Source organism: Eptesicus fuscus, chromosome 25 (genome assembly GCF_027574615.1).
Source record: "Eptesicus fuscus isolate TK198812 chromosome 25, DD_ASM_mEF_20220401, whole genome shotgun sequence".
In the NCBI taxonomy this organism is placed as follows: domain Eukaryota; kingdom Metazoa; phylum Chordata; class Mammalia; order Chiroptera; family Vespertilionidae; genus Eptesicus; species Eptesicus fuscus.
This window is the reverse complement of record NC_072497.1, coordinates 4,695,069-4,834,971: the sequence shown is the minus strand read 5'-3', so window position 1 is coordinate 4,834,971 and position 139,903 is coordinate 4,695,069. Positions and strand designations below refer to the sequence as shown.

At 54.0% G+C, this 139,903-nt stretch overlaps 3 protein-coding genes across 3 annotated transcripts; 1 reads left to right on the top strand and 2 right to left on the bottom strand.

The window, feature by feature from the left end:
* Positions 1–6,471: 6,471 nt before the first annotated feature.
* RHCG (Rh family C glycoprotein) lies at positions 6,472–20,738 on the bottom strand. The gene is made up of 10 exons (XM_054713323.1): positions 20,552–20,738; positions 15,332–15,518; positions 14,210–14,360; positions 13,216–13,363; positions 11,883–12,049; positions 11,509–11,646; positions 11,164–11,300; positions 10,530–10,654; positions 10,234–10,307; positions 6,472–6,561 (listed from the first exon to the last, which is right to left on the bottom strand). Exons 1-10 carry the CDS (start codon positions 20,736–20,738, stop codon positions 6,493–6,495), a joined length of 1,383 nt encoding a protein of 460 aa, XP_054569298.1. The 3' UTR covers positions 6,472–6,492.
* A 20,893-nt stretch (positions 20,739–41,631) lies between these two features.
* Positions 41,632–113,492, top strand: TICRR (TOPBP1 interacting checkpoint and replication regulator). The gene is made up of 22 exons (XM_054713300.1): positions 41,632–42,297; positions 49,131–49,392; positions 50,821–51,059; positions 54,509–54,743; positions 55,670–55,799; positions 59,947–60,086; positions 60,934–61,152; positions 61,313–61,464; positions 62,642–62,742; positions 64,244–64,337; positions 64,426–64,505; positions 64,670–64,909; positions 65,757–65,868; positions 67,830–67,887; positions 70,176–70,319; positions 74,993–75,083; positions 76,520–76,572; positions 77,586–77,720; positions 78,237–78,394; positions 110,450–112,412; positions 112,490–112,615; positions 113,098–113,492. Exons 1-22 carry the CDS (start codon positions 41,632–41,634, stop codon positions 113,205–113,207), a joined length of 5,508 nt encoding a protein of 1,835 aa, XP_054569275.1. The 3' UTR covers positions 113,208–113,492.
* A 523-nt stretch (positions 113,493–114,015) lies between these two features.
* KIF7 (kinesin family member 7) lies at positions 114,016–135,857 on the bottom strand. The gene is made up of 18 exons (XM_054713288.1): positions 135,530–135,857; positions 132,957–133,157; positions 132,333–132,726; positions 131,645–132,170; positions 131,012–131,122; positions 130,307–130,534; positions 127,998–128,155; positions 127,486–127,601; positions 125,812–125,964; positions 119,752–119,954; positions 118,167–118,364; positions 117,335–117,460; positions 117,059–117,235; positions 116,155–116,370; positions 115,371–115,577; positions 114,713–114,911; positions 114,512–114,634; positions 114,016–114,349 (listed from the first exon to the last, which is right to left on the bottom strand). Exons 1-18 carry the CDS (start codon positions 135,855–135,857, stop codon positions 114,024–114,026), a joined length of 3,990 nt encoding a protein of 1,329 aa, XP_054569263.1. The 3' UTR covers positions 114,016–114,023.
* Between the last annotated feature and the right edge of the window lie 4,046 nt (positions 135,858–139,903).

Sequence of the window (139,903 nt, the reverse complement as noted above, 5' to 3'; positions counted from 1 at the left end):
GGCATGTGCCCAGACTGAGACTCGAACCGGCACCCTTTCGGTGCACGGGGACCTACCGAGCCACATCGGCCAGGGGGTCGCGCAGGTTTTATAAATGACACGGAATCGGAAACACCCCGAAAGCCCCCTCCCCAGGGGAATGGTTCAATAACGTAGCGGGATGGGTCTCGAACCGGAGCCCGTGTCTGACTCGGTGGGCCGGGGAGGAAGGACTCAAGGACTGTGCGTTTTTAACACGTTGGCAAGTGACGGAGGCGCGGCTGGTCGGGACCACACTTTGAGAACCACCGGTTTAGAGCCAGCGTGTCGAACTCAAAGGCTAGCACGGGCCAAATAAACAAGGTTTAAGTTTACGGGGGCCGCAAAAAAAAAAAAAAACAACCCACAAGCTTCCATTTTCATAGAAACGTAGGTTTATTTAGAAAAGTATCGTATAAAGTAGAACAAGGGCAATGATAAAATGCGTGTTTTCTTTCCTACCGTTATCTTTTTTTTTTTTTTAATATATTTTATTGATTTTTTACAGAGAGAGAGGGATAGAGTTAGAAACATCGATGAGAGAGAAACATTGATCAGCCGCCTCCTGCACACCTCCTACTGGGGATGTGCCTGCAACCAAGGTACATGCCCTTGACCGGAATCGAACCCTGGGACCCTTGAGTCCGAAGGCCAATGCTCTATCTACTGAGCCAAACCGGTTTCGGCCCTACCGTTATCTTGGCTGGGCCACAAAACATATTTGTTGTGGGCGGAATGCGAGAGTTTGACATGCTCGATCTAGAGATTCTATTAGCAAATACTCTGAGTGGAAGGGAGGGGGAGAGACAGAGAGAGAAATATCGATGTGGGAGAGACACACCGATCGGTTGCCTCCCAATCACACAAGGCCCAACCAGGGCCGGGATCGAGCCTGCAACTGAGGCACGTGCCCTTGACTGGAACCGAACCTGGGACCCTTCAGTCCACAGGCCGACGCTCTGTCCACTGAGCCAAACCGGCCAGGGCCCCGTCCCTCGTCTTCATAGGCCCTATAAGGACATCCCAGAGCACACACCCCCCCACCCCAGCTGGAAGTTTCTGGAATGCTTGGGGGAAAGCCCCACAGTGGGGGAGGATTCCCAAGGCCCTGGGCGGGCTCCCCCTTCCCCCCCCCACCCCCCCCCACGCCCGCACCCCCGGCCTGCCTGCTCCGGGGAGAAAGGTACCTCCAGTTTTCCCAGCCAGGAGGCCTGCGTTCCCACATTATCACATGAATGGAACACAAGCCCCCTGTCCACTCGAGCAAACAATTTGGCTAGCAAATTGACATAATTACGAGAGACAGAGAGGGGAGCGCGCCCCCCCACCCGGGCCGCCCCCTGCCCCCCGCAGGCGGCTCCCCGCAGCCCTCCTCCCGGCCTTTGTGGGCCGGGCGCCCCAGCCGATGAGCAGTCCTGTGGCCTTTTCAAGAGCCCTAAGTGATGGGCCTCCTTAATCTGATTACAATTTGCAGAGCCCTTCCAGCCGGCGCTAAAGGGCCGCTCTCAAGCACCCCGCTCGATGGTGTGTGCGCAAGCACGCACACACACACATGCACACACACACGCGCGCGCACACACACGCACACATGCACACACGCACACACGCATGCAGCACCCACTCAGCCTGCAGGTGGAGGCTCTGCCTCTTTCCTCCACACGCCTGGGACTCCGCGCCCCTCAAGGGAGGCCCTAGCCCGGCCGGTGTGGCCCAGTGGTTGAGCATCGACCCAGGAACCAAGAGGTCACGGGTTCGATCCCCGTTCAGGGCACATGCCCCGCTTGCAGGCCCGATCCCCAGTAGGGGTCGCGCAGGAGGTAGCCGATGTTTCTCTCTCATCGATGTTTCTGTCATCCCTCAATCCCTCTCCCTTCCTCTCTCTCTAAAAAAAAATAAATAAATCAATAAAAACATTTTAAATTTTTTTTAAAAGGGAGGCCTTAAAACCTCAGATACACGCAGGGGCTGAGGCCGCCCCTCGCACCCTGGGTCATGTAAGCTCGGGATGTCCATGGAGAGAGACACACCGCCCAGGCCAGGCACAGGGGCATACTCACACCCCTGGGTGCACACCTCCTCACCTCCCAGCCCTCCCCAGAGCCGCCCCCCTGAACACCGCACCCCACCGGGGCAGCCCTCACCCACAGCAGCCTTATTTCGGGGGCCCCTCCGGCAGCAGCTCCCAGGGGATTAGGCCGGGCAGGCGGCCTGGACGGGGCTCAGGTTCGGGCTGCTGGGACCGGCCCCCTGGGAACGAAGCTCGAGGGCTGCCGTCAATGGCCGCCGCCTCCTCCTCCTCCTCCTCCTCCTCCTCCTCCTCCTCCTCATCCACTTTGAAGCTCTTAATCCCCAGGATCAGCCGCAATGGCCCTGCTTCCCATACTCACTTCTGGGGCTCAGGCCCCGGCCCCCCACCCCGAACAGAGCCCTTCAGCCCTGGATGAGGGTGGGATGGGGGCAAATCTGGGGGCCAATGCACACGGGGGCAGAAGAGGGAGCTGTGCCCTTGTTAGCTGAGCAGCCCCACCCCGGGAGATGCAAGTGGGTCCCCAGTGACCCCAGCCCGCCATGGGTGTGTATGATGCTCTCCCGAGGGGGCGGGGCTGGGAGGTCAGCACACAGGGCAGGGCAGGCACTCCGAGTGGTACCCAGCGCATCCTTGGAGTCGGGAACGGGTGGGGACTTGGCGTACGGCCGTCAAACACGCAGATGGGGCACAGTCTGGGGGTGCCCCCCTGCAGCCCTGTGGGCAACTCCAGGCTCAGCAATGCTCCTCGAGGCTCTTCACAGATGTTTTGCCAAGACAAAGCCTCCATCGAGGCCAGCATTTTAAAGATTTCATCGCCCACCCGGCCGGGGTGACTCCGTGGTTGAGCGTGGACCTATGAACCACGAGGTCAGGGGTGCTGGCTTGACCCCCAGTAGGGGGCGTGCAGGAGGCAGCCGATCAGCGATTCTCGAATCATTGATGTTTCTCTCTCTCTCTCCCTCCCTCTCCCTCTCCGTTCCTCTCTGACATCAATGAAATATATTTTAAAAATGAATAAAGAGCCCCAACCGGTTTGGCTCAGTGGATAGAGCGTCGACCTGCGGACTGGAGGGTCCTAGATTCGATTCCGGTCAAGGGCATGTACCTTGGTTGCGGGCTCATCCCCAGTAGGGGGTGTGCAGGAGGCAGCTGGTCGATGTTTCTCTCTCATCGATGTTTCTAACTCTCTATCCCTCTCCTTTCCTCTCTGTAAGAAATTAATTTAAAAATATATATATATATATATAAAATGAATAAAGACCTCACCCCGGATCATGAGGCCCACCTATAGTCTGGGCAACAACAGGGTATGCCCAGATCAGTCTCAACATAGCGGGGTGGTGACTGCCTGGCCCTGTCCTGGGTGCCCTCCCTGCATGGCCCCCAGACCCAGGTCACATAATCGGGGGGAGGCCTCACCCCCCCAGCCCCAAAGCCTGGTCTGAGGTTGAGCCTAGTGCTGCTGCCAGGGAGACTGCTGGCTGCCCTGGCATGCGGGCTTGGGGCACCTCCTGCCCGCTGCACCTCTCCCCTCCCTTGCCCACAGGCCCCTCCTCGGCCCTCCTGGGCGTGCCTGGAGCCCTATCAGCTGGAATCAGAGCGCCCGCCCCTCCCCAGCGCGCGCCCCTCCCCAGCGCGCGCCCCTCCTCCTTTGTCACAATGTTTTTCACTCCGCGGAGCAAACTGTCCAATTAGAGCCGGGGCCCTCCGGCTCCCATCTTTGCCGACGTTTAATTAACATGCTCTTCTTGGCAGCTGCTGACAAGTTCCAGAAACAGGTTGTAAAAGGGTTTTTGTCTTCCCCAGCATGGAAAATGAGGGGTGTTCCTCACCGGAACATGAATAGGTTGCGTTGCGGCTCCCTCCTCTCCTCCTCCTCCTCCTCCTCCTCCTCCTCCTCCTCCTCCTCCTCCTCCACCCCTTTGGCAAGGGGAGTGATGCCTGAGTGTGTGTGTGTGTGTGTGTGTGTGTGAATTGTGACGGGGCAGGGAGGGCGGATTTGCAGGCAAGAGAGACCCTCCCTGCCCTTTCCCCTCACCCCTTCTTCTCTGGGGTCTTTGCGCCTCAAAAGATCTGGATTCTGCTCCTTGGTCCCCAGCTGCCACATTTTTGCCTCACCTCTCTTTCCCTGGATTCCCACCCCTGAGTCTCTGCCCATGCTGTCGCTTCTGGTAAACTCCTATTCAGCCTCCAAAACCCTACTCAGGGGACCCACTCTGGGAAGCCGCCTGGGCACAGGAGGCATGGGCCGTTTCACATGGGTGCGTTTCTGGGATGGCTAATGTGAAGTCAGAAGCTGAGCCTTGCCAGGGGCCTCCGAGGGCAGGGGCCGGCTCCAGCACCCCAAATTCTTCCCCCGAAGCCTGGGATCATTTCCCTTGCGGCGTGGATGGCAGCTGGGGGTGGGCAGTCAGGACTGGGGCTGCAAGCCAGGTCCCTGCATCCCGTTCTCCCTCAAACGGTTGGCAGTATCCGCACCCAAGTTACAAAGAACGCCTAGAACATTTATTCACAGAGGCCGCCATGGGCACATGGCGCGGAGAGGTCTGGGGGAGGGGGGCAGGGAGCACGGGTGGTGCAGGCCGCGAACCCAGCCGCTGCGGGGGGGGGGGGGGGGGTGGCCTGGCAGTCAGGTTGTCACCTACGAGGGCTGGCTCCACTTCTAGGCTCAGCCCCGCTCCTGCCTGAATGAGGCCACTGGGACCCCCGGAGGCCGGCTTCGGGCCGCCGGAACCTGGCCTGTCCGCCCACTTTGTCGACGCCGCCTCCTTCTCCATTTCCAGGCAGCAAAGGGGAGCGAGGGTTGGCGGCACCCTGGGCCATGCCAGCAGGCGGGGTGTGGTTCCCCTTGTCCTTCTGTGCCCAACGTGGCCGGCACCGGCTCCTCCTGGGCACCGGGACTCTCTGCAGAGCCTGCAGGGAGAGAGCCGAGAGCAGGGGCCAAGGTCAGGTCCTACTCAGCCCCGTCCTGCAGCTTTTCCCTTTAGGGCAGGGGTCCTCACACTTTTTAAACCGGGGGCCAGTTCCCTGTCCCTCAGACCGTTGGAGGGCCGGACTATAGTTTCAAAAAAAAAAACTATGAACACATTCCTATGCACACGGCACATATCTTATTTTGAAGTAAAAAAAAACAAAACGGCAAAAACACCCGCATGTGGCCCGCGGGCCGTAGTTTGAGGACGCCTGCTTTAGGGGGTGGGGTGAGCACTGGAAGGAACTGGTCACAGGCTGGCTTTTCTCTTTCCTTAAACCCCCAGCTCCTCTCCTGCCACATCACTCAGCCTTTTGCCCCCCCCCCCCCCCACCCCCCCCCCCACACACAGCGCCTTCCAAGCTCTGGCCTCCAGGAACGCAAATAATGATAACGAGAGCGATGATGATGATAACCCGGAAAGACCCAGTTCCCCCGCTTGTGAGCTGTGTGACCAGGAAACTTGGAACCTCTCTGAGCCTTCACTCCCTCGTCTGTTCAAGGGAGGGGAGGCCCTGGCCGGTGTGGCTCAGTGGATAGAGCGTCGGCCTGCGGACCGAAGGGTCCCGGGTTCAAGTCCGGTTAAAGGGCACGCACCACGGTGGCAGGCAGGCACGTGTGTAGGAGGCAACCGGTCAATGTGTTTCTCTCACATCGATGTTTCTCTCCGTCTTTCCCTCTCTCTTCCACGCTCTCTGAAAAGCAATGGAAAAATATCCGCAGGTGAGGAAAAATAAGTCAGTAAATAAATAAAGGGAGGGGAGTAATTGCACCCCGTTTTGTGTGTGTGTGTGTGTGTGGGGGGGGGTCTCTGGAGGGTTAGATGCAGATGCAAAAGGCTGGAGAAAGGGCTCGATACCTCCCCAGAGGGGCAGGAAATGTTAGTTGGTAGGAAGGAGGCGGGAAGGAAGGATCTTGCTCGAGTTGATGGAATGAATAGAAAAGTCCTCCCCACTTTTATAAATGAGACTCAGGCCCGGCCGGCGTGGCTCAGGGCTTGAGCGTCGACCTATGAACCAGGAGGTCACACGGTTCGATTCCCGGTCAGGGCACATGCCCGGGTCGCGGGCTCGATCCCCAGCAGGAGGTGTAAGGAGGCAGCCGATCGATGATTTCTCTCTCATCGTTGATGCTTCGGTTTCTCTCTCTTCCTCTCCCTTCCTCTCTGACATCAATCAAAATATATTTTAAAAATAAAAAGGAAAGGAGACTGAGTCCCTGGAGAGCAGAGAGCCTCAGAGGCACGCGGTTGTGGGTGCCACGCGGTCTGACCCCGAGCGTCCCTCCCACCGCCAGCGTGCCCACTCCACTCCAGGCAGGAGGGTTATGTTCTGTGTCTCTGATGCTTTCTCTTTGCCCCTTTGCTGGTGGCGTCTGAGTCCCAGGACTGGGCCCCCACTGGGAGAACCTGCCCATCCATCCCCCACGGACGAGCCACGCTCACCTTTACCTGCCTCTCACCTGCCCTGGGGGCTCAGGGCTCTGGTGCCTTGAGGGTAGAGTCCTCAGGATGTGAGGCAGCATTCTTGGGCTCCTCGGGCACCTGCAGAGAGAGGAGGCAGCTCGGAGGAGGACCCCGAGGACCCGGCCCGGGGCTGGGCGGGGTGTCCCTCGTGGAACTAGAACAGCCTGGGCAAGTCGGGAGCCGCAAAATGGTGTGTGGCGGGCGCCACCTAGTGGTCATCGTGTAGATTGCACGCCGAGGAGCAGGGCAACCTTGACTGTGTGTGTATCAAGCCCCTAGTTCACGTCCGCCACTGTCCAGGGTGCTGGGCGCTACAGGACGAGACGGAGCGATGGGAAGGCATTCGAATGTTGTAAAGGCACACAATGCACACGAGAGGCTGATAACCCGGCCTGGGGGCGGGGGGGGGGGATTCCGGTTGTGCTGACCCCACCTGTGTGCCCGGCGAGAGGCAAGACAGCATGATAAGCTCCCCGAACCTCAGACAGGCAGCTCCAAAAGTGAGGTGAGGGCCCTAGCCGGTGTGGCTCAGTGGATAGATAGAGCGTCAGCCCGCAGACTGAAGGGTTCCAGGTTCGATTCCGGTCAAGGGCATGTACCTCGGTTGCAGGCTCAATCCCTGGCCCCGGTCAGAGCATGTGTGGGAGGCAACCAATCGATGTGTCTCTCTCACATTGATGTTTCTCTCTCGCACTCCCTCTCCCTTCCACTCTCTCTAAAAATCAATGGAAAAATAAAAAGATATATATTACTAAGTAAATACAAATAGCCCTAGCTGGTTTTGCTCAGTGAATAGAGCATCGGCCTTCGGACTGAAGGGTCCCGGTTCGATTCCAGTCAAGGGTACATGCCCGGGTTGCGGGCTCGATCCCCAGTGGGGGGCATGCAGGAGGCAGCCGATCAATGATTCTCTATCATCATTGATGTTTCTATTCCTCTCTCCCTTCCTCTCTGAAATCAATAAAAATATGTTTCTTAAAAATAAATAAATACAAATAGCCCTGACCGGTTTGGCTCAGTGGGTAGAGCGTTGGCCTGTGAGGGTTTGATTCCAGTCAAGGCCATGTACCTTGGTTGCAGGCACATCCCCAGTAGGGGGTGTGCAGGGGGCAGCTGATCAATGTTTCTCTCTCATTGATGTTTCTAGCTCTCTGTCCCTCTCCCTTCTTCTCTGTAAAAAAAAAAAAATCAATTAAAAAAATAAATAAATACAAATAAAATAAATCAATGGAAAAATATCCTTGGTTGAGGATTAACAAACAAACAAACAAAAAGTAAGGTGGGGGAGGCCGGAAGGGCGTCTGTCCGTTGTGTGCGGTGGAGAGGGTCAGCCGTGCCTTGGGATTTAATCCTAAAGACTGCTATCTCCCTCCTCCCTCTGGGAAGTCATCTTCTAGATCAGGGGTCCTCAAACTTTTTAAACAGGGGGCCAGTTCACTGTCCCTCAGACCGTTGGAGGGCCGGACTATAGTTTAAAAAAAAAAACAAAACTATGAACACATTCCTATGCACACTGCTAAGTCGGCTGCTAAAGCAGGACAGGCAGCGGCGGCAAAAACACCCGGCGGGCCGGATGAATGTCCTCGGCGGGCCGCATGTGGCCCGCGGGCCGTAGTTTGAGGACCCCTGTTCTAGATTAACCACCCAGAGTCCAGCCCAACAGTGACTCACTTCCTCGGGCACAGAATTCTATTACTCAAATCAGAGTGCGGCTGAAGGGTATACAGCAGGAAAAAGGTGTGAACTTAGAATCCTATATAATAAAAGGCTAATATGCAAATTGACTGAACGGTGGAACAATCAGTCGCTATGACGTGCACTGACCACCAGGGGGGCAGACACTCAATGCAGGAGCTCAGCAGTGGTGGTGGGAGCCTCTCCCACCTCCGCAGCAGTGGTAAGGATGTCTGACTGCTGGCTTAGGCCCACTAAGCTGGCAGTCGGACATCCCCTGAGGGCTCCCGGACTGCGAGAGGGTGCAGCCCGGGCTAAGGGACAGCCCTCCCCCCCCCCCCCAGTGCACGAATTTCGTGCACCAAACCTCTAGTAAATTATAATGATCAAAACAGAACCGGGAGTGAACATCTACATAAGGGAATTGATGGTGTTTGTTTTTTTTTAGTTTGTTTCATTAGCATTAAATCCATGTGGGTTGTAACTGTGGTGTCTAAAATAGTTTAAGTTCTGACTTTAAATATAGAGTGAAAATAATTATGCTGCTAAAAAAGAGAGTTTAGTAAGAATTAATGAAACCGAACACTTCTTGTGACAGATAAAGAGAAGGAGGAGGGGACCAAATTGGGTGTATAATACTACCTCGGCTATATAAGAAAAATCTAGGCAGATCATTAAAAAAAAAAAAAAAGACTTGATCCCTAGCCGGTTTGGCTCAGTGGATAGAGCATTAGCCTGTGTACTGAAGGGTCCTGGGTTCGATTCCGGTCAAGGGTACATGCCTGTGTTGCAGGCTCGGTCCCTAGTGTGGGGCGTGCAGGAGGCAGCCAATCAATGATTCTCTCTCATCACTGACGTTTCTATCTCTCCCTCTCCCTCTCCCTTCCTCTCTGAAATCAATAATAATAATAATAAAAAGGCTTGAAGGAATATTAACAGTGCTTGAATGAGGGTGATGGGATTTCTTTCTATTTTTCTTTATTTCCAGGTTTTCTTTAATGAGCTCCTATTCATTTTATAATTTAAAAAATTAATTTAAAGAGAATGATTTTAAAAGGTGTATGTATTCGTTACATACAAAACTGGTTTATGGTGGACATTAGCTAAAATTACCCTTGTCCTGGCTGGTGTGGCTAAGTGGTTAGAGTGGCTAAGTGGTTAGTCCCTGCTACCGAAGGGTCAGGGGTTCGATTCCTGTTCAAGAAAACATACTGGGTTGCAGGTTCGATCCTCGGTCCTGGTCGGGGCACATCTGGGAGGCAACCCACCAGTCGATGTGTCTCACTCACATCGATGTTTCTCTCTCTCTCTCTGCCCCTCCCTCCCTTCCACTCTCTCTAAAAATCAGTAGATTAAAAAACAAAATTACCCTGAAAATCTTGGTGTGGTTTTAAAAATACAGAACCAGCCCGACCTGAGTGGCTCAGTGGTTGAGCGTCGACCTATGAACCAGGAGGTCACGGTTCGATTCCCGGTCAGGGCACATGCCCGGGTTGCGGGCTCGATCCCCAGTATGGGGCGTGCAGGAGGCAGCTGATTGATGATACTCTTTTATCATTGACGTTTCTCTCTCTCTCTCTCTCTCTCCACTGAGCAAAACCGGCTAGGGCAAAAGGTCACTGTTAGTAACTCATTCTCGAATTGCCCCCCTTAAAAATCAGATTGCCCGCCTATGGGGCATGTGCCCCTCGTTGGCCACCATTGCTCTAGAGCAGGGGTCCTCAAACTTTTTAAACAGGGGCCCAGTTCACTGTCCCTCAGACCGTGGGAGGGCCGGACTAGAGTTAAAAAAAAAAACTATGAACAAATTCCTATGCACACGGCACATATCTTATTTTGAAGTAAAAAAACAAAACGGCAAAAACACCCGCATGTGGCCCGCGGGCCGTAGTTTGAGGACGCCTGGTCTAGAGTCTAGATGAAAGCCTTCAACCCCAGGAGACACAGCCTCCTGCTCTGTCCCCACCCCTTAGCTCCTGGCTCCCCAGGTCCCAGCTCAGGGGAGAGGGGTGACAGCATCTTTGTGCTGGGGGTTGGAGTTTGGGGAGGGGGGGGGAATACGTCCAGAGAACTCACCTCCCAATAGACAGCATCCTCGAAGCAGTTCTCATCAGAAGCTTGGCCCCAGATGGGTAATTTCAAAATGCCTCCTAAGGAATGTCAAGAGGTCACAAGAGGTCAGAGCCCACTTCCTCTCGGCCTAACCCAGCCCTTTCCCTCAGCGGGGACAGCCTCTCCGGCTCTATGGCCACGAGGGCAGGGTCAAAGGGTCCCAGTGGCTCCTGGCTGACCTCTGGTACAAATTCATGGGCGCCCCGACCACAGAGCGTCACATCGGCCCCGCCTCCCCGGGCCCAGCCACCCCCACTCACCCACAAGGAGGCCGCCCACCAGGGCCATGGCCAGGGACACGAAGATGCCTGCGGCCTGGAAACTGCCCTGCAGGCTCGCGGACCAGTCAGTCTTGAAGCCTTCAAGGTTAAAGGCGTGGGCAAGCCTGGGGTGGAGACAGGAGGCCGGTCAGGGCCCCTCAGGGAGGCCACGGACCCACGTGCTGCCACCCCACAGACGGGAGCGGGCGCCCGTGTTCAACGAGCCCCGGGCCTCAGCCTTGCCATCTGCAAAATGGGGGCATCGGGGAGATCGGACGTTTGTGGAAGGACAGAGCTTGGGGAGAGAGACCCATGGAAAAGAGTCGTCCAGCTGGGGAAGGACCAGCAGAGAGACACGGTCTTGGTCCCCTGCACCTCCTCCATCTGTACCCTTCCTTTTAAAAAAAATAGACTTTTATTGATTTCAGAGAGGAAAGCAGAGGGAGAGAGAGAGAGGAACATCCGTGATGAGAGAGAATCGTGGATCGGCTGCCTCCTGCACGCCCCCCACGCTGGGGATCGAGCCCGCAACCCTGGCATGTGCCCTGACCGGGAATCAAACCGTGACCTCCTGGGTCATAGGTCGACGCTCAACCCCTGAGCCACTGAGCCACGCCGGCCAGGCCATACGTACCCTTCCTGTCCATACACTCGACTGTTGGCGCAGGCCGCCGTCACAGCACCCACGATGCCGCCGATGATGCCGGGCATGCCATGCAGGTTGTGGATGCCACACGTGTCCTGGATCCGCAGGCGGGACTCCAGGAACGGCTGGTGGGGGGGGGGGTGGGGGGGCAGGGGAGGGGTGCTGCTCAGGCCGAGAGCTAAGGCTGGGGGTGGGGAGGCCAGGATTCTGGAGGTCCCAATACAGAGACCCAGGATTCTCCAGCCTCCTGCCCCCCCATTCCCCCCCTGCACATCCCCCTCCCCGCCCCCTCCGTGATCAGGAGTAGTGACTCCAGTGTGCTCCGCGCCTCACCGACAGGTACACAAATCCCAGCGTGGAGACGATGCCGCAGATGAAGCCGACAATGAGCGAGCCGTACGGCATGAGCATCATCTCGGCGGCGGTGCCCACGGCCACCCCTCCGGCCAGCGTGGCGTTCTGGATGTGCACCTGGGCGGGGCGGGCAGGGCGGGCGGGGCGGGCGGGGGAGTCAGTCCTGCCGCACGCCGAGCTCTGCTGGAAACCAGCTGTGCAACCGGGACAAAGCGTTTCCCTCCGAGCCGCCGTCGCTTCCTCCCCGCAGCGGGCCGCGAGGGTCCTCATGCTGCCTGCCTCCCAGAGCCCTCGGCAGCTGCACCCCTCCCCAGGCGCCCCCCCGCCCCCCCCGCCCCCCGCCCCCGGCTCACCATGTCCAGCTTGCCCTTCTTGTGCAGGGCGCTGGACAGCGCCACCGTGGTCAGCACGCAGGCTGCCAAGGAGCAGTAGGTATTGATGGCCGCTCGGTGCTGGGCGTCTCCGTGGTTGGACACCGCTGAGTTGAAGCTGGGCCAGTACATCCAGAGGAAGAGGGTGCCTGGCCAGACCAGACGGGGGATGGGGGAGGGGGGGCCGGGGGCGGGAGAAGAGGCATTACATGTCCGGGCCATGCCTGGCCGTCTCCCGTCCCTGCCATTGCACTCAATCTGGGGGCTCTCCTTTTTTTTTTTTTTAAAAATATATTTTATTGATTTTCTACAGAGAGGAAGGGAGAGGGATAGAGAGCTAGAAACATCAATGAGAGAGAAACATCGACCAGCTGCCTCCTGCACGCCCCCCTACCAGGGATGTGCCCGCAACCAATGTACATGCCCTTGACCGGAATCGAACCTGGGACCTTTCAGTCCACAGACCGATGCTCTATCCACTGAGCCACACCGGTTTTGGCTGGGGGCTCTCCTTGAAGGTCCTCCCTGCCTCGCCCCCACTAACCTTCATCTGCGCCCCAGGAAGTCTACCCCGACCCCGTGACTGAGCTGCCTGCCTCCCACCTGCTCCCACCGCACCACGGGGAGTCTTTCTCTCGGGGAGGGGGGGCCGGGGGGGTGGGGGGAAGGTTATCTCTTCCATGACACTGTGAGGCGCTCCCTGAATGCAGGGCTAGGTTTTTGTTGTTGTTGTTGTTGTTGCTAATCCTCACCCGAGGATAGATTTCCGGTGATTTTTAGAGAGAGTGGAAGGGAAGGAGAGAGACAGGGAGAAACATGGATGTGAGAGGAACACATCCATGGGTTGCCTCCCGCCCGAGCCCCGACCAGGGCCCGGGCCGGGGAGGAGCCTGCAACCGAGGTACGCGCCCTTGACCGGAATCGAACCCGGGACCCTTCGGTCCACAGGCCGGCACTCTATCCACTGAGCCACACCGGCTAGGTTTTTAAGAGACCAGAGTGGGTGGCTGACATGTGTGTCCTCTGGAATGAATGGGCACAGGGAGGCGATGGAGCGCCCCCCGCAGGATGGGTACCGCAGTGCCTGCCCCGGGGCATCCTAGGGAAAACGCAGGGTGGCTGCCCACGCGTCGGGGGTTCTGGAAGGGTCTGTGAGCAACCTCCCTGTGCCCTTCCCCCACGGGGAACTGGCAGTGACCGCCGTGGGGAGGTCCGTGTGACCGCGGCGGGTGGCCTCGGCTCCCCATGACGGCCCTCACCCACCATGGTGGCCCTCGGTCGTCACGGGGGCCCTCCATCCCTAGGGCGGCCTCACCGATCATGGCGAAGAGGTCCGAGTGGTACACAGGGCTCTGCCGGTCCTTGCTCTGGTACAGGTTGGGCCGGTAGAGGATCCAGGTCACTGTGAGCCCAAAGTAGGCGCCGAATGTGTGGATGGTCATGGAGCCCCCCGCGTCCTTCACCTTGGGTCCAAGGGGGCCAGTCAGGCTCTGATGCCTTCTCCCCCCCCCCCCACGCCCTATGCCCTCGCCACGCCACGCACAGACAATGCCCAGCTGTCTCTGACTTCTCGAGCTACGGGATGGAGCCTGGGGCTCCCACAGACCAACCCACGGGGGAGGGGAGAGAGCGTGGGGATCCCTGAGCTCAGGCTGTAAGCATGCCCGATAAACGTCACTGGTCCCACTCTAGAGACGAAGACGCTGAGTTCAGAGGGTTATACACAGTGGTCGGCAAACTCACTAGTCCACAGAGCCAAATATCAACAGGACAACGATGGAAATTTCTTTGGAGAGACAAATTTTTTAAACTTAAACTTCTTCTTTTTTAAAAAAAAAATATAATTGATTTTTTACAGAGAGGAAGGGAAAGGGAGAGAGAGTTAGAAACATCGATGAGAGAGAAACATCGATTAGCTGCCTCCTGCACACTCCCCTACTGGGGATGTGCCCGCAACCAAGGTACATGCCCTTGACCGGAATCGAACCCTGGGACCTTTCAGTCTGCAGGCCAACTGCTCTATCCACTGAGCCAAACCGGTTTGGGCAACTTAAACTTCTTCTAATGCCACTTCTTCAAAATACACTCGCCCAGGCCGTGGTATTTTGTGGAATGAGCCACCCTCAAGGGGCCAAAGAGCCGCATGTGGCTCGCGAGCCGCGCGGTTTGCCGACCCCTGGGTTAAGAGACTTGCCAAGGTGGAACTGAATCCAGCCGGCATGGCTCCCCAGCCCTCTCTTCCGCTACCCCTCTGCCGTCTCCCCAAGTGCCCCCGCCACCTGCGCCCCCATTCTGACCCCCCTGCTCACGTTTAGCAGGCTGAGGAGGATGAACTCATTCACTGAGAACAGGGTCACTTGGAAGAGGGTCATGATGAGCAGCTGGACAGGGCTGACTTTGCCCAGAACTGCCCCGAAGGCCACGCAGACTGAGCCCACACAGAAGTCGGCGTTGATGAGGCTGTGGGGAGACAGGTCCGGGAGGGGCTCGTGGGCAGCGGTCTCTCTCAGGGCAATTTTTTTAAAAAAATGTATTTTATAGATTTTTTTACAGAGAGGAAGGGAGAGGGAGAGAGAGCTAGAAACATCGATGAGAGAGAAGCATCGATCAGCTGCCTCCTGCCCACCCCCTCCTGGGGATGTGCCCGCGACCAAGGTACATGCCCTTGACCGGAATCGAACCTGGGACCCTTCAGTCCACAGGTGGATGCTCTATTCACTGAGCCAAACCGGTCAGGGCTCTCTGGGCAATTTTTATGTGTCAGGAGGAAGGACCCAGGCCCCGCCCCTGGAAAGGAGCCGCTGAGGTGTCCCTGCGGCCTCAGACTTAGGGGGAGGGGGAGGGGGAGGGAGAAACCCTTAGAACACCCACCCATCCTGGAGACTCGCTGATCAGGAAGCAGAGTGTGTGTGTGTGTGTGTGTGTGTGTGTGTGTGTGTGTGTGCACGTGTGGTGTATGTCACAGGCTCCAGACTCGGGGTCCCCAGGTTGGATGAATAGGAGTGGGATCAAAGCCCCAAAACTCCAAGGCTCCGCCCCTGGGCCCACCCTCACCCAGGCCCCACCCCCCGGGCCCACCCCGAGCCCGCCCCACCACCCAGACACGGCCCCTGGACCTGCCTCTTACACAGGCCCCGCCCCATCCCGCCCCTCACTCAGGCCCCGCCCCCAGCCTGCCCCACCACTCAGACATCGCCCCTGGACCCGTCTTTCACACAGGCCCCGCCCCTCCCGAAAGCCCCGCCCCTCACCCAGCTCCACCATCCAGACCGCTGGGCCCCGCCTCTCACAGGGCCCCGCCCCCCACCCGGCCCCTCATCCAGGCCCCGCCCCCAGCCTGCCTCACCACCCAGACACCGCCTCTCGCCCAGGCCCCGCCCCTCGCAAGACCCCGCCCCTCACCCACTGGGCCCCGCCCCCGCCCCGCTCACTTCTCCACGCCCACGAGAATGTAGCCGTCGTGGAAGGAGTGAAACCAGCCCTGCATCAGCAGCGCCCACTGGATGCCGAAGGCCGCCAGCAGGAAGTTGAAGCCCACGGAGCTGTAGCCATAGCGCTGCAGGAAGGTCATGAGGAAGCCGAAGCCCACGAAGATCATCACATGCACGTCCTGGAAGCCTGTGGGGAGGGTGCAGCCGCGGGTGATGCCGGCTCTCCCTCATCAGGGACGTTTCTCTCTCCCCTTCCTCTCAGAAATCAGTAAAAATACATTTTTTAAAAAAAATAAAGGTGGTTCTGCCGGGACCGGTTTGGCTCAGTGGATAGAGCATCGGCCTGCGGACTGAAAGGTCCCAGGTTTGATTCCGGTCAAGGGCATGTACCTTGGTTGCTGGGCACATCCCCAGTAGGGGGTGTGCAGGAGGCAGCTGATTGATGTGTCTAACTCTCTATCCCTCTTCCTTCCTCTCTCTAAAAAACCAATAAAATATATTTTATTTATTTTTATTATTTTATTTTATTTTTTAAAATATTTTATTGATTTTTTACAGAGAGGAAGAGAAGCTAGATAGAGAGTTAGAAACATCGATCAGCTGCCTCCTGCACACCCTCTACTGGGGATGTGCCCGCAACCAAGGTACATGCCCTTGACCAGAATCGAACCTGGGACCTTTCAGTCTGCAGGCCGACCTTCTATCCACTGAGCCAAACCGGTTTTGGCTCAATAAAATATATTTTAAAAAAAATAAATAAATAAAGGCGGTTCTTTCTCTCAGGGCACCCCTCTTCTTTCTTTTCTAGCTCTCATTACCATGTGCAGTTGCGTTTGTCTGTGTGGCCCGCGCCCGCTGTGTTCACTCTGGTGTTCCCCAGCACCTAAGAGAGTGTCACGAAGACTCTCCATAAATACCCATGAACTAGAGGCCTGTTGCATGATATTCGCGCAAGAATAGGCCTTCCTTCCCCTGGCTTCGCTCCCAGCCGCCAGGGAGCCTGCAAGTCCTCGCTCCTGGGCGGAGCACTGCTCCTGTAGCTCCCTCCTCCGCCCCCCTCCCCTTCATAGCAGGCATCCTGCCCCTCCCAGCCGCTCTGCACCTGCATTTGCAAATTAATCCACCATCTTTGTTGGGTTAATTTGCATACTCACTCCTGATTGGCTGTGGGCGTAGCGGAGGTATGGTCAATTCACATGTTTGTCTATTATTAGGTAAGAAGATTAGGTAAGATGCCTGGCTGGCGTGGCTCAGTGGTTGATCATCGACCTCTGAACCGGCAGGTCATGGTTCGATTCCCGGTCAGGGCACATGCCCTGGTTGCGGGCTCGATCCCCAGTGTGGGGCGTGCAGGAGGCAGCTGATCAGTGATTCTCATCATGGATGTTTCTGTTTCTCTCTCTCCCTCCTCCCTTCCTCTGAAATCAATAAAAATATATTTAAAAACAAATCAATAAATATCCATGAATGAAGGCGTGGTTGTGCCCGCTGGGCAGCAGTCAGAGAACCCCAGGTGGGAGTTCACAGGCAGGTGAGGCAGCAGCCCCATAAAGGCGGAGAGGTCCTGGTGCCCACTGCAGCCTGGCCACGGCGGGGGGCAGCCACGGGGTATGGGCACCCTGCAGGGTAAGGGCAGGGGAGCGGGCACGCAAGCTGATGCCGGAGAGCTGTGGGTCTCGCCCCAGTACCGGGCCCTGAGCTCTGAGCTTCTGTGTGAGTTTCCACAGACAGCAGCTCGCCCCGGCATCCACAGCATGCCGCTGACTCCGTGTCTTCCCGCATTTCACGGGTCATCACGTTTCCAACTGCGGTGGGGACACGGAGCTAATGTGTGTGGCGCAGCGTGCCTGGCGCTGTGGTTATTCTTGGGAAGAACAGACGGGATGGGTGACAGACAGACCGGGGGAGAGGTGTGAAGCAGCGGGAGGTGACAGCTTCAGACCACAGCGCAGGGAGGGGAGCTGGCGGGGTTGCTGATAAACACAGGGGAAGTGGGAAGAGGTTGCGGGGTGGGAGGGAGTGCTGGGTCTGGTGCTGACTGTGGGGGTTTGAGATGACACCCCCCCCGGACCGGGGTTGGGGGTGGTGAGGGATGGGCAGGGTGGCATGAAGGAGTGGGGGCCGGCTGGGCTGTGTGCGAGGGAGCTGGGGTCTGAGATTGGGCAGGCCTGCAAATGGAGCTGTGAGTCAGAAAGTGAACGCGATGAGGGGGAGACAGAAGCTGAGAACTGGCAGGGAGGTGGGAGGGACAGAATGTGGGGTGGGGGCTTTGGAGGAGAGGGGTGTCAGCTGTCTGGTGGTATGAGGACCCTGGGGGCAGGGGCAAGGCTGAAGAGGTCGGGGGGCGGGGGAGAGATGGGGTACCCCACTGGATACGTGTGTGGCTGAGAGCAGGGACAGGGAGGCCTCCACTTCCCATGCTTCCCCCTGCCTGTCCCCCTCTCTCCTGTCCTTCTCCCTGCCTCTGTGGGTGCCCTGACCTCCCCCAGACCCTGACCCTGTCTGGGGCTGTCCGTTCTCCCCCTCCCTCAGGCACATGGAGGCCAGCTCCCCTCCCACCTGCCTTGGGTACCTCCCCAATTCATTCTCTTGCTCCCTTTCTCTATCCATTGAGCCAAACCAGTTAGGGCTAAAATGCTTTTAATAGTAATGGCTTAAGCCCTGGCCTGTGTGGCTCAGTTGGTTGGGCGTCGTCCTGTGCACTGAGAGGTTGCTGGTTCGATTCTCGTCAAGGGCACATGCCTGGTTGTGGGCTCCGTTCCCAGTAGGGGGCGTGCAGGAGGCAGCTGATCAATGACGTTTCTCTCTCATTGATGTTTCTAACTCTCTCACCCTCTCCCTTCCTCTCTCTCTCTCTCTCTAAAAAAAAAAAAAAAAATCAGTTAAAAAATAGTAATGGTTTGAAAGTTCAGACTGTACGACCTTCAAGGACTTAACCTCTGAACTGCTGTGTTTTTCCCCGTAACATGGGGAGTCATGGTGGTCTCAGGTAGGGCTCGCTTCTTGGGTTTCGGGTACACGGGTGCACGTTTAGTGAGAAGATCCAGCCGATGCCCAGACATAAGCCTGGCTCTTTAGCAATTGCTCAATCCTGTTAGCTACTCTTTCTCTTTTTCTCTTTCAGGACAGACCAGCTTTGCATTTATTGAGTTCGAGACTTGCTGAAGGTCAGTGGAAGTTGGTAAGACACCCCTCCTGCCCACCCTTTCCCCTGCCTGGGGTGGGGGTCGGGGAGGGGGACTCAAACAGCCCCGCCCAGAACCGATTCTCTCAACCTGGGGTCCCTAATGGGGCAGGGTGGCACGCTGGCTGCGATCCTCAGAGCTGCCACCAGGGGGCACCAGTACACAGCTGCTCTCACTCTCCGCGTCCGCGCCGGCTTCCTAGCTCACTCTTCCCTCCCAGGATAGGTCTCAGGAATCTCCAAAATCTGAAGACAAAGTTTCCCACCCCATGGGCCATGGCAGCTCCTTCCCCTCTGCTGCTTGGGCACAGGAGTGGTGCCCCGAAGCTGCCTGGGTCCTGCCCCTTCCGATCTCTGCAGGCCAGCCCCGCCTAAACTGCCCCCTTTGGGGACTGCTGGCCAGGCCCTCAGTTCCCCAAGGCTCTGTGCCCATCTCTCCCACACTCAGGGCCGTCCGCAGAACCATGCCATTGCTGCAAAGTCTCTTGAGGACATAGCCAGGGGCTGGCAATGCCACAGAGTATTTGGGAGGCGGGAGCAGGCGGGGCTGTGTGGGGGTTGAGGGGAGCCGTGGCTCCATCCCCGCAGGTGCCACTGACCAGCTGAGAGCTTTGGGCAAGTCTCTAAGCTCCATTTCCTGCACCACAACAAATGCCAGCCAGAGAGCATTTACAATGCAAAAACCCTTGTAAGTGCAATGGTGCGAGTTGAAACTAATATTCAGGGAGATATGCCTTGGTTACCTCTCAAAAGAGATATTGAGCCTCCACTTAAATACATTCAGCGACGGAGCACCCAGGCCCTTATGAGGGAACTGGATACCAGCATTCACTGTCCCCTCACTCGGTGCCACGAGGTGTGCCCTACCAGGCGCCTGCCACCTTCCAACTTCCTAAAGGACCTGGGCGTTAAATAGCAACCCCATTTCACAGATGGGCATACTGAGGCTCAGCGTGGCTAGGGAGCCGGCTCCCTCCATTTAGTGATGGACCCAGATCTGTTGCATTCCAAAGTCCAGGCTCTACTGCCCTCTGTTCGTGGGACAGCTTGAATGGGGGAGTTCTCCCAACTCCTGTGTTGAGTTGCTTTTCTAGGGATTTTCCACCATGAAGTGAGGATTCCATGCCTGGCCCTGTCCCACCAGCCTCACCCCTCCCGTGGGAGGCAGGTCTGTCTGATGTGTCATTCTCATTCCACCGGTGAGGACAGAGTTTCAGCGCGGCTGACATTTGCCTAAAGCCACCCACCTGGGGAATGGCAGAGCCGTGGTAGCAGGGAGGTCTGCAAGGCAGGCTCTTAACCTCAGCACTTGGGTACCTGAGCATTTGGGGGCGCTCCTTCTCCCTCTCCCAGCCAAAGAGGGTGGGGCCACGGACCCACACACCTCTCCTCTCTCCCTGAGAGGCCTGGCAGGCCAAGGAGCCATCCAAGGAGCCATCCCTGTGGCCCTGGACAAGGACAGGATGGCACAGCTGGGCAAGGGAGCCAGGGTCACCCCCTGGCTGGTGACTAAGATGGGGTTCGTGTCTTTTGGGGACACCAGGCAGGGCTCTCTAACAAGGAGGTTGAGGGCCTTTGATGGCACCTGGATTGCTTTTTTCTTTTCCAAGAGTGGGAGAGACATAGAGAAACATCCATGTGAGAGAGAGACGGATTGGTTGCCTCCTGCATGCACCCTGAACAGGGCCCCGCCGGGGAGGAGCCTGCAATGGAGGTACGTGCCCTTGACCAGGGAACCGAACCCGGGACCCTTCGGTCCGCAGGCCGACGCTCTATCCACTGAGCCAAACCGGCTAGGGCCCCTATTACTGTTTCCAACAGGAAAAAAAGGAGTTTGCCCATCTGGCCATTTCTCCAGCGCGATTCCTAGAAGGGAGCGTGCCTGAGCGGGGCGGGGCCCGGGCTGTGGGCGGCTTCTCCTCCCGCGCTCGCCCTGGTGCGCGCCCTGGTTCCCAGCGCCGCCGAGCTCGGCGCGCCGGGTGGGGACCGGCCGGGATGCGCTGCCCGTGGGCCTGCAGGGCGGCGGCGGCACTTACTGGGGTAGCGATAGTAGAATTCGTTCTCCAGGTCGCTGGACAGGTTCCCTGGCTCCTTCGCCTCGATCCAGTGGGCGTCGGCCTCGGGGCTGTAGCGCACGAACACGCCGAAGAGGACCACCATGGCCACCTGCAGCAGCAGGCAGGTGAGCGGCAGCCGCCAGCGCAGGTTGGTGTTCCAGGCCATGCTGCGGGGACCCCTGGCCGGGCGCTGCGGGGACCCCTGGCCGGGCGCTGCGGGGACCCCTGGCCGGGCGCTGAGGGGACTCGGGCCGGGCGCGCTGCGGGGACTTGGGCCGGGCGCGCTGCGGGGACTCGGGCCGGGCGCGCTGCGGGGACCCCTGGCCGGGCGCTGCGGGAACTCCTGGCCGGGCGCGCTGCGGGGACCTCTGGCCGGGCGCTGCGGGGACCTCTGGCCGGGCGCTGCGGGGACCCCTGGCCGGGCGCTGCGGGGACCCCTGGCCGGGCGCTGCGGGGACTCCTGGCCGGGCGCTGCGGGGACTCGGGCCGGGCGCGCTGCGGGGACTTGGGCCGGGTGCGCTGCGGGGACCCCTGGCCGGGCGCGCTGCGGGGACTCGGGCCGGGCGCGCTGTGGCCGGAATCGGGCGCTCGGAGGCGGACGGGCTTATAAAACCCGGACAGGGTCGGGGCGGGGCGGCCCCAGCGAGTGGTGGAACTGCTGACCCAGGTGCCGCCCGATCGCTCGCGCCCAGCCGGGGAGGGGACCCGCGGCCCGGCTCCCGCCCCCCCGCCCCCCCTCTCCCGTCCCCTGCCTCGGGGGCCCAGAGGCGCCGGCGCTGGGAAAAGGGACAGCGGCGGGAGCAGGGCCCACAGGGCGATGAATGGGTAGGGGCGCCCTGACCTCTGTGGAGACCCCTGCATACCCGGTGGCAATGCCTCCCCCCCCCCTCCGCCCCTGCTTTAAACATATTTTGATTGATTTCAGAGAGGAAGGAAGAGGGAGATAGACACATCAATGAGGAGAGAGAATCATTGATTGGCTGCCTCCTGCACGCCCCTCACTGGGGACCCAGCCACCAGCCCTGGCATCTGGCCGGCTGGCAGGACTAGGAATTGAACCGGGACCTCCTAGCCATGCGGGCCAGGCTACAACATCATTTTATTTTTTTTTTTATTATTATTTTTTTAAAAATATATTTTATTGATTTTTTACAGAGAGGAATGAAGAGGGATAGAGAGCCAGAAACATCGATGAGAGAGAAACATCGATCAGCTGCCTCTTGCATACCCCCCACTGGGGATGTGCCCGCAACCAAGGCACATGCCTTGACCCGAATCAAACCCGGGACCCTTGAGTCCGCAGGCCGACGCTCTATCCACTGAGCCACACCGGTTTCAGCTACAACATCATTTTAAATGGCAGCCTAGACCATGCTCTATGTAGCCAGTCCCTGGTGTTGGGCAGCGAGTTTTATTTTTTTTTAAATGTATTTTATTGATTTTTTTACAGAGAGGAAGGGAGAGGGAGAGAGAGCTAGAAACGTCGATGGGAGAGAAACATCCATCAGCTGCCTCCTGCACACCCCCCACTGGGGATGTGCCCGCAACCAAGGTACGTGCCCTTGACCAGAATCGAACCTGGGACCCTTCAGTCTGCAGGCCGACGCTCTATCCACTGAGCCAAACCAGACAGGGCAGCGAGGTTGGTTTTTTATTTGACTGGGATGACAAATGTCGCTGTCATGGACATCCAGGTTCACAGGTTTTGGCACAGGTTTCAGTGCCTTCCTGGAGGCAGGCTTGTTTTGAGGCACATCGCTAAATTTTCCCCCCAAACAAAGCGCGCTGCTCATTGGCTCAGGTGTGAGAGGGGTACCCACGCCCCCTCGCCGATGCTGGATTTGGAAAAAAAATTGTTGCCAGTTTGGATCCCAGATTTGTAAAAGCCACAGACGCCACCTACAACCCCTGGAGCCGAGCGCCTGACCAGTGTGTTGGGGACCGGAACGTGGCTCCCTGCACCCGCACAGGGCACCGGGGTGTTCCCTCCCCTTCCCAGGAGAAGAAGCCTGCTTCAAGACGCAGCCAGCCCCAGCCAGTTTGGCTCAGTGGATAGAGCGTCTGCCTGTGGACTGAGGGGTCCCGGATTCAATTCCGGTCATGGGCACAGGCCCGGGTTGTGGGCTCGATCCCCAGTGAGGGGATGTGTAGGAAGCAGTCGATCAATGATTCTCTCTCATCACTGATGATTCTCTCTCTCTCTCTCCCTCTCCCTTCCTCTCTGAAATCAATAACAATATGTTATATATTTTTTAAAGAGACACAGCCAGACACCCCAGAAGCAATGCCAGCCAGAGGTCCCTGTTATTATGTGCCTGCTGTGGCCGGACCCTTTAAACATCGTCCTCTATAATAATAAAAGCGTAATATTCAGATCGACCGAATGGCCAAACAGCGGATCGATGGACCAGACGACCATGCTATGACACCCACTGGCGCTAGGCCAGCCAAGGCAGGTGTGATGCGATTGGTGGGGGGGCAGAGGGAGGCCCAGGCCACCTGCTGGCGGGGCAATCAATGGGGGGGGGCTCCGAAATCGCCCCAAAGCGGCGGGTGGGCGGGGCCTCCCTCAGCGGGGGCGATCCATCTTCGTGCACCGGGCCTCTAGTGTTCTAATGATCAGCAACCCTTGCAAGGCGTACATTGGAGCCCATCCTGCAGATGAAGAAACTGAGTCCTCAGAGAGGCCAGGGAACATGCTGGAGTCCGACACGGGGCTGTGTGATCTCACGACACAGCGTGGCCCCTCTGGGCAGAGCCAGAAAGAAGGTCGGACTTCAGGTATGAGAGACATCTGAGGGCACAGCAAGAGGAGTGAATGGAGGGCAGGGAGTCAAGGGCTGGACCTTTGGGGGTGAAGTGGGTGGGGGCACACACACCTCTGGAGTCATCCATCCCCACGGGGGCCAGGAGCTCCTTTAAGATAGAGGTGATGTCTTATTTTTTAAAATATATTTATTATTGACTAGAAGCCCGGTGCACGAAATTCGTGCATGGCAGGGGGTTGTCCCTCAGCCCAGCCTGTACCCTCTTCAATCTGGGACTCTTGGAGGGCAGTCGGACATCCCTCTCACAATCCAGGACTACTGGCTCCCAACTGCTTGCCTGCCTGCCTTCCTGATTGCCCCTAACTGCTTCTGCCTACCAGCCTGATCACCCCCTAACCACTCTGCTGCCAGCCTGATTGATGCTTAACTGCTCCCTTGCCAGCCTGTTTGCCCCCAACTGCCCTCCTCTGCCGGCCTGGTCACCCCTAACTGCCCTCTCCAGGGTTGATCACCTCCAACTGCCCTCCCTTGCAGGCCGGGTGCCTCCCAACTGCCCTCTCCTGCTGGCCATCTTGTGGTGGCCATCTTGTGTCCACATGGGGGCAGGATCTTTGACCACATGGGGGCAGCTATATTGTGTGTTGCAGTGATGATCAATCTGTATATTACTCTTTTATTAGATAGGATAGAGGCCTGGTACAGGGGTGGGGGCCAGCTGGTTTGCCCTGAAGGGTGTCCCGGATCAGGGTGGGGTTCCCTTGGGGCGTGGAGCGGCCTGAGCAAGGGGCCTGTGGTTGTTTGCAGGCCGGCCACGCCCCCTGGCAACCCAAGGGGAGGCCCTGGTATCTGGAATTTATTTTCCTTCTACAATTGAAACTTTGTAGCCTGGAGCGGAGCCAAGCCTGCTGCTCCCTCCCGGGCGGCAGCCATTTCTGTGGCAGGTAATTCACCTTCTATAATTGAAACTTTGTAGCCTTAAGCAGGTGAGCCCGGCCAGGGTGTGTGGAAAGCTTTGCTTCCCCTGTTGCCGGCGGCAACCCTGGCCTGCTCTCTCAAGCTCCATTCTGCCGCCATTTGTTTGAATTTGTTTACCTTCTATAATTGAAACTTTGTAGCTTGAGTGGAAGCTTAGGCCTGCAATGGCTATGGAAAGCTTGGCTTGCTCTGTTACCTGGGAAACCTTGCTCTCTGTGGCTGTAGCCATCTTGGATGGGGTTAATGTGCATACTTGCCCTGATTGGCTGGTGGGCGTGGCTTATGTAGCAGAGTGATGGTTAATTTGCATATTACCATTTTATTAGAGAGGATTTCAGAGAGGAAGACAGAGAGAGAGAGAGAGAGAGAGAGAGAGAGAGAGAGAGAGAGAGAGAGAAACATCAATGATGAGAGAGAATCATGGACCGGCTGCCTCCTGCATGCCCCACACTGGGGATGGAGCCCGCAACCCCGGCATGTACCCTGACTGGGAATCAAACCGTGACCTCCTGGTTCATAGGTCGACGCTCAACCTCTGAGCCACGCCAGCCGGGCTGGGGTGACGTCTCATTTATAACTCTCTGCCCTGCCCACAGCACAGTGCAGGTGAGGAGCAGGCCCTCAGGGCATGTACTGGAAGGATGAGGGAAGGGGTGGAAGATGTTCTCTGAGCACCTACTGTGTGCCAGGCACTGTTCTAGGTGCTGGGATATTCCAGTGAGCAAAAGAGGCAAAATGCCTGTCCTCATGGAACTTGCACTTGTTTTGTGTGCATGTGTGTGAGGGGGCCGGGGGAGGTGACAAAAAGCAAACAGATGGCTAAGTTGAGTATGTAGTATGTTACAGGGTGACAAGTACAAGGCACACGTAATTTGCACCAGTGGTTAAAGCAGAAGCAAGCCCTAACTGGTTTGGCTCAGTGGATAGAGCGTCGGCCTGTGGACTGAAATGTCCCAGGTTCGGTTCCAGTCAAGGGCATGTGCCTTGGTTGCGGGCACATCCCCAGGGGGAGGTGTGCAGGGGGCGGCTGATTGATGTTTCTCTCTCATCGATGTTTCTAACTCTCTATCCCCCTCCCTTCCTCTCTGTAAAAAAACCAATAGAATACATATTTAAAAAAAAAAAAAAAAGCAGAAGCAAGCACTTTCCTAGGTAGTTGAGGGCTTGGGGGCTGGGAGAGGAGGCATGGGGTGATCAAGGTGGGCTTCATGGAAGAGGTGAGTTGATCTGGGCTTTGCAGAGCAGTGAAGAGGTCGACCTTTCCCCTTTGCCCTCTGGCTTTTTTTTTTCTCTCTCATCCACCTACCACTAGAGGATTCTAGGCCACCTCCCCAGCCCTGCCCCGTGATTCTACTGACCATCGGGAGGCTGGAATTCTGGGTTTGTCCTCTGAGACTGGGGTTTAAGAAACCGGTCGCTCAGGTTGATGGGGCTGGGTGGGGGTTTCCCCCAGGAAGCCAGCCGCTTCCTCCCAGACGTGGGTGCCTACATGAGCGAGGATGACAGGGAGGGTGACTGGGACAGGTTGGCGCTCTCCCCAGGGGAGAGGGACAGGCCATCACAGCCATATTGACGGACAAGGGGGTGCGGGTGCTGTGGGTGGAGAGTCCCCTCTGCCCATCCCTCTTGTTAGGTCACCCTCAGCATCCTGGGAGCAGCTGGAGGTAGTGACAAGGGCTCTAGGCCATTTAGTCAGAATGCATAACCTCTCCGGGCCTTATTCCCTCTGTCTGCAAATGACTATTCCTGGCGGGCCCTGCCCACTGCCCTGATCTGCCAGGAGACTCCAAGGAGAACATGGGCCTCAGCCGGTGTGGCTCAGTGGATAGAGCCTCAGCCTGCGGACCGAAGGGCCCTGGGTTCGATTCCGGTCAAGGGCACGTACCTCGGTTGAAGGCTTCTCCCCGGCCCTGGGCCCTGGTCGGGGCTCATGCAGGAGGCAACCAATCAATGAGTTTCTCTCACATCAATATTTCTCTCTATCTATCTCCCTCTCTCTTCTACTCTCTAAATATCAATGGAAGAATATCCTTGGGTGATGATAAAAAAAGAAGGAGGAGGGGGAGGAGGAGGAGGAGGGGATGAGGGGGAGGAGGAAGAAGAAGAAGAGGAGGAGGAGGAGGAGGAGGGGAGGATGAAGAAGAGGAGGAGGAGGACGAGGGGGGGAGGAGGAGGAGGAGGAAAAGGGGGAGAAGGAGGAGGAATATAGTTCCTGGACACAGAAGCTCTAAGCAGCCAGGGTTCAAGTCCCGGCCCTACGGCTTTCTGGCTGGGTGACCTTGGGGAAGCTGCTTACCCTCTCTGGGCCTCCATTCCCTCCTTCATACCATGGCGTGACAGTGGCATCCCCACCTCAGGAGGGACGTGAGGGCTGGATGACTCTGAGGCAGCTCATGGGCTTGATGCTCAGCTCAGGGAATGAATGACTCCATCACCAGTGGGTGTTTCAAGGAAGTGGCAGCTCTGCTTTGCATGTGGGAACGAATGGGGCAGTCCTCGGGAAGATGTCGTAAATATCACTGGGCTTGCCTCCGTGATGGAGACCAGAGGTTTTCAACCGGCGTGTCCCGAGAACCTTTGAAACCTGCGGTACCTCGCCCTGACTGGTTTGGCTCAGTGGATAGAGCGTCGGCCTGCCGACTGAAAGGTCCCAGGTTCGATTCCGGTGAAAGGCACATGCCCGGGGTTGCTGGCTCCATCCCCAGTAGGGGGTGTGCGGGAGGCAGCCGATCAGTGATTCTCTCTCATCATGGATGTTTCTATCTCTCTCTCCCCCTCTCCCTTCCTCTTTGAGATCAATAAAAAAATATATTAAAAACAAAAACAAACAAAAAAACAACAACACACATGCAGTAGCTGACTCCTTTTCCCTCAGTCAGGGGTGGGGGACGTCAGGCCCGCGGGCCGTACCATTTGGCCTGGCCCTGCCCAGGCAACTGCAGGCGGGACTTGAAATTCAATAAATCTAGGAGCTTTTTTCATAGCAACATAATTTTAAAAGAATATGTCTTTATTGATTTCAGAGAGGAAGGGAGAGGGGAGAGAGAGACAGGAACATCAATGATGGAGAGAGATTCATTGATCGGCTGCTTCCTGCATGCCCCACATTGGGGATGGAGCCTGCAACCCGGCATGTGCCCTTGATGGGAATCCAACCTGGGACCCTTCAGTCCACAAACCGACGCTCTACCCACTGAGCCAAACCGGCTAGGGGCTCATTGGTTTTTAGAGAGAGTGGAAGGGAAGGGAGGGAGGGGGAGAAGGAGAGAGAGAAACATTGATGCGAGAGAGACACATCGATGGGTTGCCTCCTGCACATGCCCACCCGGGCTGGGGAATCTAACACGCAACCCAGGTACGTGGCCTTGACCGGGAATCAGACCCAGGACCCTTGGTGCACGGCTCACGCTCTAACCTTCGAGGAACACGGGCCAGGGCCTAATCACAGCTTTCTAGAAGAACTTGTCTCTTGTGGAGCAAGGAGACCAGTTCTCTCACCAGTTCTTCCTCTCTATCTTTCTTTCAATATTTTTTTTTATTGATTTCAGAGCGGAAGGGAGAGGGAGAGAGAGGTAGAAACATCAACGATGAGAGAGAATCATGGATCGGCTGCCTCCTGCACGCCCCCTACTGGGGATCGAGCCCGCAACCCAGCATGTGCCCTTGACCGGAATGGAACCTGAGACCCTTCAGTCCGCAGGCTGACGCTCTAGCCACTGAGCCAAACCGGCCAGGGCCTCACCAGTTTTTTCAAACCTTGGGGAGAAAACAAGGGACACTGGGTGGAAAGCAGCAGGAAGATCTGGGCTCCAAGGGAGGAATAAAATGAGGGTGAGAACCACGGAGCCTGGGCATGGCCTGGCAGGCACAGTTGGGCAGGCCCCTGCGGAAGTCCTGAGCACAAACACAGACCCTGAATCAGCCGCGTCTGTGGGGTGGGCCCGAGCCCAGCCCTGCACTCAGGGCTGCTGACCTTGTAGGAACAGGCAGGCTGGGCTGCTAGGGAGGCAGTGGCACACGATGGTCGGGGCGTAACCCCAGTTAAGGCCGGCGTCCCGGGAGGGCTGGTTCTGGGGAGCAGGACGGCCAGGCAGGTACCTGCCGCAGCAACAGGCTTACCCATGAGGATTGACCTCTTGTCCATTTTCTATTTTTCTTAAAATATATTTTTATTGATTTCAGAGAGGAAGGGAGAGGGAGGGAGAGAGAGAAACACCAGTGATGAGAGAGACTCACTGATTGGCTCATGGGAGAAAGTTTAACAACGTGACGCTGTTGTGAGAGTGAAGCTTACTGAGCTATGGGATTAACGTGTCCACTTTGCTTCACCCCACGCATTAGTCAGATGACAGATGGGACATGAGGCGGGGCTGAGGAACGGGAGCGTTCACAGAACCTTCCCGGTGCACAGTGTGCCCGAGCGTGACCTTCGTGACCTTGGGGCGCTCCTAAACCCCCTCCTTTAGGTCCCATGCCAGCCAGCAGGTGGTTCGCCTTGAGATGGAGACAGGATGCGTTCTCATGAAGATGGGAACCAGGTGGCTTAGAATACCTTGGGGCCTGGCCGGCGTGGCTCAGTGGTTGAGGTCAAGGTTCGATTCCCGGTCAGGGCACATGCCCAGGTTGTGGGCTTGAGCCCCAGTAGGACGAGTGCAGGAGGCGGCTGATCAGTGATCCTCTCTCATCATTGAGGTTTCTCTCTCTCTCTCCCACCTCCTCTCTGAAATCAATAAAAATATATTAAAACAGACAAACAAGACTAAGCAATACCTCGGTGAGTTCCTGTGAGGAGCCAAGCCCTGTATGAACATCTCCCTAATCCTGCGAGATGGGCATTGCTTTCCCAGGGGGGCAGGTGGTGACACAGTTGCAGGGTATGATGTTGTGTGTCTCCAGCATCACCCAGTGAGGAAGTGCGGGTTAAAGGAGGGTCCCCCTGGGTGGTTAAGGCAGGGGGACAGGCGGGGACAGGCAGGGAGACAAGCCAAGGGCCTCTGTGAGCTGTGGGCACAGAGACCAGGCCCTGGAAGAAGAACCAGCAGAATGTGGGGTCCCCAGAGGCCATGGAGTCAGAGCCACTAGGGAAGGATCCAGGTCCTTCCCCATCCATGGACACCCGACAGACCCATGTCTCACGTTCATTAACTCCCCACTAGAAGGGCCCATCTGATCAACCTCTTTTTTTAAATAAATTTTATTTTTTAAAAATATATTTTTATTGATTTCAGAGATGAAGGGAGAGGGAGAGAGAGACAGAAACACCAATGATGAGAGAGAAACATGGATCTGCTGCCTCCTGCATGCCCCCCACTAGGGATTGAGCCCACAACTTGGCCATATGCTCTGACCAGGAATCGAATCGTGACCTCCTGGTTCACAGGTCGATGCTCAGCCACTGAGCCACACCGGCCAGGCTGGGCTCTGCTCCTATGCTTCCTCCTTGGTGGGGGTACCTATGGCCCAGGCCTCCAGAACTCCTGGGTTTCACCTGTTCTCCAATCCTGGCCTTGCAGCTTCTATCAGCTCTGTGAACCCTAAAGGCTTGTTGACCCCACAAGGAATATACCTGTCACCAAGGACGCCTTGTGGGTAACTGGGCCCAAATTCATAATCAGAGTCTAACAGCTGTTGTGTACAGGGACCCCTCATGCACCCTGCACGGGGGCCGCCAGGCCTCCTGCACCAGGTGCCTGCTGTCGGAGCTGACCCTTATAAAGGTGCTCCTGGGATTGTATTTCGACCAATGGGCTGAGACCTGCCTCATCCAATTGGAGCTGCACAGCTTCACCCTCATTTGCATCTTTACTGATCAGTGAGAGCGGCTCCATAAGGACCAGTCAGGACTCAAGATTCTGACCAATCAGGACAGTGTGTGCATCGGACCAATCAAACTATGCAAATTTGGATCCTTCATTTGCATTTAAATGGACCAATCAGGGACCAGGGCAGGCATGTGCTCTGTATTAGTGGGCCTTCCCTTTGTCTGAGGGGAGCACACTTTCAGCTTCCTGTGGAGGCTTCATTTCCTCTATTTGCAGACCGTTCACATGAATTAAGTCTCTCCAGATGGGGGACTCCTGTTGGCTTGGTGGCAGTGACCTTTTGTGGACGAGGCCTTCCCAAAACGTTTGCTTAAGCTAACCAGAGCCAGCCTCTGGAGGTCATGAGCGAGAATCTTAACTGACAAAAGCCCCAATTTACATAACAAATTTGTGAAGGGGGGATGTCATGTTCTATTTCCCCAAGATGGCCTCGGCATCTTCCGGTATCTTCCATCCCACCTGCTAATCTACATGCAAGCTACTCCTTCCATGGAGAAGTCGGTCTATGTCTCCTCTCGGATCTGGGCAGGCTCCCAGAAATAGAGTGTGGCAGAAGTGATATCACGTGACTTCTAAAACCAGGTCTCAGAGGCCATGCAGCTTTGGCCTGGCCCCTTGAGATGCTTGCTCTGGTGGGGAAGTCAGTCCCCATGTAAGAAATGCAACACCCCCGATGCTGCACAGGCACCTGTAGATGGTCCCGTTGACAATCCCAGGTGGAGCTCCCAGCCGACAACCAGTATCAGCTGCCAGCCGAGTGAGTGCATCTTCTTGGACATCCGACCCAGTCGAGCCTTCGGATGATGGCAGCCCCATCCTGGGAAACCCCCAGCAAGACCTGCCCAGGTAAGCCTTCCCAAATTTCCGACCCACAAAACCATGAGCGAGAAACTGATTGTTTTAAGATGCAGAATTTTGTGATTACTTGTCATGCGGCAATAGAAACTCTTGCTTGCTTCCTTATCTTATCCCACAGAAAGTTATATTTTCTCAGCAAGAGGAAAGATAACAGGTTAAAAGGCAATGTGACCTACATTTATTGAGGCCTACCCTGTATGGATCCTTTTCATGTATCACCTCATATAAAACCCCGTCGAGTCTGTGACTGGGGGACAATTATCCCTGGTTGAAAAGAGGAATTTGAGTGGTCAGCTGTTGTGGCTCAGTGGTTGACCATCAACCTCTGAACCAGGAGGTCACGGTTCGATTCCCGGACAGGGCACATGCCCAGGTTGTGGGCTCGAACCCCAGTGCGGGGCATGCAGGAGGCCCCGATCAATGATTCTCTTTCATCATGGATGTTTCTATCTCTCTCTTCCTCTCTTTTTCTCTCTGAAATCAGTAAAAATATATTTAAGGAAAAAAAAAGAAAAGAAAAGAGGAATTGGGGCCCAGAAGGGACAGGCAGCTAGACAAGTGTCAGCCTGCAGAGCGGGCACCTTTTCTTCTGGCACAAAGCCCCCAAACTCAAGACTAAAGGAGCGAGTGAGGGAAGAAAGGTTAACAACATGACATTGTTGTGAGAGTAAAGCTTACTGAGCTATGGGATTAACGTGTCCACATTGCTTCACCCCACGCATTAGTCAGATGACAGATGGAATATGCTGCCCGTGAGGCGGGGTTGAGGAACGGGAGCGTTCACAGAACCTTCCCGGTGCACAGTGTGACCGAGCGTGACCTTTGTGACCTTCGGGCGCTCCTAAACCCCCTCCTTTAGGTCCCATGCCAGCCAGCAGGTGGTTCGCCTTGAGATGGAGAGACAGGATGCGTTCTCATGAAGATGGGAACCAGGTGGCTTAGAATACCTTGGGGCCTGGCCAGCGTGGCTCAGTGGTTGAGTATCGACCTCTGAACTGGGAGGTCACGGTTGGATTCCCAGTCAGGGCACATGCCCAGGTTGTGGGCTTGAGCCCCAAGTAGGACGCGCGCAGGAGGCGGCTGATGGATGATTCTCTCTCATCATTGATGTTTCTCTCTCTCTCCCTCTCCCTTCCTCTCTGAGGTCAATAAAAATATATTAAAACAAACAAGACAAAGTAATACCTCGGTGAGTTCCTGTGAGGAGCCAAGCCCTGTGTGAACATCTCCCTAATCCTGCGAGATGGGCATTGCTTTCCCAGGGGGGCAGGTGGTGACACAGTTGCAGGGTATGATGTTGTGTGTCTCCAGCATCACCCACTGAGGAAGTGCGGATTAAAGGAGGGTCCCCCTGGGTGGAGAAGGCAGGGGGACAGGCGGGGACAGGCAGGGAGACAAGCCAAGGGCCCCTGTGAGCTGTGGGCACAGAGACCAGGTCCTGGAAGAAGGACCAGCAGAATGTGGGGTCCCCAGAGGCCATGGAGTCAGAGCCACTGGGGAAGGATCCAGGTCCTCCCCCATCCATGGACACCCCACGGACCCACGTCTCACGTTCATTTAACTCCCCACTAGAAGGGCCCATCTGATCAATCTCTTTTTTATATATATATGTTTTATTTTTTAAAATAAATTTTTATTGATTTCAGAGGGGAAGGGAGAGGGAGAGACATAGAAACCTCAATGATGAGAGAGAATCATTGATTAGCTTCCTCCTGCAGACCCCTTACTGGGAATCAAGCCCACAAGCCAGGCATTGAACCTCGATCTCCTGGTTCATAGGTTGATGCTCAATCACTGAGCCACACCAGCCAGGCCAACCTCTTCCATTGAGACGAGGCAGCTGCAGCCAGAGAGGACTTGCCGAAGGCCCCCAGGAGTCAGCTCCCGACTCCTGGACCAGCCCCCTTCAGAGTCACCCTCCTCTGGTTCTGGGGGTCAAACTTGGGCTATCGCCAGGGTGACCCTGTAATGTATCATCCAAACCAGAGGGAGAGGGGGCATTATTAATAATTACACCAGGGCAGCAGGTGTAAACACGGCTGCCCTGGGCTAATGGGACGTCTGGTCACCCTAGCGTGACAGCGGAGTGTCACCCTAGCGTGACAGCTGAGTGCCACCCGCCTGCCCACCAGGGAGGCCTCTTTGTGGCTGAAGGGACCTGAGACCCCGTCAGCAGCCTCCACACCTGGTGAGGGGCCGGGGGGCCAAGCCGCCGTGAGGGTCCCGCCTTCCCGGGGGGCTCAGGGTGCCCAGGACTGGCCGCTCTGTAACTGGGCTCCCTCCCCACCTGGGCCTGTGTATGCACAAACAGAGGCCCGTGTGTATGGTCCCCACCCATCAGGGGACCCGTGTCCTGCCCAGCCCCGCAGAGCTCCGGTTTCGGGTGCTTCCCTCCGGGGGGTAGCCGCTGACCCGAAGCTGTCCCGACCACAGCGCTGTGACACGGGCCGGCCGTGGGCCACAGGGCGTAGGTCGCTCCCGGCCTGGTAGCTGGGTCCCAGCAGAAGCTTCTAGGATGCCAGGGCCCGGGCTAGCTGTGTCCTTTGCTCCCCCTCCCTCCCACCTGTGCCCTCTCCCAAGAGTCACAAGCATCGCAAACGTCAGGGATCTTGTGGAACTGCAGGTCCGGCTTCTGCAGGCCTGGCGAGGGGCCCCGTGGCTGCCTTCCTAACAAGTCCCAGGCAATGCAATGCTGCTGTTGCAGGGACCGCTTTTCTTTTCTTTTTAAATATATTTTATTGACTTTTTACAGAGAGGAAGGGAGGGGGATAGAGAGCTAGAAACATCGATGAGAGAGAAACATCGATCAGCTGCCTTCTGCACACCTCCCATTGGGGATGTGCCCGCAACCAAGGTACATGCCCTTGACCGGAATCGAACCCGGGACCCTTCAGTCCGCAGGCTGATGCTCTATCCACTGAGCCACACCAGTTTCGGCCCTTTTCTTTTTTTTAAAAAAACACATTTTTATTGATTTTAGAGAGAAAGAAAGGAAGGGAGAGAAAGAAATTTGTTGTTCCACTTATTGATGCATTTATTCGTTGCTTTTTAAAAAAATATAGTTTTATTGATTTCAGAGAGAAAGGGAGAGTGAGAGAGAGAGAAACATCAATGATGAGAGAGAATCATTGATTGGCTGCCTCCTGCATGCCCCCTACTGGGGATGGAGCCCGAAACCCGGGCATGTGCCCTGACTGGGAATTGAACCGTGACCTCCTGGTTCATAGGTCGATGCTCAACCACTGAGCCACGCTGGCGGGGCTGGTTGCTTCTTATATGCACCCGAAACCTTGGCGTACCGGGATGATGCTCTAACTAACTGAGCTACCGGCCAGGGCCAAGACATCCCATTTCAGAAGCTGCGTGAGTCTGAGCCCTGTCAAAACCAAACCCCGGGATCCCTGCTTCCGCCTCCGCTCTCCCCCTCTCTCCCCAGCTATTGGTTCCATCTTGGTCTTCTCTTCCTCCTCTCAGCGGAACGGTCAGCGGGACTCCTTCGTGGCTGGAGACAGGGCTGCCAGTATTTCTAATGAAAGGAAAAAAAAAAATCCTCACATAGACGCCTGTCACAAACCCGACACTCCAACACTCCATGCAGGACACCCCCTCCTAGAAGGCAAGGATCTCGGGGCGTGTCTGCTCCAGCCCCCCTCTTTCCAGATGAGGAAACTGAGGCCCAGAAAGAGGACGTGACTGGCCCAAGGTTCCCAGCGACTGAGGCTCAGAGCCTGGGACTGAACGCGCCTCTTCGGGTCCCCAGCCCGTGGTCCCTTCCCCTCCCCCACTTCCCCCTGACTCGGTTCCCTGGGATGGGAAGGGGAGGACTCCAGGCAAGGACCTGGCTCTTTAAAACCCTCCCCCATGTTCAGGCCAAGCAGAAGGAGGCTGTGCAGTGAGCAAGCCCTGGAGGTGACCTTGGTGGGGGTGGGGGTTGGGGGGTGGCATGGCAGCAGAGATTCGATGCCCGAGATAAGGGAGATCTGCGGGGGAGGGGAGGCAGCCAGCTGAGACTATCGCTGGGGACAGCAGCCAGCCCTGTTCCCAACCACCTGCCCACCCAGGGGGGGTAGAGAGAGGAGGGTGGGGTGGGGAGGGAAGGGGAAGGCATGGGGTGAGGACCAGAAAATAAATATCGCCTTCCCAGCCCTAGCCGGTTTGGCTCAGTGGGTAGAGCGTCGGCCTGTGGACTGAAGGGTCCCGGGTTCGATTTTGGTCAAGGGCATATGCCTGGGTTGCAGGCTCGATCCCCAGTAGGGGGCGTGCAGGAGGCAGCCGATCCATGAGTCTCTCTCATCGTTGATGTTTCTGTCTCTCTCTCTCTCCCTCTCCCTTCCTCTCTGAAATCGATAAAATAAAAAATATATTTAAGAAATATATTCCCCAAGATGCCTGTCCCCAGCTGACGAGTCATGCCATTTAATGTGTTTCTCCAACTCCAGTGTGTGTTCGTGTCCCTGGGGCCGGTATTAGATGCAGATTCCGATGTGGCAGCTGTGGGATGGGCCTGAGGGTCTGCCTTTGCCATGATTCCATGCTGCTGGGCCAAGGCCCACACTCCTACATTTTATTTTATTTTATTTTTAAATTTTTTTTTTTAAATACGTTTTTATTTATTTATTTTTTAAATATATTTTATTGATTTTTTTACAGAGAGGAAGGGAGAGGGAGAGAGAGTTAGAAACATCGATGTGAGAGAAACATCGATCAGCTGCCTCCTGCACGCCCCCCACTGGGGATGTGCCCGCAACCAAGGTACATGCCTCCCACCGGAATCGAACCCGGGACCCTTGAGTCCGCAGGCCAACGCTCTATCCACTGAGCCAAACCGGTCAGGGCACTAGTATGTTTTTAAAACATATATATTTTAAAAAAATATACTTTATTGATTTTTTACAGAGAAGAAGGGAGAGGGATAGAGAGTTATAAACATCGATGAGAGAGAAACATCGATCAGCTGCCTCCTGCACGCCCCCTACTGGGGATGTGCCCGCAACCAAGGTACATGCCCTTGACCGGAATCGAACCTGGGACCCTTCAGTCTGCAGGCCAACGCTCTATCCAACCGGTCAGGGCTAAAACATATTTTTATTGCTATTAGAGAGGGAGAGGGAGGGAGAGAGAGAGATAGAAACATCAATGATGACAGAGAATCACTGATCTGCTGCCTCCTGCCCGCCCCACACTGGGGATTAAGCCCGAAACCTGGACATGCGCCCTGACCGGGAATCGAACCGTGACCTGCTGGTTCCTAGGTCGATGCTCAATCGCTGAGCCACGCTGGCCGGGCACTATAATTCTTAGCACAGTGCTTGGCACATGGTAAGCACCATCTAACCTTCGTTGACTATAACTAGGTTATTATTTTCTGCGTCGAAGCCACCCGCTGACACCCGAGTTTCAGGACGGCTGGCTGCTGAGCTCACAGGTACCTGGACAGTCAAGTTCCTGGTTCAAGTCCAAGAGGAAGGCAGGCGCGTGGCCAGGTGGCTCAGGAGAAGGTTGGGCCGGGTGAGCTGGAACGCATGGCGTCACTGGGCATGGACACCTTCCCCTCCCTCTCCCCCTGTGCTGCGGGCGGATGGCGGGGCTCCAGGCCGCATCCAGTTTCACCCCCTCAGTGTGATCCAGACAGTGAGTCAGAGAGCAGTGTTTGGACAAGGCCGCTAAGTATCATGTGGCTCAGGGATTGGGAGAGCTCTCTCTGCTCTGAGCCTACCTATGGGTGTGGGTGGCTTTTCTTTTTCCTCTCTCTCTTTTCTCGCCTATACCCACGGCACTTAGTCTCTGGGAATCTTGAGGATCAAAGAATCATGGGGTGAACCGGGAGGTCACGGTTCCATTCCCGGTCAGGGCACATGCCCGTGTTGCGGGCTCGATCCCCAGGAGGAGGCATGCAAAAGGCAGCCGATCCATGATTCTCTCTCATCATGGATGTTTCTTTTTAAATATATATATATATATATATATATATATATATATATACATATATATATATGTATATATATATATATATATATTTTATTGAGTTCAGAGAGGAAGGAAGAGGGTGAGAGAGATAGAAACATCCATGATGAGAGAGAATCATGGATCGGCTGCCTCCTGCATGCCCCACACTGGGGATCAAGCCCACAAATCTGGGCATGTGCCCTTGATGGGAATTGAACCCAAGACCCTTCAATCTGTAGGCCGAGGCTCTATTCACTGAGCCAAACCGGCTAGGGCCTCCATACATTTTTTTAAATGTTTTTTTTTTTTAAATATGTTTTTATTGATTTCAGAGAGGAAGGGAGAGAGAGAGAGATAGAAATATCCATGATGAGAGAGAATCATGGATCGGCTGCCTCCTGCACGTCCCCTACTGGGGATGGAGCCCAAAACCCGGGCATGTGCCCTGACTGGGAATCGAACCGATGACCTCCTGGTTCATAGGTCGGTGTTCAACCACTGAGCCACACCGGCTGGGCTCATCATTGATGTTTCTATCTCTCTCTCCCTCTCTGAAATCAATAAAAAAAAAAAATCATGGGGGCCTTGGGCCAAGGGGATCCTACCCACTGAACTCTGGGAGCATCCGGAAAGAAATTTTCATCATCGGAGAGTTTAAGTTTCCTAGGGCAGTGGTCGGCAAACCGCGGCTCGCGAGCCGCATGCGACTCTTTGGCCCCTTGAGTGTGGCTCGGCGTTAGAACCACTTCTTCAAAACAGACTCGCCCAGGCCGAAAACCGACTTCTGCGCATGGGCCACGAAGTTTCAATCGCACATGGTATTTTGTGGAAGAGCCACACTCAAGGGGCCAAAGAGCCGCATGTGGCTCGCGAGCCGCCGTTTGCCGACCACTGTCCTAGGGGCCCAAGGGAAGATCCGCTGGGCTGGCTTGGAAGAAGTCCAGCTCTCATTTGTCTGATCTGATTAATGCAAATAACGCTTGGGGGAGTTTTAGGCAAACGCAAATGCCTTCAAGGGCCGGGCAGGCAAATTAGGGCCTGAAGTGAGCGGATGGAAGGGCACACAGCAGACAATGGATGGACGGATGTTTCCGTTTGGAAATACGGTCCCAGGGGCCGGCCAGACACTCTGAGGGTTCCAGAGAAGCCAGACCTCAGGGTTTCTTTTCATGAAATCTCCAGATGTGACAGGGTTTGCTCGCAGCCCTGCTCAGCGGCCGGGCCCCATCTGCCTCTGCTCCAGCTCCTGCTGCGCTTCCTCAAGGGGCCTGGGCTGCCTCCCCGGGACCTTCCTTTCGTCCTTGGGTTCCCACGTCAGTGAATGGACCCAGTGTTCCGGGCCATTTCCCCAGGGCCCAGGTGAGGGGGTGCTGGGCTCGGTGTCGTCCTGATAAGGCAGGCTTGGGCCACGCCTCACTGGCTGCAGCCACGGTTTGGCTCTCCCAGACAGAAAAGGGAGGGCAGTTCTGCTGGCTCTGGGATTGCTTAGTTTGTCGGGGAGCACGGCCGGTGGGCGTGGAGTGGAGTGTGGGAAGAGGCAGTAGCTCCTAGGCCTCAGGCTAACAGGATCAGAGATGGGGGGAGCGGTGGGGTGGGGAGGGGGGGCGAGGGGAGGAGAGGGGGGAAGAGGTAAGCAAGCGCCGCCCAGCCTTCTCCCTACATTTTTTTCTTTTAAAGCTTAGAAGAGTCATAGCTCCTTTTTTTTTTTTTTTCTAAATTGATTTTTTTAAAAATATATTTTTACTAGAGGCCTGGTGCACGAAATTCGTGCACTTGTGTGGGGGGAGGGGGGACTCCTCAGCCGAGCCTACACCCTCTCACAGTCCAGGAGCCCTCAGGGGCTGTCTGACTGATGGCTCAGGGGAGCGGGCCTAAGCTATCAGTCAGGCATCCTTAGCACTGCTGCAGAGGCTGGAGAGGCTCCCGCCACAGGCCCTGGGCTCTCCAGTGCTCCCCCTGTGGGAGCACACTGACCACCAGGGGGCAGCTCCTGCATTGAGCATCTGCCCCTTGGCGGTCAGTGCGCATCATAGTGACCAGTTGTTCTGCCATTCGGTCGATTTGCATATTAGCCTTTTATTATATAGGATTGATTTCAGAGAGGAAGGGAGAGGGAGAGAGAGATAGAAACATCAATGATAAGAGAGAATCATTGATCGGCTGCCTCCTGCATGCCCCACACTGGGGATCATGCCCCACACAAATCTGGGCATGTGCCCTTGATGGGAATTGAACCCAAGATCCTTCAATCTGCAGGCCAAGGCTCTATTCACTGAGCCAAACTGGCTAGGGCCTTCATACATTTTTTTAAAATGTTTTTAAAAATGTATATTTTTATTGATTTCAGAGCGAAGGGAGAGGGAGAGATAGAAACATCAATGATGAGAGCGAATCATTGATCAGCTGCCTCCTGCACACCCCCCACTGGGGTTTGAGCCGGCAACCCAGGCATGTGCCCTGACTGGGAATCAAACCCTGATCTCCTGGTTCATAGGTCGATTCTCAACCACTGAGCCACGCTGACCGGCGGGCATCATCATTGATGTTTCTATCTATCTCTCCCTCTCCCTTCCTGTCTGAAATCAATAAAAATATATTTTAAAAAAAGAAAAGAAAGATGAGGGGCATACTCAGGGCTCAGAGGCTTGCTGGATGTGGGCTAGCTTGGCCTGGCCCTCCATTGCCCCAAGGAAGTTGTCTGCTCTATCCTGGGGAGGGGCTGTCCTCACCTCTCTTTCGAGAATCAGTGCAGAGCTTAGGGCTCCCTCTTCCTAGCTGTGAGGGGCCCTCTGAGCCTCAGTTTCCTCATCTGTAAAAGGGAGGGTATAATGCCTGCCCTGCAGAATTGCTGTGAGGCGTGCATGCAATCATGCCTGTTGCACTAGGTGCGGGAAATATGTATCTTCCCTTTTTTTTTTTTATTGGGGAGAGAGGGAAGCATCCTTCCACTAAAGAATGGGCCTAGCTGGTTCGGCTCAGTGGATAAAGCATTGGCCTGTGGACTCAAGGGTCCAGGGTTCGATACCCCGTCAGGGCACATGCTGAGGTTTCTGGCTCCATCCCCAGTGGGGGGCCTGCAGGAGGCAGCCAATCAATGATTCTCTCTCATCACTGGATGTTTCTATCTCTCTCTCCCTCTCCCTTCCCCTCTGAAATCAATAAAAATATATTAAAAAAAAAAGAAAAGAATGGGACCCTTTGTTCCAGGTGCAGCCTTGTCAGCCACCCCAAGGACATTTGTCTCCATGGGAGGCCCAACTATGATAAGTTCCCAAACTAAGGACAAGCAGTGGGGGTGGGGTGGGGTTGGGAGTGGGGAGGTTTCATTGTGGAGTGGGATGTATAGGCATCAGAGCCCTTCAGTGAAAGGTGGCTGCTACCGCCCCCTGGTGGTGATTTACCTGTACGTGCACGAAGTCTAAATCCTTCTGGGAAAGAGATGCTGAATAACCTAAGACAATTCAATTAAAAAAAAAATAATTTATGGCTACTCTGCTGGGCAGGAAGGATACAGAAACAGATAAAACACAGTTCTTGCCCTCTCGGAACTCACGGTTTAGAAAATAAAGCAAAACTTTTAAGAGGTGGCTGGAGTCCATGTGCGAAGTTATCATACAAACAATGCAAACAAAATGGAATGCATGCACTTATGCCTACACTTCCCACTCAGGAAAGCGACGAACCCACCCCCCGACAAGTCTGTAAGAAGACTGGAGAATTGAGGAGTCTTCAATTTGCAACAAGATGATTCTTTGTATTCATTAAGGATATTCCTCCCACTGTAAATGTAACATAGAAATACAGACTTGTAGAAAACTTAGAAAATTCAGAAAGTGTAAAATGAAATAAAAAAAATCATCATAATTTTATCACCCAAAGACAAGTTTCGTGCACAGCATTAACCTAACAGTTTAGAAATATACAAATAGACAGAAAATTCGGAGATCTCACTGCATGTGCTGTTACATACACTCTTTTTTTTTTTTAATGTAACATTATAAAAAAACATTATTTTAAAAAGCTACACACGACGTTCTTTCTCCTAGGGTGCCATTCCCATTCGAGTTGTTTCCAATTTTTCTTAAGTTAAAGCGACTCTACGGATCTGATTACCTCATTCAAAGAAACCCCTCTAAGTTAACTTGGCCAAAGGGAGTGAACTTCTCTATTTTAATAACTTAAATTACAGAAAATTAAAGTCCTCACATTTGATTCTACCGCATAGGAAGTCCAGGGTGGCTTCAACCCAGTCGGAATCCCGGCGGGCCGCCGCGCACCTGCGCACCATCGCCCAAAGGCACACCTTCCCAGGAGGGAACTTGACGAGACGCCATCCCAGCACCACCTCTTTAAATTTTAAAACGAAGCCCCTGGCCAATCAGCGTTAAGTTCTTCCCGGAACACAGGGCCCCGCCCACAGACACGCCCTCCACCAATCGAGCAGAGGATTGCCCCAACGCCCTTCCAATCAGCGCCGAGGAGGGGGCCGACGCTCACGTACACTACGTAAGGCAAGGGACCAATAAGAGCTGTGATTGGGAGCTGGCTCCGCCAATAGTAGTGTTTCTTGGAGAGCGCGGGAGCCTTTTGAGCAGAGTCCCTGGGAGAGCGAATGGCGCTGGTTCCCTGAAGCGGGGTCTCGGGGAGCCCGAGCCCCCCGGCAGCGGCGGCGGCGGCGCGCGCGGCGGACATGGCCTGTTGTCACAACGTCATGCTGCTGCTGGACACGGCGGGCGGCGGCGCCGCTGGCCGGAGCCCGGTCCGGCGGGCCGCCCTGCGCCTGCTCCTCTACCTCAGCTGCCGGTTCGGCCTGGCGAGGGTCCGCTGGGCCTTCCGGTTCTTTGACTCTCAGGGGGCGCGGGGCCGGCCGTCCCGCGTGTCCGACTTCCGCGAGCTGGGCGCCCGCTCCTGGGAGGACTTCGAGGAGGAGCTGGAGGCCAGGCTCGGGGACGGCGCTGCCGGCGCCCACCTGCCCGGCCCGGCGCCCCGGGCCGCGCACACGCACGGCGCCCTGATGGAGACGCTGCTCGACTACCAGTGGGACCGGCCCGAGATCACGTCGCCCACCAAGCCGGCGCTGCGCCGCCGCGGGAGGCGCCTGCTGGACGCGGAGAGCGAGGCCGCGGAGGCCGGCGCGGCGCTCGGGGGCTTCGGGAACGCCGTCTTCCTGCTGGGCCCCTGCCCGCGCTCGCAGAGGGAGCTGGTGCAGTTCGTGTCCGGCTGCGAGGCCCAGGCCCAGGCCCCGCCGCCCACCCCGAAGCAGGTGATGGAGAAGTTGCTGCCCAGGAGGGTCCAGGAAGTCATGGTCACCCGGAAGGTCACGTTGTACTGGGTGGACACCACCGAGAGGTCCAAGGTGAGAGGGTAGGGGAGCTCAGACTTAGGGCGCCGTGCCCTCGGGGTTCACCAGACTTGGGGCAGCGTCTGCAGTGGGGCAGCCTAAACAGTACACTAGGCGGGGCCTCGGAACCTGCTAAGTCCAAGTGGCGTCGCCCCAGACCCGCACCGGGAGTTACACCCTCGGAGTCAGACCTGACCCTGGTTCAGCAAACTCAGTAGGTACTTGAGGTTCTGCTAAGAAAAACTCATCCCAGCCGGCGTGGCTCAGTGGTTGAGCGTCGACCTATGAACCAGGAGGTCATGGTTCAATTCCCAGTCAGGGCACATGCCCGGGGTTGTAGGCTCGATCCCCAGTAAGGGGCGTGCAGGAGGCAGCTGATCAATGATTCTCATCATGGATGTTTCTCTCTCCCTCTCCCTCTCTGAAGTCAATAAAAATATGTGAAAGAAAGAAAGAGGGGAAAAAAAGAATTCAGAGCCAAGACTCAGATTTTTAAAAAATATTTTTATTTTTATTGATTTCAAAGAGGAAGGGAGAGGGAGAGAGAGAGATAGAAACATCAGTGATGAGAGAGAATAACTGACTGGCTGCCTCCTGCACGCCCCCCACTGGGGATCAAGCCCGCAACCTGGGCATGTGCCCTTGGTCGGAATCGAACCCAGGATCCTTCAGTCTGCAGGCCGACGCTCCATCCACCGAGCCAAATCAGCCAGGGCCCAAGACTCAGATTTATTTAAAAGTCACAGAGGTGGAAGAAGTGAGCTGAGAAGGGTACAGGTGTCAGGTCCTCTGTCCTAAGTGCTTTTAAGGGGGAGATTTTAGGGGCGGTCCCAGGGGAGGATCTCAGTAGAAGATTCGTCTGCTTTTCCAGGTGTGTCCTTTCAGGGTCCTGGTCTCTTATTGGTGGTTGCGGGGTGGGGGTGGGGGGGGTCATTATTCAGTGCAGCTGGTCCTGAGGTCAGCCATGGCATCGCTTGTCTTTTGCTGCTTTTCTGGGCCTGAAGCTGAAACACTACTGAGGCCTAGATGTCAGCCCTAAGGGTTATTGCCTAAGGGAGTGGTGGGGGGCCCCTGGTTCCCCCTCCAAGGGGTTCTACCCCACAACTACCAACTACCGACATGCCAGGGGGGGAAAGGTCAGGGGGCATCCAACTAGCAATATGAAAGGTCAAGGGATCTAAACTGCCTGGCCAGCGACATGCCAGGCGGGGGAAAGGTCAGGGGGCATCCAACTATCAATATGAAAGGTCAAGGGATCTAAACTGCGACATGCGGGGATGGGGGTGGGGGGGCAGATTACCCTGGGGGTGAGGTCCTTGCATTTCCAGTTTTGCCCATCGCTAGGCACCCGGGGCTTTCCACCACGGTGACCTTCCACCTTCCCTACCTGCCTGCGGCCCTATCTCTGCTCCTGTCTGCCCGACTGCCCACCACAGAAGCGTTTAAGGTCCTTCACAATTGGGGCCCTGTCTGCCTTCCCCGACTTTATGTGTCCTACGCACGACCCATATTCCCGCACATTGCAGCCTAGCCTAGCTGGTCAGCAGGTCTGGCTGCTTGTTTGGTTAGTCACCAGGAATGCCAGTCCGAGCCTCACTCACTCTTTAAGGCCGTGCCCAGGGGGCAGCTACTCAGTGTCAGCGTCTGAGTTCCCCTCCTTTTGAGGCCTTCATCCCTTCTCCTTCTGTGTTCCAGTTGTGCCGTCTCCCCTCCCACGTGTTCTAGAAAGACCTTCATAAAGGCGGGCACAGGCATCCTTCATCCCCTGCAGGTGTGTGTTGAGCGCTGTGGTTGCTCAGTAAATATTTGTTGGCTAAATTAACTCTGACGCACTTAGAATTCACCTTCCTAAAGGGCTAGTTTGGATTTTTGCTGAGGTAGTGGGATCCTGGCCCCAGTTAAGTGCTATAATTAAAAAAAGTGCGTGCGTGCGTGCGTGTGTGTGTGTGTGTGTGTGTGTGTGTGTGTGTGTGACTTAATTTAGTCAATGAATAGTCACTGAGAAGCTACTACATTGAGTACCTACACAGTTTTCCCTGCTGGAGACGAGGTGGCCAGCCAAAGTGGAATTTACCTTCTAGGGGGAATTATATAGGTAAGATGGACAGATGATATAGCTGAGCAAGTAAGCGATAGGATTTCAAATAGTGCTCTGAAGAAAATAGAGCAGGGGAAGGGGTGTGGCAGAGGACGTAGAAGGGGTGTGTGTGGGTGTTGTGCTCAGTAGCGTGACAGTCAGGGAAGGCCTCTTGGAACAGAGAATTGAATGGAATGTGAAAGTTGGGAAAGAACATTCCAGGCAGAGAGAAGAGCTGATGTACTGATCTGAGCGAGAGATGAGTGATGTACCGATCTGAGCGAGAGATGAGTGATGTACCGATCTGAGCGAGAGATGAGCTTAGTTGGTTTGAGAAACAGAAAGGCAAGGCAGGGGAGTCAGGAGAGGAAGTCAGGAAATCGGAGAGGCTGATCTATCTGTGGGCCCAAGGTCGGAAGGTAGAGTTTTGTTCTAATTGATGGGAAGGTGTGGTTTAACCAGGTGAAAGCTGATTCCCGTTTGTGGAAACGCGTGTTGCTAAACGAGGAGTTGGTTAAATTGTAAGATTACAAATGGAGAATGAGCAGATACTTAAATAATGACATAGTATGTTAAAATTTTCAACACCTTTCACATATAAAGCCCCCCCCCCCCCCCCCAAGGTGTAGCAAAATGCAAAACAAGGCAGCAGGCTTGTCAAAGAAAAGGAAAGGACAGAAATGCTTAAGGGGATGGTACACATTTTGTGGGGAAAATGGAAACCTAGGACTTAACATCTGTTCAGGCAGCAAAGCAGATGTTGGGCCCAGTACACAACACAGAAGCGCTTGATTTGGGATAATATGAAATCATATCAAATACCGACTAGAACTACATCTTTGCAGATGGGGTCTGGAGATGCTTTCTCCCACTTTCTTTTCACATAGTATTAAAATAAATAGGTTGATAGGATCTTTTTAAAGATCCCTTCTAGTTCTGATATTCTACCACCTGAGGCTTCTCAAATCTGTTAGGTTGTTTCCTGTAAGAAAATTCGAGTCGGATAATCTTTTAAAAAATATATTTTATTGATATTTTACAGAGAGGAAGGGAGAGAGGTAGAGAGTTAGAAACATCAATGAGAGAGAAACATCGATCAGCTGCCCCCTGCACAACCCCCACTGGGGATGTGCCCGCAACCAAGGTACATGCCCTTGACTGGAATCGAACCTGGGACCTTTCAGTCTGCAGGCTGACCCTCTATCCACTGAGCCAAACCGGTTTCGGCTCGAGTCGGATAATCTTAAGCTTTTCTGGAATTTTGTTTTTCTGCTGATGCTCTGTATTTTCCTGTTCCAAAGCCTCTGGCCAGCCTTACCGAGGAGGCAAAAGGGAGCCCTGGGCTCTGTCCTTGGGGCGTTCTCTCCACAGGGGTAGGAGAGGGAAGAAGAGAAAAGGCAGAGAAGTCAGACGGGGAAACACAGCCTGGACTTATGGATGGGTGTGTGTGTGTGTGTGTGGGTGGGGGGGGAGGGGCGGGGCAGGAGGTCAAGCTCACAGAACTCTTGTACAAATAGAGGATACAGGGAAGTACATCGGACCCTGACACATGATTATGCCTCTGTTTTATTCAGTACATATTTATCACCTACCTGCTAAGTGTGCTGGTGAGCCACAGTGCCGGGAACCAATTCCAGCATGTAATAATTACAAGAGTTCTGTCAAAAGGTTGATGGGACTTGGTGGCTCCCGCTGGGAAAAGAACCCCGGCACCACAGACTACCCTATCATATGCATAAAAATGAAAAATTTAACCATACTCTATATCCTGTTTGTGGGTTTTTTAAAACACACGTACATATATTACTTTTGTTGTTGTTAATCCTCACCCGAGGATAGTCTTCCATTGATTTTTATAGAGAATGGAAGGGGGAGGGAGAGAGGGAGAGAGAGGGAGAGAGAGAGAAGCATCGATGTGAGAGAGACGCATTGATTGGTTGCCTCCTGCATGCACCCCGACCAGGGACAGGGAACCTGCAACCAAGGTACGTGCCCTTGACCGGAATCGAGCCCAGGACCCTTCAGTCTGCAGGCCGACACTCTCCACTGAGCCAAACCAGCCAGGGCCATGTATTACTTTTTAATCAAAAGTTAATGTTCTTTCAACGCTTACTAAAGTTTTACCTTTCATTTGATAAGCAGTCGTGTGCCTCCCACCCCCACCCCATCCTTTGGCTGAAACAATTTGAACAAACTTTTTTGTTTCCGTTTGGCACAAAATCCTAATCAGGATCTGTGGTATCTGAACTTGCTTACCATTCTCCCCCACAGCCGTGAACTCAGGCATGGACACATGGTAACAGCAAATACTAATAGATAGATTAGAATGTTACAGCATTTCCCCAACTGGTATGCATAACTAAAACCAAAGTTACACAATGCATCATTTATCTTCACTGCATGTGATATTTTCTGTTGTGCTCTGATATTTTCTATTCAGGTTTTGTGTTTTTTTTCCCCTTTAATGTTGATTATAAACCAAGCAACTGATTCATCAAAGGATCCATCTAAGACCATCAAAGGGCCACACCTTCATTTTATTTTTTTTATTTATTTTAATTTTTTTTTCACACCTTCATTTTAAAAAGCACTATGCAAGATAGTCCTGGGTTTAGACTGGTCTTTCACTGTCTTGCAGTGACCTTGGGCACTCTTCTTCCCCCTTTGAACTTGAATAGAATGGAAAGTTTGGCAATGACCTAGAAGGCCTCACCTGCACCTAGCAATTTATGGTCTCCGGTTATACCTGTGGGGTAGGAATCCAGCATGATGATCATTTCCCAGGGTAGATGCTCCTCCTTCGTGTTCCCTTCGTTCCTGAACATCATCACGTTATATTGTGAGGCTGAGTTAAATATTCCACGTTGTTGCTGTTTTACTCACCCTTATCCCAACTTGAAGATTCTGGAAGACAGGGAATATGTGTTGCTAGATCTCAGCACATAAAGGCTGCTCAGTAAAAGTTTGTTGAATGGAGAGTTCGCTCTGTGTGAAGGAGTAAGGAACGACTTTTACAGAGAAAGCAGGATTTGAGCTAGATGGACGTACTGTCATTAGCATCCAGTTGGTGCGCAGGGAAAGGGAAGGTACAGGAAACAGAATCAACAGAAACATGGAAGCATTATAAAATATGGCGTGTTCAGCAGACAGCAAATGACTCAGAAGGGAAGGCTGGAGGTGGGAAAGATCATGTGTTTGGAAAGGTTTAGGGTCAGGTTGTGAAGGGCTTTTCTTTTAAAAAAATTAATTTTAGAGAGAGAGAAGCATTGATTTGTTCCGTTTATTGGTGCATTCATTGGTTGCTTGTATGTGCTCTGACGGAGAATGGAACCCGAAACCTTGGGGTACGGGGACGATGCTCTAGCCCAGCAGTCGCCAATCTTTCAGACCTCACGGACCACCAGCGGTCCACGGACCACCGGTTGGCGACTGCTGCTCTAGCCAGCTGAGCTACCTGGCCAGGGCTTTATGGCTGTGCTGGAGTTACTTTATTGTGGAGGCCATGGGAAGCCCCGGAGAGTTTTTAGAGAAGTAGCAGGCTCCGGATGTGTGCTCGGAAGAATACTTCTTAGAGCAACAAGGAGAGAAGATTAGAGGCAGGGCACAGGCTTTATAGGCTACGGTAGAGTCCAGGCGAGAGGTGATGGGGGCTTTGGTGAAGACAGAATTAGAGGACCTATTTGGTCCCCACACAGTGCTGTGGGGCTGTGTGATCACCCTCCAGGAGGTTCACCTGCCTCATTCCCATGATCCCTGGCCATTGTTGTGTGGGACAGAATTATGTTATTAACGTATCATTAATAACATTTTACGATGTATCCCCAGTGATTTGGCCCACTTCTGTTTGACAGGCAACAGAGCTGAAGTTGTCTTTTCACTAAATGGACACTATCTTAAAGGCATATTATACACTGAGTGGCCAGATTATTATGATCTCTGAACGCATAATAATCTGGCCACTGTGTGTGTGTGTGTGTGTGTGTGTGTGTGTGTGTGTGTGTATTAGAGGCCTGGTGTATGAATTCGTGCATGGGTGGGGTCCAGCCAGCTTGGCCAGGGGGAGGGGACATGGGCGGTTGGCTGGCCTGCCTGCTGGTCGAACTCCTGGTCGAGGGGACAATTTGCATATTAGCCTTTTATTACATGGGGTATACATTGAGTGGCCAGATTATTATGCGTTCAGAGATCATCATAATCTGGCCACTCAGTGTATAGTAACTAGAGGCTCGGTGCACGAAAATTCTTGAACTGTGGGTGGGGGGGCGGTCCTTCAGCCTGGCCTGCACCCACTCGCAGTCCGGGATCCCTCAGGGGATGTCCCACTGACAGTGTAGGCCCACTCCACAGGGCCTAAGCGCAGTCTGGCCTCCCTCTGCAGGAGGCAACCATTGGGTTAATCGGGGGCCGGCAAGTGGCCAACCCTGCCCCCAATCACCCCTCTGCCGCCAGTCGCCACCATCCTCTCCCTCTGCCCGCTGGCACCCTCCTTGGCTGGCCTGGCGCTGCCCGCTTGCCGGCCCTGCCCCCTGCCAACTAGTCCTTCCACTGTTCGGTCGATTTGCATTTTAGGCTTTTATTATATAGGATTACATTCTTGGACTGTACGGTGATAAGATGCTGGCCATTTTCTGTGTTGGGTTCAACAAATACATTATTGTGCCATTTGATCGTTTAGTGTAGAAATCACCTTTCCTTCCTCCTGATTTCCCTTAGATTTATTTCTGAATGCCTCCTTTAGAATAACTTGAGGTTCTTTGTAATTCCATTTTAGCTGTGGGAGTCCCCAGACCACCTTGGATACTGGACAGTATGTGAACTGCTCCAGCACATGGGGGGCACCGTCTTGCCATTGGAGACTTTGAGCCCAGATGGTACGAAAGCTGGGGAGACCCTGCTCTCACGTGAGCCTCACCTCTCCTCGTGGGTGTCAGCTCTGCCAACAGACTCCATCTTAAACTGTTTGCTCTATAATTCTCCTGAGTATGAAGCCTCATTTCCACGAACGGAAGGAACGTTATTTCTCCCTGTTGAAGGTAAGCAAATAATGTTTGGGGGGACGGGGTTGGTCTCAGTTACGTACATTTCTTTAAGGCAGGCCTATGCTTTCAGATTCTCTGGGCTTTCCCCAGCCCAGGCACTCAGTGTTTGTAATTAAAGTATGTCTGAGCCAAGTCAGAGGTGCCACAGGGAAGGATAGAACTCAGGTGTGGTACACCTGCCAGCGTTGTATAAGAAGGTGAGCGAGTGACTTCAAAGAGTGTCTCAGCTGTGTGCAAAGAAAAATAATATTGCCCAGGTGCCCAAGCAATTGGGTGGTGAGGTTTCATTGCCTCCTAGAAGAGATTGATGAAGTGAAAGAGATTGATGAAGTGAAAGACTGCGATTGATAACAAGTTAGTCAACGGGAGCTGAAAGTTATCAGGAAGAGCCAGCATGTGGAATCTTCCTAACTTTCCTTTGCCATGTTATTCACTATACAGCGAGTCTCATTTCTGAATCATTCACACAGAAGTAATACTATATAGAGATGTATATATAAAACTACATTAGACATTATGTGCAGTTTAAGAACATTTATTTTTTTTTAAATATATTTTTATTGATTTCAGAGAGGAATGGTGAGAGAGAGATAGAAACATCAGTGATGAGAGAGAATCATTGATCAGCTGCCTCTTGCATGCCTCCTACTGGAGATCAAGCCCACAACCCAGGCATGTGCCTTTGACTGGAATCGAACCCGGGACCCTTCAGTCCTCAGGCCAATGCTCGCTCCACTGAGCCAAACCAGCTAGGGCTAAGGAAATTTCAAGAGCAGTTTGGTTTAAGCAGTTTCATCTTTAGAATTTAATCTCCTCATAAGATATGTCGTGCACTGTATTTTATGGATTTAAGAAGTGATGTCTTGCCCTAGCTGGTTTGGCTCAGTGGATAGAGTATCAGCCTGTGGACTGAGGGTCCCAGGTTCGATTTCAGTCAAGGGCACGCACCTTGGTTGCAGGCACCTTGGTCCGGGGTGTGCGGGAGAAAAACAATTGGTGTTTCTCTGTCTTTCCCTCTCTCCCACTCTCTCTAAAAATCAATAGAAAAATATCCTCGGGTGAGGATTAAAAAATAAGTAAAAATAAAATAGACTTAAAAATATATATATATACACACACACACACCATATGAAGTATAGAGCAAAAAAAAAAGGAGATGTCTTATTTTTTGTAAGTAGTGTGTTGCTTGAATATTCACTTCTAAGTCATATCAAGAAGTTCCGACATTCAGTCATGCCCTTGCAATTCCGCTCGTGCACAGCTTTTCCTGGGGAGCTATAGGAACTTGGCAGCAGAATGAGGGCCAAGTGTGAACTAAGTGGCAATACTATACTCAACTGACATTCTAATTTTTCTCTTACTATTAAATCTTTTAGTAACTGTTTATTACATCCCGATTTTAATGTTCTTTATTTCTAACAGGCAAAGAGACTCAAGAAACATGGACAGTCATCCTAGAGCCCTTGGCCATGCATCAGAGACATTTTCAGAAACCAGTCAGAATTTTCCTGAAAGGCACGGCCACCCAGTGGTCTCTCCCAGCGAGTGGCACGTTGGGCACTGATAGCTGGATGCTCCAGAGTCCAGAGGACAAGAAGTCAGCCCACAGGACGTTGTTTCAGCAGCTGGTCCACAGGCTGACTGCCGAAGAGTTACATCTGGTAGGTCTCTTCCACACGCTAGCTCATCCTTGTCTAATACAGCGGTCGGCAACTGGGGGTCTGTGGACCACTGGTGGTCCGTGAGGTCTGAAAGGTTGGCGACCGCTGGTCTAAATCACTGGTAAAGGGGAATAAGTGTGTTTGTGAAACACCCAGGATTGTCCTCTATAATATCATCTCAGTGAAACAGGTGATGCTTTTGTAAATAACAATAATATTGGCTACACTGTAGATGACGACAATGCTCATCAGTGAAGAAACAGTTTATAACATTGCATGTATCTTGAATCCCATTAAGCTAAATTATATTCACACTAGAGGCCTGATGCATGAAAATTCATGCAAGAGTAGGCCTTCCTTTCCCCGGTTGCCGGCACCGGCTTCCCTCCAGGACCTGGGACCCGTGCTTCCCTCCTCCGGTTGCCAGCAGGCACTCGGGACCCCGGCTGGCCTCCGTCTGCCCGCAGGCACCTGGGACCCAGGCTGGCTTCCCTCTGGCCCCGGCTTTGTCAGGAAGGTCTTCTGGAATGACATCTGGTCTAATTAGCATATTACCCTTTTATTATAGTCTAGAGGCCCGGTGCACGAAATTCGTGCACGGAGGGGGGTTGTCCCTCAGCCCAGCCTGTACCCTCTCCAATATGGGACCCCTCGAGGGATGTCTGACTGCCCGTTTAGGCCCGATCCCGGTGGGCAGTCGGATCCCTAAACGGGCAGTCGGACATCCCTCTCACAATCCAGGACTGCTGGCTCCCAACTGCTTGCCTGCCTGCCTTCCTGATTGCCCCTAACCGCTTCTGCCTGCCAGCCTCATCACCCCCTAACCACTCCGCTGCCAGCCTGTTTGCCCCCAACTTCCCTCCTCTGCCGGCCTAGTCACCCCTAACTGCCCTCTCCTGCAGGGTTGATCACCTCCAACTGCCCTCCCTTGCAGGCCGGGTGCCTCCCAACTGCCCTCCCCTGCTGGCCATCTTGTGGTGGCCATCTTGTGTCCACATGGGGGCAGCTATATTGTATGTTGCAGTGATGATCAATCTGCATATTACTCTTTTATTAGATAGGATAGAGGCCTGGTACAGGGGTGGGGGCCAGCTGGTTTGCCCTGAAGGGTGTCCCGGATCAGGGTGGGGGTTCCCTTGGGGCATGGGGCGGCCTGAGCGAGGGGCCTGTGGTGGTTTGCAGGCCAGCCACGCCCCCTGGCAACCCAAGCGGAGGCCCTGGTATCTGGAATTTATTTTCCTTCTACAATTGAAACTTTGTAGCCTGGAGTGGAGCCAAGTCTGGGGCTCCCTCCGAGGCCGGCAGCCATTTCTGTTGGGGTTATAATTGAAACTTTGTTGCCTTAAGCGGGTGGGCCCGGCCAGGGTGTGCGGAAAGCTTTGCTTCCCCTGTTGCCGGCGGCAACCCTGGCCTGCTCTCTCAAGCTCCATTCTGCCGCCATTTGTTTGAATTTGTTTACCTTCTATAATTGAAACTTTGTAGCTTGAGTGGAGGCTTAAGCCTGGCAAGGGCAGGCGGAAAGCTTGGCTTCCTCTGTTACCTAGGAAACCTTGCTCTCTGTGGCTGTAGCCATCTTGGTTTGGGTTAATTTGCATGCTCGCTCTGATTGGATGGTGGGCGTGGCTTGTGGGTGTGTCAGAGGTATGGTCAATTTGCATATTTGTCTATTATTAGATAGGATAAGAAAAAAGGCCGTGGGCCAAATGCAATGACTGTATTAGGGTGGTGAAGTGATGGGACAGTAGCCCCCCTTAACCACGGTTTCACTTTCCATGGTCAAATGCAGTCTGAAATATTAAATGGAAAATTCCAGAAATAAACAGTTCGCATGATTTTTATTGTTTTGTTTTAATATATTTTTAGTGATTTCAAAGAGGAAGGGAAAGGGAGAGAGAGATAGAAACATCAATGATGAGAGAGAATCATTGATTGGCTGCCTTCTGCACACCCCCTACTGGGGATCGAGCTCGAAATGCAGGCATATACCCTTGACTGCAGGACTCTTCAGTCTGCAGGCTGACGCTCTATCCACTGAGCCAAACAGGCTAGGGCAACAGTTCATACGTTTTAAATTGTGTGCTGTTCTGAGTAACTTGATGAACTCCCCAGAAGTCCTGCCTGGGATTTGAATCATCCCCTGTCCAGCGTCTCCATGCTGTGTACACCCCCACCCATTAGTTTAGTAGCCAGTTTGGTTATCAGATCGACTGTCTCGTATCACAGTGCTTGTGTTTTAGTGACCCTGATTTTAATAATGGTCCCAAAGTGTAAGGCTAGTGATGGCGACAAATTAGAAATGCCAAAGAGAAGCTGGAAAGTGCTTCTTTCAAGTGAACAGGTGAGGACAATACAGTGAGGTATTTTGATATATAGAGAGAGCATTCACATAACTTTTTAAAAATATATATATTTATTGATTTCAGAGAGGAAGGGAGGAGAGAGAGATAGAAACATCAATAATGAGAGAGAATCATTGATCGTCTGCCTGCTGTACACCCCCCACTGAGGATGGAGCCCGCAACCCAGGCATGTGCCCTTGGCCGGAATCGAACCTAGGACCCTTCAGTCTGTAGGCCAACGCTCTATCCACTGAGCCAAACCGGCTAGGGCTCACATAACTTTTATTGCAATATATTGTTATAAGTGTTCTATTTTATTGTTAGTTGTTGCTGTTAATCTATTACTGTGCCTAATTTATAAGTTAAACTTTATCAGAGTGGTTGGGAGGATTCATAATACATGTTCAATAGCCCCGGCTGGCATGGCTCAGTGGTTGAGTGTGGACCTGTTAACCAGGAGGTCACAGTCGATTCCCAGTCGGGCCACATGCCCAGGTTGTGGGCTCGATCCCCAGTAGGGGGCGTGCAGGAGGCAGCCAGTCAATGATTCTCTCTGATCATTGATGTTTTTTTTTTGTTTTTTTTTTTTAAATATATTTTATTGATTTTTTACAGAGAGGAAGGGAGAGGGATAGAGAGCCAGAAACATCGATGAGAGAGAAACATCGACCAGCTGCCTCCTGCACACCCCCTACCGGGGATGTGCCCGCAACCAATGTACATGCCCTTGACCGGAATCGAACCCGGGACCCTTGAGTCCGCAGGCCGACGCTCTATCCACTGAGCCAAACCGGTTTCGGCTGATCATTGATGTTTTTATCTCTCTCCCTCTTCCTTCCTCTCTGAGTTCAATAAAATAAAATTAAAAAAAAAAAATACATGCTCGATAAATATTCCTGGTATTCTGAGGCTTTTCTTATTTGCAAATTGAGAAGTTAGGATTATATAATCAGTAAGTTGAATTCTAGCACTAATATCCACCAAGCCTGTCCCTTCCATAGCTTTTTATGTTAATAAGCATCCGGGGAAACCGTCCTGGCCTTTCACTGATCTGCGTTCTCCTTTACGAATGTCAGCAATGTTCTCAACCAGCTGGAACTTCTTCTGTAGGTCGCCAGCGTGGACCCCGGTGACGGCTGGCCCCCCGTCACAGGAGTTATTTCCCCGCTCTCTACCAACACTACGGTTCTCACCGTGTTCCGCACTGAGGAGGCTGCATTTCAAAGGCATTTTCTCCAAACAGCTGTGGCCGAGAAGCCCCTGGACACCACATCCCTTTGTTCCGATGTTATGGGTGTCGTGTTGAGTCCGACCCCGGGTTTACTGGAAGACCCTACTACCTCCGGTAAGTTTGCAACCAACAGCTGACACTCCAGGGTGGTGGCTCCAGGATTTCCACCCCCGCCCCCCCCCCCCCCCCCGACTCTGCTCTCAGTAGAACCCCAGTATCTGTTATAAAACAGGTGAAAGCAAACTAGTACTTTAGGCAATTTAAATTGTCATTATTGATAGAATCCTGAAGCATTCAGAGGAGGCCAAAGGCTCTGTGAAATCGCTTTGAAATTAGAGAATAAGATGAAACCTGGTTTTTAACATATTTACTAAAGACTGCAAATGAAACTGTCATGATTCTGTCTGCCTTCCAGTTCATGGCATTGTCATTTATGCTAGGTAGATGAAAATGCAGTTAATTGGATATTTCTTCCATTTGTTCATTTATTCACCAGATTTAATGAGTGCCTGCTGCATGCCAGGCGCTGTCCTACATATTGGGAATAATCCATCAGTGAACAGAGTAGACAAAAGTCTCGTTCTCACTGAGTTTACCATTCAGTTGGAACACAGGACAATAAACTAAGGGAATTATATAGGATATTTGAAAGCGATAAATGCTATATAATAAACAGGAAAAAGGGAATGGGGCAGTTAAGGGGCAGGAGGGGTGCCATTTTAAACAGGTCTGCTGGAAAAGCCATATTTGAACACAGGCCTGAAGGAAGCTGCAGGGAGCGAACTCCCTGAGAGGCTCTGGGACGGGGGCGGCCGCTGCGTTTGAGGAGCAGCGAGGAAGCCTGCGCTTGTGCATTGTCAGAGCAGCAGTTTTCATAGACACAGGCCCGTGGGAGTGGGTGCGGATGAAGGAAGGTCGTCAATGCTGCGCTTTGTACGTCCTCAGTGAGAAGGCGGTCAGTCCGTGGCAGGCACGAGAACGGGGATGTCCGCTTTGGTTCTCATGCCTCTTTTCCTTCCATCTCTGCTCCGTCCCTGTAGCTCCTCCCTGTCCAGAGTGGGCCCAGCAGGAGCTCGGCCGCACCGCGCCCTGGAGAGCCGCTGTTGCCGAGAGCTGGTTTCCCTGCTCCAACCTCAGTGGCGCCAGTTCAAATTTGATGGAGTCATTTTGGTAAAGCTCATTTTGTTTCTCTGGGAATTGATCATTGAAATCAGCTCTCAGTTATCTCAATATGGCTGGGTGGTTTTTTTTATTTTTATTACAGACCACATTTTATTAGTATAGTTCAATAAAATTAAAAACTAATTACATAACTATGTATGGTGCCAGGTGTGTACTAGACTTGTTGGGGCATCACTTTGTAAATCATATAAATGTCTAATTACTATGCTGTACACCTGAAACTAATATAAAATACTGAGTGTCGACTGTAATTGGGGGTGGGAAACAATTCTGAAAAGCAAATTTAAAACCGGTAGGATCGTATTGAAAACCACTTCCATTGAAATTAAATAAATTTCATAGTTAAAAAAATAAATTAATGAAAACTAATTACAAATGGAGAGTGTTGTTTAATGGGTGTACAGTTTCAGTTTTACAAGATGAAGAGAGTTCTGGAGATGGATGGGGTGATGGTAGCACAACATTATGAATATACTTAATACCTATTTATTTGCACATGAAAGTATGTTGAGTACAGTCAAAATCGCAAAAGGATGGTATAGTATATTTTTAAATAATTTACAACATAAAATAGCAGTTTATGCTGGTTTTAATCCGTATGTTGTATGTCTCTATAAATAAGACACAAATCTAGGAATACCTGTGGAAGCTAAGGGTGGGAAAAGATTGGGGTTTTCTCTGTGTCTATAATGCTAAATTTTATTAAAAACAAAAGATCTGAAGCAGATATGGCAAACTGTTAACAAGTATTTAATCTTGGAGGGAGGTACATACTATTTAATAATGCTTTCTCAACTTTTCTGTATATTTGAAATGTTCAAAGTCTTAAAAAATTAACAGGAGAGAAAAAGGCAAACACTGCCCACTGGTAAAGGAAAACACCAGCACACTTGGGGAAAATGAGTTTGCTTTAGACCTGCTAGCAGATTCAACTAATGGTACCATAGCTTTTTTTAAAAAAAAAAAATTTTTATTGTTGCAAGTATTACAAATGTCCTCTTTTTCCCCCCATTGACCCGCTCCAGCCTGCCTCTGCCCCCCACCCCAGGCCTTCACCACCCTATTGTCTGTGTCCATGAGTTATGCATTTATGCATACAAGGTCTTTGGTTGATTACCTCCCATCTACCCACCCTCCCCCACCTTCCCTTTGAGATTCTGCACTCTGTTCCATGGTTCTATGTCTCTGGATCCACTCCGTTCATCATTTTATTTTGTTCATTAGATTCCACCTATGAGTGAGATCATGTGATACTTGTCTTTCTCTAACTGACTTATTTCACTTAGCATATCCATGCTGTCTCAGAGGGTAAGAGATTCTTCTTTTTCTTTTTTTTAAAATATATTTTATTGATTTTTTACAGAGAGGAAAAGAGAGGGATATAGAGTTAGAAACATCGATGAGAGAGAGAGACATAGAAACATCAATGATGAGAGAGCATCATTGATTGGCTGCCTCCTGCAGGGATTGAGCCTGCAACCAAGGTACATGCCCTTGACCGGAATCGAACCCGGGACCCTTCAGTCCGCAGGCCGACGCTCTATCCACTGAACCAAACCGGTTTCGGCGAGATTCTTCTTTTTACTGCTGCATAATATTCTATGGTATAAATGTACCGCAGCTTTTTTTTTTAATATACATTTTTTTTGATTTCAGAGAGGAAGGGAGAGGGAGAAGAGAGCTAGAAACATCAATGATGAGAGAGAAACATTGATTGGCTGCCTCCTGCACACCCCCTACCAGGGATTGAGCCTGCAACCCAGGCATGTGCCCTTGACCGGAATCAAACCCGGGACCCTTCAGTCTGCAAGCTGACACTCTATCCACTGAACCAAACCGGTTTCGGCCATATTTAATTTTTTGAGGAAACTCCATACTGTTTTCCATAATGACTATACCAGTCTGCATTCCCACCAGCAATGTACTAGGGTTCCCTTTTCTCCACATTCTCGCCAGCACTTGTCATTTGTTGATTTGTTCATGGTAGCCATTCTGACAGTTGTGAGGTGATACCTCATTATCGTTTTAATTTGCATCTCTCTGATGATCAGTGATTTTGAGCATTGTTTCATGTCTCTTGGCCACCTGTATGTCCACTTTGGAGAAATGTCTATTTAGAGCCTTTGCCCATTTTTTATTGGATTGTTTGTCTTCCTTTTGTTAAGTTGTATGAGTTTCTTATATATTTTGGATATTAACCCTTTATCAGATGTATCACTATCAAATATGTTCTCCCATACAGTGGGCTCCCTTTTCATTTTGTTGATGGTTTCTTTAGCTGTGCAGAAGCTTTTGATTTTGATGTGGTTCCATTTGTTTATTTTCTGCTTAGTTGCCTTTGCCCTAGGACAGTGGTCGGCAATCCGCGGCTCGCAAGCCACATGCGGCTCTTTGGCCCTTGAGTGTTGCTCTTTCACAAAATACCACGGCCTGAGTGAGTCTATTTTGAAGAAGTGGTGTTAGAAGTTTAAGTTTAAAAAATTTGGCTCTCAAAAGAAATTTCAATCGTTGTACTATTGATATTTGGCTCTGTTGACTAATGAGTTTGCCGACCACTGCCCTAGGAGATGTATCCGTAAACATATTGCTATGAGAGATGTCTGAGATTTTGCTGCCTGTGGTTTCTTCTAGGATTTTTATGGTTTTCTGACTTACATTTAATTTAAGTCTTTTATTCATTTTGCGTTTATTCTTGTGTATGGTATAAGTTGGTGGTCTAGTTTCATTTTTTTTCATGTATCTGTCCAATATTCCTTACACCATTTATTGAAGAGACTGTCTTGATTCCATTGTATGCTCTTGCCTCCTTTGTCAAATATTAATTGAGTGTAATGGCTTGGGTTGATTTCTGTTCCATTGATCTATATGTCTGTTCTTGTGCCAGTAGCAGGCTGTTTTGATTACGGTGGCTTTGTAGTATAACTTGATGATCTGATATTGTGATTCCTCCAACTTTGTTCTTCTTTCTCAGGATTACTACAGCTATTTGGGATCTTTTTTGGTTCCATATAAATTTTTAAAGTATTTGTTCCAGATCTGTGAAATATGCTGTTGGTGTTTTAATAGGGATTGCATTGAATCTGTAGATTACCTTGGGTACTATGGACATTTTAATGATGTTGATTCTACCAATCCATGAACATGGTATATTCTTCCACTTGTCTATATCTTCCTTTATCTCTTTTTTTCAATGTCCTATAGTTTTCTAAGTACAAGTCTTTTACCTCCTTGGTTAAGTTTATTCTAAGTATCTTAATTTTTTTGTTGCAGTGGTAAATGGGATTGTTTGTTTCGTTTCTCTTTCTGAGAATTCATTATTGGAATATAAAAAGCCATAGATTTTTGGGTGTTAATTTAGTATCTTACTACATTGCCAAATTCATTTATTAAATCTAGTAGTTTTTTGGTGGAGTCTTTAGGGTTTTCTATGTACGATATCATTACTTCCTCCTTTTCAGTTTGGATTCCTTTTATTTCTTCTTGTCTGATCGCTGTGGCTAGGACTTTCAATATTATGTTGAATAAGGGTGGTGAAAGCTGATATTCCTGTCTTATTCCTGTTCTTAGGGGAAATGGTTTTAGTTTTTGCTAATAGTATAACTTTCTCCTATTTTTAAATCAAATTATATCAGGTAATGGTAGATAGTGAAATACAAGTAATACATTTTGAGAGTTGTCCCATTTTTGTGATTTCCTTAGTGACTGGTATTTAGCTCTATGTGGACAAGTGTTCCGTAACTAATCATCCTCCCCCATTTATCCTCATTCCATCATCTTGCACTTGAATGTATGGACACTGAGCAAAAAAATAACCAGGAAAGCACAGAAGTAAAGTAGTTGCCATAATCAAACATATACCCTGGGACATGAAGATCTTGTTAATAAAAGTCTACACTGTGTGTAATGGTTAATGGTTCTGTGAACAGGGAGCTTTTGCCTAAGGGTTTGTTAAAAGTGTAAGTGAGAAAAGGGACCATCTCCCTCCTGAGAAAGCATACTTTGGAAGGCATCTTGTGGGGACATCTTTGATTAGCTTATAAAAAGAGGCATTTGGTTGTTACTATCGTTTTGTCTCTAAATCATTTTGGGAAATTACAATTTCAGCTTTACACCAGCCTTCTTGACTTGTTCACAGGCTACTGCAGGCTGCCTCGCCCAATAACGAAGAGTCTTCCAAGACTGAGAGTGAGTTAACACGCCGCCTGTCCGAGCTCTACCTGAGAAAGTCTCGTGAAGAACCCGCCGTGTCTAACCAGGAAGACAGCAAAAAGAAACGTACGCTCATACCAAGGAGGTTTCTTGAGTATTTTTTGAGACTGTATGTTTTAAAGAGTTGATACTCCCTAAAATGAGGTTGAAATGGTAACTGAATAAACAAGGACAAGTTCTTCTATTTTAAACTTCAAAATAATTACATCAGTACAATAGTGATTAAATTATCAGCCACAACCCTGGCCCGTGTGGCTCACTGGTTAGAGTGTTGGCCTGCGCACTGAAGGGTCTCAGGTTTGATTCTGGTGGGGCATGTACCTGGGTTGCAGGTTCAATCCCTGGCCCTGGTTGAGGGGTGTGTGCTAGAGGCAACCAACCAATCTTTCTCACATCGATGTTTCTCTTTCTCCCTCCCTCTCTCCCCCACTCCCCCACTCTAAAAATCCGTGGAAAAATTATACTTCAGTGAGGATTTAACAAAATAATAAAAAATGAGCCACAATTTTACCTTCTTAATGAATAAATCATTTTCATTTTTCGTTACAACAAATTTAAACACAACTTTGCGTGTCGCTTACAGAATTATTTGTTCATCTGCTGCCTTGCCTTTTCAGTTACTATTCCACCTCACTGCCTAACGGAATTTACAGAATTCTTTTGTTGTTGAATATTTCGATTGATATTGTTATTATAACTGATACTGTAGTGTACATCATGTGTATGATTTGATTGTTCTTTAGTGATTTCCTTGGCATAAGCTTCCAGGAAAAGTTTTTGCATCATAAAGTGGGCAAAGTAGCTCTTAGTGCGGAATGAAAGCAGTGGGGTTTTTGGTTTCTTGGTAACTGAAGTAGTTCTTGGTCCACGGGGGTAAAATTTCTTTTACTTTCCCTCCCACGATGGCTGGTAGGAGGCGTCCCTCGCACGCCAGTGCGGCAGAAAATGAAGACCATGTGCCGCTCCTTAAAGATGTTGAACGTCGCGAGGCTGAACGTCAAGGCTCAGAAGCTGCATCCAGATGGCAGTCCAGAGGCCGCTGGGGACAGGGGGACCCAGCAGACTGCGGGCGGGAGAACGGCGGGTAGATTGGAGCCCAGAGGAAGGACACGAAGAAGCTCCAAACCTAAAGGTACCCCTCACTTCACAGCATTCAGTGTCTGCGTGCAGGTGTACCCTTTCATACCCTCATGTCTTCATACGTTTCAGTCGTATCCGTCCGACAAGCACAGCCTTTACCTACTCTGTCCTCTTTACTGGAAGTCCTCAGCTTAACTTTTCTTTTCTTACAGATTTTAAAACTGAAGAGGAGCTGCAATCTTACATACATGAAAATTACCAAAAGACTATGGCCACAGGAGAAACCATGTTGTATTCATGTGCTCAGAACATGATCTCAACCATTAAAGCATTTCTCAAGTCCAAAGGCACCAAGGACTTAGAGGTAAGAGCGTCCCGATGAATGTCATTGTTGCTTATTGGCAGGTTTGGTTCACATGTTTGTGTGCAGGGCATGATTCATACATGATGAGGGGAGCAAGGAGGTGAGTGGTGAGCACAGTTCCAGGTCTTGGAAGTTGGACATGGTGACCTAACAAGGCAGAAATGAAGGGCATGGGTTAGGCCAGTAATGCCATGTACTCTCCTGTGTCCTTATCTGAGCTGCGTGTGAGCGCAGAATTAAGCCAGTGGCCCTCAGTCCTGTCTGGACTGTGTAGTCACCTGCAGCGTTTTTGTTTGTTTTTTTGTAAATCCTCACCTGAGGACATTTTTTTCTTTGGTTTTCAGAGAGAGGGACCCATTGGTGTGAGAGACACAATGACTGGTCGCCTTCCACACACACCCTGACTGGGGAGCAAACCTGCAACCCAGGTACATGCCCTTGCCTGGGAATCGAACCCAGGATACTTTGGTGTGCAGGCCAACGCTCTAACCACAGAACAACACTCTGTGCGGCACATGGGACATTTTTTAGTACCTGATGCCTGCCTTCCTCCAGACACAGAGAAGCAGATGTCTGCATGTTGGGACCTGGGTATCTATGTACTAAAAGCTTCTTAAGTGACCCTTATGCACAGGGATGTTGTAAACCGCTGTTTTTAGACCAGTTATTGCTTTTCTATTCATGGCTAGTAAAGCCAGGCTCCTCTCAAACGAACAGGAGTTGTTTATAGTATGTAGACATCTCAGTCACTACTGTATGGAATCTTCCTTTTAAGAGAGGTCAAGCCCTGGCCGGTGTGGTTCAGTGGTCAGAGTGTTGGCCTGTGCACCGAAGGGTCACGGGTTCAGTTCTTAGTCAAGGGCGCATACCTGGACCGGAAGCAGGTAGTCATTGTGTTTCTCTAACATCGGTGTTTTTCTCTCCCTCCGTCCCTTCCTCTCTCTCTGAAAAGCAGTGGAAAAAAATATCGTCAGATGGGGACTAAAAAGAAAGGTCAAATCTGCAGGCTTTAAGATAGAAAAGAACATTCATTTCACCATTTTTTCATTAAAGTGAAAGAAGGGGGAGTGTGTAAGGGAATGTACTCCCCTTCTTAGGGCATTTGTCAGCTGTGAAGAAATTAGAAATGATGACAAGGAACGTCACAGTTTCCTATGTGATACTTTTGCATTTTCAGATGAACTGCCTGCATCAAGTCAAAAATAACCTCTTAAAAACTAGCAAAAGTCTTAGACAAGACATAGGAAAAAACCTGGATAAAGAGGACAAAGTCAGAGAGTAAGTAACCTTTTTTGTTTGTTTGTTTTAACCATTGCTCCAAAGCAAACTCTTAACTCTTTGCACTCGCTTGCTTTTTTCTCGATTCCTTTATTCTAATGCTAACCGTGTCGAGTCACACTCGACATCCGAGTGCAAAAGATTAAGACTTGCTTGTTTCCATTTAGAACAGATGGCAAATGGCTTGAAGAGGCTTTTGTGGCTGATTCTTTATAATCTAACTGAGGACCAATGCATGAAATTGGGGCAAGGGGCTTGGCCCTCGCAGCCCTGGCTGCTGCCTCGGCCCTCGCAGCCCTGACTTCACCCGGAAGGTTGTCCAGGCGGTCGTTCTGCTGTTCGGTCTAATTAGCAGATTAGCTCTTTATTATATAGGACTAGAGGCCCGGTGCACAAATTCGTCCACAGGTGGGATCTGGCCTTCCCACCCCGATGGGGGCCCGCTGGGGTGGGCCAGTGGGGGAGAGGGACCATGGGGGGTGGTGGGAGCCCATTGGGTTGGTGCCGATTGGGAGGAGGGGCTGTGGCCAGCTGGGGGGAGGGGCTGTGGGCAGTTTGCCGGCTGGCCCTGCCCCCGATTGGGGTTTTGGGAGCTGATCCTTGTCCGGGCCAGGGCGAGGGGGCTGGTCAGGGTTCGGATTAGGCTGGTTTGCTGGCGTAGTGCACATCACAGCCACCAGTCGTTCTGGTCGTTCCACTGTTCCAGCTGCTGGGCATATATTTTTACACACACACACACACACACACATACACTAGAGGCCCGGTGCACGAAATTCATGCGGGGGGCAGGATTGTATCCCTCAGCCCAGCCTGCAACCTCTTCAATCTGGGACCCCAAGAGGGATGTCTGACTGCCCGTTTAGGCCCAATCCTACTGGGATCCTACTGCGAACCACTGATGGTTGGTGAGCCTCCCAAGCGGAGGCCCTGGTATCTGGGATTTATTTATCTTCCATAATTGAAACTTTGTAGCCTGAGTGGAGGCCTGGGCCCGCCAGGGTGTGCGGAAAGCTTGGCTTCCTCCATTACCGGGGAAACCCAGGCCTCCTGCTCGCTCTGTCACCGCAGCCATCTTGGTTGGGTTAATTTGCATACTCCTGATTGGTTGGTGGGTGTGGCTTGTGGGTGTAGCAGAGTGATGGTTAATTTTCATATTATTATTTTATTAAGTAGGGTAGATAGATATGCAGTTTGAGTCACCTGTTTACCTGATAACTCATGTCGGTAGAGCAGCGGTTGTCAACCTTTTGGACCTCACGCACCACCAGTGGTTGGTGGAAAACCGCTGCTCCAAAGGTTTCCTTAAACCAGTGCTCACCAACCTTTCGGACCTCACGGACCATCACTGGTCGGAAGACCAGCAGTTGGCCATCGCTGCTTTAGAGAAAGCCACGGTTCTCCGTTTTGTTGTTTTGTATATAAGTAGATCTATGACTGAGGAAGGGGCCTTGAGTTTAGTGACCTTCAGAGTAGCTATAACCTAGTATTTCTCTCTTTTAAGGTGCCAGCTGCAGGTGTTTCTTCGTTTGGAGATGTGTGTACAGTGCCCGTTGATACCTGACAGAATAGATGATGTGCAGCAGCTGGTGGAGGAGGTAAATATACCGCTCGGGGCTGCTGGGAATGTGCTAGAAGGTCTCAGCATCCCGCAGAGGCGTGTAGTCACCTCGGAATCTCCTTCAGGTGGCGGATTTGCTGCGCATGGTGTGTTTAAGTGAGGACTCGGCATACCTGGCGACGTTTCTGGAAGAAATTCTAAAATTGTAAGTTTGAGGACTGCTACCCTAACTTTAACACTTTTACCAAAGACTGCGTATGGCGTTGTTTCAGAAGCCTGGAATTGGGGAGGCTGTTTCTCACGCTGGGCAAGGAGGGGATGGAGGTGCCACCGTGACGACTGTTCCACATTTAGCCGACCTGCCCACAGGTACATTGACTCCATCCCGAAGACGCTGGGGCAACTGTACGACAGCCTGGGCATTGTGATTCCTCAGAAGCTGGCGGAGGTCCTGCCGACAGATTTCTTCAGCGATGACTCCGTGACACAGGAGAGCAAGTCGCCGCTTTCCTCCGTGCCTCTCATGGCCAGTGGCGGCAGGTCAGCGCCGGGCGGCACGGACTCCGACCAGCTGGAGGAGCTGCGTACCCGATCAGCTAAGAAGAGAAGGTAGGAGGGCACTGGGAATTGAAGGCGTTCTTTGCATGCTCCAGTTGGGTGGGTTGCGAGCCCACAACCCAGTTACATGCCCTTGATCGGGAATTGAACCTGGGACTTCAGTCCGCAGACTGATGCTCTGATCACTGAACAAAACTGGCTAGGGCCGGAGGGTGTGTTTAAACCACAGTCCAGTAGTGTGTGTTTGTAATTCATTGACTTCCTGTGCCCTCCTGTCTGAATCACAGAAGCCAGTCACTGGAGTTTCTCTCTATGTTCCTGGGTGTTCGGAAGAGTGTCAAGGGCACATGACATTGTACACAGTATTTGCCACTGAGTCCACAGAGCCCTTGACTGTCCATGGGGTGTCAGGGAACTAGGAGCCTTGTAGGAGATGAGTTTAGGGTTTCAGCTTGCTTTTTAAGTTTTCCTTTGATGCTTTCCATTGTATATGACTAGTTGAATTTATAGTACTTACTTTTGGAAATTTTGGGATTGACTTGCTTTGCTTTAAATTCAGTCCAATACTAAGATTACTGACCTATATCTAAAGAATGTTTTAGTCTTGGCCAGTTTGGCTCACCTGCAGACTGAAGGGTCCCGGGTTCGATTCCAGTCAGGGCACATGCCCGGGTTGCAGACTCGATCCCCAGTGGGGGGCATGCAGGAAGCTGCCAATCAGTGATTCTCTCTTATCATTGATGTTTTTATTTCTCCCTCCTCTCCCTTCCTCTCTGAACTCAATAAAAATATATTTTTAAAAAGAGAATGTTTTATTTTGCACTGTAGTTTCAGTCTAATTTAACTACAGGTAACCGCTATTGAGTGTACATTGACTGTTGCTTTCTCTTTCCAAAAGGAAAAAGGCGTTAATAAGACACAAAAGCATTGCGGAGGTCTCACAGAATGTTCGACAAATTGAAATCCCCAAAGTGTCCCAGAGCAAAGTGTCCCAGAGAACCGCGAGAAACGTGAGTTGTTTCCCAGAGACAGGAAATGGCGCCAGAGAGCTAGTTCTTCTGCAGGAGCCACATGAAGGGCGGTGTCTGCGGCGGGGAGTGGGCGTGGAGCTCACAGAAGTCAAATCAGATGTTTGTTGTTGTTTAATCCTCACCTGAGGCTATTATCCCTTTTGAGTTTTAGAGAGAATGGAAGAGACAGGGAAAGACAGAAAAATTGATGTGAGAGAAACACACATGGATTGGTTGCCTCCTGCACTCACCCTAACCAGGGCCTGGTCCAGGGACAAGCCCTTGACCGGACTCGAACCCGGGACCCTTCGGTCCGCAGGCCGACGCTCTATCCATTGAGCCAAACAGGCTAGGGTGAGATGTTTTTATGAATGTGTGTACAACTATAATCCACAGATAAAGAAATATACATGTGTAAAATATTAAATATTAACCCTTTTACCCAAAAGTGTGACAGAGGTAATGTAAATAAAAACAGCAAGCCAAAATTAGGAAGGAATAAGTTCATTTAAATCTTCAATGTAGATGAGAATACTCATAAAATAATGACTAATGTAAGCAAAGAGGTCATTGAAAAATGGTGAGAGAAAAAAATGGTGAGCAATCATAAGAGGAATCTGGCTGCGTGCCAATATGTATGTTTTATTTCCATAATAAGTTAAAAAAATGTGGGGTGGGTGGTAGGTGCTGTTGTCAAGCCTGATGGTAACTGTTGATTGTGGTAGGTGATCATGAGCACATTGAAATCAGGGTGCGCTCTCCCTCTCAGGGGCACCCCGTGCCGTTCCCTTTCCCCTCGTCTTCCCCCATGAGTGCTATCCTTGCCTTTCTCACTTCTGTGACTTATTTTCTGAGCCTCCGCAGCCCAGCTGGCTCACTTCTGCTACCTCTGCAACTTTCTAAATAAACTCCTATAATTAAAAAGAAAAAGATGGAAATATATAAAGTTAAAAGTTAAGGGTGTCCTTTCTCCATTAATTTTTCAGAAGAAATCATTGTATATTCACAGCCCTATTCTGTATGCACCACTAGTACACACAAAGGTTTGCACATGTTATACACACACATGCACAGAGACATCACACATGGCTAACCCACTCCACTTAGTATTCTGCATTTTTTTTTTTTTTAAATTACTTTATTGATTAAGGTATCACATATTTGTCATCAACCCCCTCCCCCCGTTCCCTTCCCAATCCCCCCCACACGCAAGCCCCCCTCCCCCTGTTGTCCGTGGTCATTGGTTAGGCTCATATGCAAGCACACAAATCCTTTGGTTGATCTATCTCCCTTGTCCCCACCCTCCCCTACTTTCCCTCTGAGGTCTGACAGTCTGATCATTGCTGTTCTTGTTCTTCAGTCTATGTTGTTCATCTTTTCCTCTAGATGAGTGAGCTCATGTGATACTAGGAACACACTTATAGGAACCGAAAATGAGACAAGCAATAATGGTTATGCTGAGAGGCAAATGAATCAGTCTGTAGTGAGTTTCTTTCTGGGCCAACAGTTCTTTTGAGTCCCGGTTTCTATGTCCAGCAGTTGTTAATGTGTTCATAACAGCAATGATATTTCAGTTCTGGATGGTCCACTTAGTATTCTGCATTTTTGTTTGTTTGTTTTGCCTTTTCCCATTGGGGACCTCTTTCTGTGTTAGAATATACAGATCTTCCTTCCTTCTCTGTTCTTACAGACCTCCCTAATTCTGTTAATGTCCGCAGTGGATGGATGACCCATAATTAATTTGTTGCCCTCTTTATGGATAGTTAGGGAGCTTCTTATTCTGTATTATTATTGCAGCCTTCAGTGTCCGTGGATCATGTATCTATTTTTGTGCATTTTGCAACCATTTCTGTTATGGATTCCGTAAGGAGAACTGTCAGGGTCAAAGGGTTCCAGGTGGAATTTTATTCTTTTATTTTAAATGCATATCTGTTTTCTTACTGGGTCTTCTCATCTTTCAGGAGAACTCTCGCCCCACTCTCCCGCAGCCCTCACTCCCAGTGAAAGATCCGGTACAAGGTATGCTTTGTTCTCTCAACACCTGTTCATTGACTAGAACGATGCATTTATTTGCTTGCATGTATTTAAGCAGCTGCTTAGTTATGGGCAGTTGTTGGTTAATGAAATATGTCCAGATAACATGTACTAGGAGAATAAGGTGTTCAGGTGGTCTCAAAATGCTGCATTCTGCAAAATAACTGGCCTGAAATCTTTTTTTTTTTTTAGAGCATTTCTTTTTTTTAAATATATTTTTATTGATTTCAGAGAGGAAGGAAGAGGGAGAAAGAGATAGAAACATCCATGATGAGAGAGAATCATTGATTGGCTGCCCCCTGCAAGTCCCCCACTGGGGATCGAGCCCACAACTTGGGCATGTGCCCCTGACCGGAATCCAACCTGGGACCCTTCAGTTCGCAGGCTGATGCTCTATCCACTGAGCCAAACCGGCTAGGGCGAGCATTTCTTTTTTAAAAAATAATATATATATATATATATTTTTATTGATTTCAGAGAGGAAGGGGGAGAGAGAGATAGAAACATCAGTGATGAGAGAGAATCATGGATCAGCTGCCTCCTGCACGCCCCATACTGGAGATCAGGCCCACCACCTGGGAATTGAACAGTGACTTCCTGGTTCATAGGCTAGATAATGTGCCCTCGTACCCAGGAGACATGCGCTGAAGTAGAGGGACTGAGGAGTCTCGTGTCTGCCCTTCCTCTGCGGTGTGGCGGTGGAAATTGTACAAATGGGGGGCATGAATGATGACAGTGCGTGAATTTTAGCAATGACTGTTTATTGTGTTACTAGAGGCCCAGTGCACAAACTCATGCACCAGTGGGGTCCCTCTGCCTGGCCTTGCAGGATCGGGCTGAAACCAGCTCTCCGACATCTCCCAAGGGACCCTGGATTGCGAGAGGGCGCAGGCCAGGCCAAGGAACCAGTGCATGATCGGGCTGGGGAAGGATGTGGGAGGCTGGCCAGCCGGGGATGGACCGCGGGAGGGCTCCAGGGTGTGTCTGACGCATCTCGCTCATTCCCTGTCGGCCCTACCTCAGCAGCAAGCTCACCTACCAGTCAGAGCATCTTCCCCCTGGTTGTCAGCGCCTGTCATAGCAAGTGGTTGAGTGGCCTTAGCATATCATTAGCATATATGCTTTGATTGGTTAAGTGGACGACTGGGCACTTAGCATATTAGGCTTTTATTATATAGGATTCTTTGAAGTTTTCTATAGATATTCAACTTTTCAAAAACTTGGGAGAAACAGAAAGGAGCAAATCCAGGTTAGCTGTCAGGTCATAGATCAGGTTCGTAGACAGCCTTGGGCAGTGAGCCGGGCTCTTACGTGGAGATGGAGGAACTTTCTTTAAAGTTCGCTGAGTGGGGTCCTTGCGTTAATGTGTGTGTCCCTGATGGGAAGGTGTAAGGCGTCCTCCCAGTGTGTGGACCTCCTTCCTTTGGTTTTCTTTCAATGACTCTTAGAAGAATTTACCGCAGTGAATTACCGCGTAGCCTCCATGAGGCCACCCTAAGACTCAGAAGCCATTTTCCTCACTTTTGCCAAGTGTTTCTTGACTTTTCAGCTTCCCCCCCCTAACTTTGAGTCTAGATGGTCACAGCTTTCATGCTGTTGAGTGAGGAAGGGCATTTAAAATAACCCAGAAAATTAGTAAGAGATTCCCGAGAAGATTGAGATCTTTGAAGTTGAAAAGAACAGTTTCTCTCTACTTGAGGCTGAGCTGAATACAAAGCAGCAAAAATGTGAGGACAGTCATTCTAACTCTGGGATGTACTGAAAGACCCATCCTCTTACTTAGGGGTTATATTCATTCTTCAGCAAGCAAAGTTTCCAGGTTAGGTGTGTGGGCCTTCCGTGTGTTCCTGAAAGGTTGAGTTTACATTGAATTTATAAAAGTAAATGATTTTAGTCCTGGTCCATGTGGCTCAGTTGATTGGGCTTCGTCTGTGCACCAAAAGGTTGCCAGTTCTATTCCAGGTCAGGGCACAGGCCCAGGTTTCTGGCTCAATTCCCAGTAGGAGGCGTGCAGGAGGCCTCTGATCAATGTTTCACTGTCACATTGATTCTCTCTCCCTTTCCCTTCCTCTCTCTCTAAAAATCAACTTAAAATAACTTTAATGTACCATGTGAGTATAGTAGTTAAGAAAATTCTCCCAGTCAGTGTCTATATAGTAGTCAATCTATAGAACAGTTTCCTTAAGCAGCTTCTCTGTGTTTTGGGTAACTTTCTTTTCCCAGATGTGGCTTTTATAAGTGACAATATTTGTCTTTTTTTTTAATGTTTTCAGAAGTGACCAAAGTTCGAAGGAATCTCTTCACCCAGGAAATTTCTCCTTCAAAGAGACCGGCGAAGCGGGGGCTGCCGAGAAGCCACTCCGTGTCGGCCGTGGAAGGTCTGCAGCACAAGCCGGACAGCGTCAGCGGGACCCGAGGTACCTTCACAGCGACCCGGACAGGGGCTGCTCACGCCCAGCCCGTCCCGAGCCTCGCTTTACGGCAGGAGCTCATGCACCTCCTGTTTTCCTCTTCTCTGTGGCTACCTCCAGTTACTGTCCCCTCGGGGTCTCTCCAGGCTGGTCTCGCTCAGGGCTCCATTCCTAGTTACCCCTGCAAACTAGCATCTATTTTATAAAACCAGTTAAAAGAAATGAAGAGTAGTGATCAAACAGTTTTCTAGTTTTGTTTGTTTGTTATCTCTAGATGAGTGAGAGATAATTCATGTATTGAAGTCTGTGATGCAGTGGTTTTCGGTATGTTCCAGAACGTTTCATCACTCCAGAAAGACCCTCACACCTATTAGCAGTCACCCCCTGCTGTGGGCAAGAGCCAGTCTGCCTTCTGTTTCTATGGATTTGCCTTTTGTGGGTGTTTCTTGTACGTGGAGTAAGTCATACAACAGGTCCCAGGCCTCGTTTGCTTTTAGCGCCAGTGTACATCGTTGTATGGATAAATTACATTGTACTTGCCCGTCATCAATTGGTGGACATTTGAGTTGTTTCCAATTTTTGGCCATTGTCAATAATGCCACAGACATTCGTATACAGGATTTTGTATCGACGTGTTTTTAATTCTCAGGTACACGACTAGAAATGGATTTGCTGGGTCATTTGGTAACTCCATGTATAATTTTTTGAGGATTACCAAACTTCACCAGAATGGCTGCCCCGTTTTACATTCCCACCAGCAATGTATGAGGGTTCCTCCACATCTTCATCACTACCTTTTACTGTCTCTCCCTTTTTAAAAAAAAAAAATATTTTATTGATTTTTACAGAGAGGAAGGGAGAGGGATAGAGAGCTAGAAACATCGATGAGAGAGAAACATCGATCAGCTGCCTCCTGCACAAGCCCTACTGGGGATGTGCCCTCAACCAAGGTACATGCCCTTGACTGGAATCGAACCTGGGACCCTTCAGTCTGCAGGCCGGCGCTCTATCCACTGAGCCAAACCGGCCAGGGCTCTCTCTCTTTTTTTTTTTAATCTTTATTGTTGAAAGTATTACATATGTCCCCCTATCCCCCCCATTGATTCCCCTCCAGCCCACCCCAAGCCTTCACCACCCTATTATTTGTGTCTGTGGGTTACACATATATGCATACAAGGTCTTTGCTTGATTACCTCCCACCCATCCACTTCCCCTGTCTTCCCTCCAAGATACTGTCTCTCTTTTTTATTCTACCCTTTCTAGTGGGTGTGTGTCCCAGCGTATCTTATTGTGGTGATGAGTTGCATTGTCCTGATAACTGATGTTGAGCTCACTGGCTGTTCGTGTACTTTCTTTGGAGAAATGTCTGTTCAAATTTTTGCCCATTTTTCTATTGGGTTTGTCTTTTTACTGTCAAGGTTCTTTATTCTAGGTACTTATGAGATACATGACTTGCAAATATTTTATCCAAACTGTGGGTTGTCTTTTCACGTTCTTGATAGTGTCCACCAAAGCTTTTAATTTCGATGAAGTCCATTTTATTCAAGTTAGCAGCTTTGGTTGTTGCTTGTTCTTTTGGTGTCATATCTAAAAAACCATCATGTAACCCAGTTTTTATACTGTAAGCTCTTCCATTGAGGTCTGGTTCACTGTGAATTCATTTTTGTATATGAGATTGTGGGAGACAGGAGTCCACCCTCATTCTTTGGCATATGACTATCCAGCTGTCCTAGCCCCGTTAGTTGAAAGGACTATTTTTTTCTTTAAAATAGGAAAAAATGGCACCCTTGTCCACAGTCAGCTGACCACATGTGTCACTGTGTCCGTTCTTTCAATGGTAGAAATCAGCTGGGAAGCCATCTAGTCCTAGACACTTCTTTATGGGAACTATTTTGAAGACTAATCCCATCTTTTTACTTGTCAGGGTTTATTTAGATTTTCTGTTTCTTCTTGTGTCTGTTTTCAGTAGTTTGTGTCTTTCTAGGAGTTTGTCCATTTCATCCAGGTTATCTGATTTTTGGCTACAGTTGATTCTAGTATTCCCTTACACTCCTCCTTATTTCTGTGAGAATGCCAGTATGTCCTCTCTTTCATTCCTGGTTTTGTAGGTTAAGGCTCTTCTTATTTATTTATTTTTTTTTTTTGGGGGGGGGGGGTCAGACCAGCTAAAGGTTTGTCAATGATTAATTTTTTCAAAGAATCAACTTGGTTTTTTATTTTTTTAAACACATTTTTATTGATTTCTGAGAGGAAGGGAAAGGGAGTGAGAGAAACATTAATGAAGAGAAAGAATCATTGATCAGCTGCCTCCTGCACACCCCCTACCAGGGATTAAACCCACAGCCCGGGCATGTGCCCTGATCGGGAATTGAACCGTGACCTCCTGGTTCCTAGGTCGACTTCTCAACCCCTGAGCCATGCCTGCTGGGCTCTATTAGTTTTCCATTCTCAATTTTATTTATTTCTGATGTCATCTTTGTTATGTCTTTTTCTGTACTTGCTTTGGTGTTTGGTCTTTTTCAGTTTTTAAAGTTAAGGTGAGGTTACTGATTTTAAATCTTGTTTTTAGTGCGGGCATTTGCAACAAATTTCTACTCTAATCACAGCTTTGGCTGTATCCTGTAAGTTTTTGGTTGTGTTTTCATTTTCATCACCTCCAAGTATTTTTATATTTCTCTTAGGATTTTTCTCTTGAGCCCATCGGGGTATTAGGAGTGTGTCAATTTCCCTGTGGTTGTGACTTCCCCAAACTCCCTTCTTTTCTTGATTTCTAATTTCATTCCATTGTGATTAGAGAAAATACTTTGTATGGTTTAAGTTTTTAAAAATTTCTTGACACTTGTTTTATGGCCTAACATCTGGCCTGTCCTAGAGACTGTTCCCACGCGCGAGAAGAATGTGTGTTCTGCTCCCGTTGGGTGGGGCGCCCTGGGAGTTGGCTGCCAGGTTTCGTGGGTTTGTGGTTCACGTCTCCGTTTCCTTGTTGACCTCCGTTTAGTTGTTCTATCCGTTATGGAAAGTAGGGGTTAAAGTCTCTGACTGTTACTGTTGACTTATCTATTTCTTCCTTCAGTTCTGTCAGTATTTGCTTCAGACATTTGGGGGCTCTGTTGTAATAGCCATTATATCTATGTGATGGATTAAATATACATTTAATCCATATATAAAGTACTGCTTTGCCTTTTGTAGCCTTTTTAGACATAAAGTCTGTTTTATCATGTAGCCACCCATCTCTCTTTTTGTATGAAAACCTTTTTCTGTTCTTTTACTCGCAACCCCTTTGTGTCTTTGGATCTAAAGTGATTGTTATAGCCAGCAAATCATTACATCATGGTTTTCTTTAACCCACCTGCCAATCTGCTAATTTAATTGGAATGTTTAAACCATTTACGTTTAATTTACATTTAATTTCTGGTAAGGAAGGACTTCTACCATTTTTTATTCCTCCATTACTACTTTTCTTAGTATGTAGCTAGCTGACATATTGTAGTATACCATTTGGATTCCTTCTAGCTTTCCTTTTTTGTGTATTTTCTAGTTATTTTCTTAGTGGTTACCTGGGAGATTATAATTGATACCTCAAGCTTAAAACCTATTGAATAATATGAACTTACTTTCAACAGAATACAACACTCTGCTCCTATATATTTCCACCCCTATTCCTCTATGATGTCATTACCAATGTATAAATGATGTGCCCATTATAAATCATGTGCCCATTAACGCAGATTTATAGTTATTGTTTCATGCATTTGCCTGTTAAATCACACAGGGAAAAAAGAGGGGTTACAAACCAAAAGTACCCCACTACTGGCTGGCATGTTCACCTGTGTAGTTACCTTTTCCTGTGTTCTTTATTTCTTCTTCCAGCTTCCAGTCACTGTCTAGTGTCCTTTCATTTCAACCTGAAGCACTGCTCCTATATAGTTACATGTCCTATCCCCTCCTTCTTCTGTTGTCATACATCTTTATACATTGTATGCCTTTCAACACAAATTTATAATCGTTACTTTATATTTTAACTCACAGGAGAAAAAAAAACAGTTACAAAAAATAGTTTTACAGTCTTCGGTATTTATTTACGCAGTTACCTTTCCCAGTGCTCTGACTCCTGTGGATTCGAGTTACTCTCTAGTACCCTTTCCTTTCAGCCTGAGGACTCCCTTTAGTATTACTTATGGGGCAGGTTTGCTAGTGACAGTTTCTATGGGGGGGCTTGTTTTTATAATCGGGGAATGTGCTAATTTCTCCTTTGGTTTTGAATAATAATTTGGCTGGATACAGAATTGTTGATTGAATCTTTCTTCTTTTGACACTTTGGATATGTCATCACACTGCCTAATGAGAAACCAGCTGTAGATCTTACCCAGGATCCCTTGTATCTGATAAATCGCTGCATATTAACATTGTCATATACTTTATTTTACTTAATTGTAGTACAAGAGCCACCAACTAGGTGCACAGAGGTGTTAGCGGTCATCAGTGAGCAGTTCATTTCTCAGGACTGCTTATTAGAGGAACATTTCATATTTTACTTCGGCTTATGTGTTATGCAGCCTCTGACAGTGGTGATAAACGGTTAAATGGAGCCCTAGGGTTAGACCTGTCCCCAGCCCTGAGGTCCACTGCGGCTGGGAAACAGGCCTTGTCTAATGGACCGCGTGCTGCTTGCCTTGCAGGGCATCACAGGCTGCTGACCAGGACTGTGGCCGAGACCCCAGAGCACAAGCAGGTCTCCGGGCGGCTGCTGCACAGGCAGATCAAGGGCAGGTGAGTGACACCTGTGCGGCCACCCCCTCCTCCCCCGCAGACAGCTCTCCCAGCTCCCATGGGCTTCGTGACTCAGATCCCAACTGTTTCTTACAGCCAGAGAGCATCCTGTCAGCTCTGAGGGCCGAGAACCTACAAGAGGGGCTCTGTCTGGCCTCGCGCACCTGGCGAGTGGTTTTGAAATTTACCCATGATGTTCACGTGTCAGGAGTTCATCCCTTTCTGTTACTGAGTAATAATATGTTGTTAAATGGATATTCCATAATATTTTTGTTTTTATTGATTTCAGAGAGGAAGGGAGAGGGGGAGAGAGATGGGAAAAGCAGTGATGAGAGAGAATCATTGGCCAGCTGCCTCCTGCACGCCCCACACTGGGGATTGAGCCCACAACCCAGGCCTGTGCCTTGACCGGGAATCAAACCCTGATCTCCTGGTTCATGGGTTGATGCTCAACCACTGAGCACACCAGCTGGGCTGGATATTTCACAGGCGGTTTCCATGGCAGCTGCCTGGGCAGAGCAGGTCTCCCTGACAGTGTCTGTCTATTGCGACCCCTGTCCTGGTTCTCGGAGGGCAGCTTTGGCCACACCTCTGGGGGTGTTTAGGGTGTCAGCCTCTCTAGCACCCATGGGATCTGCGAAGCAAAGAGGAACTTCTGGGAGGTCACTGCATGTAACGTACTGGAAGACACTGCCCGTGTTTAACAGGACACCTAGGGAGGGGCACATGCATGTGTCTTGTCAAGGGTCCGTCTTATCGTTACTGGTGTTTGGGTTTCACACACTTGTGTCAGTTTTTCTACAGAATAAATTGTAAGGAGTGAAGTTTGTAGGTATCAGAGTGGAAGAGACGGGGGGAGAGATTGCTTGCCTCGCACACATGCCATCAGCTGGGCCAGGGGTCAAACCTGCAACCTGTATATGCCATTCATTGACAGGGAATTGAACTCGAGACCCTTTGGTGTGCGGGCTGACACTTGAACCAATGAGAAACAGCGGCCAGGGCAAAAGTATATATCTTTAATTATTTTGAAGTTGTAAAGAAATGTTTTAAGCCCTAGCTGGTTTGGCTCAGTGGGTAGAGCGTTGGCCTGCGGACTGAAGGGTCCCGGGTCCTATTACAGTCAAGGGCACATGCCAGAGTTGTGTGCTCAATCCCATTAGGGTGTGTGCAGGAGGCAGCCGATCAATGATTCTCATCATTGCGGTTTCTATTTCTCCCTCCCTCTCTGAAATCAATAGAAATATATATATATATATATATATATATATATATATATATATATATATATTTAAAAAAAAATGTTTTAACTCTGATAGTATGAGAGGGCTGGCCAATGGCGGTGTATCAAACTTGCGGGCTGAGAGGCTGTGTCTATTTAGTGTGTTAATTATGAATTAACTAGTCACTAATCCTTGTGCTCTTGGTTCCTCAAGGTCCTCTGATCCTGGTCCTGAAATCGATGTTGTTGAGGAGTCCCCGGAGAAAGGTATCTACTCCCCTCGTTCTGGAGTTTTGTCTGCTTTCTGTGGAGACCTCATGCCCTGGTCCGCTCACCTGTCACCCGGAGACAGGATGGGGAAGGTCAGGCCGGTGAAATCATTTGGTTTGGCCCTGCCACGGCATTAGTGGTGAAGGTGATAATTTTGTATGGTCCCCAAATGACATTATACATATCCAAATGGCCCTTGGCAGAAAAAGGTTCCCCGCCCCTAGTCTAAGCTGTTCACAGGTAGGTGACAGTGCTGCACGCACCAGCGATCTTAGTGGTGAGTAGCCTTTTTACTTAAAGGTATACGTGGTAGAGTTTCCCAAAACTGCCTTTTTAAAAATCAAGATATATGTTTATTGTCGAAAAATTAGAAAAAAATAAAAAGCCAAAATTTTGATAATCACTTGGTAATCCCATAACTCTGAAATACTGTTAACAGTTTAGCTTTAATAATATTCTTACAGGTGTTACTTATATACAAATATATGTAATATACACATAAACTGTGATTTTTTTTTTTTTACAGAGAGGAAGGGAGAGTTAGAAACATTGATGAGAGAGAAACATCGATCAGCTGCCTCCTGCACACCCCCCACTGGGGATGTGCCCGCAACCAAGGTACATGCCCTTGACCGGAATCGAACCTGGGACCCTTGAGTCTGCAGGCCGACGCTCTATCCACTGAGCCAAACCAGTTAGGCTGCAATTTTTTAAGTTAAACATTTTCACAAGCATGACTGTACTTTACACATATCTTTCACTCTCCATCGTGCTTCATGGTGGCCATTCATGACACTGTCTGCGGTGACAGGCTCGTGGGCCACCTTCTTTGCACCTCGCTTGGGCCACAAGCACAGACCTCTTATCTTTGCTACGACAATGAAGTCTCAACCAATGGCTTGTCAAAATCCTGCCTGTATTTGACAAAACATGGATGTTGTTCACGTGTACATGGGAGAGGTCAGGCTGGCATGTCTCCCTGCTAACTGGCTGTGACTCTGCTTTTGTAGAAGTGAGTCTGAGAAGAAGCCCTCGAATCAAGCAGCTGTCACTCGGCAGGACAAAATCTGGTCCCTTCTATTCTGCGTCTCAGCCACAGCCTCGAAGTGTGCAGAGAGTTCACTCGTCTCAGCAAAGTCGGTCAGGTAGCGTGCGTGCCCCACGTCCCGCTAACTTGGTAGGAAGTATTTTTAGGAAAAGCAGTGAGATTTGGCCTCTTGTTTCTGGACATGGGAGAAGTGGAGCAGGTGAGTGTATTTGAGGTTCGGGTGATGAACAATCCAGGGTCTCTCTGATCCGTGTCATCCCTTTGGAGTCTGACAGCTGGCCACCACACCATTCTCGTGAGGGACAAATTCCCTGCAGAAGACGTGACCTGTGATTCCCAGCCTGTGCTCACGTCCTACACGTGTCCCAGGTGTAAGGCAGTATCTGTGTGTCTCTTCTTTGCTCTTTTATAATTACAAATGAAAATATTTTGGTTGATTATATTTCCTAATATAGGGCCTGGGGTTAACTGCAGTCTTATCAAAACTCAGGAAGGTAGCATGATCACAGTAGTAGCTGACATCATCCCCCGTCCTCGTCTTCTCTTTTGTATGGACTGGCTGTTCGACTGGTGCTGGAGGGAATGAAACGCTGTCACTGTTCTTGACTTACAGACCAGGAAGGATCTCCTCCCATCCCGACTATCCCGTCTCCGAAGACGCTTCTTTTTGGGGCCGTGTCCGAGGCGGTCAGGCCCCTGGAGGAGGGTGCGGCTCGACGTAAAGGGCCTTCAGGAGACACAGTGGCCTCTGAGATGCCGACAGCTTACCAGGTAGGACATGTCTTATCATATTTAAAGAGAACAGATGGCCAGGAAAGCACTGCGCAGTAACCGGGTGGCTCACAGATGCAGTCTGAGTCATCGATCTTAGTGATCAGCTAAGATGAAAATTCCAACAGGCAGCCTTAGGTTGGCAAAACTCAGGTCCCGCCTTTAAACCTTTTATGAACTTGGAAATGGTCCACGTTTCATTGACCAGCGTTTAGTCCTGAGGATCAGGTCAGGGAAGAGGTTAGCCTCATTGCATCAGGTGGACTCCCACATTGAGGCTTGTGTGTAAGCAGCAGCAATGTGTGTCTGGAAAAACAAAAGGAACTGTAACAATTGCAGAAGATAGATACGGGACAGTGTGTAGGAGAAGAAACAATAAGACAGCAAAGATAGAAGTGACATAAATAAAATCAGGGAGATGAGAAAAGAAAATAGGCACAACAAAGATAAAAAAATGGAGAGAGAGATCGAAAAGTAAGGATGAGGACTGTCAGAATAACAGAATTCAGAGACAAGGAGAAGATCTGGAAATTAGAGTGAAAAATGAAAGGCAGAAGAGAGATAGAGAATTGATGAGAAAGAACAGAGTGCAGATCAGAGAGGGAGATCAGATAGAGGAGAGAGAAGAGTGAAATATAAGAGGGAGTAAGGAGAGAGAAATGAAAGGCAATGATAAGAGAAAGGAGAGATTGATCGCCTCCGACGATCAGAGAGAGATTGGCAGCACAGAGGTGGTCGGAGGCGAGAGAGAGAGAAGAGTGGGTTAAGAGAGAGGAGAGATTGGCAGTACAGAGATGGTCAGAGGCGATCAGAGAGAGATTGGCAGTACAGTGGTGGTCAGAGGCGAGAGAGAGGTGGTCGGAGGCTATCAGAGAGAGATTGGCAGTACAGAGATGGTCGGAGGCGATCAGAGAGAGAAGAGTGGGGTAACAGAGAGGAGAGATTGGCAGTACAGAGATGGTCGGAGGCAAGAGAGAGGAGAGATTGGCAGTACAGAGATGGTCGGAGGCGATCAATCTCTTCTCTTCCTTACCCCACTCTCTCTCTCTGGCAGTGCAGAGATGGTCGGAGGTGATCAGAGAGAAAAGAGTAGGGTAAGAGAGAGGCGACATTGGCTGTACAGAGATGGTCGGAGGCGGTCAGTGAGAGAAGAGTGGGGTACCAGAAGGAGACATTGGCAGGACAGAGATGGTCGGAGACGGTCAGTGAGAGAAGAGTGGGGTACCAAGAGGAGAGATTGGCAGGACAGAGATGGTTGGAGACGGTCAGTGAGAGAAGAGTGGGTTACCAAGAGGAGAGATTGGCAGTACAGAGATGGTCGGAGGCGAGAGATAGAGAAGAGTGGGGCAAGAGAGAGGAGAGATTGGCAGTACTGAGATGGTCGGAGGCGGTCAGAGAGAGAAGAGTGGGGTAACAGAGAGGAGAGATTGGCAGTACAGAGATGGTCGGAGGCGATCAATCTCTCCTCTTTCTTACCCCACTCTTCTCTATTGGCAGTGCAGAGATGGTCGGAGGCGATCAGAGAGAGAAGAGAGGGGTAACAGAGAGGAGAGATTGGCAGTACAGAGATGGTCGGAGGCGAAAAGAGAGAGAAGAGTGGGGCAAGAGAGAGGAGAGATTGGCAGTACTGAGATGGTCGGAGGCGGTCAGAGAGAGAAGAGTGGGGTAACAGAGCGGAGAGATTGGCAGTACAGAGATAGTCGGAGGCGATCAGAGGGAGATTGGCAGTACAGAGATGGTCGGAGGCGAGCAGAGAGAGAAGAGTGGGGCAAGAGAGAGGAGAGATTGGCAGTACAGAGATGGTCGGAGGCGAGAGATAGAGAAGAGTGGGGCAAGAGAGAGGAGATATTGGCAGTACAGAGATGGTCGGAGGCGAGCAATCTCTCCTCTTCCTTACCCCACTCTCTCTCTCTGGCAGTGCAGAGATGGTCGGAGGCCATTAGAGAGAGAAGCGTGGGGTAAGGGAGAGGAGAGATTGGCTGTACAGAGATGGTCAGAGGCGAGCAGAGAGAGATTAGCAGTACAGAGATGGTCGGAGGTGAGCAGAGAGATAAATGGCAGTGCCGACATGGTCGGAGGCGATCAGAGAGAGATTGGCAGTACAGAGATGGTCGGAGGCGAGCAGAGAGAGAAGAGTGGGGCAAGAGAGAGGAGAGATTGGCAGTACAGAGATGGTCGGAGGCGAGCGAGAGGAGAGATTGGCAGTACAGAGATGGTCGGAGGCAAGAGAGAGGAGAGATTGGCAGTACAGAGATGGTCGGAGGCGATTAATCTGTCCTCTTCCTTACCCCACTCTTCTCTCTCTGGCAGTACAGAGATGGTCAGAGGCTAGCAGAGAGAGAAGAGTGGGGCAAGAGAGAGGAGAGATTGGCAGTACAGAGATGGTCGGAGGCGGTCAGAGAGAGAAGAGTGGGGTAAGAGAGAGGAGAGATTGGCAGTACAGAGATGGTCGGAGGCGAGAGATAGAGAAGAGTGGGGCAAGAGAGGAGAGATTGGCAGTACTGAGATGGTCGGAGGCGGTCAGAGAGAGAAGAGTGGGGTAACAGAGAGGAGAGATTGGCAGTACAGAGATGGTCGGAGGCGATTAATCTGTCCTCTTCCTTACCCCACTCTTCTCTCTCTGGCAGTACAGAGATGGTCAGAGGCGAGCAGAGAGAGAAGAGTGGGGCAAGAGAGAGGAGAGATTTGCAGTACAGAGATGGTCGGAGGCGAGGAGAGAGAGAAGAGTGGGGCAAGAGAGAGGAGAGACTGGCAGTACAGAGATGGTCGGAGGCGAGAGAGAGAGAAGAATGGGGCAAGAGAGAGGAGATATTGGCAGTACAGAGATGGTCGGAGGCGAGCAATCTCTCCTCTTCCTTACCCCACTCTTCTCTCTCTGGCAGTGCAGAGATGGTCGGAGGCCATTAGAGAGAGAAGCGTGGGGTAAGGGAGAGGAGAGATTGGCTGTACAGAGATGGTCAGAGGCGAGCAGAGAGAGATTAGCAGTACAGAGATGGTCGGAGGTGAGCAGAGAGATAAATGGCAGTACCGACATGGTCGGAGGCGATCAGAGAGAGATTGGCAGTACAGAGATGGTCGGAGGCGAGCAGAGAGAGAAGAGTGGGGCAAGAGAGAGGAGAGATTGGCAGTACAGAGATGGTCGGAGGCGAGCGAGAGGAGAGATTGGCAGTACAGAGATGGTCGGAGGCAAGAGAGAGGAGAGATTGGCAGTACAGAGATGGTCGGAGGCGATTAATCTGTCCTCGTCCTTACCCCACTCTTCTCTCTCTGGCAGTACAGAGATGGTCGGAGGCGAGCAGAGAGAGAAGAGTGGGGCAAGAGAGAGGAGAGATTGGCAGTACAGAGATGGTCGGAGGCGGTCAGAGAGAGAAGAGTGGGGTAAGAGAGAGGAGAGATTGGCAGTACAGAGATGGTCGGAGGCGAGAGATAGAGAAGAGTGGGGCAAGAGAAGAGAGATTGGCAGTACTGAGATGGTCGGAGGCGGTCAGAGAGAGAAGAGTGGGGCAAGAGAGAGGAGAGATTGGCAGTACAGAGATAGTCGGAGGCGATCAGAGGGAGATAGGCAGTACAGAGATGGTCGGAGGCGAGCAGAGAGAGAAGAGTGGGGCAAGAGAGAGGAGAGATGATGGTCGGAGGCGAGAGAGAGGAGAGATTGGCAGTACAGAGATGGTCTGAGGCGATCAATCTCTCCTCTCCCTTGCCCCACTCTTCTCTCTCTGGCAGTGCAGAGATGGTCGGAGGCCATCAGAGAGAGAAGCGTGGGGTAAGGGAGAGGAGAGATTGGCTGTACAGAGACGGTCAGAGGCGAGCAGAGAGAGATTAGCAGTACAGAGATGGTCGGAGGTGAGCAGAGAGATAAATGGCAGTACCGACATGGTCGGAGGCGATCAGAGAGAGATTGGCAGTACAGAGATGGTCGGAGGCGATCAGGGAGAGATTGGCAGTACAGAGATGGTCAGAGTGGGGCAAGAGAGATGAGAGATTGGCAGTACAGAGATGGTCGGAGGCAATGAGAGAGAGATTGGCAGTACAGAGATGGTCGGGGGCGAGTAGAGAGAGAAGAGTGGGGCAAGAGAGAGGAGAGATGATGGTCGGCGGCGAGAGAGAGGAGAGATTGGCAGTACAGAGATGGTGGAAGGCGATCAATCTCTCCTCTCTCTTGCCCCACTCCTCTCTCTCTGGCAATACAGAGATGGTCGGAGGCGATCAATCTCTCCTCTCCATTACCCCACTCTTCTCTCTCTGGCAGAACAGAGATGGTCAGAGGCGAGCAGAGAGAGAAGAGTGGGGCAAGAGAGAGGAGAGATAGGCAGTACAGAGATGGTCGGAGGCGAGAGAGAGGAGAGATTGGCAATACAGAGATGGTCGGAGGGGAGCGAGAGGAGAGATTGGCAGTATAGAGATGGTCGGAGGCGATCAATCTCTCCTCTCCCTTACGCCAATCTTCTCTCTCTGGCAGTACAGAGATGGTCAGAGGCGAGCAGAGAGAGAAGAGTGGGGCAAGAGAGAGGAGAGATTGGCAGTACAGAGATGGTCGGAGGCGAGCAGAGAGAGATTGGCAGTACAGAGATCGTCGGAGGCGAGCAGAGAGAGAAGAGTGGGGCAAGAGAGAGGAGAGATGATGGTCGGAGGCGAGAGAGAGGAGAGATTGGCAGTACAGAGATGGTCGGAGGCGAGAGAGAGGAGAGATTGGCAGTACAGAGATGGTCGGAGGCGAGAGAGAGGAGAGATTGGCAGTACAGAGATGGTCGGTGGGGAGAGAGAGGAGAGATTGGCAGTACAGAGATGGTAGGAGGCGATTAATCTGTCCTCTTCCTTACCCCACTCTTATCTCTCTGGCAGTGCAGAGATGGTCGGAGGCCATCAGAGAGAGAAGAGTGGGGTAAGGGAGAGGAGAGATTGGCAGTACAGAGATGGTCGGAGGCGAGAGAGAGAGAAGAGTGGGGCAAGAGAGAGGAGAGATTGGCAGTACAGAGATGGTCGGAGGCGAGCGAGAGGAGAGATTGGCAGTACAGAGATGGTCGGAGGCAAGAGAGAGGAGAAATTGGCAGTACAGAGATGGTCGGAGGCGATCAATCTCTCCTCTCTCTTGCCCCACTCTTCTCTCTCTGGCAGTGCAGAGATGGTCGGAGGCGATCAGGGAGAGATTGGCAGTACAGAGATGGTCGGAGGTGAGCGAGAGGAGAGATTGGCAGTACAGAGATGGTGGAAGGCGATTAATCTCTCCTCTCTCTTGCCCCACTCTTCTCTCTCTGGCAGTACAGAGATGGTCGGAGGCGATCAATCTCTCCTCTCCATTACCCCACTCTTCTCTGTCTGGCAGAATAGAGATGGTCGGAGGCGAGCAGAGAGAGAAGAGTGGGGCAAGAGAGAGGAGAGATAGGCAGTACAGAGATGGTCGGAGGCGAGAGAGAAGAGAGATTGGCAATACAGAGATGGTCGGAGGGGGGAGAGAGGAGAGATTGGCAGTATAGAGATGGTTGGAGGCGATCAATCTCTCCTCTCCCTTACGCCAATCTTCTCTCTCTGGCAGTACAGAGATGGTCAGAGGCGAGCAGAGAGAGAAGAGTGGGGCAAGAGAGAGGAGAGATTGGCAGTACAGAGATGGTCGGAGGCGAGCAGAGAGAGATTGGCAGTACAGAGATCGTCGGAGGCGAGCAGAGAGAGATTGGCAGTACAGAGATGGTCGGAGGCGAGCAGAGAGAGAAGAGTGGGGCAAGAGAGAGGAGAGATTGGCAGTACAGAGATGGTCGGAGGCGATCAGAGAGAGATTGGCAGTACAGAGATCGTCGGAGGCGATCAGAGAGAGATTGGCAGTACTGAGATGGTCGGAGGCGAGCAGAGAGAGAAGAGTGGGGCAAGAGAGAGGAGAGATTGGCAGTACAGAGATGGTCGGAGGCGAGCAGAGAGAGAAGAGTGGGGCAAGAGAGAGGAGAGATGGCAGTACAGAGATGGTCGGAGGCGAGAGATAGAGAAGAGTGGGGCAAGAGAGAGGAGAGATTGGCAGTACAGAGATGGTCGGAGGCGAGCAATCTCTCCTCTCTCTTGCCCCACTCTTCTCTCTCTGGCAGTGCAGAGATGGTCGGAGGCGATCAGAGAGAGAAGAGTGGGGTAAGAGAGAGGAGAGATTGGCAGTACAGAGATAGTCGGAGGCAAGAGAGAGGAGAGATTGGCAGTACAGAGATGGTCGGAGGCGATCAGAGAGAGATTGGCAGTACAGAGATGGTCGGAGGCGAGCAGAGAGAGAAGAGTGGGGCAAGAGAGAGGAGAGATTGGAAGTACAGAGATGGTCGGAGGCGAGAGAGAGGAGAGATTGGCAGTACAGAGATGGTCGGTGGCGAGAGAGAGGAGAGATTGGCAGTACACAGATGGTAGGAGGCGATTAATCTGTCCTCTTCCTTACCCCACTCTTATCTCTCTGGCAGTGCAGAGATGGTCGGAGGCCATCAGAGAGAGAAGCGTGGGGTAAGGGAGAGGAGAGATTGGCAGTACAGAGATGGTCGGAGGCGAGCAGAGAGAGATTGGCAGTATAGAGATGGTCGGAGGCGATCAGAGAGAGATTGGCAGTACAGAGATGGTCGGAGGCTATCAATCTCTCCTCTTCCTTACCCCACTCTTCTCTCTCTGGCAGTACAGAGATGGTCGGTTGCGATCAGAGAGAGAAGAGTGGGGTAACAGAGAGGAGAGATTGGCAGTACAGGGATGGTCAGAGTGGGGCAAGAGAAAGGAGAGATTGGCAGTACAGAGATGGTCGGAGGCGATGAGAGAGATTGGCAGTACAGAGATGGTCGGAGGCGATCAATCTCTCCTCTCCCTTGCCCCACTCTTCTCTCTCTGGCAGTGCAGAGATGGTCGGAGGCGGTCAGAGAGAGAAGAGTGGGGTAAGAGAGAGGAGAGATTGGCAGTACAGAGATGGTCGGAGGCGAGAGATAGAGAAGAGTGGGGCAAGAGAGAGGAGAGATTGGCAGTACTGAGATGGTCGGAGGCGGTCAGAGAGAGAAGTGTGGGGTAAAAAGAGGAGAGATTGGCAGTACAGAGATAGTCGGAGGCGATCAGGGAGAGATTGGCAGTACAGAGATGGTCGGAGGCGAGAGAGAGGAGAGATTGGCAATACAGAGATGGTCGGAGGCGAGCGAGAGGAGAGATTGGCAGTACAGAGATGGTCGGAGGCGATCAATCTCTCCTCTCCCTTACCCCACTCTTCTCTCTCTGGCAGTACAGAGATGGTCAGAGGCTAGCAGAGAGAGAAGAGTGGGGCAAGAGAGAGGAGAGATTGGCAGTACAGAGATGGTCGGAGGCGAGCAGAGAGAGACTGGCAGTACAGAGATGGTCGGAGGCCAGCAGAGAGAGACTGGCAGTATAGAGATGGTCGGAGGCGATCAGAGAGAGAAGCGTGGGGTAACAGAGAGGAGAGATTGGCAGTACAGAGATGGTCGGAGGCTATCAATCTCTCCTCTTCCTTACCCCACTCTTCTCTCTCTGGCAGTGCAGAGATGGTCGTTTGCGATCAGAGAGAGAAGAGTGGGGTAACAGAGAGGAGAGATTGGCAGTACAGGGATGGTCAGAGTGGGGTAAGAGAAAGGAGAGATTGGCAGTACAGAGATGGTCGGAGGCGATGAGAGAGAGATTGGCAGTACAGAGATGGTCAGAGTGGGGCAAGAGAAAGGAGAGATTGGCAGTACAGAGGTGGTCGGAGGCGATGAGAGAGAGATTGGCAGTACAGAGATGGTCGGAGGCGATCAATCTCTCCTCTCCCTTGCCCCACTCTTCTCTCTCTGGCAGTGCAGAGATGGTCGGAGGCGGTCAGAGAGAGAAGAGTGGGGTAAGAGAGAGGAGAGATTGGCAGTACAGAGAGGGTCAGAGGCGAGAGATAGAGAAGAGTGGGGCAAGAGAGAGGAGAGATTGGCAGTACAGAGATGGTCGGAGGCTATCAATCTCTCCTCTTCCTTACCCCACTCTTCTCTCTCTGGCAGTGCAGAGATGGTCGGTTGCGATCAGAGAGAGAAGAGTGAGGTAACAGAGAGGAGAGATTTGCAGTACAGGGATAGTCGGAGGCGATCAGAGAGAGATTGGCAGTACAGAGATGGTCAGAGTGGGGCAAGAGAAAGGAGAGATTGGCAGTACAGAGATGGTCGGAGGCGAGAGAGAGGAGAGATTGACAGTACAGAGATGGTCGGAGGCGATCAATCTCTCCTCTCCCTCACCCCAATCTTCTCTCTCTGGCAGTGCAGAGATGGACGGAGGCAATCAGAGAGAGAAGAGAGGGGTAACAGATAGGAGAGATTGGCAGTACAGAGATGGTCGGAGGCGATCAGAGAGAGATTGGCAGTACACAGATGGTAGGAGGCGATTAATCTGTCCTCTTCCTTACCCCACTCTTATCTCTCTGGCAGTGCAGAGATGGTCGGAGGCCATCAGAGAGAGAAGAGTGGGGTAAGGGAGAGGAGAGATTGGCAGTACAGAGATGGTCGGAGGCCAGCAGAGAGAGATTGGCAGTATAGAGATGGTCGGAGGCGATCAGAGAGAGATTGGCAGTACAGAGATGGTCGGAGGCTATCAATCTCTCCTCTTCCTTACCCCACTCTTCTCTCTCTGGCAGTGCAGAGATGGTCGGTTGCGATCAGAGAGAGAAGAGTGGGGTAACAGAGAGGAGAGATTGGCAGTACAGGGATGGTCAGAGTGGGGCAAGAGAAAGGAGAGATTGGCAGTACAGAGATGGTCGGAGGCGATGAGAGAGAGATTGGCAGTACAGAGATTGTCAGAGTGGGGTAACAGAGCGGAGAGATTGGCAGTACAGAGATGGTCGGAGGCGATGAGAGAGAGATTGGCAGTACAGAGATGGTCGGAGGCGATCAATCTCTCCTCTCCCTTGCCCCACTCTTCTCTCTCTGGCAGTGCAGAGATGGTCGGAGGCGGTCAGAGAGAGAAGAGTGGGGTAAGAGAGAGGAGAGATTGGCAGTACAGAGATGGTCAGAGGCGACAGATAGAGAAGAGTGGGGCAAGAGAGAGGAGAGAGTGGCAGTACAGAGATGGTCGGAGGCGATCAATCTCTCCTCTCCCTTGCCCCACTCTTCTCTCTCTGGCAGTGCAGAGATGGTCGGAGGCGGTCAGAGAGAGAAGAGTGGGGTAACAGAGAGGAGAGATTGGCAGTACAGAGATAGTCGGAGGCGATCAGAGAGAGATTGGCAGTACAGAGATGGTCGGAGGCGAGAGAGAGGAGTGATTGGCAATACAGAGATGGTCGGAGGCGAGCGAGAGGAGAGATTGGCAGTACAGAGATGGTCGGAGACGAGAGAGAGGAGAGATTGGCAATACAGAGATGGTCGGAGGCGAGCGAGAGGAGAGATTGGCAGTACAGAGATGGTCGGAGGCAATAGAGAGGAGAAATTGGCAGTACAGAGATGGTCGGAGGCGATCAATCTCTCCTCTCCCTACCCCACTCATCTCTCTGGCAGTGCAGAGATGGTCGGGGGCCATCAGAGAGAGAAGAGTTGGGTAAGGGAGAGGAGAGACTGGCAGTACAGAGATGGTCGGAGGCGAGAGAGAGAGAAGAGTGGGGCAAGAGAGAGGAGAGATTGGCAGTACAGAGATGGTCGGAGGAGAGCGAGAGGAGAGATTGGCAGTACAGAGATGGTCGGAGGCAAGAGAGAGGAGAAATTGGCAGTACAGAGATGGTGGAAGGCGATCAATCTCTCCTCTCTCTTGCCCCACTCTTCTCTCTCTGGCAGTACAGAGATGGTCGGAGGCGAGCAGGGAGAGATTGGCAGTACAGAGATGGTCGGAGGTGAGCGAGAGGAGAGATTGGCAGTACAGAGATGGTGGAAGGCGATTAATCTCTCCTCTCTCTTGCCCCACTCTTCTCTCTCTGGCAGTACAGAGATGGTCGGAGGCGATCAATCTCTCCTCTCCATTACCCCACTCTTCTCTGTCTGGCAGTATAGAGATGGTCGGAGGCGAGCAGAGAGAGAAGAGTGGGGCAAGAGAGAGGAGAGATTGGCAGTACAGAGATGGTCGGAGGCGATCAATCTCTCCTCTTTCTTACCCCACTCTTCTCTATTGGCAGTGCAGAGATGGTCGGAGGCGATCAGAGAGAAGAGAGGGGTAACAGATAGGAGAGATTGGCAGTACAGAGATAGTCGGAGGCGATCAGAGAGAGATTGGCAGTACAGAGATGGTCGGAGGCGAGAGATAAAGAGTGGGGCAAGAGAGAGGAGACATTGGCAGTACTGAGATGGTCGGAGGCAGTCAGAGAGAGAAGTGTGGGGTAAAAGAGAGGAGAGATTGGCCGTACAGAGATAGTCGGAGGCGATCAGGGAGAGATTGGCAGTACAGAGATGGTCAGAGTGGGGCAAGAGAGAGGAGAGATTGGCAGTACAGAGATAGTCGGAGGCGATCAGGGAGAGATTGGCAGTACAGAGATGGTCGGAGGCGAGCAGAGAGAGAAGAGTGGGGAAAGAGAGAGGAGAGATGATGGTCGGCGGCGAAAGAGAGGAGAGATTGGCAGTACAGAGATGGTCGGAGGCGATCAATCTCTCCTCTCTCTTGCCCCACTCTTCTCTCTCTGGCAGTGCAGAGATGGTCGGAGGCGATCAATCTCTCCTCTCCATTACCCCACTCTTCTCTCTCTGGCAGAACAGAGATGGTCAGAGGCGAGCAGAGAGAGAAGAGTGGGGCAAGAGAGAGGAGAGATAGGCAGTACAGAGATGGTCGGAGGCAAGAGAGAGGAGAGATTGGCAGTACAGAGATGGTCGGAGGGGAGCGAGAGGAGAGATTGGCAGTATAGAGATGGTCGGAGGCGATCAATCTCTCCTCTCCCTTACGTCAATCTTCTCTCTCTGGCAGTACAGAGATGGTCGGAGGCGAGCAGAGAGAGAAGAGTGGGGCAAGAGAGAGGAGAGATTGGCAGTACAGAGATGGTCGGAGGCGAGCAGAGAGAGATTGGCAGTACAGAGATGGTCGGAGGCGAGCAGAGAGAGAAGAGTGGGGCAAGAGAGAGGAGAGATGATGGTCGGAGGAGAGAGAGAGGAGAGATTGGCAGTACAGAGATGGTCGGAGGCGAGAGAGAGGAGAGATTGGCAGTACAGAGATTGTCGGAGGCGAGAGGGAAGAGAGACTGGCAGTACAGAGATGGTCGGAGGCGAGAGAGAGAGAAGAGTGGGGCAAGAGAGAGGAGAGATTGGCAGTACAGAGATGGTCGGAGGCGAGCGGGGAGAGATTGGCAGTACAGAGATGGTCGGAGGGGAGCGAGAGGAGAGATTGGCAGTACAGAGATGGTAGGAGGCGATTAATCTGTCCTCTTCCTTACCCCACTCATCGCTCTGGCAGTGCAGAGATGGTCGGGGGCGATCAGAGAGAGAAGAGTGGGGTAAGGGAGAGGAGAGATTGGCAGTACAGAGATGGTCGGAGGCGAGAGATAGAGAAGAGTGGGGCAAGAGAGAGGAGAGATTGGCAGTACAGAGATGGTCGGAGGCAAGCGAGAGGAGAGATTGGCAGTACAGAGATGGTCGGAGGCAAGAGAGAGGAGAGATTGGCAGTACAGAGATGGTCGGAGGCAAGAGAGAGGAGAGATTGGCAGTACAGAGATGGTCGGAGGCGATCAATCTCTCCTCTCCCTTGCCCCACTCTTCTCTCTCTGGCAGTGCAGAGATGTTCGGAGGCGGTCAGAGAGAGAAGAGTGGGGTAAGAGATAGGAGAGATTGGCAGTACAGAGATGGTCGGAGGCGAGAGATAGAGAAGAGTGGGGCAAGAGAGAGGAGAGATTGGCAGTACAGAGATGGTCGGAGGCGGTCAGAGAGAGAAGTGTGGGGTAACAGAGAGGAGAGATTGGCAGTACAGAGATAGTCGGAGGCGATCAGGGAGAGATTGGCAGTACAGAGATGGTCAGAGTGGGGCAAGAGAGAGGAGAGATTGGCAGTACAGAGATGGTCGGAGGCGATGAGAGAGAGATTGGCAGTACAGAGATGGTCGGGGGCGAGTAGAGAGAGAAGAGTGGGGCAAGAGAGAGGAGAGATGATGGTCGGTGGCGAGAGAGAGGAGAGATTGGCAGTACAGAGATGGTGGAAGGCGATCAATCTCTCCTCTCTCTTGCCCCACTCTTCTCTCTCTGGCAATACAGAGATGGTCGGAGGCGATCAATCTCTCCTCTCCATTACCCCACTCTTCTCTCTCTGGCAGAACAGAGATGGTCAGAGGCGAGCAGAGAGAGAAGAGTGGGGCAAGAGAGAGGAGAGATAGGCAGTACAGAGATGGTCGGAGGCGAGAGAGAGGAGAGATTGGCAATACAGAGATGGTCGGAGGGGAGCGAGAGGAGAGATTGGCAGTATAGAGATGGTCGGAGGCGATCAATCTCTCCTCTCCCTTACGCCAATCTTCTCTCTCTGGCAGTACAGAGATGGTCAGAGGCGAGCAGAGAGAGAAGAGTGGGGCAAGAGAGAGGAGAGATTGGCAGTACAGAGATGGTCGGAGGCGAGCAGAGAGAGATTGGCAGTACAGAGATCGTCGGAGGCGAGCAGAGAGAGATTGGCAGTACAGAGATGGTCGGAGGCGAGCAGAGAGAGAAGAGTGGGGCAAGAGAGAGGAGAGATTGGCAGTACAGAGATGGTCGGAGGCGATCAATCTCTCCTCTTTCTTACCCCACTCTTCTCTATTGGCAGTGCAGAGATGGTCGGAGGCGGTCAGAGAGAGAAGAGAGGGGTAACACATAGGAGAGACTGGCAGTACAGAGATAGTCGGAGGCGATCAGAGAGAGATTGGCAGTACAGAGATGGTCGGAGGCGAGCAGAGAGAGAAGAGTGGGGTAACAGAGAGGAGAGATTGGCAGTACAGAGATGGTCGGAGGCGAGCAGAGAGAGAAGAGTGGGGCAAGAGAGAGGAGAGATGATGGTCGGAGGCGAGAGAGAGGAGAGATTGGCAGTACAGAGATGGTCGGAGGCGAGAGAGAGGAGAGATTGGCAGTACAGAGATGGTCGGAGGCGAGAGAGAGGAGAGATTGGCAGTACAGAGATGGTCGGAGGCGAGAGAGAGAGAAGAGTGGGGCAAGAGAGAGGAGAGATTGGCAGTACAGAGATGGTCGGAGGCGAGAGAGAGGAGAGATTGGCAATACAGAGATGGTCGGAGGCGAGCGAGAGGAGAGATTGGCAGTACAGAGATGGTCGGAGGCGAGAGAGAGGAGAGATTGGCAGTACACAGATGGTAGGAGGCGATTAATCTGTCCTCTTCCTTACCCCACTCTTATCTCTCTGGCAGTGCAGAGATGGTCGGAGGCCATTAGAGAGAGAAGCGTGGGGTAAGGGAGAGGAGAGATTGGCAGTACAGAGATGGTCGGAGGCCAGCAGAGAGAGATTGGCAGTATAGAGATGGTCGGAGGCGATCAGAGAGAGATTGGCAGTACAGAGATGGTCGGAGGCTATCAATCTCTCCTCTTCCTTACCCCACTCTTCTCTCTCTGGCAGTGCAGAGATGGTCGGTTGCGATCAGAGAGAGAAGAGTGGGGTAACAGAGAGGAGAGATTGGCAGTACAGGGATGGTCAGAGTGGGGCAAGAGAGAGGAGAGATTGGCAGTACAGAGATGGTCGGAGGCGAGCAGAGAGAGATTGGCAGTACAGAGATGGTCGGAGGCGATCAATCTCTCCTCTCCCTTGCCCCACTCTTCTCTCTCTGGCAGTGCAGAGATGGTCGGAGGCGGTCAGAGAGAGAAGAGTGGGGTAAGAGAGAGGAGAGATTGGCAGTACAGAGATGGTCAGAGGCGAGAGATAGAGAAGATTGGGGCAAGAGAGAGGAGAGAGTGGCAGTACAGAGATGGTCGGAGGCGATCAATCTCTCCTCTCCCTTGCCCCACTCTTCTCACTCTGGCAGTGCAGAGATGGTCGGAGGCGATCAGAGAGAGAAGAGTGGGGTAACAGAGAGGAGAGATTGGCAGTACAGAGATAGTCGGAGGCGATCAGAGAGAGATTGGCAGTACAGAGATGGTCGGAGGCGAGCAGAGAGAGATTGGCAGTACAGAGATGGTCGGAGGCGAGAGAGAGGAGTGATTGGCAATACAGAGATGGTCGGAGGCGAGCGAGAGGAGAGATTGGCAGTACAGAGATGGTCGGAGACGAGAGAGAGGAGAGATTGGCAATACAGAGATGGTCGGAGAGGAGCGAGAGAAGAGATTGGCAGTACAGAGATGGTCGGAGGCAATAGAGAGGAGAAATTGGCAGTACAGAGATGGTCGGAGGCGATCAATCTCTCCTCTCCCTTACCCCAATCTTCTCTCTGGCAGTGCAGAGATGGTCGGAGGCGGTCAGAGTGAGAAGAGTGGGGTAACAAATAGGAGAGATTGGCAGTACAGAGATAGTCGGAGGCGATCAGAGAGAGATTGGCAGTACAGAGATGGTCGGAGGCGATCAATCTCTCCTCTCCCTTACCCCACTCTTCTCTCTCTGGCAGTGCATAGATGGTCGGAGGCGATCAGAGAGAAGAGAGGGGTAACAGATAGGAGAGATTGGCAGTACAGAGATAGTCGGAGGCGATCAGAGAGAGATTGGCAGTACAGAGATGGTCGGAGGCGAGCAGAGAGAAGAGTGGGGCAAGAGAGAGGAGAGATTGGCAGTACTGAGATGGTCGGAGGCGGTCAGAGAGAGAAGAGTGGGGTAAAAGAGCGGAGAGATTGGCAGTACAGAGATAGTCGGAGGCGATCAGGGAGAGATTGGCAGTACAGAGATGGTCAGAGTGGGGCAAGAGAGATGAGAGATTGGCAGTACAGAGATAGTCGGGGGCGAGCAGAGAGAGAAGAGTGGGGCAAGAGAGAGGAGAGATGATGGTCGGAGGCGAGAGAGAGGAGAGATTGGCAGTACAGAGATGGTCGGAGGCGATCAATCTCTCCTCTCTCTTGCCCCACTCTTCTCTCTCTGGCAGTGCAGAGATGGTCGGAGGCGATCAATCTCTCCTCTCCATTACCCCACTCTTCTCTCTCTGGCAGTACAGAGATGGTCAGAGGCGAGCAGAGAGAGAAGAGTGGGGCAAGAGAGAGGAGAGATAGGCAGTACAGAGATGGTCGGAGGCGAGAGAGAGGAGAGATTGGCAATACAGAGATGGTCGGAGGGGAGCGAGAGGAGAGATTGGCAGTACAGAGATGGTCGGAGGCGATCAATCTCTCCTCTCCCTTACGTCAATCTTCTCTCTCTGGCAGTACTGAGATGGTCGGAGGCGAGCAGAGAGAGAAGAGTGGGGCAAGAGAGAGGAGAGATTGGCAGTACAGAGATGGTCGGAGGCGAGCAGAGAGAGATTGGCAGTACAGAGATGGTCGGAGGCGAGCAGAGAGAGATTGGCAGTACAGAGATCGTCGGAGGCGAGCAGAGAGAGAAGAGTGGGGCAAGAGAGAGGAGAGATGATGGTCGGAGGCGAGAGAGAGGAGAGATTGGCAGTACAGAGATGGTCGGAGGCGAGAGAGAGGAGAGATTGGCAGTACAGAGATGGTCGGAGGCGAGAGGGGGGAGAGATTGGCAGTACAGAGATGGTCGGAGGCGAGAGAGAGAGAAGAGTGGGGCAAGAGAGAGGAGAGATTGGCAGTACAGAGATGGTCGGAGGCGAGCGGGGAGAGATTGGCAGTACAGAGATGGTCGGAGGGGAGCGAGAGGAGAGATTGGCAGTACAGAGATGGTAGGAGGCGATCAATCTGTCCTCTTCCTTACCCCACTCTTATCTCTCTGGCAGTGCAGAGATGGTCGGAGGCCATCAGAGAGAGAAGAGTGGGGTAAGGGAGAGGAGAGATTGGCAGTACAGAGATGGTCGGAGGCGAGAGAGAGAGAAGAGTGGGGCAAGAGAGAGGAGAGATTGGCAGTACAGAGATGGTCGGAGGCAAGCGAGAGGAGAGATTGGCAGTACAGAGATGGTCGGAGGCAAGAGAGAGGAGAGATTGGCAGTACAGAGATGGTCGGAGGCAAGAGAGAGGAGAGATTGGCAGTACAGAGATGGTCGGAGGTGATCAATCTCTCCTCTCCCTTGCCCCACTCTTCTCTCTCTGGCAGTGCAGAGATGGTCGGAGGCGGTCAGAAAGAGAAGAGTGGGGTAAGAGATAGGAGAGATTGGCAGTACAGAGATGGTCGGAGGCGAGAGATAGAGAAGAGTGGGGCAAGAGAGAGGAGAGATTGGCAGTACAGAGATGGTCGGAGGCGAGCAGAGAGAGATTGGCAGTACAGAGATGGTCGGAGGCGATCAATCTCTCCTCTCCCTTACCCCACTCTTCTCTATTGGCAGTGCAGAGATGGTCAGAGGCGATCAGAGAGAGAAGAGAGGGGTAACACATAGGAGAGACTGGCAGTACAGAAATAGTCGGAGGCGATCAGAGAGAGATTGGCAGTACAGAGATGGTCGGAGGCGATCAGAGAGAGAAGAGAGAGGTAACAGATAGGAGAGATTGGCAGTACAGAGATGGTCGGAGGCGAGCAGAGAGAGAAGAGTGGGGCAAGAGAGAGGAGAGATGATGGTCGGAGGCGAGAGAGAGGAGAGATTGGCAGTACAGAGATGGTCGGAGGCGAGAGAGAGGAGAGATTGGCAGTACAGAGATTGTCGGAGGCGAGAGAGAGGAGAGATTGGCAGTACAGAGATGGTCGGAGGCGAGAGATAGAGAAGAGTGGGGCAAGAGAGAGGAGAGATTGGCAGTACAGAGATGGTCGGTGGGGAGAGAGAGGAGAGATTGGCAGTACAGAGATGGTAGGAGGCGATTAATCTGTCCTCTTCCTTACCCCACTCTTATCTCTCTGGCAGTGCAGAGATGGTCGGAGGCCATCAGAGAGAGAAGAGTGGGGTAAGGGAGAGGAGAGATTGGCAGTACAGAGATGGTCGGAGGCGAGAGAGAGAGAAGAGTGGGGCAAGAGAGAGGAGAGATTGGCAGTACAGAGATGGTAGGAGGCGATCAGGGAGAGATTGGCAGTACAGAGATGGTCGGAGGCAAGAGAGAGGCGAGATTGGCAGTACAGAGATGGTCGGAGGCGATTAATCTGTCCTCTTCCTTACCCCACTCTTATCTCTCTGGCAGTGCAGAGATGGTCGGAGGCAAGAGAGAGAGAAGAGTGGGGCAAGAGAGAGGAGAGATTGGCAGTACAGAGATGGTCGGAGGCGAGCAGAGAGAGATTGGCAGTACAGAGATGGTCGGAGGCGATCAATCTCTCCTCTCCCTAGCCCCACTCTTATCTCTCTGGCAGTGCAGAGATGGTCGGAGGCGATCAGAGAGAGAAGAGTGGGGTAACAGAGAGGAGAGATTGGCAGTACAGGGATGGTCAGAGTGGGGCAAGAGAAAGGAGAGATTGGCAGTACAGAGATGGTCGGAGGCGATGAGAGAGAGATTGGCAGTACAGAGATGGTCAGAGTGGGGCAAGAGAAAGGAGAGATTGGCAGTACAGAGATGGTCGGAGGCGATGAGAGAGATTGGCAGTACAGAGATGGTCGGAGGCGATCAATCTCTCCTCTCCCTTGCCCCACTCTTCTCTCTCTGGCAGTGCAGAGATGGTCGGAGGCGGTCAGAGAGAGAAGAGTGGGGTAAGAGAGAGGAGAGATTGGCAGTACAGAGATGGTCGGAGGCGAGAGATAGAGAAGAGTGGGGCAAGAGAGAGGAGAGATTGGCAGTACTGAGATGGTCGGAGGCGGTCAGAGAGAGAAGTGTGGGGTAACAGAGGAGAGATTGGCAGTACAGAGATAGTCGGAGGCGATCAGGGAGAGATTGGCAGTACAGAGATGGTCGGAGGCAAGCAGAGAGAGATTGGCAGTACAGAGATGGTGGAAGGCGATCAATCTCTCCTCTCTCTTGCCCCACTCTTCTCTCTCTGGCAGTGCAGAGATGGTCGGAGGCGATCAATCTCTCCTCTCCATTACCCCACTCTTCTCTCTCTGGCAGAACAGAGATGGTCAGAGGCGAGCAGAGAGAGAAGAGTGGGGCAAGAGAGAGGAGAGATAGTCAGTACAGAGATGGTCGGAGGCGAGAGAGAGGAGAGATTGGCAATACAGAGATGGTCGGAGGGGAGCGAGAGGAGAGATTGGCAGTATAGAGATGGTCGGAGGCGATCAATCTCTCCTCTCCCTTACGCCAATCTTCTCTCTCTGGCAGTACAGAGATGGTCAGAGGCGAGCAGAGAGAGAAGAGTGGGGCAAGAGAGAGGAGAGATTGGCAGTACAGAGATGGTCGGAGGCGAGCAGAGAGAGACTGGCAGTACAGAGATGGTCGGAGGCCAGCAGAGAGAGACTGGCAGTATAGAGATGGTCGGAGGCGATCAGAGAGAGAAGCGTGGGGTAACAGAGAGGAGAGATTGGCAGTACAGAGATGGTCGGAGGCTATCAATCTCTCCTCTTCCTTACCCCACTCTTCTCTCTCTGGCAGTGCAGAGATGGTCGTTTGCGATCAGAGAGAGAAGAGTGGGGTAACAGAGAGGAGAGATTGGCAGTACAGGGATGGTCAGAGTGGGGTAAGAGAAAGGAGAGGTTGGCAGTACAGAGATGGTCGGAGGCGATGAGAGAGAGATTGGCAGTACAGAGATGGTCAGAGTGGGGCAAGAGAAAGGAGAGATTGGCAGTACAGAGGTGGTCGGAGGCGATGAGAGAGAGATTGGCAGTACAGAGATGGTCGGAGGCGATCAATCTCTCCTCTCTCTTGCCCCACTCTTCTCTCTCTGGCAGTGCAGAGATGGTCGGAGGCGGTCAGAGAGAGAAGAGTGGGGTAAGAGAGAGGAGAGATTGGCAGTACAGAGATGGTCAGAGGCGAGAGATAGAGAAGAGTGGGGCAAGAGAGAGGAGAGATTGGCAGTACAGAGATGGTCGGAGGCTATCAATCTCTCCTCTTCCTTACCCCACTCTTCTCTCTCTGGCAGTGCAGAGATGGTCGGTTGCGATCAGAGAGAGAAGAGTGAGGTAACAGAGAGGAGAGATTTGCAGTACAGGGATATTCGGAGGCGATCAGAGAGAGATTGGCAGTACAGAGATGGTTGGAGGCGATCAGAGAGAGAAGAGTGTGGCAAGAAAGAGGAGAGATTGGCAGTACAGAGATGGTCGGTGGCGATCAGAGAGAGAAGAGAGGGGTAACAGATAGGAGAGATTGGCAGTACAGAGAAGGTCGGAGGCGATCAGAGAGAGATTGGCAGTGCAGAGATGGTCGGAGGCGGTCAGAGAGAGAAGAGTGGGGTAAGAGAGAGGAGAGATTGGCAGTACAGAGATGGTCGGAGGCGAGAGATAAAGAGTGGGGCAAGAGAGAGGAGAGATTGGCATTACTGAGATGGTCGGAGGCGGTCAGAGAGAGAAGAGTGGGGTAACAGAGCGGAGAGATTGGCAGTACAGAGATAGTCGGAGGCGATCAGAGGGAGAAGAGTGGGGCAAGGGAGAGGAGAGATGATGGTCGGAGGCGAGAGAGAGGAGAGATTGGCAGTACAGAGATGGTCGGAGGCGATCAATCTCTCCTCTCTCTTGCCCCACTCTTCTCTCTCTGGCAGTGCAGAGATGGTCGGAGGCGGTCAGAGAGAGAAGAGTGGGGCAAGAGAGAGGAGAGATTGGCAGTACTGAGATGGTCGGAGGCGATCAGAGGGAGATTGGCAGTACAGAGATGGTCGGAGGTGAGCAGAGAGGAGAGATTGGCAGTACAGAGATGGTAGGAGGCGATTAATCTGTCCTCTTCCTTACCCCACTCTTATCTCTCTGGCAGTGCAGAGATGGTCGGAGGCCATTAGAGAGAGAAGCGTGGGGTAAGGGAGAGGAGAGATTGGCTGTACAGAGATGGTCAGAGGCGAGCAGAGAGAGATTAGCAGTACAGAGATGGTCGGAGGCGAGCAGAGAGAGAAATGGCAGTACCGACATGGTCGGAGGCGAGCTGAGAGAGATTGGCAGTACAGAGATGGTCGGAGGCGAGCTGAGAGAGAAGAGTGGGGCAAGAGAGAGGAGAGATGATGGTCGGAGGCGAGAGAGAGGAGAGATTGGCAGTACAGAGATGGTCGGAGGCGAGAGAGAGGAGAGATTGGCAGTACAGAGATTGTCGGAGGCGAGAGAGAGGAGAGACTGGCAGTACAGAGATGGTCGGAGGCGAGAGAGAGAGAAGAGTGGGGCAAGAGAGAGGAGAGATTGGCAGTACAGAGATGGTCGGAGGCGAGCAGGGAGAGATTGGCATTACAGAGATGGTTGGAGAGGAGCGAGAGGAGAGATTGGCAGTACAGAGATGGTAGGAGGCGATCAATCTCTCCTCTCCCTACCCCACTCATCTCTCTGGCAGTGCAGAGATGGTCGGGGGCCATCAGAGAGAGAAGAGTTGGGTAAGGGAGAGGAGAGACTGGCAGTACAGAGATGGTCGGAGGCGAGAGAGAGAGAAGAGTGGGGCAAGAGAGAGGAGAGATTGGCAGTACAGAGATGGTCGGAGGCGAGCAATCTCTCCTCTTCCTTACCCCACTCTTCTCTCTCTGGCAGTGCAGAGATGGTCGGTTGCGATCAGAGAGAGAAGAGTGGGGTAACAGAGAGGAGAGATTGGCAGTACAGGGATAGTCGGAGTGGGGCAAGAGAGAGGAGAGTGGGGCAAGAGAGAGGAGAGATGGGCAGTACAGAGATGGTCGGAGGCGATGAGAGAGAGATTGGCAGTACAGAGATGGTCGGAGGCGAGCAGAGAGAGAAGAGTGGGGCAAGAGAGAGGAGAGATTGGCAGTACAGAGATGGTCGGAGGCGATTAATCTGTCCTCTTCCTTACCCCACTCTTATCTCTCTGGCAGTGCAGAGATGGTCGGAGGCCATTAGAGAGAGAAGCGTGGGGTAAGGGAGAGGAGAGATTGGCAGTACAGCGATGGTCGGAGGCCAGCAGAGAGAGATTGGCAGTATAGAGATGGTCGGAGGCGATCAGAGAGAGATTGGCAGTACAGAGATGGTCGGAGGCTATCAATCTCTCCTCTTCCTTACCCCACTCTTCTCTCTCTGGCAGTGCAGAGATGGTCGGTTGCGATCAGAGAGAGAAGAGTGGGGTAACAGAGAGGAGAGATTGGCAGTACAGGGATGGTCAGAGTGGGGCAAGAGAAAGGAGAGATTGGCAGTACAGAGATGGTCGGAGGCGATCAGAGAGAGATTGGCAGTACAGAGATGGTCAGAGTGGGGCAAGAGAAAGGAGAGATTGGCAGTACAGAGATGGTCGGAGGCGAGCAGAGAGAGATTGGCAGTACAGAGATGGTCGGAGGCGATCAATCTCTCCTCTCCCTTGCCCCACTCTTCTCTCTCTGGCAGTGCAGAGATGGTCGGAGGCGGTCAGAGAGTGAAGAGTGGGGTAAGAGAGAGGAGAGATTGGCAGTACAGAGATGGTCGGAGGCGAGAGATAGAGAAGAGTGGGGCAAGAGAGAGGAGAGATTGGCAGTACTGAGATGGTCGGAGGCGGTCAGAGAGAGAAGTGTGGGGTAACAGAGAGGAGAGATTGGCAGTACAGAGATAGTCGGAGGCGATCAGGGAGAGATTGGCAGTACAGAGATGGTCGGAGGCTAGCAGAGAGAGATTGGCAGTACAGAGATGGTCGGAGGCGATCGATCTCTCCTCTCTCTTGCCCCACTCTTCTCTCTCTGGCAGTGCAGAGATGGTCGGAGGCGATCAATCTCTCCTCTCCATTACCCCACTCTTCTCTCTCTGGCAGTTCAGAGATGGTCGGAGGCGAGCAGAGAGAGAAGAGTGGGGCAAGAGAGAGGAGAGATAGGCAGTACAGAGATGGTCGGAGGCGAGAGAGAGGAGAGATTGGCAATACAGAGATGGTCGGAGGGGAGCGAGAGGAGAGATTGGCAGTATAGAGATGGTCGGAGGCGATCAATCTCTCCTCTCCCTTACGCCAATCTTCTCTCTCTGGCAGTACAGAGATGGTCAGAGGCGAGCAGAGAGAGAAGAGTGGGGCAAGAGAGAGGAGAGATTGGCAGTACAGAGATGGTCGGAGGCGAGCAGAGAGAGACTGGCAGTACAGAGATGGTCGGAGGCCAGCAGAGAGAGACTGGCAGTATAGAGATGGTCGGAGGCGATCAGAGAGAGAAGCGTGGGGTAACAGAGAGGAGAGATTGGCAGTACAGAGATGGTCGGAGGCTATCAATCTCTCCTCTTCCTTACCCCACTCTTCTCTCTCTGGCAGTGCAGAGATGGTCGTTTGCGATCAGAGAGAGAAGAGTGGGGTAACAGAGAGGAGAGATTGGCAGTACAGGGATGGTCAGAGTGGGGTAAGAGAAAGGAGAGATTGGCAGTACAGAGGTGGTCGGAGGCGATGAGAGAGAGATTGGCAGTACAGAGATGGTCAGAGTGGGGCAAGAGAAAGGAGAGATTGGCAGTACAGAGGTGGTCGGAGGCGATGAGAGAGAGATTGGCAGTACAGAGATGGTCGGAGGCGATCAATCTCTCCTCTCCCTTGCCCCACTCTTCTCTCTCTGGCAGTGCAGAGATGGTCGGAGGCGGTCAGAGAGAGAAGAGTGGGGTAAGAGAGAGGAGAGATTGGCAGTACAGAGAGGGTCAGAGGCGAGAGATAGAGAAGAGTGGGGCAAGAGAGAGGAGAGATTGGCAGTACAGAGATGGTCGGAGGCTATCAATCTCTCCTCTTCCTTACCCCACTCTTCTCTCTCTGGCAGTGCAGAGATGGTCGGTTGCGATCAGAGAGAGAAGAGTGAGGTAACAGAGAGGAGAGATTTGCAGTACAGGGATAGTCGGAGGCGATCAGAGAGAGATTGGCAGTACAGAGATGGTCAGAGTGGGGCAAGAGAAAGGAGAGATTGGCAGTACAGAGATGGTCGGAGGCGAGAGAGAGGAGAGATTGACAGTACAGAGATGGTCGGAGGCGATCAATCTCTCCTCTCCCTCACCCCAATCTTCTCTCTCTGGCAGTGCAGAGATGGACGGAGGCAAGCAGAGAGAGAAGAGTGGGGCAACAGAGAGGAGAGATTGGCAGTACAGAGATGGTCGGAGGCGATCAGAGAGAGATTGGCAGTACAGAGATGGTTGGAGGCGATCAGAGAGAGAAGAGTGTGGCAAGAAAGAGGAGAGATTGGCAGTACAGAGATGGTCGGTGGCGATCAGAGAGAGAAGAGTGGGGTAACAGAGAGGAGAGATTGGCAGTACAGAGATGGTCGGAGGCGATCAGAGAGAGATTGGCAGTGCAGAGATGGTCGGAGGCGGTCAGAGAGAGAAGAGTGGGGTAAGAGAGAGGAGAGATTGGCAGTACAGAGATGGTCGGAGGCGAGAGATAGAGAAGAGTGGGGCAAGAGAGAGGAGAGATTGGCAGTACTGAGATGGTCGGAGGCGGTCAGAGAGAGAAGAGTGGGGTAACAGAGCGGAGAGATTGGCAGTACAGAGATAGTCGGAGGCGATCAGAGGGAGAAGAGTGGGGCAAGGGAGAGGAGAGATGATGGTCGGAGGCGAGAGAGAGGAGAGATTGGCAGTACAGAGATGGTCGGAGGCGATCAATCTCTCCTCTCTCTTGCCCCACTCTTCTCTCTCTGGCAGTGCAGAGATGGTCGGAGGCGGTCAGAGAGAGAAGAGTGGGGCAAGAGAGAGGAGAGATTGGCAGTACTGAGATGGTCGGAGGCGATCAGAGGGAGATTGGCAGTACAGAGATGGTCGGAGGTGAGCAGAGAGGAGAGATTGGCAGTACAGAGATGGTAGGAGGCGATTAATCTGTCCTCTTCCTTACCCCACTCTTATCTCTCTGGCAGTGCAGAGATGGTCGGAGGCCATTAGAGAGAGAAGCGTGGGGTAAGGGAGAGGAGAGATTGGCTGTACAGAGATGGTCAGAGGCGAGCAGAGAGAGATTAGCAGTACAGAGATGGTCGGAGGCGAGCAGAGAGAGAAATGGCAGTACAGAGATGGTCGGAGGCGATCAGAGAGAGATTGGCAGTACAGAGATGGTCGGAGGCGAGCAGAGAGAGAAGAGTGGGGCAAGAGAGAGGAGAGATGATGGTCGGAGGCGAGAGAGAGGAGAGATTGGCAGTACAGAGATGGTCGGTGGCGAGAGAGAGGCGAGATTGGCAGTACAGAGATGGTCGGAGGCGAGAGAGAGGAGAGATTGGCAGTACAGAGATGGTCGGAGGCGAGAGAGAGAGAAGAGTGGGGCAAGAGAGAGGAGAGATTGGCAGTACAGAGATGGTCGGAGGCGAGCAGGGAGAGATTGGCATTACAGAGATGGTTGGAGAGGAGCGAGAGGAGAGATTGGCAGTACAGAGATGGTAGGAGGCGATCAATCTCTCCTCTCCCTACCCCACTCATCTCTCTGGCAGTGCAGAGATGGTCGGGGGCCATCAGAGAGAGAAGAGTTGGGTAAGGGAGAGGAGAGACTGGCAGTACAGAGATGGTCGGAGGCGAGAGAGAGAGAAGAGTGGGGCAAGAGAGAGGAGAGATTGGCAGTACAGAGATGGTCGGAGGCGATCAATCTCTCCTCTTCCTTACCCCACTCTTCTCTCTCTGGCAGTGCAGAGATGGTCGGTTGCGATCAGAGAGAGAAGAGTGGGGTAACAGAGAGGAGAGATTGGCAGTACAGGGATAGTCGGAGTGGGGCAAGAGAGAGGAGAGTGGGGCAAGAGAGAGGAGAGATGGGCAGTACAGAGATGGTCGGAGGCGATGAGAGAGAGATTGGCAGTACAGAGATGGTCGGAGGCGAGCAGAGAGAGAAGAGTGGGGCAAGAGAGAGGAGAGATTGGCAGTACAGAGATGGTCGGAGGCGATTAATCTGTCCTCTTCCTTACCCCACTCTTATCTCTCTGGCAGTGCAGAGATGGTCGGAGGCCATTAGAGAGAGAAGCGTGGGGTAAGGGAGAGGAGAGATTGGCAGTACAGCGATGGTCGGAGGCCAGCAGAGAGAGATTGGCAGTATAGAGATGGTCGGAGGCGATCAGAGAGAGATTGGCAGTACAGAGATGGTCGGAGGCTATCAATCTCTCCTCTTCCTTACCCCACTCTTCTCTCTCTGGCAGTGCAGAGATGGTCGGTTGCGATCAGAGAGAGAAGAGTGGGGTAACAGAGAGGAGAGATTGGCAGTACAGGGATGGTCAGAGTGGGGCAAGAGAAAGGAGAGATTGGCAGTACAGAGATGGTCGGAGGCGATGAGAGAGAGATTGGCAGTACAGAGATGGTCAGAGTGGGGCAAGAGAAAGGAGAGATTGGCAGTACAGAGATGGTCGGAGGCGATGAGAGAGAGATTGGCAGTACAGAGATGGTCGGAGGCGATCAATCTCTCCTCTCTCTTGCCCCACTCTTCTCTCTCTGGCAGTGCAGAGATGGTCGGAGGCGGTCAGAGAGAGAAGAGTGGGGTAAGAGAGAGGAGAGATTGGCAGTACAGAGATGGTCGGAGGCGAGAGATAGAGAAGAGTGGGGCAAGAGAGAGGAGAGATTGGCAGTACTGAGATGGTCGGAGGCGGTCAGAGATAGAAGTGTGGGGTAAGAGAGAGGAGAGATTGGCAGTACAGAGATGGTCAGAGGCGAGAGATAGAGAAGAGTGGGGCAAGAGAGAGGAGAGATTGGCAGTACAGAGATGGTCGGAGGCGATCAATCTCTCCTCTTCCTTACCCCACTCTTCTCTCTCTGGCAGTGCAGAGATGGTCGGTTGCGGTCAGAGAGAGAAGAGTGGGGTAACAGAGAGGAGAGATTGGCAGTACAGGGATAGTCGGAGGCGATCAGAGAGAGATTGGCAGTACAGAGATGGTCAGAGTGGGGCAAGAGAAAGGAGAGATTGGCAGTACAGAGATGGTCGGAGGCGATGAGAGAGAGATTGGCAGTACAGAGATGGTCGGAGGCGAGAGAGAGGAGTGATTGGCAATACAGAGATGGTCGGAGGCGAGCGAGAGGAGAGATTGGCAGTACAGAGATGGTCGGAGGCAAGCGAGAGGAGAGATTGGCAGTACAGAGATGGTCGGAGGCGATCAGAGAGAGAAGAGTGGGGTAAGAGAGCGGAGAGATTGGCAGTACAGAGATAGTCGGAGGCGATCAGAGGGAGATTGGCAGTACAGAGATGGTCGGAGGCGAGCAGAGAGAGAAGAGTGGGGCAAGAGAGAGGAGAGATTGGCAGTACAGAGATGGTCGGAGGCGAGCAGAGAGAGATTGGCAGTACAGAGATGGTCGGAGGCGAGCAGAGAGAGACTGGCAGTACAGAGATGGTCGGAGGCGATCAGAGAGAGATTGGCAGTACAGAGATGGTCGGAGGCGAGCAGAGAGAGAAGAGTGGGGCAAGAGAGAGGAGAGATGATGGTCGGAGGCGAGAGAGAGGAGAGATTGGCAGTACAGAGATGGTCGGAGGCGATCAATCTCTCCTCTCCCTTACCCCAATCTTCTCTCTCTGGCAGTGTACAATTGGTCGGAGGCGGTCAGAAAGAGAAGAGTGGGGTAACAGAGAGGAGAGATTGGCAGTACAGAGATGGTCGGAGGCGATCAATCTCTCCTCTTTCTTACCCCACTCTTCTCTATTGGCAGTGCAGAGATGGTCGGAGGCGATCAGAGAGAGAAGAGAGGGGTAACAGAGAGGAGAGATTGGCAGTACAGAGATAGTCGGAGGCGATCAGAGAGAGATTGGCAGTACACAGATGGTCGGAGGCGGTCAGAGAGAGAAGAGTGGGGTAACAGAGCGGAGAGATTGGCAGTACAGAGATAGTCGGAGGCGATCAGAGAGAGAAGAGTGGGGCAAGATAGAGGAGGGATGATGGTCGGAGGCGAGAGAGAGGAGAGATTGGCAGTACAGAGATGGTCGGAGGCGATCAATCTCTCCTCTCCATTACCCCACTCTTCTCTCTCTGGCAGTACAGAGATGGTCAGAGGCTAGCAGAGAGAGAAGAGTGGGGCAAGAGAGAGGAGAGATTGGCAGTACAGAGATGGTCGGAGGCGAGCAGAGAGAGATTGGCAGTACAGAGATGGTCGGAGGCGAGCAGAGAGAGAAGAGTGGGGCAAGAGAGAGGAGAGATGATGGTCGGAGGCGAGAGAGAGGAGAGATTGGCAGTGCAGAGATGGTCGGAGGCGGTCAGAGAGAGAAGAGTGGGGCAAGAGAGAGGAGAGATTGGCAGTACAGAGATGGTCGGAGGCGATCAATCTCTCCTCTCTCTTGCCCCAATCTTCTCTCTCTGGCAGTGCAGAGATGGTCGGAGGCGAGCAGAGAGAAGAGTGGGGCAAGAGAGAGGAGAGATTGGCAGTACAGAGATGGTCGGAGGCGAGCAGAGAGAGAAGAGTGGGGCAAGAGAGAGGAGAGATTGGCAGTACAGAGATGGTCGGAGGCGAGCAGAGAGAGAAGAGTGGGGCAAGAGAGAGGAGAGATGATGGTCGGAGGCGAGAGAGAGGAGAGATTGGCAGTACAGAGATGGTAGGAGGCGATTAATCTGTCCTCTTCCTTACCCCACTCTTATCTCTCTGGCAGTGCAGAGATGGTCGGAGGCCGTCAGAGAGAGAAGAGTGGGGTAAGGGAGAGGAGAGATTGGCAGTACAGAGATGGTCGGAGGCGAGAGAGAGAGAAGAGTGGGGCAAGAGAGAGGAGAGATTGGCAGTGCAGAGATGGTCGGAGGCCATCATAGAAGAGTGGGGTAACAGAGAGGAGACATTGGCAGTACAGTGATGGTCGGAGGCGAGATTAAGAGAAGAGTGGGGCAAGAGGCAGGTGAAATAAGAGAGAGGGTAGGAGAGCAGATAGAGGAGAGAAAAATGTAAGGCAGAAATAGCTGTCCGAGAAGGAAATCAGGGTTCGGGGACAAGAAAGTAGAAAAGAACATAGTAGTGAGTGAGGTCAAAGAAGAACGAGTTCAGAGGGAGAAACAAGTGACAAGAATGAAATCTGAGACAGAAGAGTGGGAGGTCAGAGTGCGAAGACAGAGCAGGGAGAAGACAGTGCGCTGAGAGCGAAAATGAGTTCTGAGGAGGAGGAAGGAGAGTGGATTCACAGAAAGTAGGAAGACAGAAGAGTGTGAGTTGGATCAGGGAGCGAAGAGGAGTGTAGAGGATATGGGAGAATTGAGAGAGAGCTGGAGATGGGAGTGAAGAGATCGCTCAGAGGGAAGGTTGATGAGGAACAGAGTTCAGAGAGAGGGAGTAGAAAGGGAGTGAAAGAAATGATGGAGAGGGAAGGGAGAGCAGACAGGAGGAGAGAGGGGAGTAAGGAATGGGAGACAGAAGAATGCTTTCAGAGAGAGGGAAAGAGAGAGAGGAGCTGGATGTCAAGAGAGGTTAGAGTTCTCAGGGAAGATGTCGATTTTGAATGGAAGAGAGAGGAGATGATACAAACAGAACATGCAAGTCAAAAATAGAAGAGACTGAAATGAGATTAGAGAGAAGTGCGTAAGATTAGAGATAAAAAAGAAAGAATGGAGGAGGTCAGAGTGAGGGAGAGATCAGAGAGGGAATAGAGGGAAATTAGAGAAGGGAGCTCAAAGAGAGAAGAAATAGATTCAGGGAAACCAAAGAGACAGGAGTTTCAGCTGCGGGAGATCAGAGAGGGCGATGAGCAGAGAAAAGGAGAAGATCGCAGATTAGACGGGCAGAAGATAGATAGATGTCAGAGAGGGATGACAAAGAAGAGAGTTAAGCAAGAAAAGAACATTCAGGGAAACAAGAGAGAAGAGGGGGAGAACAAAGGTAGAGGTCAGAGAGCAGAAGAGATATATGGAGAGGTCACAGAGAGGGGAGAGAGTTCAGACAGAAAAAAGACAGAGTGATGATAGGAGAGGAGAGAAGCAGATGAGAAATCAGGGAGATGAGCGAGGTCTCAGAGAAGCATGAGTTCAGAGAGGGAAGGAGATCAGATAGAGGAAAGGAAAAACGGAAAATAGATTTCAGAAAGAAGGGAGAACAGTGGGCAGAGAGGAGAGCTATATTGAGAGAGGCCACAGAGAGTGTTCAGAATGAAGAGAGTGACACAGAGAATTCAGAGAGGGAGAGAGAAGTGGGGGGAATGAAATCAGACAGGGTGAGTGGGAGCTGAGAGAGCAGGATCAAAGCGGAAATAAGTTTTGAGAAGGGGAGAGGAAGGAGAGTGGGGGGCGGGGCGAAAGTAGCAGAGGTCAGAAAGATGAGAAATATCAGAAAGCAGGGGAACATGGAAGAGAAGAGCGTGAGCTCGATCAAGGAGTGGAGAGGGAGAGATGAGAGAGGGATCAGAGAAGAGAGTTCATGACGAGAGAACAAGGGAGCTCAGAGAGGAGGGAATGAGAGGGAGATGGGATAAGAGGAAGGAGAGGGAGCTCAGGGGGTGGTAAGAAATGAAAGACAACATGCAATTCAGAGAGAGATCAGGGAGTTCAGAGGAGAGAGTGAAAGAGGTTGGAGATAAAAGTGGAGAGAGCGAGAGAAGATATATGGAGGGGAGAGAATAGAGTGACATCAGAGAGAGAGAAGAGACGGTTCAGAGAGAGAAGTGAGAAGAATTGAATCAGGGAGGAAGAGGGGAGATGTGTGAGAAGAGACAGGGCAGAGAGAGGACAGAGAAAAATGAGTTCTGAGAAAAAGAAGAGTGGGGGGAGAGATATGAGGGAGGCCAGAGTGAGTGAGTTGAGAGAGAGTTGGAGTTCAGAGTGAGGGAGAGTAAAGAGAGACATCAGAGGAGATGAGTGAGGAGAGAATTCAGAGACCATCGAGGGAAGTGAAATTCAGCTCAGAGAAAGAGTGCGGGAAATCAAAGAAATGAAAGGCAGAAGATAGAGTTCAGAGGGTTGAGAGAGAAGAGTGGGCTAAGGGAAAGAGTAGAGAGCTCAGAGGAGAAGAAATGTGGCAGATCAGAGGGAGTTGAGAGGGGAGAGAAATGAGGGAAGATAGAGATGAAGATTTCAGAGACGGTGTGAAAGAGGGAGGGAGTAGATGTTGAGAGAAGAGAGGGCTGAGATGTTGATGCTATAGAGAGGAGAAAGCGTTCACAGAGAAGAGATATATCGAGGGAGATCAGAGCGGGGAGAAATGTGAGGCCAATTAGAGAGAGTTCATGGAAAGGAGAGAGAAGAGGGAACTCAGAAGAGAATGTGGCATTACAGAGATGACAAAAGGAAGGAAGGAAGAAATTAGAGATTTCGATCGGAGAGTAGGAGAAGGAAAGGTATATAGTGAGAGGATCTATATTGACAGCGATCTCCCAGAGAGGTGAGGGAGGAGTTCACAGAGGCTGAGTGAGAAAGGAGTGATCAGAGAGACAGAGAAAGATGAGGGGGAGAGCAGGGAGATGTGTGAGAAGACACAGGGCAGAGTGGGAAGGGTAGAGAGAAATGTGTTCTGAGAGAGAGGGGAGGTGGTGATCTGAGCGAGAAGCAGAGAGCAGAAGAGAGATGAGAGGATAGAGGGCAATTAGAGAAGGGATTTCAAAGAGAGGCCAGATCAAAGGAAGTGGCAAGAGAAGAGTGACTTCAGAGGGAGATGAACAGAGAGAAGATAGGGAGATGGGAGAGAATAGAGGAAAGTTGGAAAGAGAAAGGAAAGGCTGAAGATCGATAGGAGAAAACAACGTAGAGAGAGGAAAGTGGGACAGAGAGAAATAAGAGACGGAGGAGAGAGTTCCGAAAGAGGGCGGGTGAGGGGAGAGAAAGATGAGGCCAAGCAGAGAGAAGACAGGAGGTGTGGGATAAGAGTGAATTCATGGAGGGAGAGAGATGAGAGAGGAGAATGAAATCAGAGGGATGAGACGGGGAAGAGACGATCAAAGAGAAGAAGGTGGGATAGATGAAAGGGCGATGAGAGATCTGTGAGGAGAGAAGGGGGGAAAGGGGAGCTAAGACAGAACAGAGGCCCCTCACCTGCTTTCTGCTCACCTGCAGCGAGTGGATTTCCTCGTCTCCGCAGCGTAGATGTCAGATTTGGGGGTGGCGTTTATTTCAAAGAAGCTGAGACCCCACATTAGAACATTTGCTTGCTTACCTGTCTTTTGTCTCTGAACCTCTTGGGCAGAAAGAGTGGGATGTTAAAGGTGTTTTCTTTGTTTTGTTTTTTACACCCACAGTTCCCTCCCACCCCCAAACCCATTTTTTAGAATATATTTTTATTGATTTCAGAGAGGAAGGGTGAGGGAGGGAGATAGAAACATCAGTGATGAGAATCATTGATCAACTGCTCCTGCCCGCCCCCGCACTGGGGAACGAGCCCACAACCCAGGCTTGTGCCCTGACCGGGAATCCAACCATGACCTGGTTCATAGGTCTATGCTCAACCACTGAGCCACACCAGCGGGGCCCCCTCCACCTGTTGATACACTTTCTTGGGTATTCTCCCCCTCTCCCCCCCCATCCCGTCCCGCCCGTGGCCACCTCCATTGGTCTAACAGCCAGCTGTCTTCCAGCTCCCTGTCGCCCCCTGCAGGCTCCTGACGTGGCATTAGCCAGGAGCCTGCATGGGGCCACAGGGAGCTGGAGGACAGGTCCACCCCCGTCCACTCCCACTGAGCACCCGACGCCAAGCAGGCGTGTTCCCTTTGGGTTGCAGCCGTGGGGGGCGTGTGGGCTCCTTACCTGTAGGTCTGCAGCGTCTTGGCAGGGGGGAGGGTCATTTCATGTCTCTCTCGCAGTGCCCTCTGTGTGTGTGTCCCACACTCCCCCACCCCACACTCACTGCCTGGCGCACAGTAGGTGCTCAGTGATCACATGGTGGATGTGGGTGTGCGGCCCGTGGTGTGACAGCAGAGGCTGCCTTGGGGACAAATCAGAAGCAGTGTCGTGTTGGAGGAAGGCTAGCAGAGCTGTGCCCGAGTGAAATACGCAAACCACTTAAATGACTGGGCTCGGAAACAGGCTGGCTGCATGCTTGGTGCTAGAAAACGTGGCCGGGCAGCGGCCATGGCCGTGGACATGCGTCGTTGCTAAGATCGTGCCTTTGGCAGCCTGCTGGTCTCCCCCTCTCCTTTCTAATCGCCCTAGAGCCGTGGTCGGCAAACTGCAGCTCGCGAGCCACATGCGGCTCTTTGGCCCCTTGAGTGTGGCTCTTCCACAAAACACCACGTTAGAAGAAGTTTAAAAAATTGGGCTGTCAAAAGAAATTTCAATCGTTGTCCTATTGCCATTTGGCTCTGTTGACTCATGAGTTTGCCGACCACTGGCCTAGAGGTTATGGGGCCACCATTCCTGGAGAGTGTGGGTTACAGCGTTCAACCACTAAACTAAGTTTTCCTCACAGACTCCTAAGAAGACTTCCCAGAAACGGCCCAGCTCTCCGAAAGTGACGCCCCGAAGGCCCCTTCGTGCCCCCCGCACGCCGCAGACTCCCCTGTGCTCCCCCGAGCGGCTGCAGGAAGCCTGTGCAGCCCGGACACCCGCCAGACAGGGGCTCTTCCGGTCCCCGAAGGCCTCCGCGCCCCACGGCCGCCACTCACCTTCTCCGCCCACAGCCTCGCCCCTCCGCCGCCCCCTGCCCGAAGGCGGCGCCTCTCCCCGGGGAACCAGCCCGAGAACGCCCGGCGGCCAGCCCCTGGGGTTTCCGCAGAGCCCCCCCTGGCTGCCCTCAGTGGCTTCCAGTCCCGATGGCACCCCGGGTCCAGCAGCCTGGGGGGCGCCCCGAGAAGCTGCCCGCGTGGCTGCACCTCCGCCACAGAAACTCCAGCACCCCCACCACCTCGGAGCCTCGTGGGGCGAGGAGCCAGCGCAGAGAGGGAGAGTGAAAGCTGTCAGAACCCCGACAAGACCAGGGGACACAGCCGTGCCAGCTTCCCCGCCTGCGTCTCCTCTCGCCTCCCCTGTGGGTGGCATTCCCGAGAGTCCCCCCAGGACAGCCTCTGCCGGGTCCCCTCACCCTGGACAACTGGACGGGAGAGAGCCCCCGAGAGCCTCCAGCCCTGCTCCCTCGGTGCCCCCCAGGACCTCAGGGCCAGCCAAGCCTGACTCCAGCCCCTGCCCTCCTCCTGAAGGGGGGACGAGGCTGAGAAACACCTCCAGTCCCGAGAGGGGCTCCCTGGAGGGCCGGCCCCGTCCCTGTGCCGCTCCTGCCGCCGGCACAGACACCAGGAGGCAGCGGCAGCAAGGGGGCCCCTCTCCGTCCTCCGAAGGGCACGGCGACCCTGGGCCTGGCTGCGGGAGCGGCCGGCACACGTCCTCGCCTGTGCTGACTGCCAGGGACACGGAGCCCCTCCCTGTCCTGGGCGAAGCCGAGGATGGGAACAGCCACATTGCTCCCACGGGAGCCGGTGAGGGGTTCAGGCCGGTGGTTGCTGGGGAGCCGCCTTCTAACCCTGGGACTCCGTCCAATGCGCCCGGCTCTCCTCAGACACCCCCCGGCGCCCTGCACTGTGCGGCCCACGGAGGGCAGCGCCAGGCTGCGGCCCCTGCTCAGCTGTCAGAGGCCCCTGCCCACCCCCAGGCCTACGAGGTGGAGCTGGACGTGCAGGCGGGGGGGCTGCCCAAGCTTCGAACCAAGAAGGTGGACACCAGCCCGGGGTCCGAAGCCGAGCTGCCGAGAAGGGACCCCAGTGCCCCCCCCAGCCTGGGCGTGCCCAGGAGCAGCAAGTCCTCAAGACCCGACACCTACACATCCCCCCCCTGCCTTCGCCCCACACACAGCAGCCCCAGCAAGAACGGCGGACAGACCTACATCTGTCAGTCCTGCACCCCCACCCGCTGCCCCTCGAGCACCCCCAGTCCGTTCCAGGCAGATGCTGGGGTTCCTTGGACACCATCTCCCAAGCACAGTGGAAAGACAACCCCGGACTCAATCAAGGACTGGCCACGGAGGAAGCGAGCGGTGGACGGCAGCCTGGGCGCCCCTGCGGGCAGGGCCGACGCGGGCACAGACCTCGGTGCGGGCTGGTCGCTGCTGCGGCCAGAGGGCACGGAGCTGAACCTGGAGCTCGGCCTCCACAAGACTCGCGTCCTGGGGGACTTTGAGCTCGAGGGGGTGTGTCAGCTGCCAGACCAGTCCCCTCCCGGAGCCGGAGAGGGGGTGCCTGGGTCGGAGGATGCCTCCTCCTGGAGGCCGTCAGGGTGGGGCTCCAGGAAGAGGCTGCTCTCCCCTGAGGACACTGAGTGTGAAGCCAAGAGAGCCTGTGACCAGCGGGGAGAGGACCCAGAGGCTCGGGGCGAGGCCGGGTCTCCCGGGCCGGGCCTGCAGCAGCTTCCGTCCGCAGGCGAGGACGAGCCGCGGGTGTCGGGTGAGTGGTGACCGTGCTGGGCCTGGCTGGGGCCGTCGGGCACCTCGGGCCGTGCTGACCGCCTGCCCTTGTTTTAGGTTCCACACCCCCTCCCGGCCGTGCCGTGCGCAGCTGCCTCTCTGCCCGCGGGCTCCAGGCCCTGACGCAGTCCCCTCTGCTGTTCCACGGGAAGGCGCCCGCCTCGCAGGGCACGGACGCCCCGGGTAAGTCGTGGGGGGCCCCACACTCGCACCAACATGCGGCCGGGCTCCTGGGGGTGCCCTGGGTTAGTGCAGGGCTGCGGGCAGCTGTGTTTTGCGGGAGGCTAGGGACAGTGACGTGCGTGGTGCCCACCCAGGGAACCCCACAGTCCTACCAAGTACTTGAGCTTCCTGAAAGCGGTGGCAGGCGTGGGCGCACAGCGCAGTCCCCGGAGGCTGAGCCGTTCCCTCCCGTGTCTGCGCGTCCCGTGACAGGACCGCCCGCAGCCTCGGCTGAGCCTGTGCCGCACGTTAGACGGTTCCTCCGCGATGGTCAGGGAGCAGGCGGGCCGTCCGTGGTCCCTCCCTCACGGCCACGACAGAGCTTACAGCACCCCGCAGATCTGAGACAGAGCAGCACGGGGCCGCAGGGGGAGGCCCCAGGAAGCCTCCTGGGCAGGCCCTGCCTCTGCTGCGCCCTCAGCTGCCCGTCTGCCTGGCTCTAGATGAGGATTTGGATGTGTTTCCCGCCACGGAGGACTCTCCATTCAGCCGAGCCTTTTCCAGGACCCGCCCCGTCAGCAGGACGTACTCACGGAAGAAGCTGATCAGCTAGAAGGGGGACCCGGCAGGGCCTCTAACCAGACACTACGGAGCCCGTCCGGGCCCCTCTCCCTGGGCACCTGGGATGCTGTCTGCAGGGGAGCAAGTTCCACGGGTGCCTGTGAGCACAGAGGAGCTGGGGCTGGGTCCCAACTCCACCACCCAGGCCCTGGGCTGTCCCTGAGGCTGCCTGGGGCCCACTCCAGCCCCCCATCTCCCCCGACCCCGCGACCCCGGCCTCCCTTGTGAAGGGGGAGGAAGGACCCCAGGACAGGCCGGGCGCGGGGCTTCCCTTCCCTCTGACAATAAAGTTACCTCTGTACTCGGCGTGCACGGCTGTGGGTGTTCTCGCCGGCGCCGCACTGACCTGCCCTGAGCTTCGTGGGCAGCCGGACCCCGCACGGGCCTCGCACCAGTGGGGAGACCACAGCGTCGCGTCTCGGCTGCGAGGAGTCAGTGTCCCACGTCTGACTCGCTTCCGAGCTGCTGTGTTCCCAGGTCGATTCCTATGCTGTCTGTCCATCACACTCCGAGTGAAAACCCCTGTTTCTCAGGGGTGACTCGTTTATTATAAAATGGTTTCCCAAAATTCTACAAAACCTTCCCCAATTTCCCCAGGTCCGTGTGCCCATCTAGGCACAGGCAGTCCTGTGGCCGTACAGGTCCCAAGCCGGCCAGGGGTGGCCGTGGGCACCGCACTTGGAGGGAGGGCGTGGGGGGATCCGCTTTAGAGGGACTGAGGCCAGTTCACACGCTGGTTGTCATGGTGAGGCGGGACCCCTTCGCCGCAGAGGCTCACGGCACAGTACCTGTCAGGGCCGCCGCCGGACTAGAGCGGGTTCCTCCGCACGTCGATCATGCCCGGGCTGGCCCTCCGCAGCTCCCGCCGGGGCCTGGCCAGGGGCCCGAGGTTCCAGGGCGGCCCCGCCTCCCCCCCAGGCAGGCCTCGCCCCAGGGGGGGCTCCGCGGCCTCCGGGGCGCCCTGCTCCTCACCGCACAGGCTGGAGCGCTTCCACGTCAGCGGGAGCGGGGCGTGCACCAGGTCCCGCGCCTCCTCCCGGGCTCGGGGGGCGCCCTCCGCGAGGGGGGGCTGCCAGAGCTCCTCTTCATTTCCGGGCGGCTGGCGGCTCTCCGGGCACAGGGCCTTCTCCCCGCCTGCCACGGACCCACACCCTCGTCAGAGGGGGCGGCCGCCCCTCCTCAGCCCCAGCTCCCGCTCCCGCTCCCAGCAGAGCCGCAGGGATGACCGGGAGAGCCGGCGTTAGGGTGACCTTTCCCCAAAGCGGCGGCGGCCCGTGAGCAAGGCCCGGCGCTTACCCCGGCTCAGCCTCTGCCTCAGCTCCTGGTTCGCCCACACGTGGCGGCCCAGCTCCCGCTCCAGGGCCTGGATCCTGCCCTCGTACTGCCGCCTGCTGTCGGCCAGCCCCTCGCCGAGGTGGTCTGGGGGGACAGAGAGGAGGGTGGGGGCGCCGCCGGGGAACGGGGGCGCGGGGCGCGGGGCTGGGAGCGCGGCCGCACCTCGGCTCTGCTGCAGGAGCAGCTGCACGTTCTGCTCGTGCTCCTTCTGCTGCAGCGTCAGCTGGCGGTCCGTCTCCAGGCGCTGCCGCTCCAGCGCCGCCTCCAGCCAGAACACCAGCCGCTGCTGCTCCTCCAGCTGCATCTCCAGCTCCGAGAAGGCCACCTGCTGCTGGTGCTGCTCCTCGCGCAGCGTCACCACCTGCGGAGGCTGCGCTCAGGCTGGGGCTCGGGCCCGCGGCCGTGCCCACCGCCCCACCGGGTGTCACTGAGAAACCACGGGCCCCAGGCGCCTCCTCACAGCGCTCCAGGCCGTGATTCCCAAGTCAGGAGTGTGATTCGCCATCCCCACCTCCAACTTTAGGGCTTCATGGGGGCCAGGATTTCGGTCTCGACAGGGACTTGAGAGCTGCTGCCCTACTGTGTGACCAAGCACCCGGGCAGCGAACTCATCCGCTGAGAACCAGTGAGGGGCACAGGCCACCCTGAAGGTGCCAATGAGACGGGAGGGGAGGGGAGGGGCGGGAGAGGTGGAGGAGACAGTCAGTCTGGCTAATAGAATAGGCGAGAGAGAGAGAGAGAGAGAGAGAGAGAGAGAGAGAGAGGGAGGGGGGGCTGGGGTGGTGGGCTCCGGGAGGCGGCGGGGCGGGCGCGGACCCACCTTGTCGAAGTACTTGCAGAGCAGGGCCCTGGTCTCGGAGGACGAGAGGTAGCTGAGCTTGGCCATGAGGTTCATCTCGCACTGCGACAGCAGCGAGGCCGAGGCCCGCAGCACCCGCTGCCGGGAGGTGATGGCCTCGTTCTTGTACTCGATGGCCGCGTCCAGGGCCTCGATGGCCTCGTCCAGCTGGAACAGCGTCCGCTCCTCCTGCGGGGACGTGGCATGCACGGGGTGGTGTGACCTCCGGGGACGTGGCATGCACGGGGTGGGGTGACCTCCGGGGACGTGGCATGCACGGGTGGGGGGTTCCCCATTTCCTGAACGACTAAGTCCTAGTACACAGCCACAACTGACCCCTACGTGTCCCCTTGTCCTGGGCTGTCACAGCCAGACACCCCTGGGAAGGCTGGGGTCCTGCCTCTGGGGGGGCTCTGCACTCAGGGAGCTGGGAGTACCCTACACTGAGGGAGGCCTGGCGGGACCCCTCGGTCCCGACACTCATGCCCACAGGGGAGCTGAGATTGGGGGAGCTGAGATGTGGGGGAGCTGAGATTGGGGGCGCTGAGATTGGGGGAGCTGAGCTGTGGGGCGGCTCAGTGCACGCAGGATGCAGAGTCCCGTCCAGCTGGAGGGAACGAAGGGTGGCAGCCCCGGCCCGTGTCCCCGACCAGGGCTAGAGCAGGGGCCCGTCCAGCACGCGCTCCAGCCCGCCTTTGGGGGCTTTGGGGGGCTGCCACCAGGGCGGACCGTGTCCCACGGCAGCGCTGCGGGCCCGCGGGCGTACCTCGGGCGAGAGCAGGCTGCCCTGCCGCAGCTTGCCGTCGATCTCCAGGCGCTGCTTCAGCAGCGAGTCCTTCTCCTGGCGCAGGGCGTCGATCTCCCCGCGGATCTGCTGCTGGCTCTGGGCACTGCCCTGGCGCAGCTGCCCGCTCTTCTCCGACAGCTCCCTCTCCAGGTGCTCCAGCCGGCTGGACACGCGCACGATGTCCTCGGTCAGGGCCTGGCGGCACCGCGGCATTAGGGGGGGGCCGGCCCGCCTCGGGGTGATGGCCGCCTGTTGGATGCTAAGCAGGCCTCTTGGTCCTGCAGAGGCTGGGGAGGGGGGGTGGGGGAGCGGGGTGGGGGCAGGGCAGAGATGGCCGGGAGGGTGCGGAGGACGAGGCCCTCCTGACGGGGACACATGGGCTGAGGCAGCGCAGGGTGTAGGGTGGCCCATCACTGAGGTGACTTGAGTTTGTGATGGGAATTGTGATGGGAATTATGGGAAATTCGGGGCCAAACCCCAAAAGCCTTTCCGGGAGCCTGAAGCGGTAGGAAGTGAGGGCTCAAAGGACCACAGGACCCTCGGATAAGCCAGCAGCACCCTGGGCCCTGCACTGGGAGTGCCGCCCGACACCCCTCAAATACCCACGGCAGCGTGAAGCTGGCCCAGAAACACCCCACCCTCCGGGAACAAGGAAGCCCGGAGCCAGGTGGGGCTGGGGCTCGGCCTCCTCGGGCCCCTCCCCACCCCCTCTACCTGCTCCCCCTGCCTGCGCGGTCCCCGAGCAGGGGTCACAAAGGGGGGACAGACTGTGGGGAGGACACCTGGAGAGGTTGCACCCGCCCAGCAGCACCTGCGGGATCCACAGGCTTCTGCAGCCCAGCAGGGCGGCCCCCACCTGCCCGCGCTCGGGGGCGGCCCCCACCTGGCTGGACCGCAGGCGCTTGCTCTCCAGCCCCGTCTTCTCCTGCACCAGGGCCTCCTTCTTGGCCAGGATGGCCTCCCGCTTGCGCAGCTCCTCCCCCAGCTCCTCCAGCGCCCGCCGCTGCTGCAGGACCTTCTCCATCTCCTGGTCCAGCCACTTCTTCTGCTCCTCGATCTTCTGAGGGGGGAGGCGGGGGGGGGCGGCGCTCAGTGCTCGGCACGCGCGCCCGGCCGTGCGGGCAGCCCCCGGGTGCGGCTGTGGGTGCCCGCTGCCCACCTGCTGCTGCTCCAGGGTGAACACCGAGCCGCTGCTGCCGCTGCGCCGCTTCCTCTGGAACGCCGCGATCTCCTCCGTCTTGATGCGCAGGATCTTCTGCTGCTGCTCGTGCTTCAGCTCCAGCTCCTGGGGAGGCGCAAGGGGGTGCGCTGGGGAGAGGCACGGGGCGCACAGGGGAGGAGCTCAGGGGGGTGCGCTGGGGAGAGGCACGGGGGCGCACAGGGGAGGAGCTCAGGGGGGCGCACAGGTGGGGAGGCGAAGGGGGTGCGCTGGGGAGAGGCACGGGGGCGCACAGGGGAGGAGCTCAGGGGGGTGCACTGGGGAGAGGCACGGGGGCTCACAGGGGAGGAGCTCAGGGGGGTGCGCTGGGGAGAGGCACGGGGGCTCACAGGGGAGGAGCTCAGGGGGGTGCGCTGGGGAGAGGCACGGGGGCGCACAGGGGAGGAGCTCAGGGGGGCGCACAGGGGAGGAGCTCAGGGGGGCGCACAGGTGGGGCGCGCAGGGGAGAGGGGCTGGGGAGGGGCTCAGGGCCAGGGCGGAGGGCACCAGTTTGTCGCCGGAGCCTAGGTGTGCCTGCCCCTCCCGACACAGCCCTGCAGCGCCCCCAGCCTCACACCCCCGGTCCCATCTCGCTGGGGACCAGCGCACAGAAGCCAACACTGACGGGGCTCTTACAAGATGAGGTGCCCGCCGCCCTCCAGGGCTCGTGACCCTGGCCTTGACTTTCCTCTAACTCCCCTTTCACAGGGAGAAACGCTCAGGGGAGGGCCACGTGGCTGAGTGGCGGGACCGGCGCCCCGCCCAGAGCCCGACCTTGACCCCAGAGCCCGACCTTGACCCGGTGCTGCCGCTTGCTCATCTCCGTCTCCAGGCGCCGCTTCTGCTCCGTCTCCTCGCGCAGCCGCCGCTGCAGCTGGCCCTGCTGCTGCCGCATGAGCTGCACGTTCCGCTCCAGCTCCCGCAGCCGCTTCTCGCTCTGGGCCGACAGCGACGCCAGCCGCTCCGTCGCCTGCTTCTTCTCCCTCAGCACCTGGGACCGCACAGCCTCGTGGGCCCGGCGCAGCGGCCGCGGAGGGCCCAGCTCAGCAAGGGGGGCAGGACCCACGGAGAGGAACAGGCGGAGGGACAGACGGACGGGAAAGCAGGAGGATGGGCCTAGCGGTGTGGCTCAGTGAGAGAGCATCGGCCTGCGGACTAAAGGGTCCCGGGTTCGATTCCTGGTCAAGGGCACATGCCCGGGCTGTGGGCTTGACCCCCAGTAGGGGTGTGCAGGAGGCAGCCGATCAATTATTCTCTCTCATCACTGATGTTCATCTCTCTCTCTCTCCCTTCCTCCCTGAAATCAATAAAAATGTTTTTTAAACAGGAACTCAGTAAAATAAAACCAGAAAGACGGATGTTAGTACCAGGCCTAGGTGCGCTGTGCATGCTAAATGACTCCAACAATCCCATCGAAGAGGGTGATCATTGTGAGCCCCGTTAACAGATTAGGAAACGGGGGCACAGAGAGGTTAGGAAACTTGGCCAAGGGCACACAGCTGGTAAATGGCAGAGATGGCATTCAAGCCCAGACAGTCGCTCCCCGAGCCCGTGCCCTTGACCCCTCGACTGTACTGTGTCCTGGACGCCCCGACGGAGCAAAGAAGGAATGGACAGTGGATGGACAGCTGCATGGATGGAGGGTCAGCAGGGTGGATGGACAGGTGGATGGGAGGGATCATGGAAAGATAAAAACCAGGACGCAGGAATCGATTAAAGGGAACAGAAACAGGGAAAGATGAAGGGGTAAATGGATGGTTAGTCACATCAGCAGATAAGCGTGGATTAGAACAAGCATGTCAAACTCGTGGCCCAGGGGCCGAGGGGAGCCCACAATGAGTATTTTTGTGACCCGGCCAATATAACAGTATTAAGAAATGATTTAGCCCTGACCGGTGTGGCTCAGTGGATAGAGCGTCAGCCTGTGGACTGAGAGGTCCCAGGTTCGATTCCGGTCAAGGGCATGTACCTTGGTTGCGGGCACATCCCCAGTATGGGGTGTGCAGGAGGCAGCTGATAGCTGTGAGTTTGACATGCTTGGAGCAGAGGGACACGGGCTGAGGGGGAGACAGAGGGAAGATGGGCGCAGAGCAAAGGGAATGGGAGCTGGAAGGACAGACAGAAGGATGAGGGCGGAGGCTGCGTGAGGAGGGTCCATGTTCTTCCCACACCCACCGCTCACCCTCCCCGTGGAGGGGGGCCGTCAGCAGGACCCGCCTCCCGGCTCCCCGGCTCTGCCTAAAGCCGAGCTGACCCTGGCGGTGCGGCCCCCACACAGCACCCGCCTCAGCCTGGGAGGCCGGCAGGGCGTCAGCACCGCAGCCCAGGACCCGCGCGAGGCCTGGGCACCCACAGCCGCCACCCGGGCCCGCACGGACCTGCACCTGGCTCTGGGCGGCAGCCACCCGCCGGCGGAACTCCTGCAGCCGGGACCGCTCGCCCGCGTCCTGGGGCTCCGAGCCCTCCAGCTCCCGCAGCTGCCGCTGCCCCTCGCTCAGCTCGGCCCGCACCCGCTCGGCCTCCTGCTCCAGCTCCCGGATGCGCTGGCTGTGCTGGCGGTTCAGGGCCTGGGCTGCCTTCCCTGGGGAACGGGGGTGGGGTGGGGGGGGGGAAGGTCAGCACGGGCCACCCGTCCCCCCCAAGGGCCCATCCGCTGAGTCCCCTGGGAGACTTGGACACCCCGAGGTTTGCCCAGCCTTTGTTCCACCAAAACCACGATTTACTCAGGATTTAGCTTTACATTGACTCACTTTTTTTATTGATTTCAGAGAGGAAGGAAGAGGGAGAGAGAGAGAGAGAAACATCCACGATGAGAGAGAATCATGGATCGGCTGCCTCACCAGCTGGGCTCGCCCTTAAATCGACCAGTTGGACAACTAGAGCTCAACGAAGGACCCTCTGTTCAGCACACAAGCACGCGTGAAACACCCCCGCGCTGGGACGTCTGGAGGTGGGCGTGTGGGAGCCAGTGGGGGCGGGAAGGCCACAGCCCAGGTGGGCACCCCCCGCAGCTCCCGGGAGCAGGGAGCGGGGAGACACCGGGCTGCGCCCTCACATTACGGCCTGGAGCAGAAGTGGGCAGAGCAGAGTTCCCCAGAGAAGAGGCATCGCCCTTCCCGCCTCCCATCCCAAGGGAAAGGAGAAAAACAACAAACACGCCTCCTTACGCCCCAAAACACACCACAGATTCCTGGCAATCCCTAAGCTCCAGTCACAAAAACCCCAACGGCGTTTTTCAAAGAAACAGAACAAAAAATCTGCCAATTCATATGGAACCACACGAGACCTGCAATAGCCAAAGAAACCCTGGGAAAGAGAAGAAAATGAGCCTGGCCGGCGTGGCTCAGTGGTTGAGCGCCGACCTAGGAACCAGGAGGTCACGGTTCGATTCCTGGTCAGGGCACAGGCCCGGGTTGGGGGGCTCGATCCCCAGTGGAGGGCGTGCAGGAGGCAGTTGATCAATGATTCTCTCTCATCAGGGATGTTTCTATCCCCCTCCCTTTTCCCTTCCTCTCTGAAATCAATAAATCCAATATAATAAAAGGCTAATACGCAAATTGTCCCCTCAACCAGGAGCTCAACCAGGGGGCAGGGCCGGCCAGTCAACCTCCCACTTCCCCTCCCCAGGTCTGGCCCGGCCCGATCGGCCCCGCTTGGGGCGGGCCAGCCGGACCCCGCCTGTGCACGAATTCGTGCACCGGGCCTCTAGTATGAAAACAAAAAACAAACAAACAAAAAGAACATGGAGGCACAAAGCTTCCGGAAAACAAAGGGTAAAATGGGCACAGGAAGTCCTCCTCGTACATCGCTAATCACTCTAAAGGTAAATGAACAGTTCGCCAATAAAGAGGCAGAGAGGAGGAGACTGGATCAAAAAACAAAACCCAGCGATACGCTGCCTACAAGAGACGCCTCTCCGCGGCGAAGACGGAGGAAGACCCGGTTGAAAGGGTGGGAAATGACTCCCTGAGCCGGGGGTGGGGCAAGCCCGGCCCCGGAAACCATTTGGTCTGGCCCTGCCCGGGCGTTAGGGGCGAGTTAGTTAAATGTCTGACCCAGCAGAGCAGGCTAATGCTAACTTTTAAGTGGATGACTCTGCACCGCCCACAAGCGGTGTTATAAATGGCCCTCGGGGAAAAAAGGTCCCCTCCCCCAGCTATAAGCAAATAACACCCACAGGAAAGTAGGTGCAGCCATACTTATGTCTGACAAATTGGATTTCAAGATAACAGGAGGCCATGCCCTAATCGGTTTGGCTCAGTGGATAGAGCATCGGCCTGTGGACTCAAGGGTCCCGGGTTCGATTCCGGTCAAGGGCATGTGCCTTGGTTTCGGGCACGTCCCCAGTGGGGGGGGTGCAGGAGGCAGCTGATCGACGTTTCTCTTTCATCGATGTTTCTGGCTCTCTCCCTCTCTCCCTTCCTCTCTGTAAAGAATCAATAAAATATATTAAAAAAAAAAAAAGATAACAGGAGGCAAAGATGAGTATCTATATGTATAATCTATGTATGTATAAGGCTAATATGCAAAGTGTCCCCTCGGGAGCTCAATGGAGAGACTGTTGAGTTCGATAGCTCGCTATGATGTGTGCTGACCACCAGGGGGCAGCGTGGAACGAAGGAAGGCCCTGGCCAGCAGCCGGCCCTGATCGCTGACCAGGCCTGGGGATCCTACCCGTGCACGATTTTCGTGCACCGGGCCTCTAGTTTTATCATGGTAACAGGGACACCACATCAAGAAAACATAACACGTCTTAACCCTTTGCACGCGCTTGCTTTTTTCTCGATTCCTGCTACCGATGCTAACCGCGTCGAGTCACACTCGACATCCGAGTGCAAAAGGTTAACATATATGTGTCCAACCAGGGAGCACGGAAATACATGAAAAACTACTTACGGAACTAAAAGGAGGAACAGATAAAGACACGATCATAGTTGGGGACCTCACACTCCACACATACACGGAGATTAAACTACATACTACTAAGAAGTGATCGGATCAAAGAAGAAAAAGAAGATGAGATCAAAAGGTATATACACTGAGTGGCCAGATTATGATGATCTCTGAACCCATGATAATCTGGCCACTCAGTGTATATCCTATATAATAAAAGGCTAATATGCAATATTAGCAAACTGTCCCCTTGACCAGGAGTTCGACCAGCAGGCAGGCCGGCCAACCGCCCATGTCCCCTCCCCATGGCCAGGCTGGCCGGACCCCACCCATGCATGAATTCATGCACCGGGCCTCTAATACACACACACACACACACACACACACACACACACACACACACACACTGAGTGGCCAGATTATTATGCGTTCAGAGATCATAATCATCTGGCCACTCAGTGTAGAGACGAATGAGCAATGCAGCGAAAGCAGGCATAAGGGGAAGGTTTGTATCAGTGCAGGCCTACCTCAAGAGACAAGAGGAATCCCAGGGCGAGAACCCAGCATCACATCTTTTTTTTTTTTTTTTTTAAATATATTTTATTGATTTTTTACAGAGAGGAAGAGAGAGGGATAGAGAGTTACAAACATCGATGAGAGAGAAACATCGATCAGCTGCCTCCTGCACACCCCCTACTGGGGATGTGCCCGCAACCAAGGTACATGCCCTTGACTGGAATGGAACCTGGAACCTTTCAGTCCTCAGGCTGACGCTCCATCCACTGAGCCAAACCGGTTTCGGCCCAGCATCACATCTTAAAGAACTAGAAGAGGAGGAACAAAAGCAACCCAAGGGCAGCGGAAGGAAGGAAATAATAAAAACCAGAGCAGAATTGTGTGAGGGAACAAAAAGACTACAGAAAACATCAAGAGAGCAAAGAGCTGGTTCTTTGAAAAGATGAATTAAAACTGACAAACCCCTGGCTAGCGTCACTGGGAAAGAGAGAAAAGATTCATATAAACAAAATCAGAAATAAACCCGTTACCACAGACGTTAGAGATACGCCAACCATGTGTGAGAACACTATGACAGCCGAAACCGGTGTGGCTCAGTGGATGGAGCGTCGGCCTGAGGACTGAAAGGTCCCAGGTTCGATTCCGGTCAAGGGCATGTACCTTGGTTGCGGGCACATCCCCAGTAGGGGGTGTGCAGGAGGCAGCTGATCGATGTTTCTCTCTCATCGATGTTTCTCTCCCTCTTCCTTCCTCTCTGTGGAAAATCAATAAAATATATTTTAAGAAAGAAAGAAAGAACACTATGACAGACTAGATGCCACCAAATTCAATGACCTAGAACAGCGGTCGGCAAACTGCGGCTCGCGAGCCACATGCGGCTCTTTGGCCCCTTGAGTGTGGCTTTTCCACAAAATACCACAGCCTGGGCGAGTCTGTTTTGAAGAAGTGGTCATGGTTCGATTCCCGGTCAGAGCACATGCCCGGGTTGCGGGCTCGATCCCCAGTGGGGGGCGTGCAGGAGGCGGCCGATCCATGATTCTCTCTCATCACTGACACAGAGCAGATTAGCATGGGCCCCTGTGCAAGGGTGACACGCAAATCCGTGTTCTGTATTTTAGAATGAACGTCATTGAAATGCCCATTCTACCCAAAGCAATCTACAGATTCAACTCGGCCACCATTAAATGCCAACGGCATATTTCACAGACCTAGAGCAAATCTTACAAACACTTCTACGGAACCAAAAGGACCCCGGATAGCTTACAGCAATCCCGAGAAAGAAGAACGAAGTTGGAGGGATCACAATACCGGATACCAAACTATACGACAAAGCCGTTGTCATCAAAACAGCCTGGTACTGGCACAAGAACAGGCATGTAGATCAACGGGACAGAACAGGGACCCCAGAGGCCGACCCACGCCAAGAGGGTCAATGAATATGTGACACAGGAGGCAAGAGCATACGACGGAGTCAGGACAGTCTCTTCAATGAATGACGCTGGGAAAACGGGACAGACACACGCAGAAAAATGCAACTACACCACCCAGTACACCATACACAGAAAAACTCACAAGGGGCCCAGGCCCCTCAGCCCCCCGGCCGCCCAGGGCCGGCCGAGGCTTGCGCTGCCGGCAGTGGCAGCAGCAGAGGTGTGATGGGGCATCGCCTTCCCCTGATCGCGGGTCGCCTCCCGCCCCTGAGGGCTCCCGGACTGTGAGAGAGGGCAGGCCAGGCTGAGGGACCCCCCCCCACTCCAGTGCATGAATTTTCATGCATCGGGCCTCTAGTAATACAATAATTAATAAAGAGTAGGTTTATGAATAATACAATAATAAGTAAATAAAAATAATACAAAAATAAACTGTGTTTAAAAAAAAAAACTCACAATGGATAAAAGAGGTAAATATAAGTCATGAAACCATAAATATCCTAGAAGAAAACCTAAGCAGTAAAATCTCAGGCAATGGAGCAGTGTTTTCACCAGTACCTCACCCAGGGCCAGAGAAACAAAGGAAAAGATAAACAATTGGGACTACCTCACACTAAAACGCTTCGGCACAGCCAACGACACGCCAACAAAATGACAAGGAAACCCACTGCCCGAAAGAGCATGTTCGCCGATGATACCTCTGCTGGGGGGGGGGGGGGGGGGTTTGAAAATATACACGGAGCTCATACAACCCAACACCAGGAAGACAACCCAGTTAGAACGGGCAAAGGAGCCCTGGCCGGTGTGGCTCAGTGGATAGAGCGTCAGCCTGGGGACTGAAGGGTCCCAGGGTTTGATTCTGGTCAAGGGCACATGCCCGGGTTGCGGGCTCGGTCCCTGGTAGGGGGCGTGCAGGAGGCAGCCGATCAGTGATTCTCTCTCATCAGTGATGTTTCTATCTCTCTCTCTCCCCTCTCCCTTCCTCTCTGAAATCAATAAAAATATATTTTTTAAAAATTCAGTCCTAGCTGGTTTGGCTCAGTGGATAGAGCATCGGCCTGTGGACTGAAGGGTCCCGAGTTCAATTCCGGTCAAGGGCACATACCTGGGTTGCAAGCTCGATCCCCGGTAGGGGGCGTGCAGGAGGCAGCCGATCCATGATTCTCTCTCATCAGTGATGTTTCTTCTCTCTCTCCCCCTCTCCCTTCCTCTATGAAATCAATAAAAATATATTTTTAAAAATTCAACTGGTCACCACCTAAAGTCACGGCCTACCCTGTCGCACACATCACCAGACAGAGCGCGATTTGGGGACGCTGTGCCCTCCCCGCGACCGAGAGCTGTGCGCCCGCCCAGGGCAGCGCCGGGCACACGGCGGGCACCTGATAAATAACAACAGGCTACGCGTCCTGGGAACCAGTCTGGGCACGTTGCCTGAAGCAGCTCAGTCCGTCCTCGGAGCACACCCAGCAGCAGGCCCACCTGCTGTGCCCACTTCGAGAAGGAGGAAACGGCGGCACAGAGAGGTCACCCCACTGGCTCGAGGTCACACAGCGGGAGAGGCTGAGCTGGGCCTCACCCGCCAGCGCCCCCACTCACCCGTGCGGACCAGCTCGCCGATGAGCTCCTCCTTCATGCGGATGTTGATGGCCAGCTCCCGGATCTTCTGCTGGGCCTGGGCCAGCCGCCACTCGGAGGCCGAGACCGCGGGGGCCTGGCAGCGCCGGGCCTGGGCCTTGTTCCCCTGGACCCCTGTACAGGCCGCTGTCAAGGCTGCGGCCCCACGGACAGAGGGGGGAGGCAGGGGGGTGGAGGGGGGAGGCAGGGGGTGGAGGGGAGAGGCAGGGGTGGAGGGGAGAGGCAGGGGGTGGAGGGGAGAGGCAGGGGGTGGAGGAGAAGCAGGGGTGGAGGGGGGAGGCAGGGGGTGGAGGGGAGAGGCAGGGGGTGGAGGGGAGAGGCAGGGGGTGGGGGAGAGGCAGGGGGTGGAGGGGGGAGGCAGGGGGTGGAGGGGGGAGGCAGGGTGGAGGGGAGACGCAGGGGGTGGAGGGGAGAGGCAGGGGGTGGAGGAGAGGCGGGGGGGAGGGGGGAGACAGAGGGGGAGGGGGGAGGCAGGGTGTGGAGGGGAGAGGCAGGGGGTGGAGGGGAGAGGCAGGGGGTGGAGGGGAGAGGCAGGGGGTGGAGGGGAGAGGCAGGGGGTGGAGGGGAGAGGCAGGGGGTGGAGGGGAGAGGCAGGGGGTGGAGGGGGGAGGCAGGGGGTGGAGGAGAGGCGGGGGGGAGGGGGGAGACAGAGGGGGAGGGGGGAGGCAGGGTGTGGAGGGGAGAGGCAGGGGGTGGAGGAGAGGCGGGGGGGGAGGGGGGAGACAGAGGGGGAGGGGGGAGGCAGGGTGTGGAGGGGAGAGGCAGGGGGTGGAGGGGAGAGGCAGGGGGTGGAGGGGAGAGGCAGGGGGTGGAGGGGAGAGGCAGGGGGTGGAGGAGAGGCGGGGGGGGGTGGGGAGAGAGAGGGGGTGGGGGGAGGAGGGGGTGGAGGGGAGAGGCAGGGGGTGGAGGGGAGAGGCAGGGGGTGGAGGGGAGAGGCAGGGGGTGGAGGGGAGAGGCAGGGGGTGGAGGGGAGAGGCGGGGGGTGGAGGGGAGAGGCAGGGGGTGGAGGGGAGAGTCAGGGGGTGGAGGGGAGAGGCAGGGGTGGAGGGGAGAGGCAGGGGTGGAAGGGAGAGGTAGGGGGGTGGAGGGGAGAGGCAGGGGGTGGAGGGGAGAGGCAGGGGGTGGAGGGGAGAGGCAGGGGGTGGAGGGGAGAGGCAGGGGGTGGAGGGGAGAGTCAGGGGTGGAGGGGAGAGGCAGGGTGGAAGGGAGGCGGGGGGGTAGAGGGGAGAGGCTGGGGGCAGAGGGGAGAGGCAGGGGGTGGAAGGGTGAGGTAGGGGGTGGAGGGGAGAGGCAGGGTGGAAGGGAGGCGGGGGGGTGGAGGGGAGAGGCAGGGGGTGGAGGGGAGAGACAGGGGGTGGAGGGGAGAGGCAGGGGGTGGAGGCAAGAGCACACAGGGGGCGGAGAGGAGACAGGGGGGTGGAGGGGAGAGGCAGGGGGGTGGAGGGGAGAGGCAGGGGGGTGGAGGGGAGAGGCAGGGGTGGAGGGGAGAGGCAGGGGGTGGAGGGGGAGGCAGGGGGTGGAGGAGGCGGGACGCTTGCCAGGGCCGCCAGGGAGGAGTGTGGACTGTCCAGGGTGGCCAGTCAGGACCGTGGCGGGAGGAGGGGTTGGGGTCCTCTCTGCGTCCCCCAAGCTCACCTCTGGGCTCCAGGACGGCTGCACCCAGCTCCTCGAGGCGAAGCTCCGGGCCCTTCCTGCTCGGGGGGCTCCCTGGGCCGGCCTCCACCTTCTGGTTGCACTTCCTGATCCCGCTTCTGGGGGCGCAGAGCAGATGCCTGTACCCCTCCCCAGCACCCCCTCCCCCACCCCCGCCCCCCCGCCCCCCCCCCCCCCCCCCCGCCACCTCCCAGGCCACCGCCCAGGCCCCATCAGGAAGACAGGTCACAGCCTTCCACCCCGTCATCACTCGCTGGAACCTGTGCGCCCAGCAGATCCTGGGGCCAGGGGCCAAGCTCAGGGGTGCAGGGGAGGAGGGGGCCCCCAGGACCCCCTGGAGGCTGCGAACCAGGCCTTTCCCACCAGCAAGCGCTCGGCTCCGAGCCCACAGCTTCCGTCTGCTCCCCCCAACACCCAGGGCTGGCAGGGGCGACGCAGGTGAGGGCACCCCAGACCACAGCTCCTCCCCGCCTGGGCCCCGAGCCGGGCCTCACCTGCGCAGGGGCAGGGTCCCCGGGGGCGGCTCCTCCCCCTCCTCCTCCTCCTCCTCTTCCTCTTCCTCCTCTTCCTCTCCTGATGCAGCTGAAGGGCCACTGTCCAGCGCCTCTTCCTCTTCCACCAGCTCGGCTCCCGCCTCCCTGCCATCGGGCACCTGCCAGGGCACCGGGGTTTCAGGCCAGGGAGCCTCCCGGGCGCCCTCTAGGGGCCACTCCCGGCACCAAGTCTGTGCACCCGCCTATGCCCCGCCCTGCGTGCCCACCCCCATCTCTGCCTCCAGCCCTCCTCGCCTCCAAGCCCCAGCTCGGCGAGGCCTGGGGGAGGCCTTTCCCCACTCATCAGAGCGGGGGCCGCCCCTGCATTCCCCCCTCCCCTGCCCCCAAAGCACCCCGAAAACGCTCAGTCACGTGACCACCTGCCATTTCTCTCTGGCACACAGGTCACCGGCACCCGTCCCGTCTTGCAAAGCTCGCCTGGCCCGAGTGGAGGCTGCGTGACAGACCTCTCTGCCGACCCGTCCCCCCGCGCCCCCTCTCCCCGGGCGCTCAGGGCTGCAAGGCTGAGAGGACCCCGAACTGTCGGGCAGATGCAGGCGCAACCTGTGTCCACAAGGCCCCACGTGACAGAACCAGAAGCGGAGACCGGGTTCAGGGACAAGGAAACTTGCCAAGAGACGGGGCGGGCGGCCTCACAGGGGATGAGCTCCCTGTCCCTGGAGGTGTGCACGCTCCCCATCCAGTGCTGGAAGCCAGCACCCCCTCTGCAACCCGTGAGAAGCCCCCAGGGACACTGGAGGTTCCCAGTAGCCCCGCCCGCCCGCCAGCATGGCTCTGTGGTTGCGCGTCAACCTATGAACCGAAAGGTCCCAGTTTGATTCCCAGTCAAGGGCACGTGCCCATGTTGCGGGCTCCATCCCCAGTAGGGGGCGTGCAGGAGGCAGCCGATCCATGATTCTCATCACTGATGTTGCTCTCTCTCCCTCTCCCTTCCTCTCTGAAATCAATCAATCAATCCTATCTAATAATAGACAAATATGCAAATTGACCATACCTCCGACACACCCACAAGCCACACCCACCATCAAATCAGAGCAAGTATGCAAATTAACCCAAACCAAGATGGCTACAGCCACATAGAGCAAGGTTTCCTAGGTAACAGAGGAAGCCAAGCTTTCTGCCAGCCATTGCAGGCCTAAGCCTCCACTCAAGCTACAAAGTTTCAATTATAGAAGGTAAACAAATTCAAACAAATGGCGGCAGAATGGAGCTTGAGAGTGCAGGCCAGGGTTGCCGCCGGCAACAGGGGAAGCAAAGCTTTCCGCACACCCTGGCCGGGCCCACCCGCTTAAGGCAACAAAGTTTCAATTATAACCCCAACACAAATGGCTTCAGGCCTCGGAGGGAGCCCCAGGCCAGATACCAGGGCCTCCTCTTGGGTTGCCAGGGGGTGTGGCCGGCCTGCAAACCACCACAGGCCCCTCGCTCAGGCCGCCCCACACCCCAAGGGAACCCCCACCTGATCCGGGATGCCCTTCAGGGCAAACCAGCTGGCCCCCACCCCTGTACCAGGCCTCTATCCTATCTAATAAAAGAGTAATATGCAGATTGATCATCACTGCAACACACAATATAGCTGCCCCCATGTGGTCAAAGATCCTGCCCCCATGTGGACACAAGATGGCCACCACAAAATGGCCAGCAGGAGAGGGCAGTTGGGAGGCACCTGGCCTGCAAGGGAGGGCAGTTGAGAAGGACCAGGCCTGCAAGGGAGGGCAGTTGGAGGTGATCAACCCTGCAGGAGAGAGCAGTTAGGGGTGACCAGGCCGGCAGAGGAGGGAAGTTGGGGGCAAACAGGCTGGCAGCAGAGTGGTTAGGGGGTGATCAGGCTGGCAGGCAGAAGCGGTTAGGGGCAATCAGGAAGGCAGGCAAGCAAGCAGTTGGGAGCCAGCAGTCCTGGATTGTGAGAGGGATGTCCGACTGCCCGTTTAGGCCCGATCCCGGTGGGGATCGGGCCTAAACGGGCAGTCGGACATCCCTCGAGGGGTCCCAGATTGGAGAGGGTACAGGCTGGGCTGAGGGACAACCCCCCTCCATGCACGAATTTCGTGCACCGGGCCTCTAGTATGTATATTGTTTAATAGCACCACCCCTCTGAGAGGGCCCAGTCACCCAATCCTGCCCTTCCTCTAGGGACACGAGAAGGGGCACCCACAGCCGGTCCCGGGAAAGCCGGGGTGAGGGGCACGCCGGGCAGCACCGCCCAGTCCAACAGGCCCAGCGGGCGCCCGGCCTCCCCACCTCCTCACCTCTCCCCAGTCCTCCGGGCCAACTCCGTCTCCAGGAAGGCACGCGGGGGGCACCATGCCCAGCGCGTGGGAGTGGGCACCCGCCAGGGGGGCTGTGTGAGGCCGGGGCACCAGGGACCCCGGAGGCAGGCCCTGCAGGAGCCCCGAGCCCCCCCAGCCCGGCCGCACCAGCTCCAGCCGCAGCCGCAGCTCCGCCATCTCCTCCTGCTGCTCCCGCAGCCGGTCGCTCTGCAAGACAAGGTCCAGGTGCGGAGTGGGGACCATCTCTCTCTCTCTCTCTCTCTCTCTCTCTCTCTCTCTCTCTCTCTCTCCCTCCCTCCCTCCCTCCCTCTCTCTCTCTCTCTCACACACACACACACACACACACACTCTGCACTAGGTCAGGCCCAAGCTCTCTCCCCACCCTGCCTGTCCTCCACGCCCTTGCCAATCACCGCCACCAGAGGGCGCCAGGAGCAATGCTGACCCGCTACCTGGTGGCCAGTGCCCCATCCTGCGCCCCCATCCTACGCCCCCACCTGCCACCCACACTCAAGACCATCCTGCACACCCGCCCGCACTGCTCCTCACCCGCACACTCCTGCTCCTTTGTGCCTGCCCCCATCTCCGCCCGCCGCCAGAACCCACCCACCCACCCCGGCTGCTCTCCTCCCATCGGGGGAAACCGCTCCCTTGCACCCCCCCTCCCAGGAAGTGGGGCCCTACCTGCAGCTTGTACTGCTCCATGGCGTCCTCCAGGGCGGCCAGGAAGTCTCGGTTCTCCTCCTCCAGGCGGGCCACCTGGCTCTGCAGGGCCAGCAGCGCCCCCTCATCGTCCTGAGGGGCGGGGAGCCGGGCTTCAGGGCCACGGGCTGGCAGGACGAGCCTGTCTCTCCCTGGGACCCAGGGTGCTCCATCTACCCCACCAGGGCTCCCCCGGCCCAGCGCTGCTCTGCTCCCCCGGGGTTCCCCCGGCGCTACTCTCTGCTCCAAGCCCTAACTGCATCCCCTCTGCAAGCCATCTGAGCCACCTCTTGTAATAACCGATCCTTTTTAAATGAGCGATAAGAACATCGCCTCTATTATTACAACTTCCTGCGCGTTCCCCAGCCTGCTGGGCCCTGGTTACACCCTCAGCCCTTACATCACCCCTAGGAGGTAATGCCAATGTCACCCCCACTCTACAGATGGGGAGCCCGAGGCCCGTGGGAGACCTGATGGAACGTGGCCCTGGTCCCCAGCAGACGCGCCTTTGAATGGAATGGCAGGGGCAGGGGCAGGGGCACTGCTGTCTGTCTGTCTGAAAACCTTCTCCTGCCCCTCCCGCCCCTCCCCAGGCCACACCCAGCCCTCGGCCACCTTTCTGCCGCCGGGTCCCGGCGCGGCCTGCTCCTCGGCGGCGGCGGAGGCGCTCTCGATGCCGCTGTCGGGCCCGGAGGCGGAGCTCAGGGCGCTGCGCTCGCCCTCGACGGCGCACAGCCAGTCGCGCACCTTGCGGGCCGCGGCGCAGGGCAGCCCGGGCTCGGCCTGCAGTTCCCGCAGGAGGCTGTAGGCGGCGTCGGTGCGGGCCCGGTAGCGCGCGCACTCGGCGCCCAGGCGGGCTGCGGCCCCGGCGGCGGGGGCGGCGGTGGGGCCCGGGCCCCGCCGGCCCCGGTGGATGATGCGCGTCTCCGAGCGGTGCCGCGGGGGACACCGCGCCCCGGCCGCGTCCTCGGGCGCCCGCTCGGGCTCGGGCCGCCAGTTGACGGTGGGGCGGTTGCAGATGTTCTGGGCGCGGCTGGCGTAGTTGAGGGTGTTGAGGGTCTCGTCGAAGTCGGAGGACGAGGGGCTGACGCAGGCGATCATCACCGTCTTGGCGTTCCCGCCCAGCGAGTCTTTGAGGATCCTGAGCGCGCGCGCGCGCGCGGGGTCCCCAAGCCCCTATCAGACCTGGGGCTTGGTCTGCAGGGCTGCGCGCGCCCCCGCAGCCAAAGGGGGACCCGGACCCTGCTAGCCTCCCCCGTCCACCCACCCACGCGGCCACCAGGGGGCGCTCGCCCGGGCTCACCGGGTGATCTTGGAGTCCCGGTAGGGGATGTGGCTGCCGCGCCGCTGCGGGTCGCCCAGCGCGCTGATGACGTTGCCCAGGGCCAGCAGGCTGCTGTTGATCTGGATGCTCTCCTTGAGGCGCTCGCCGGCGCTGCCGGTCTTCAGCACCCGCTCCGAGCCCGCCAGGTCCACGAAGTGGAACTTGGACACGAGCAGCTGGGCCGCGGCCGGGCGGGGCGGGCGGCCGGGGGCGCGCCCCCGCTGCTCCAGGGTCGCGGTGAAGACCGTGTGCGAGCGGCTGGACAGGCGGTTGAGGTGCGTGGCGCCCGTGTGCCGCGCCGCGTGGCCCATCTCCAGGACGCTCAGCACCTCGTCCAGGCCCTCCACGGCCACCTCCTTCACCCCGCACAGCACTGCGGGGCGCACGGGGCCGTGAGCGCGGAGCCCGCCCCGCCCCGGGGCCCCGCCCCGCCCCGGGGGCCCCTCCTCCCGTGCCGGGGGCTCCAGCTGCCCCCATGCCCACCTCAAAGCCGGTGCAGACAAGAAACCGAAGCAAAACTACCCAGAGCGAGGGTTTCCGGTTAGGGGGAGCCCCCCTCCAGCCAGGCGCCCCCTCCCAGCCGGGGACTCGGCCTCTCCTCACCCACGTTCCCACGCTCGTCCTCGCGGAGCTGGATGTCGCGGCTGGCGGTGCCCGCCTCCAGCAGGTCCCGCAACTCCTCCTTGTACACCTCCAGGTAGGACACGTGCACCAGGCAGTCCAGCAGGTCGTTCTCGTCGATGAGTCTGAAGGCCTCGGCCATGACCCGCGGGATGATGCCCTGCTGGTCCTCGTGGAGGGAGGCTGGGGAGACACGGGGGGGTCTCCTGCCACGGGCCGCCAGCTGGGTATCCAAGGCCCCCCATCCCCCCCCCCTCCAGCAGCTGGAGGATGGGGCTCCAGGTGGAGAAGGCGGCAGCAGGAGCCAGGCCGTGGGCCGGGGTGGTCGGGCAGAACCCTAATATTTCAGAGTTGGCAGCCACCTCTCAGGGGTGAGCCAATCCCTTTCATGATATAAGCCCCCCCGCCCGCCCCCGCCCCCCACTACCTTCCTGCCAGGTCACCAGACACCCTTGATTACCCCCTGGGACAGGGAGCTCATTACCACAGTGACCTAAAGTACCTCCTACATTTATCCCAAAGGAATTAGAGGGTGTTCGGAGCAGCATTCGTCTTCATAACTTTAAAAAAAAAAAAAAAAAAAGGCAAACATCCAAAGCATCCATCTCAAGATCCACAGGGGATCTGGTTAAATAAATTATTACCTTATAGTCACAATGGAATGCCAGGCAGCCATGAAAAAAATCAGGTTGGAAATACTTAAGGATGTAGCCCTGACTGGTTTGGCTCAGTGGATAGAGCGTCGGCCTGCGGACTGAAGGGTCCCAGGTTCGATTCCGGTCAAGGGCATGTGCCTTGGTTGCGGGCACATCCCCAGTGGGGAGTGTGCAGGAGGCAGCTGATGGATGTTTCTCTCTCATTGATGTTTCTGACTCTCTATCCCTCTCCCTTCCTCTCTGTAAAAAATCAATAAAATATATATTTAAAAAAAAAAAAGAAAGAAAATACTTAAGGATGTAAAGACCTGTTCATGATATTAGTTACGAAAATAAAACAGGATATCAAAGATTGGATATAAGGTAATGCCATTTTCTTTATATATATATATAGATTTCAGAGAGGAAGGGGGAGGGATAGAGAGATAGAAACATCAATGATGAGAAACAGTCATTGATTGGCTGCCTCCTGCACGCCCCCCATGGGGGATCAAGCCCACAACCCAGGTACATGCCCTTGACTGGAATCAAACCTGGGACCCTTCAGTCTGTAGGCTGATGCTCTATCCACTGAGCCAAACCAGCTAGGGCCATTTTCTTTAAAAAGTATAGTCAAGCCCTAGCCGGTGTGGCTCAGTGGATAGAGCATCAGCCTGCGGACTCAAGGGTCCCAGGTTCGATTCCGGTCAAGGGCATGTACCTTGGTTGCGGGCACATCCCCAGTAGGGGGTGTGTAGGAGGCAGCTGATCGATGCTTCTCTCTCATCGATGTTTCTGACTCTCTCTCCCTCTCCCTTCCTCTCTGTATATATAAAAAACAAAACAAACAAACAAAAAAATAAAAAGTATAGTCAATTCCGAAGAGAAAAAAACTGGAACCCTAACAGGATGGGTGACTTCTGAAAGGCAGTTTTATTTTTGAGTGTTTTTCTGAATTTTTCTAATTTTTTTATGACAAACATATACTTCTATAACCCAAGAGAAAACATCTGTACTACCTAAAATGGCGCAGTTCCTGCCCTGGCCGGTTTGGCTCAGGGGCTAGAGCGCCAGCCTGTGGACTGAAGGGCCCCAGGTTTGATTCCAGTCAAGGGCACATGCCCGGGTTGTGGGCTCGATCCCCAGTCGTGGGGCGTGCAGGAGGCAGCCGATCAACAATTCTCTCTCCTCATTGATGCTTCTCTCTCTCTCCTTCTCCCTTCCTCTCTGAAATCAATTAAAAAATAGATTTAAAATGGGGCAGTTCGCCCTGGCTGATCTGGCTCAGTGGATGGAGCGTCGACCTGGGGACTGAAGGGTCCCAGGTTCGATTCCGGTCAAGGGCACGTGGCCGGGTTGCGGGCTCGATCCCCAGTGCGGGGCGTGCAGGAGGCAGCCGATCAGTGATTCTCTCTCATCACCGATGTTTCTCTCTCTCCCTCTCCCTTCCTCTCTGAGATCAATACAAATATATTTTAAATAAATAAATAAAATGGGGCCGTTCCCCTCATTGGCCCAAAGTGTCTCTCCCCAAATCTGCTCTAGCGCCTCCGGGAACCAGCCGGGCCCGGCTACGTGGCAGCCGGAGTGTGTCTCTGCCAGGACCGCTTCCACCCCGACCACCCCGACCGGCACATGGACTCCTCACCCTCACCAGCTGGACAGACAGACAGACAGACAGACATCCTGCAGAGACAGGCCAGCTCCCCCTGCCGCCCCAGAACCTGGCGGCCTGGCCCCATCTCTAGGGAGCTGAGAAGGCCACTCACCTGCCAGGCCCATCGCCCCGCCCCGCCCGGCCCGGCCCCCCACACGACTGGCCCCACCCTGGGCTGCAGACCTGCTGGGGCCCCGCCTTCCACAGGGAGCGGCAGCAAGAGCCACTGGGCCCCCCCCCCCCCCCGCGGGCAGGCCACTCACCCACACTGGCCTCCCCCATGGTGTAGGTCTTCCCGGAGCCCGTCTGGCCGTAGGCGAACACGGTGGCATTGAAACCCTCGAAGAAGGCCTCCAGCAGGGGCTGCACGCAGGCCTGGTACACGGCCTCCTGCCCCGCGGCCTCGTCCAGCACCGCGTGGAAGCCGAAGCTGCGGTCCCGGCCCAGCGTGACGCGGCCGCGCCCCGGCTCCACCCGCAGGCAGCTCCGGTGCCCGTGCAGCAGCTCCTTGGGCAGCAGCGGGCGGACTCGCAGGGCCACCCGCACCGGGGCCGCCTCGGCGCCCCGCGGCCTCTGGGCCTCCAGCCCCATGGCGAGGGCGGGCTGCTCCGGGGGCCCCTGTGGAGAGGAAGAGGCATCCCCATCAGCCCCTGTGCCCCGGGGGCTGGGCTCCCCCCGCAGGGGGCCTGAGCCAGATCCTGCAGCTCCTGACCTTGGAGGGATGGAGGGGAGGGAGGTCAGAGTTCAGAGCATCCCCTGTGCCCCGGCCTGGGGCCCAAATGCTGCGAGGGCCACAACGCAGTCCTACCCGGCCGCACGTCCCGGCTCTCGTCTCTGCAAATAAGGCCCCACTCCGCCACTGCCCCAAGGGCTTGTGTCCCAGCGGCACCTCCCCTGCCCCCCTCCTACCACACACACACACACACACACACACACACACACGCAGCACGCACGCACACACACAGCACGCACACACATGCACGATGCACACACACGCACAACACACACAGGCGCACATACACGCATGCACACACACGACACACGCAGGCGCACATACACGCATGCACACACACGACACACGCATGCTGAGATTTCCAGTCTCTGCTTTGTCACATCACACCCCCCTACCCCACCTTTTTCAAAAAGAGTCAACAGATCTTGCCCGGCCGGTTGTGGGTCAGTGGTTCAGCATCAACCTATGAACCAGGAGGTCACGGTTCAATTCCCAGTCAGGGCACGTGCCCAGGTTGCAGGCTTGACCCCTGGTGGGGGTCATGCAGAGGCAGCCGATCAATGATTCTCTCTCATTATTGATGTTTCTAACTCTCTCCCTCTCCCTTCATCTCTGAAATCAATATATATATATATATATATATATATATATATATATATATATATACACACACACACACACACATATATATTTAAAAAGTCAACAGATTCATTCCAAGACCCCCCCACCCGGAGGATAGTACCAAACACTCTCTCTCCCTCCCTCCCTCTCTGTCTCTCTCTCTCTCTCTCTCTCTCTCTCTCTCTCTCTCTATATATATATATATATATATATATATTTATATATATATATATATATATATACTAGAGGCCCAGTGCACGAAATTCGTGCACGGAGGGGGGTTGTCCCTCAGCCCAGCCTGTACCCTCTCCAATATGGGACCCCTTGAGGGATGTCCAACTGCCGGGCAGTCAGACATCCCTCTCACAATCCAGGACTGCTGGCTTCCAACTGCTTGCCTGCCTGCCTGCCTTCCTGATTGCCCCTAACCTCTTCTGCCTTCCAGCCTGATTACCCCCTAAACCACTCTGCTGCCAGCCTGTTTGCCCCCAACTTCCCTCCTCTGCCGGCCTGGTCACCCCTAACTGCCCTCTCCTGCAGGGTTGATCACCTCCAACTGTCCTCCCTTGCAGGCTTGGTCCCTCTCAACTGCCCTCCCTTGCAGGCCTGGTGCCTCCCAACTGCCCTCTCCTGCTGGCCATCTTGTGGTGGCCATCTTGTGTCCACATGGGGGAAGGATCTTTGACCACATGGGGGCAGCTATATTGTGTGTTGCGATGATGATCAATCTGCATATTACTTTTTTATTAAATAGGATAGAGGCCTGGTACAGGGGTGGGGGCAAGCTGGTTTGCCCTGAAGGGTGTCCTGGATCATGTGGGGGTTCCCTTGGTCATGGGGCGGCCTGAGCGAGGGGCCTGTGGTGGTTTGCAGGCCGGCCACGTCCCCTAGTGACCCAAGCAGAGGCCCTGGTATCTGGAATTTATTTTCCTTCTACAATTGAAACTTTGTAGCCTGGAGCAGAGCCAAGCCTGGGGCTCCCTCCTAGGCCGGCAGCCATTTGTGTTGGGGTTATAATTGAAACTTTGTTGCCTTAAGCGGGTGGGCCCAGCCAGGGTGTGCGAAAAGTTTTGCTTCCCCTGTTGCCTGCGGCAACCCTGGCCTGCTCTCTCAAGCTCCATTCTGCCGCCATTTGTTTGAATTTGTTTACCTTCTATAATTGAAACTTTGTAGCTTGAGTGGAGGCTTAGGCCTGGCAAGGGCAGGCGGAAAGCTTGGCTTCCTCTGTTACCTAGGAAACCTTGCTCTCTGTGGCTGTAGCCATCTTGGTTTTGGTTAATTTGCATACTCGCTCTGATTGGATGGTGGGCGTGGCTTGTGGGCGTGTCGGAGGTATGGTCAATTTGCATATTTGTCTATTATTAGAGAAGATATATATATATATGCTGTTTTTCCCTATACATACATGATAAAGTGTAATTTATAAATTAAGCACAGTAAGAGATTAGCAATAATACCTAAAAATGAAATAAGAATGACAGCCCTGGCTGGTGTGGCTCAGTGGATAGGGCGTCGGCCTGCAGACTGAAGGGCCCCAGATTTGATTCCGGTCAAGGGCGCATGCCCGGATTGCGGGCTCCATCCCCATTTCAGGACATACAGGAGGCAGCCGATCGATGATTCTCTCTCATCATGGATGTTTCTCTCTCTCCCTCTCCCTTCCTCTCTGACATCAATAAAAATATACTTAAAAAAAAAGAAATAAACCATTATAACAATAAAAGTTGTGTGAACGTAGCCACTCGTTCGTTTCGGGGGGCCCTGGCTGACGTCCTCGCACAAGTTCAATGCTCTGTGGCCCACCACGCTGCCGTCAGTGTCAGTGGGAACATGTTTTCTGTCCGTGTCTCCCACCCACACATTTCATGCCTTTCCCATCGTGAACTCATCACGCACAAGGGCCGTCACTTCTGCAGTTTGAGGCGTGGCAGCAAATTTCTTTTTCCTTCACAATTGGATCTTACTGCCGATCTTCCAAGCAACGTATTCAAAAACGTTTTCCCTGTCCTGATTAAGTAGATAATCCCCCCCCCAGTTCACTTATCGGAAGCACTTCCCTCCCGGCTTCTCTCTGGCAGAACGGAATGGCCAGCATCGCTGCTGCTCCTGCACCTCGGGCCACTGCTCAGTAAAGCGAGGGAGACCCGAACGCAGCCTGATCCTGGCCATGCGGGGAGCGCCTGCCACGTGCGGGCAATTGGCCACGTTACTGCGCGTCACAGGTGTTGCTTGTTTTTAAATTTCAATTTCAATGTTTTTGTTGTTAATCCTCCCCCCGAATATATTTTTCCTTTGATTTTTAGAAAAGGTGAAAGGGAGGGGGGAAAGACAGAGAGAAACACCGATGTGAGAGAAACACATCGATGGGTTGCCTCCTGCACAAGCCCCGACCAGGGTCCGGGCCGGGGAGGAGCCGGCAATCAAGGTCCATGCCCTTGACCGGAATCGAACCCGGGACGTTTCAGTCCACAGGCAGACGCTCTACCCATTGAGCCAAACCAGCTAGTGCATTTTAAAAATATATATATTTTATTGCCCTCGCTGGTTTGGCTCAGTGGATAGAGCGTGGGCCTGCGGACTGAAGGGTCCCGGATTCGATTCCGGTCAAGGGCACATGCCCGGGTTTCGGGCTCGATCCCCAGTGGGGGGCGTGCAGGAGGCAGCTGATCCATGATTCTCTCATCATTGATGTCTCTCTCCCTCTTCCTTCCTCTCTGAAATCAATAAAAAAATATATTAAAAAAAAATGCAAACGCCACCTTAAACTCCCAGCTTAAAGCGGCCCCAATAGAGGCACCCGTGGTCCCTGAGATTCTAACCTTCACAGGAAAAAAAAACTTCACGGGCCCTTCCTACTTGGACTACTGGCAGGTACCCCACCTGCCCTCACCTTTCTCTGCCCCCTCCACCACAGCCTCCCAGCACACAGACCCCAGCCACCCCGCACCTCCCAGGCAGGGACCCCTGTCCCCTACCTGCTGCCCAATAGTGATGCATAACATTTACGCAAGGAACGCCCCCATCCCCCTCCTCCCTCACCACAGTCCCTCCCCCAACCCCTCCCCCGCCCCCGCCTGGCCCCGACTCACTTCATTGACCACAGGTTTACCTCCTTTATTGGGCTTTGCTTTCGTGCACTTCACAGGTGTTGCTTTTTTTTTTTTTTTTTTTAACAAACTAAAGGCAAGACCTTCCACCAGCCAAGATCACAGCGGCTTCCCTGCAGGCGCTGCTCCGTGGCTGTGCTGCTGGGGGAGGGGGACCTGCAACCATGGTACCTGCC

Coding starts and splice junctions, on each gene's coding strand:
- RHCG (XM_054713323.1), bottom strand. CDS start 20,738: ATGGCCTGGAACACCAACCTGCGCTGGCGGCTGCCGCTCACCTGCCTG. Junction 12,050..13,215: donor GGACCTCTTCGCCATGATCG/GTGAGGCCGCCC, acceptor TGGTCTGGCCAG/GCACCCTCTTCCTCTGGATG. Junction 11,647..11,882: donor AGAAGGGCAAGCTGGACATG/GTGAGCCGGGGG, acceptor CGCCCCGCCCAG/GTGCACATCCAGAACGCCAC.
- TICRR (XM_054713300.1), top strand. CDS start 41,632: ATGGCCTGTTGTCACAACGTCATGCTGCTGCTGGACACGGCGGGCGGC. Junction 61,465..62,641: donor AAGGCACCAAGGACTTAGAG/GTAAGAGCGTCC, acceptor TTGCATTTTCAG/ATGAACTGCCTGCATCAAGT. Junction 75,084..76,519: donor CACAGGCAGATCAAGGGCAG/GTGAGTGACACC, acceptor TGGTTCCTCAAG/GTCCTCTGATCCTGGTCCTG.
- KIF7 (XM_054713288.1), bottom strand. CDS start 135,857: ATGGGGCTGGAGGCCCAGAGGCCGCGGGGCGCCGAGGCGGCCCCGGTG. Junction 128,156..130,306: donor GCCCGGAGGACTGGGGAGAG/GTGAGGAGGTGG, acceptor GTGCCCTGGCAG/GTGCCCGATGGCAGGGAGGC. Junction 118,365..119,751: donor CCGCCCAGAGCCAGGTGCAG/GTCCGTGCGGGC, acceptor GTGCGGTCCCAG/GTGCTGAGGGAGAAGAAGCA.